The sequence below is a fragment of the Symphalangus syndactylus genome, chromosome 12, assembly GCF_028878055.3.
Source record: "Symphalangus syndactylus isolate Jambi chromosome 12, NHGRI_mSymSyn1-v2.1_pri, whole genome shotgun sequence".
In the NCBI taxonomy this organism is placed as follows: domain Eukaryota; kingdom Metazoa; phylum Chordata; class Mammalia; order Primates; family Hylobatidae; genus Symphalangus; species Symphalangus syndactylus.
Window position 1 is genome coordinate 72,042,407 of NC_072441.2, and position 144,179 is coordinate 72,186,585.

Below are 144,179 nucleotides of genomic sequence, written 5' to 3' on the forward strand. Positions count from 1 at the left end.
CCACAGCCAGATTGGCCTCCCTTCTATTCCATAAACAATCAAAACTTTCTTGCCTCTGGATCATCACATTTATCATTCTCTTTACATAAAATGGTGTTCCTCACCTTCTCATGGTTGGCTCTCTGTTGACATGTAGATCTCAGCTGAACTGTCACCGCCCTGATGAGATGAGACGTCCCTGACCATCCTCTCCCGAAAACAATCTGCTTCACTCATCACATCACACTGTTTATCCCCTCCTATCTGTTACCACAACCTGCAACTAACTTATCAGTTGTCTACTTTATTGTTTATCTGTACCTGCATAGGGACCTTAGACTGTCTTGTTTCCTGCTACATTCCAAAAAGCCTAGAATCATGTCCAATATCATAGAGGGCCCCATACATATTTATTAAATAAATTAATCCAGGAAGGCAAAGCTGGATCAAACTGCATCAGCACATCTGGAGAATTATAGCAGTCAGAGGAGCAAAACAGTGAGTTAGGATGGAACCCAGCAGAATGGTTCACTACCTAAGCCAATAGACCTGAAAAGTCTTCTATCATTCCTTGACTGGACACTTTCCTGCATGAAACCACGCCATAATACAGGTCCACTTTTGCCCAGATTAACCCACAGAGCCAAGAGCTGGGTCAAAGGAACTTTAGCATGGAAAACACCAAAAGAGAATGCAGTCCCACAGCAGTCTCTCTGGTAATAACTTTTAAGGATTATTTGCTTAACCCAAATATATGTATAGGATGTCCACCACCCACATATTTAGAAAAGGGAAAATGAAGTAAGGTCATACAACCTGCTTGCCTATAACTGCAATTCAGAACCCAGAATTGAGGAGAAGTGAACACCCAAACTTTCAAATCAGCAGTCCCTTAAAAAAAAAAAAAGTTCATAAAGTGTGTGACTCAAAGAAGACCCTTTGATTCTTCTCAGAACAAAAGATCTTAAAAGGGCAGATCAGAAATGACTGAAACAGCCAGTGGATTATAAAATTTTGCACATCCTATATATATCTATGAAATAACTGTGGAAGCTTGCACTGTAGACAGAAGAGCTATACTTATAAAATATGCCCCAACAAAAATCATACTATCTATTAAATAGTGCAGCATAGACAAATCAGATGAAAAGAAGAAAAGCAGGTGTTGTTAGAATACTTGGAAGAGCAGCGGATACTTTGGAGAATCATGGTCATTGAAAAGGGGCTCAGAAGGCTAAATTAGATGTAATTATTAATGGGTTGATAAAAAGAAAAGGGAAATTGATCATGATCCCAGTGTTAGGCCTTAACTTTTTACTCAGGTGTCAAATTGGCTGCTGCATTGGTGGATTGATAATTTGAGGTCAAGGAGAGGTCTTTAATCTGGCAGCCAGGATGGAGTGCTTGTGCTAAAAGTTTAGGGACATACTAAGAAAGCACATATCTAGGGATGACTGTCTGGATGACACAGCAAGTCACAGTTGCATTACGGGACAGGAGACCTAGATGACCATGGGCCTTGTAGATGACCTTCAATACCCTGATTTGCATAGCAACATGTGACTTGTAAAAAATGGAAGCTTCATGATTTAGTCTGTTTGTACTAGTATAACAAAATATATGAGATCAGATTATTTATAAACAACAGAAACTTATGTCTCACATTCTGGAAGCTGGTAAGTCTGGTAAAAGCCCAGAGTCTCCTTCCAAGATGGCTTCTTGTTGCTGCATCCTCTGCAGGAGACGGACACTGTGTCCTCAAGTGGCAGAGAAATGGAAGGGGCCACCTAGTTCCCTCAAGAGCTTTTATAAGGTCACTAATTCCATTCATGAGGGCCTTGTCCTCATATGTTAATCACTTCCTAATGACCCCAGCTTTAAATACTATCACATTGGCAATTAAGTTTCAACATATGAATTTGGAGGTAACACCTTCGGACCATACAATTTCATGAGATCAAGAAAGAATACGGGACAAGGGTGATCTTGGTAAGGCTAACTCATGCACTGCTGCAATGGACTTTGGGAATATCTCTTACTTTGAGTGACACTGCCAAGGCCAGAGACAAGACAGAACAGAGAAGCAAAAGAAAGCCTAAAATATTCATTCTCATGACCTAGGATGTTACAGGATTTTATGACCCATTGGCTAATGTTATTCTGTGCAATGCACTGACCTCCAAGAAAAGTAGCAGGAAGAGAGTTTTCAGATAAGAGACTTAGGGACCCTGGAAACAAAGTAGTATTGACTAGTCCAGTTCTTCCACAGTAAATGAGAAAGGAGAAACCTTTATTTTGGTCACATTGGATAGTTTTAGTGGATAGATGGAGGCTTTCTCAATAAAGTACTAAAGAGCTAAACTAATGGCAGAGATTTAAGTCTAAGAAATCTTCTCTTACCCAGGGGTCCCCAAGTTTGCCTCAGACAGTGGGCAAACTCATGAAAGAGCTGACTCACTAGCATATGACCAAACCTAGGCAGGCTTTGCTGTCTTCTGGCCTGTTCCCCAGCCCTCATACCATTGTCCTCCATCAGCCACAGAGACAGTGGGACTTGGTGCCCTTTCTAAAACTTTGCTCTCTAGAATTTCACTTCTAGATCATAGAACTCTTTGTCAGATACCACTTTCTCAGCCTCGTTCCATTTGTGTTAAGTTTATAACTATGGTCTCATGATTCTCCTCACATCAGAAAAAGATAAGAACATCTCAGTATTAAGTTTTTTGTGTGGTTAAGTAAACAAATAAATAAAGCCTTGACGATAAAACTTGAAATTATAGAAAACATAAGTAGGATAACATCCATCACTCCAAACACCCAATTGCAGTCTCATAAGTCAATTTTTTTTCATGCTTTCATGTTGGCTAGTGATCACACTGCAAAATTTCCAAAAGCTTCCTTTATTACAGGTACTTCAAGCAGCCATAATTGTCTGCTTAAGGTCATCTCTTCAACCCTGAAATCATCAGCTGAGGACTTGTGGGAGACATTACAGATAGGTTTGGGGTAAGAGTGAAACAAATCACATGAGCATATGGTATTAAAGCAATGTGGTATACAGACAATGATGTTAGCTTACTTTATAAGAGAATGTAGTAGAAGTTCTCTGTATGCATCTACCTGGTAATAGCTGTGCTCCCGGATACACGTGTGTAATTTTTTAAGTTTTTCTGGGCTCAGAGGGCTAGATCCAAAATTATAAGGGAAATGAGCCAGAATGTTATCAAGATAATGCCAAAAGGCCGTTCTCTATTGCTCAGAAACATGGAAAAGGGAATGCCCACAGTAAACTGAAGAGATGCATATAAATCTCAGAAGCAATCTCTTAACTCCTAAAAATGTCTTACATTTGGAATGCAATCTGATCTAAAGATGGCAAAACACCTGAACAGACACCTAACAAAGGAACATATATTGATTACAAAAAAGCATATGAAAAGATATTCAACATCATATGCTATTAGAGAATTGCAAACTAAAACAAAAATGAGATAACACTGCACACTCATTAGAATGGCAAAATCCACAACACTGACAACACCAAATGCTAGCAAGAATGTGGAGCATCAAGAATGCTCATCCATTGCTAGTGGGATGCAAAATGGTACAGACACTTTGTAAGGCAGTTTGGCAGTTTCTTATAAAACTAAATATATTCTTACCATATGATCCAGCAATCATGCACACTTTGTAAGGTACAAGACACTTTGGTACACTTTGTAAGTACAGATACTTTGTAAGGCACAGACACTTTGTAATGGTACAGATGCTTTGTAAGGCAGTTTGGCAGTTTCTTATAAAACTAAATATATTCTTACCATGTGATCCAGCAATCATGCTCCACTGCATTTACACAAATAATTTGGAAATCTATTTCCACACCAAAGCCTACTTTTAGATTAGATCTTTATAGCAGTTTTATTCATGATTATCAAAACTTGGAAGCAGCCAAATTGTCCTTCAGTAGGTGAATGGATAAATAAACTATGGTACATCCAGACAATGGAATATAATTCAGTGCTTAAAAAAAAAAAGAAAAACGCTATCAAGCCATAAAAAGACATGGAGGAAACTTAAATGTATTTTGCTAAATGCAAAAAGCCAATATGGACCGGCTACATGCAGTGTTACTCCAAATATATACATTCTGGAAAAGAAAAATCCTTGGAGACAGTACAAAGGTCAATGGCTGTTGGAGTCAGGGTGAACAGAGGGATGAATAGGCAGAGCACAGAGGATTTTTAGGGCAGATGATACTATAATGGTGGTTACATGTCTTTATACAACTGTCAAAACTCAGAGAATGTGCAAGACCAAGAGTAAACTGTGGACTTTGAGTGACAAAGATGTATCAATGCAGGTCAGTTGATTGTACCAAAGGTATCATTCGGGTCCAGGCTGTTGATAGTGGGGGAGGCTATGTATGTGTGGGGGTAGGGAGTACATGAAAACTCACTGCATTTTCCCTCAGTTTTGTTGTGAAGGTAAAATATTATAGAAAATAAAGTCCATTTAAGAAATTAAATGAGATAACATAGTAAAGCTCCTGATACATAGTAAAGGGCTCAATTAGTATATTAGAGCTCTTATGTAGAGCTTTTTATGTGCAAGGAGATATCCCATATGACCTCTTGGTCTGATATTAACTAATTATTCCTTAAAATAAATGTCTGGAGTGGAGGGAAAATGGCCAATAGGAGGTAGGACTAAATTGCTCCTCCCACTTGAATGGACAGAACAGCATGTGGAAACTTGCATCGTGAACTTCTGCTCCAGAACTACTGCAGGAATATACCAGGAAAGCTGAGAGAACCCACAGACTCTCTGAAGGAAGCAGATTGCTCCTGCAGAACTCAGAAGAGAGCCCAAATACTCTGAGTGCCCAAGATGTGAAAGTGAGAAAAGGGTAATCATATGCTCCCAAACACACACCCTCAGTAGAGAACCTGAAGGTCTAGATCATAGGAGAAGGATTTGATCTTACCTGGAGCTGAGTCAGTTTAGAGAGTGAGCAAAATACAGGGGTAGAGGAAGCAGTGGGAAAAGCCATGTGGACTCTCTGGGTCCCCAGGGAAGCCATTTATGACTTGTCTCACAAGGGTCCTTGGGAAGGGCTGCCAGAGGAAGTGGGAAAAGACCACGGGAGAAGGAAACCTTCAGTTGACTTTTGTAACAATTCCAAACAAATAAACTCAAAGGAGGGTGTGCATCTGATGTGCAGACTCAACAGGCAGGAAGGTGTGGAAACCCGGCTTACTTTCTCAGCTGGGAGGCTGGTAGCCTGGTGCAGGGTCTCAGCTCTGCTGACACACTGCCTGAAAACAAACTCAGTGATGTTGGGGTGGGGACGTGGTGGGAGTGAGACCAGCTTTTTGGGTTGTATGGGAGCTGGGTGAGGCCTGTGATTGCTAGATTTCCCCCATTTCTCTGAGAACCTGCATGATGCAGCAGAGGCAGTCATAATCCTCCTGGGAACATAACTCCATTGACCTGGGAACCACAGCCCTATAGTCCAGCGGCTGCAACAAGCCGGCCCAAAGAGAGTCTGAGCTCAAACATGCCTAACCCTGCCCCCACCTGATGGTCCTTCCCTACCTACCCTGGTAGTTGAAGACAAAGGGCATATTTTCTTGGGAGTTCTAGGGCCCTTCCCACTGCCTGATCCTCCCTATACTACCACAGCTGGTGCTCTCTTGAAAGTGCTACCTCTTGGCAAGAGGCCAAGCTGCACAAAAACAGTGCATTAAACAACCAAAACTAAGAACCCTCACAGAGTCCATTTCACTCTCCTGCTACCTCCACCAGCGCAGGTGCTGATATCCACAGCTGAGAGATCTGAAGATGGTTCACGTCACAGGACTCTGTGCAAACAACCCCAAGTACCAGCCCAGAGTCTAGTGGCCCTGCTGGGTAGCTAGATCCAGAAGATAAATAACAGTCACTATTGTTCAGCTTTCAGGAAGCCACATCCCTAGGAAAAGGGGGAGAATATACATCAAGGGAACACTCTGTGGGACAGAGAATCTGAACAACAGCCTTGAGCCCCAGATCTTCCCTCTGACATAGCCTACCCAAATGAGAAGGAACCAGAATAACAATCCTGGTAATATGACAAAACAAGGTTTTTAACAACCCCCTCTCAAAAAATCATACCAGCTCATGAGCAATGGATCCGAACCAAGAAGAAATCCCTGATTTACCTGAAAAAGAATTCAGAAGGTTCATTATTAAGCTAATCAAGGAGGCATCAGAGAAAGGTGAAGTCCAATTTAAGGAAATAAAAAAATGATACAAGATATGAGGGGAAGAGTCTCCAGTAAAATATATGGCATAAATAAAAAACAATCACAACTTCAGGAAATAAAAGACACACTTAGAGAAATGCAAAATATACTGGAAAGTCTCAGCAATAGAATTGAACAAGCAGAAGAAAGAACTTCAGAGCTCAAAGACAAGGTTTTAGAATTAACCCTATCTAATAATGACAAAGAAAAAAGAATTTAGAAAATGAACAAAGCCTCCAAGAAGTTGGTGATTACATTAAATGACCAAACCTAAGAATAACTGTCATTCCTGAAAAAGAAGAGAAATCTAAAAGCTTGGAAAACTTATTTGGGGGAATAATAGAGGAAAACGTTCCTGGCCTTGCTAGACACCTAGACATTCAAATACAAGAAACTCAAAGAACACCTGGGAAATTCATTGCAAAAAGATCATTGCCTATGCACACTGTCATTAGGTTATCTAAAGTCAAGACGAAGGAAAGAATCTTAAGAGCTGTGAGGCAAAAGCACCAGGTGTTTTTTCCTTATAGGCAAAACCCATAAAGGAAAACCTATCAGATTAACAGCAGATTTCTCAGCAGAAGGGATTGGGGCCCTATCATCAGCCTCCTTAAACAACAGAATTATCAGCCAAGAATTTTGTATCCAGCAAAACTAAGCTTCATAAATAAAGGAAAGATACAATCTTTTTCTGACAAATAAATGCTGAGAGAATTCACCACTACCAAGCCACCACTACAAAAACTAGTAAAAGAAGCTCTAAATCTTAAAGCAAATCCTGAAAATACATCTAAACAGAACCTCTATAAAGCATAAATCTCACAGAACCTATAAAACAAAAATGCAATAAAAAACAAATCTCAATAAATTTAAGAAAATTCAGATTATATCAAGTACACTCTCAGACCACAGTGGACTAAAATTGGAAATAAACTTCAAAAGGAACCTTCAAAACCAAGCAACTACATGGAAATTAAATAACCTGCTCCTGAGTGATCATTGGGTCAACAATGAAATCAAGATAAAAATTAAAAAATTCTTCACACTAAATGATAATAGTGGCATAACATACCAAAACTTCTGGGATACAGCAAAGGCAGTGCTAAAAAGAAAGTTCATAGCCTTAAATGCCTACATCAAAAATCTGAAAGAGCACAAATAGATAATCTAAGGTCATACCTACGGAACTAGAGAAACAAGAACAAACCAAACCCAAACCCAGCAGAAGAAAGAAAAAAAACAAGATCAGAGCAGAACTAAATGAAATTGAAACAAAAAAAAAATAGAAATGATAAAACAAAAAGGTGGATCTTTTAAAAGATAAATAAAACTGATAGACCATTAGCAAGATTAACCAGGAAGAGAGCCAAATAAGTTCAACTAGAAACAAAACAGGAGATATTACAACCAACACCACGGAAATACAAAAGATTATTCAAGGCTACTATGAACACTTTATGTGCATAAACTGAAAAAGCTAGAGGAGACGGATAAATTCCTGGAAAGATACAACCATCCTAGCTTAAATCAGGAAGAATTCAAAACCGTGAACAGACCAATAACAAGCAGTGAGGATGAAAAGGTAATAAGAATATTATCAACAAAAAAAGTCCAAGACCAGACGGATTCACAATGCATTTCTACCAGACATTCAAAGAAGAATTGGTACCAATCCTACTGACATTATTCCACAAGATTGAGAAAGAGAGAATCCTCCCTAAACCATTCTATGAAGCCAGTATCACCCTAATACCAAAACCAGGAAAGAACAAGACAAAAAAAAGAAAACTGCAGAGCAATATCCCTGATGAACATAGATGCAAAAATCCTTCACAACATATTAGCTAACTGAATCTAACAGCATATCAAAAAGATAATCCGCCATGGTCAAGTGCATTTTATACCAAGGTTGCAGGGATGGTTGAACATACACAAGTCGATAAATCTGATACACCATATAAACAGAATTAAAAACAAAAAAATCACATGATCATTTCAACAAACACAAAAAAAGCATTTGACAAAATTCAGCATCCCTTTATGACTAAAACCCTCAGCAAAATTGGCATACAAGCAACATACCTCAATGTAATAAAAGCCATCTATGACAAATCCAAAGTCAACAAAATACTGAATGGGGAAAAGTTGAAAGCATTCCCTCTGAGAACTGGAACAAGACAAGGATGCCCACTCTCACCACTTCTATTCAACGCAGTACTGGAAGTCCTAGCAAGAGCAATCAGACAACAGAAAGAAATAAAGGGCATCCAGATCGGTAAAGAGGAAGTCAAACTGTCGCTGTTTGCTGACAATATGATTGTATATCTACAAAACCCTAAAGATTCCTCCAGAAAGCTCCTAGAACTGACAAATCTCAAATAAATTTAAGAAAATTATAAAAGACCTTGTCCTTTTATCAATTGCTGAATTCAGCAAAATTTCAGGATACAAAATTAATGTACACAAATCAGTAGCTCTGCTATATATTAACAGCTACCAAACTGAGAACCAAATCAAGAACTGAACCCCTTTTACAATAGCTGCAAAATAATAATAATAATAAAATACTTAGGAATATACCTAACCAAGTAGGCAAAAGACCTCCACAAGGAAAACTACAAAACACTGCTGAAAGAAATCATAGATGACACAAACAAATGGAAACACATCCCATGCTCATGAATGGGTAGAATCAACATTGTGAAAAAATTGTAGACTGCCAAAAGCAATCTACAAATTAAATGCAATTCTCATCAAGATAGCACCATTATTGTTCACAGAACTAGAGAAAACCATCCTAAAATTCATATGAAATCAAACAAGAGCCTGCATAGCCAAAGTAAGACTAAGTAAAAAGAACAAATCCATGGCATGAATACCAGGAGGTAGAGATCAATGGCGCCACCTTAAAGACTGCCTATCATACCATTATTGTCAGCCCCTGGAGCACCTGGCTGAATGGCATCTATGTAACCTCTCCCACCAAGATAATTGGCAGACAGCGTAGTAAGTAGAAAATGGAAATGAGATTTTACTAAAACCTTCTCCATCCTCACTTCGAAGGCCTTCTGGGAAAGACAGCAAAGTTGAGCTCATATAAACCAAAAGCTCTGGCCCCAGCTCTACCTCTGTGGTGGGGGGAATGGCCCATTCTTCCTTACTTCTGACAACTGGCTCTTCAAATACACTTCAAATACCTGGGAATCTACTCATATCCATCCTCTGAATGAGAAGAAAATTGCTTCTCCTTGGCAAAGAGCTTTGGCCTGGGCAATGGTCCCAATCTGTCATTAGTATGAGAAACTTTCCAGTATTTTCATTTTTGTGGTCACTGTTCTCTTCTATTTCCTTGTATGTATTAGTTCATAAGCACTATGTTTCAAAAGCACTAAGACATTCTAGAGTCCTTGATTGTTCACTCATCTTTCCATTCATTTATTAAATAAACATTTATTAAGTTCCTATTATATGTCAGATGTTGTGAAAATTCTCATGGTAATAAAAAGATGTATGAGACATAGGCATTTTATTTAGTCAAACACTCAACAAATCTTGAACATCTACTCTGTACACGGTGCTAAGGATCAATAAAGGAGTAGTCCAGTTTTAAGACAACACAACAAAAATGAACTCTCAACTCCACTGGCTGTAACACCTTTCTACTGAGATCTTCATGGCACAAATTATTGATAAACAGGTATTTTTTTTAATGATCACTCTCTTCACTTTTTCCTTCTACTCCTCAAAGCACAGATGAATTGTGGGTTGTACTTTCCAGTTGAACTTTCAACCCAAATATTCGAGGAAATCGCTTTTACCAAATTACTTAGGATGTTGCCAAAACCAATGGTCAATTCTCTTCGTATTGTATTTGATGCATCAGCAGCATCTATCTTAGTGGACCACACTCCTCTTGAAACACTTTCTCCAGTTGACTTTTACAATGCCATCCCCTCCTAACTTTCCTCTTTCCACCAACTTCTACTCAGTATCTTTAGCTGGCCCCTCCTCCTCTTTTCAGCCTCTAAATATTGATACATCTATTCCAGGATTCAGTCTGGAAACTTTTCCTTTTATCCATGAATATTATTACCCTAGCTTATTTCATCTAGTCCTGTGCCTTTAAAAATTATTCTATGCTTCTCACGTACAAATTGACCTATCTAGGACTAGCACAGGGAGTGTAATTATCCTAAAGTAACCCAGAATTTTAATAATCTGGACAAGAAGATGGATTTTCCTTTTCCCAGCATGAGGGACTGTGCCTAATATAGCTCCCTGTAGAATGGGTCGCTTCTCCCCTAAGTAAAGGGAAACTCTTTGCATGAGTCCCAAGGACTCCAGGTGCTGGGTAGCTGATTTTCCCAGACAATCTTGTGAATAGCTGGCACCTAAATCCGGACTGTTTCACGCCAACAGCCTGTGTTCCTCCCTTGATAAAGCTGTGTCCTTGTGCTTACATCATAAAAAGTTATAATAAGGGAGATTAGTGTTCCTACACTGGAATGAAGACTCACATTGTTAGCCCAGCAATTTCCTAACAATTTATGCATCAGCATAAGATAGGAGGATGGGGAAATCATGCTGCCTATTCTTTTGCTGATCAGTAATCTTTGTGAGTTTTCCTAATACAGCATATTATTTAACCTGTGATCATCATATTGAGAAATTCTTTACAAACTCTGATGCCAATAAGTGGTTACTCAGATGGACAACACTTTACACAGCACGCTGACCTTCTCTGAGCATGTGGAGGACAATTTCGTTGTCTCAGGATCACATGTATAAAAGACTATCATTTTTTCCATTGAATTTACTTTTGTCAAAATCAATTGGTCATACGAATTTAGGCCATTAACTCACACTTGAGCAAAAATTCCCTCAACATGGATTATAGGCCTAAATGTAAGGGCTATACTATACACTTCTTGAAAAAAACAGAGATTAATACATTCATGACGCTGAATTAGGCAAAAGCCCAAATTTTCCTGGTAGAAGGAAACAAGTTGAAAAATGAGACATGATCAAAACTAAAAATGTTTGCATGTTAAGAGACATCAATAAGAAAGTGAAAAGATAAGCCACAGACTGGAGGAAAAAAAATTAAATCATATATTTGATAAAGGACTCATATCCAGAATGTAAAATGCACTCACAACTAAACAACAAAAAGATAAATAACCCAATTTTAAAATGAGCAAGATATTTGAATAATCATTTCACCAAAAAGGTGTAGGAATGGCCAATAAAGTACAGAAAAGATGGTCAGCATCATCAGTCAGCAGGGAAATGCAAATTAAAACTACAATGTGACACCACTTCTTACCCACTAGAATGCTAAACTAAAAAAAAAAAAAAAGACAATAACAATTGGAGGAAGTGAAAGCACAATGATGTGGGAAAATTGAAATACTCATGCATTGTTGATGGGACAGGCAGCCATGTTCAAAAACATTTTGGCAGTTCCTTAAAACATTAAAGATGCACTTACCATATGACCTAGCAGTTTTACTCCTGTCTACCCTAAAGAAATAAAAATGTATGTCTACACAACACATGAATGTGAATATTCATAGCAGCTTTATCCATAATGCACTTTGGGAGGCCAAGGTGAGCGGATCATGAGGTCAAGAGATCGAGACCATCCTGGCCAACATGGTGAGACCTTGTCTCTCCTAAAAATATAAAAATTAGCTGGACATGGTGGCATGCACCTGTAGTCCCAGCTACTCGGGAGGCTGAGGCAAGAGAATCGCTTGAACCCAGGAGACGGGGGTTGCAGTGAGCCAAGACTGTGCTACTGCACTCAGCCTGGTGGCAGAGCGACACTCCATCTCAAAAAAAAAAAAAAGTGGAAACACATAAATATCTATCAACTGATAAATGAATAAACTGATGGCAGCCATCCATACAATTTAATAGAATTTGCCACCTAAAAGGAATGAAATATTGATACGTGCTACCACATAGATGAACCACATAGGCATATTAAGCTAAGTGAAAGAAGGCAGATGAAAAAGACCACATATTGCATGATTCTAGTTATATGGTGTCCAGAAAATCAAATCTGTGGAGTCAGGAAGTCATAGGGGCTGCCTAGAGCTGGGGGGTTGGGAATAAGAGGTGGCAAATGATGAGCATGAGGGATTTCTTAGGAAAGACAGAAATGTTCCAAAACAGGATTGTGATGATGGTCACACAAGTCTAAAATTTTACTAAAAATAATTCAACTGTACACTTAAAACAGGAGAATGTTATAATATGTCAATTATACCTCAGTAAAGCTGTTTAAAAACAGAAAGTTGGTAGTGTGGCCCCCAGAAGCCTTGCTCTTTGTCCTACTGCTCACTTTCCTAAAGAAAGCAAAATATTTATTGGTTTAAAGAAAGCTTACAGTTATTGCTTCCACTCAGACTCCAAGAGACACTGCCTGAACTCTAAGAGCCTCCAGAACTCTCAACGGCTGAAGGAACATTTGGTCCCACCCTGAAGGTGATGGGGGTCTGTAAGGTGCACTCCAGCATCTGATACGGCAGGCAAAGGTGTGTGATGCACCTGGGTAATTTCAGATAGTGCTCCACAAGTCTCAGCAAGACCCAGAGCCTGTATCTAGTTCTGAGAGCTTCAGAGGACAAGCTGCTACATCTTGCATCATAGGACCAACCTTTCCTAGGCAAGTGGGTTTGAAGCATTGGCAGCCAGGTTCCAAGTAGAAGTTGAATGTCTACAACATGGGAGAAAGTCAAGACCCAGAATGGGGAGTCAAGCTAAATCATTTGTAGAGTATGACTTCCAACAACTTCAGAAAGCATTCTTTTGAAGTGCTTATGGCATTTTCACCAATATAGACCATATGCTGGACCATAAAACAAATCTCAATATATATCCAAGAATCAAAATCATACAGAGTATAAGCTCTGGCCACAGTAGTATTTAATTAGAAATCCATAACAATAAGAAAATCCCCAATTTTAGAAAACATGCAACATGCTTCTCAATAACACTTGGGTCGAAGAAGACATCACAAGAAAAAAATCAAAACATCAGTAACTGAATAATGATAACCCAATGCATCAAAATGTTGGATACAGCTGACATAGTGTTTAGAAAGAAATTTACAACTTTAAATGCCTATGGTGGAAATGAGCAAAGAAGTAAAGTCAATTATCTATGCTTTTATCATAAGAACCCTGAAAAAGAAGAGTAAAATAAACCCAAAGTTAATAAACGTAAGCCAATAATAAAAATAATGAAAATCATGAAATAGAAAAATGAACAAACAATAGAAACAATCAGTGGTCAATTTTCTATACTCCACGAACAAAACTTCGGTTCAGAATGATTTTATATTTAAATATATATCCAGAATCACAAAGATCTTAGAAGAAAAAATTAGGAAAATATAAGAATAAAGTGGGAACTCTGTGGGAATAAAAATCAGAAAGTAATTGCCTACCAGGTAAATTGCAGGGAGGGCAGGGAATTGACTAAGAATAGGCAGATAAAACTTTCTGGAGTGAAGGAAATGGCTTATATCTTCTTTTTGGTGGTAATTACATGGACATATATAACTGTCAAGGTTCATTGACACTGAACACTTAAGTGTACACTGAACGCTTAAGATCTGAGCCTTGTAATGCGTGTAAACTACATCTCTATTGTTTTAAGTAGAGAAAAGTGTCTTGGGGAGTTTATGGCAGTGATGTTTGGGCAGACTGAGGCATAGGTTTCAGAAGCATTCACAGCATCTTCAGTTCAACAATTTGCTAAGAATGGTTTTGCAGCCAAAAATGTAAGATAAGTGCAAATATCTATGATTAGAGTCATTGGGCATACAACTACAAATCCCCACACTTGTAGTAGAGGCCATATAATTAATTTGTTATCACTAGATACCTTTCCTTCAATGAGGTTCTTCCATTAGGAACCCAGAGCTCTCCAGGAAAAAATTGCAATTGAGATTTTGGATATATTGGGTGGAAAAGAAAGTCACCTCACATAAAACTTAGTGATTGGAGCTGTCACCATTGTAAATTTCTTTTATTATTATTATTATTATTATTATTACACTTTAAGTTTTAGGGTACATGTGCACAATGTGCAGGTTTGTTACATATATATCCATATGACATGTTGTTTTGCTGCACCCATTAACTCGTCATTTAGCATTAGGTATATCTCCTAATGCTGTCCCTCCCCCCTCCCCCTACCCCACAACAGTCCCCAGAGTGTGATGTTCCCCTTCCTGTGTCCATGAGTTCTCATTGTTCAATTCCCACCTATGAGTGAGAACATGCGGTGTTTGGTTTTTTGTCCTTGCGATAGTTTACTGAGAATGATGGTTTCCAGTTTCATCCATGTCCCTACAAAGGACATGTACTCATCATTTTTTATGGCTAAACTTTGCAAGACAGCAGTGACATTTCAAATGACACTCTCAGAGAGGTGATAATGGGCTAATGTAGATCTCCCTCCAGTTGGATTTACTGCACAAGGACAACATTTACATTGCACTTGGAGACTTCTCCCAGTTTGGCTTAAGTTCACAGATTGTGGATCCCAGACAGCTGGTATCAACTGACCAGTGTTCTGTTAAGGCTAAACCCAAGACTCGTTATCACACTGCGGCCTTAAGATTGGATTTCTCTTCCTGTTCCTGGGAAGAATTAGAGATATAACCTAAAGGTCACTATTATTCTGAGAAAAGGGATCCTGGAGGAGGAGGGAGAAATGAGTATGTGGCAGGAGTTCAAGGTGATAAGGGCTGAGCCAGAAGCCACAGAGCATAAAGCTCCAGTCTTTCCTCCAGGGATGAGGCAATAAGGACTTGGACTCCTCTGTCCAGCTTTTAACAATCTAAGTTACGGTTAGAGCTTTTTCCTTTTCTTTCAACTACTACTGGCAGTAGTGGGGTCATGGAATTTTTGTAAAAAATGGGGTGGAGGAAAATAAGGCATCTGCGTGAGTGTATAACCATTTTACCTCTGTTTTTAGCCCTCTTCTGGGTCACGCTAGAATCAGATCTGCTCTCCAGCGTCTTCTGTTTCCTGGCAAGTGTTTCTTCCTACTTTGGATTGGCCGTGATGGGCTGGAGCTGCCTTGTGACAGGAGCAGGAGGGCTTCTGGGTCAGAGGATCGTCCGCCTGTTAGTGGAAGAGAAGGAACTGAAGGAGATCAGGGCCTTGGACAAGGCCTTCAGACCAGAATTGAGAGAGGAATTTTCTAGTAAGTAAACTTGAGTCATGGGTCTGTGGCTCCATCTTAAACTCTGCCTGGGTGTGGGGAGGTTGACCTTGTCTAACAAGTTAAGGAAAGTTGTAGCCAAATAAAAGCCAATCACACATGCAAAGTCATCAGAAAGGAAATAGAATAAAATGGTATAGTGTGAAAGATACTGGATGGGGTGTCCAGAGACTGGATTCTGGCCCTGACGCAGAACTTGAGAGGTAGCCATGTCAGCCTCAAGGCCCCTTTTCTTCTCTTCTAGAAAATCACACATGAGTTCTCTTTCTTGTCTACAACTCTTATGTTCTGAAGCTTTTTGTCTTGGCGATTGCTGTGCAACATTCATAAAGGACATCATTTACCTGGAGACCTCACCAGTGGGTCCTGCCTCTCTAGACTGCCCCAGACTTTGTTTCATTTTATAGCTTCCTTAGCATCTTTAGTGAGGGCAAAATAAAAGGAAGTGAAGGTACAGATGTGTGTGTAATTGTGTGTGTGTGTGTGCGTGTGTGTCAGAGAGAAAGAAAATGAGGGGGAAAGAAAGTCAGAGACAGAGAATGAGAAAGACAGAGAATGAATGAGAAAGATAGTGTGAGAGAGAGAGCATCAGCGAGAGACAGAGAGTGAAAGTGAGACAGATCATCAGTGAGAGAGAGAAAAAGAGAGAAAGAGAGCATGCACAAGTGCACAGCACAGAGCAAAGACAGAGTAAGGGGCAGTATGAGGCCAGCACGCCTCGTTTATATTTCTCATATATAGCCTTTTTCAAAAAAACCATTTGTCTCTGTTGTTCAATACCCCAAAGAAATTGACTGCAGAATTTGCTGTAGTAACTCTTTGTGCAAATAACTGTGAGGAAGGTAGAAAAGGAGTCACCTCCAACTGGACAATGAACCCATCAAGTTCCAGAAACATAAAGTGACTTGCCAAGAACTGTTGATGAATGTGTAGCAGAGCTCAGATCAGAGTTTCATTCCAGAGGCTTCATCACTTGACCCCTGGGCTAATCCTTGGTGGGTCTTCAGTCTCTCCTTTTGCCTCTCTGTGTGCCCCAAACCAATTCCTTGTCTTCCTCCTAACCCAGGGGACTGGGGGAACTATGTGTCTTCATGCAGGTTCTGGCTGCCTAGAAGTTCCTGCCCTGTTCACACAGAAGCTCCCCTTGACACTCTCCTCTTTAAATGTCCAATTTCCTCTGCTCTCTGTTCTAATGGTGTTTTTGATAAACAGATATTAACACATGACAAATATTAAATGTTTGTAGTCCTTATGTCTCAGCAATATTTACAATCTAACATCTGATACCAGGAAAAAGCAATGCTCAGCCTAGAGGAACAGTTCCGCTATGGTGAAAATGCAGGGGGCATAATGGATGGGCAGGGCCTGTATGAGATAAACACAGAGAATCCTTTCAGTGTTCTTTCTGTGCCAGGCACTGTGCTAAAGATTTTGCATGTGCCGACTCATTACTCCTCATAACAACCCTATGAGATTGGTAATATTATTATCCTCCTTTTTTATAGATGAGGAGACAGGCACAGAGAGGTTAATCAACTTGTTGAAGGTCCCAAGTTAGATTATGGCAAAGCTGGATTTGAACCCAGGCAGTCTAGTGAGCTTCTGTGCTCTTAAGCAGTAGTTTGTCTAGCAGCTTCTCTGAGCCTCCCTCCAGCCCAACACACACCACAAAAACATTTTTTTGCATTTAGTCTACATAAAACACTTGCCAAGTCCACAGTGCCTTGGAGAAGGAGGGATCTAAGGCTCCATCAAAAAAGTGCCCTTTTCTGGTCTCTCTAGATCCCTGGGAACTCAATGGGGAAGAGTCATTTTCTATCGGCTTTGGACTTCTGCTATGAAATGACAATTCCTTTGAGCCAGTCTGTCTAAAGTCGGCAGAAAAGGAGAAGCAGATGAAGGGAGCAGAAAAGGTAGAGGTGGAAATACAACCAGAGAAAATTCCACTCTCGGGCTCACACCCACCTCCTCCCCAGCAGCCTCTTCCCTGCCTCCACCATTCCAGGGCCTTCTTGGAGTTGCCTGACAATGGGAAGGGTCTGGGAGTAGACAAAACAAGGCAGAGGCATCAGGAGAGCAAATGGTCCTGCCTGTAAACCAGGAAGGAATTTCTCTAGCCTTGAATTTTTCATTCTGAATTTTGCTGTCACTGTTCCTTGGCCTCTGTTGGCATTTTCAGTTAAACTGGCTTATTCTTACTCTTTCTCAGAAAAGTTGATTCTAAACAGCTGTTCCTGCACCTGGGGTACAGGGTACAAAAATGGCAGATGGGATGGGCAGGTTTGAGCCTTCACTAGAAAATTGACTTTAGATCTGTCCCTTAACCTCTCTGAGCCTCAGTTTCCTCACCAATAAAGTGGGACTCAGAATACTTACCTCACGAGATAGCTGTAAAAGGAAATAAGCAAGCTGTGAGACATATGCAGATTATAAAGCACAAATGAGTGTAGAATATTTATCTGAGCTCCATGTAGCATGGTGTTCATTTTGTGGGCTAATTCCAGGTGACAACTTTACTGGCAGCATCACTACCTGTGGATTTCAGAGGAGCCTGAAGATAGGGATGTTACATCCGCTGCCCTTGGCTAGACATTAGACAGCTGAGATGTTAGTTCATCGGTGGCTAACTCATTTTCAGCATTGCTATCTGCTTTTTATGATATCTGATAAAAGTTTCTCAATGAAATTCATCATTTAAGCCCATCTGCAATTCCTGAGTAATGGCTCCACTCTCCTCCCGGTTGCCCAAGCAGGAAACCGTAGGGGTGATTTTGTCTCCTTTTCCTCTCATCCCAGCTCCAGTAGGTACCAGGACCTTCAAGGTAAGGTCTGAAATTCTAACCTGGTGTATCTCTCCCCTCCTCTGCTTCCACTGCTGGACCCTGGTTCCAGTCCTCATCTAAACTTTGGCACAGACATTCTGATTAATCTCTTGATCACCTGGCTTTCTCATTTCCCCTATACCAGTCCGTTTTATATCCTCAAGCCAAGGTAAACTTCCTACGCCACAACTCTGCATCTGTTTCTCTTTTATTATTATTATTATTATTATTATTTTGAGACAGGGTCTTTCTCTGCCACTGAGGCTGGCGTGCAGTGGCATGATCTCAATTCACTGCAACTTCCGCCTCCCGGACTCCAACCATCTTCCTGCTTCAGGTTTGTGATTAGCTGGGACTGTAGGCACTTACCATCATGCCCAGCTAATTTTTGTAGTTTTAGTAAAGACAGGGTTTTGCCATGTTTTGCAGCCAGACCTCCACTTCCAGAAATCAAGTGATTCACCACCTCAGAGTCCCAAAGAGCTGGAATTACATGCATGAGCCACTTCATCCGGCCTGTTTCTCTACTTATTCCAACATAAATAAGGGTTTTTCTTTAACATGGTGCTGGAGACCCAAAATCATAATTTTTTTTTATTTTTAATTTTTTATTATTACACTTTAGGTTTTAGGGTACATGTGCACAATGTGCAGGTATGTTACATATGTATCCATGTGCCATGTTGTTTTGCTGCACCCATTAACTCATCCTTTAGCATTAGGTATATCTCCTAATGCTGTCCCTCCACCCTCCCCCCACCCCACAACAGTCCCCAGAGTGTGATGTTCCCCTTCCTGTGTCCATGAGTTCTCATTGTTCAATTCTCACCTATGAGTGAGAACATGCGGTGTTTGGTTTTTTGTCCTTGCGATAGTTTACTGAGAATGATGTTTTCCAGTTTCATCTATGTCCCTACAAAGGACATGAACTCATCATTTTTTATGGTTGCATAGTATTCCGTGGTGTATATGTGCCACATTTTCTTAATCCAGTCTATTGTTGTTGGACATTTGGGTTGGTTCCAACTCTTTGCTATTGTGAATAGTGCCGCAATAAACATACGTGTGCATGTGTCTTTATAGCAGCATGATTTATAGTCCTTTGGGTATATACCCAGTAATGGGATGGCTGGGTCAAATGGTATTTCTAGTTCTAGATCCCTGAGGAATCGCCACACTGACTTCCATAATGGTTGAACTAGTTTACAGTCCCACCAACAGTGTAAAAGTGTTCCTATTTCTCCACATCCTCTCCAGCACCTGTTGTTTCCTGACTTTTTAATGATGGCCATTCTAACTGGTGTGAGATGGTATCTCATTGTGGTTTTGATTTGCATTTCTCTGATGGCCAGTGGTGATGAGCATTTCTTCATGTGTTTTTTGGCTGCATAAATGTCTTCTTTTGAGAAGTGTCTGTTCATGTCCTTCACCCACTTTTTGATGGGGCTGTTTGTTTTTTTTCTTGTAAATTTGTTTGAGTTCATTGTAGATTCTGGATATTAGCCCTTTGTCAGATGAGTAGGTTGCAAAAATTTTCTCCCACTTTGTAGGTTGCCTGTTCACTCTGATGCTAGTTTCTTTTGCTGTGCAGAAGCTCTTGAGTTTAATTAGATCCCATATGTCAATTTTGGCTTTTGTTGCCATTGCTTTTGGTGTTTTAGACATGAAGTCCTTGCCCATGCCTATGTCTTGAATGGTATTGCCTAGGTTTTCTTCTAGGGTTTTTATGGTTTCAGGTCTAACATGTAAGTCTTTAATCCATCTCAAATTAATTTTTGTATAAGGTGTAAGGAAGAGATCCAGTTTCAGCTTTCTACATATGGCTAGCCAGTTTTCCAAGCACCATTTATTAAATAGGGAATCCTTTCCCCATTTCTTGTTTTTGTGAGGTTTGTCAAAGATCAGATAGTTGTAGATATGCAGCATCATTTCTGAGGGCTCTGTTCTGTTCCATTGATCTATGTCTCTGTTGTGGTACCAGTACCATGCTGTTTTGGTTACTGTAGCCTTGTAGTACAGTTGGAAGTCAGGTAGCGTGATACCTCCAGCTTTGTTCTTTTGGCTTAGGATTGACTTGGTGATGCGGGCTCTTTTTTGGTTCCGTATGAACTTTAAAGTAGTTTTTTCCAATTCTGTGAAGAAAGTCATTGGTAGCTTGATGGGGATGGCATCGAATCTATAAATTACCTTGGGCAGTATGGCCATTTTCACGATATTGATTCTTCCAACCCATGAGCATGGAATGTTCTTCCATTTGTTTGTATCCTCTTTTATTTCATTGAGCAGTGGTTTGTAGTTCTCCTTGAAGAGGTCCTTCACATCCCTTGTAAGTTGGATTCCTAGGTATTTTATTCTCTTTGAAGCAATTGTGAATGGGAGTTCACTCATGATTTGGCTTTCTGTTTGTCTGTGATTGGTGTACAAGAGAATTTCAGACCAATATCCTTGATGAACATTGATGCAAAAATCCTCAATAAAATTCTGGCAAACCAAATCCAGCAGCACATCAAAAAGCTTATACACCATGATCAAGTGGGCTTCATCCCTGGGATGCAAGGCTGGTTCAACATACGCAAATCAATAAATGTAATCCAGCATATAAACAGAACCAAAGACAAAAACCACATGATTATCTCAATAGATGCAGAAAAGGCCTTTGACAAAATTCAACAACCTTCATGCTAAAAACTCTCAATAAATTAGGTATTGATGGGACGTATCTTAAAATAATAAGAGCTATCTATGACAAACCCACAGCCAATATCATACTGAATGGGCAAAAACTGGAAGCATTCCCTTTGAAAACTGGCACAAGACAGGGATGCCCTCTCTCACTGCTCCTATTCAACATAGTGCTGGAAGTTCTGGCCAGAGCAATCAGGCAGGAGAAGGAAATAAAAGGTATTCAATTAGGAAAAGAGGAAGTCAAATTGTCCCTGTTTGCAGATGACATGATTGTATATCTAGGAAACCCCATCGTCTCGGCCCAAAATCTCCTTAAGATGATTAGCAACTTCAGCAAAGTCTCAGGATACAAAATCAATGTAAAAAATCCAAAATCATAATTCTATACATGACTCCTCATCACCTACAGAATTAAATTCAAACTTTCCCTCTTATACCCAACTCTCCACAATCACTCTATTCTCCATAAAAAATTTGGTAAGTCTCCCATGACTCTAGCAATGCTTATATTCCAGGGATGTGTGGCAATTCACTGCTCACATTACTTTTCTGGAATAAGATGGGGTAGAAACAGATGTGTCCTCTTTCCCAATAAACTGCTACACATGCTGATTTCTGTGCTTTTGTTTACTTGTTCCTTTTATAGAATGTAGTACACCCTCCACTCTAACACCCATACTCTAACCGTCCTTGAGCACCTATGTAACATCGCCTTTATCAGAAAACTTCCCAGCCAGATCCAGAAATCTTTCCAATGACCTGACCTGTGTTCACACAGAACTCCAGAACAAGACCAAGCTGACAGTGCTGGAAGGAGACATTCTGGACGAGCCATTCCTGAAGAGAGCCTGCCAGGATATCTCGGTCGTCATCCACACCGCCTGTATCATTGACGTCTTCGGTGTCACTCACAGAGAGTCCATCATGAATGTCAATGTGAAAGGTACAGTAGCCTGGGGAAGAGATAAAGCAAGTTGGTTAAGTGAGGATCAGAAAGAAGGACAAGAAAGGGAAGAGAAGTTACTCCATTGAACACCTGCTGAGCTCTTGGCCAAGTGCCTTTGCTGATCACTACTGACTGGAGAGTTCAAGGCTGGTAACCTCAGTTTTTTAGATGAGAAAACTAGAGCTGAGAGACAGCAAGTAACTTGTCCAAGGCCCCACAGGTAAGTAAGTGAGTAAGTAGGAGAGTTAGACTTTAAACTCACTCCTGTGTGACTCCAAAGGCTGTGGAAGCTCTTTCTACTGTGGCCCCAATCAAAAGTCAACTAAACTCCAACTTCAAACTCATGATATCCAGCTACTCCTTGGCTCCCCGGGCCAGAATCAGACCTTCCAGGTGCCACCATAGTCATCATTTTGAACCTTGTGTGTAGGCTGATGAGAACATTCAGAGTCTTCCTGCCCACCTCAAAGAAGAAGTCCTCTCAAGAGAACTAGCAAAGCTGGTTCACAGAGGTCTGTCAGGACAGAATTATCCAGCACATGCCTTCCCACAATATTTTCTTAACAAAAAGAGTTTCCCAGTGTCAAGAAGACAATCTCTTCAGCTCACCACAGGATCTACTATTACAGAGCCATTTCCAGCCAGGTGCCCAAAGTGCATCCTCATTTGATCCACATTTTTTTAAGGAATCTTGCCCATGCAGTCTCACCCTCTGATTCCCAGAGCCTAGTCTCTTCAAACCACAGCACCCCACTGCTGGCCTGACTCTCCACATTCAGTCTACCCAAACTCCTTTTATAAAGCAACTAATTGCTTTTGAGTCTCCAGCACTGTCTAAAAAAACAAACAAAAAAACCTTTCCAGTTTCTACATAGCCATACCCCTAAGTACTGCTACAGTTCAAGGAGTGTGCTAAGAGTAAACAGTTTTTTGTTTTAATTTTGACTTTCCACAGCTCCCAAAAACAGAGGATAAGCAGTGACAGGGGGAGTGTTAAAGGCATCTGTTTCTTAAAACCATTGTCACTCCCGGGCTTAGAAAATACTTCACAATGATGGCCATTTCATGAGGCTGTCTCTCCAGAAACTCAAATTGTACAGAGACTTTAAAAGTGGCTAAGAATACAAAATAAGTAAATAAAAATGATCCTTTGCCTAAGAAATTCCTTCCTTCTTGAAGGGAAGACACTCCAGATACCTCCATGAGCTTTGCTTCCACACAGCTCGGGTGATGCTTCCCAGTGTAGGTGTTACCAGCAGAGGGCACACTCCCCCCCAGTCCTCCACCAGGCGCCACAGGAAATGCCAGGGCAGGGTTTAAATGAAGGTTTATCGCCCCCACTTTATATAACTGGGTAACAGAGTCATAGCCAGAATTGGAAGCAGCTTTTCCAGGGAACACACAATCAGGAAAAGAGTGTGGGTTTCCAGCATCTCCCCACAACCCACTGTTTGCTCAGTGACTCCAGGGATAGTCTTTGTGACAGAGTTTTATTAATCCATTGCAAAATGAGAAAAATACCAGCAATTCTATGTATATTTAAGAGTGTATATTGCCTATATTCAACTGTGAATTTGTATGTGTAACGCAAATTCTTCCACTGTCCTTTCTTGCCTAAGGACTGACAGGGACTATTCATATTCTCAGATTATAGCCTCCTGATTTTTTAGATTTTAAATGATCTGTCTTTAGTTGTATTGATGACAAATCATACTTTTTCAATATCCTTACTTGGCAAAAAATAAAGTGATTACCCTAGGTCCTTTTCCAAAATTAAAGTATATTATATATAATATATATTATATATAATATATATAATATATATTATATATAATATATAATTATACATATATAATATATAATTATATATTATATTATACTATATTATAATTATACATATATAATATATAATTATATATTATATATACACACATACACACATATATATATACATATACATATATATATACACACACACACACCCCCCACACACACAAACATAGGTCCATGAAACCCAAAAGTCTAGATATTCTTGCTTTCTAGAACCTAAATGTCAGTTTCTTTTTATTTTTGTGTTTTTCCTATGGCTGTATCATGACCCAATCTCAGTCAGAGCCACAGAAGAATGTACTCTGAGTCTGTTATAACCACTGCACTTGGGAGTGGGGAGTGGGGCACATGGATCTGTGCACGTGGTTGCAGCTTCTTTGGGATATTTCCTGACACTGACATCATGCTCTTTGTGGGCAGGTACCCAGCTACTGTTGGAGGCCTGTGTCCAAGCTAGTGTGCCAGTCTTCATCTACACCAGTAGCATAGAGGTAGCCGGGCCCAACTCCTACAAGGAAATCATCCAGAACGGCCACGAAGAAGAGCCTCTGGAAAACACATGGCCCGCTCCATACCCGTACAGCAAAAAGCTTGCTGAGAAGGCTGTGCTGGCGGCTAATGGGTGGAATCTGAAAAATGGTGATACCTTGTACACTTGTGCCTTAAGACCCACCTATATCTATGGAGAAGGAGGCCCATTCCTTTCTGCCAGTATAAATGAGGCCCTGAACAACAATGGGATCCTGTCAAGTGTTGGAAAGTTCTCCACAGTCAACCCAGTCTATGTTGGCAACGTGGCCTGGGCCCATATTCTGGCCTTGAGGGCCCTGCGGGACCCCAAGAAGGCCCCAAGTGTCCGAGGTCAATTCTATTACATCTCAGATGACACACCTCACCAAAGCTATGATAACCTTAATTACATCCTGAGCAAAGAGTTCGGCCTCCGCCTTGATTCCAGATGGAGCCTTCCTTTATCCCTGATGTACTGGATTGGCTTCCTGCTGGAAATAGTGAGCTTCCTACTCAGCCCAATTTACACCTATCAACCCCCCTTCAACCGCCACACAGTCACATTATCAAATAGTGTGTTCACCTTCTCTTACAAGAAGGCTCAGCGAGATCTGGCATATAAGCCGCTCTACAGCTGGGAGGAAGCCAAGCAGAAAACCGTGGAGTGGGTTGGTTCCCTTGTGGACCGGCACAAGGAGACCCTGAAGTCCAAGACTCAGTGATTTAAGGATGACAGAGATGTGCATGTGGGTATTGTTAGGAGATGTCATCAAACTCCATCTTCCTGGCTTCATACAGAAGGCAACAAGGGCACAAGCCCAGGTCCTGCTGCCTCCCTTTCACACAATGCCCAACTTATTGTCTTCTTCACGTCATCAAAATCTGCACAGTCACTGACCCAACCAGAACTTTCTGTCCTAATCATACATCAGAGGACAGACAACATGATTTGCTGTTACCAAATCTCAGTGGCTGATTCTGAACAATTGTGGTCTCTTTTAACTAGAGTTTCTCTTTTTACTAATAGAGCTCCATTTCCCCTCTTAAATGAGAAAGCATTTCTTTTCTCTTTAGTCTCCTATTCTTTCACACAGTTCAACATAAAGAGCAATAAATGTTTTAATGCTTAACATGGAGAGAGGCATGGTTTCTGTTAATACATGCTTTCATCCTTTTCCTTTCATTTCCAACTATTACCATCTCCAACTTAGAAGAGTAGCATGAAACCGGGATTGGGGGTGGGCAGAGTAGTAGGAGGTACAGAAACGGCAGATGAATACTGAATAAGCTCTACTGTATTTTAGGCATGTGTGAAATGAACTACATACGACTTATATTATCTCATTTAATACTCATCAGAAACCTGTCAATTGAGGAAAATGACAAGACAAGTCTCAACCATTTTAGGAGATTTACTTGAAGATGTGCCCAGGAGACAGGCCTATGCTTTTCTCCAAAGATGATTTTGAGGGCTCCAATTCAAAGGAGGAAAAGAGAGGGATATTGAGAAGCACACAGTTTTTATGTAAGGGGATGGTAGGAAAAAAATAGTCACTCATGCCTTTGCCTGGCTCAGTGAATCTGCATTTTTTACATAAGATGACATAAACAGTAGAGGCAGAGGGAAAATGCAGGGAATCTGCATTTTACATAAAATAACACAGACAAAATGGGGTAGGGGAACAATCAGATAGGCATTCGTGTTTGGGGTAACTGCACCTGTAGTGATAAGCTATCAATTTGCATTGCCTTGGTAAAGTTTTAACAGCTCACTAGGAAATTGCTTGTGGGCAAAATATGGGGGAGTTGTAGCTTTTCATCTTGTAGCCATCTTATTTAGGCACCAAAAGGAGGGAGGCAGGTTTGCCTGACCCAGTTCCCAGCCTGATTTTGATTTTTCCCTTGGGCTAAATGAGATTGGGGTCCCACAATTTAATTTTTTTCACATTTTCCCCCTTTTTTTCTCTAAACTCTTTCGAAGTATTGCATTTTGAAAGAAATATGCATTCCTGGACTCTGGTTGCTTTTTCTTTTTCTTTTTTCCTGGTTTCTCATGGCTAGGATGGTTTATTCCTAGAAGTTCAGGTCCCACGTCACTAGGAAGGCTCATTCCTGGGAGGTTATGTCTCACCTTGCTAGGAAGGCTTATTCCTAGGAAGTCTTGTCCCATGAAGATAAAAAAAAATGGAGGGGTGGGGTGGAAGAAGGGAAAATGAGAGGAAACCAGAAAGAGAGAGAGAAAGAAAAAAGAAAATATATAGGGACCTAGGCCAGATTTATAGCAACAAAAGGAAAGCAAACCTGGAAGCTAGGTCAGGGTATACTACCGCCTCCTCAATTAGAGCAATTCTTTGGGCCTTTTAGTTGCACGTTGACATATATGCCAGCACATACCATAACAACATTGTAAGCAAAAACAGGATAGAACACAAATTATTACTATTATTCCTATTATAAACAATAGTTTCTAACACCATGTTCCCCAGGATCCAAGCCAACCACTCAACCAATTGATTAGTGAGGGTTTTGGATCTGACAGGCTGGTTATCTGGGTTTTCATAGCAGTCATATGTTGCATTATGTTCTTTGATTCATCTGGAACATACACCCAACATTTAGTTTTTATGATGGCACAGGTCCCTTCTTGTGCTGTCATGAGTATCTAAAACCATATGATTTTGCAGCACAGCTTTCCTCATAAGCATAACCTCATTGTTTAGCAAGGGGATACTCATGCAGCTCTCATTCAGGGCCTTTTGGTTGTAATTCGTTAAGGCCTCTATATGCCATGTAACATCTTCAATACGTATCTGTGGTACAAAGATTGAAGCTAAATGATCATGCCATTGGAATACCAAACACATCCAATAAGAGTGTAAATGAAAAAGGTTTGCTGGTTTTGGCAGGGTCTGAATTACTTCGCCTTGTGCCCAAGCATAACCTAGGGAACATCATCCTAACCACCTTGGAGGTAACCATGGCCATAAGTTAGTGCCACATAGCCAATATGTCCCATTTGGAGCTAGCCAATAAATATCTGGTTGCTGCACCCAATTGTTGGCATGCCAGTCAGTGTCTTATAATATGATAATGTGGTCTCAATGTTTTCCAGGTATCCACCCCATATCTCTCATACTGTTTTGCTAAGTTGGACAAAGAATGGGTGAGCCAGATAAATCCATCCCAAATTTGTATTATTCCATTCTGAAAATGGGTCATTGTTTGAGGCATGGTTACCACCTTCTCTTTTACTTGGGGAGATGCTAAAGTGAGAGCGAATGAGCTGGTTTTTTCCATTGAAACACTTTTCCTATGTCCCTTGTTGTTAAGAGTGTTTTTAATGGGCCAACTATATATATTGTCTTTTGTTATGCCAGCACTAAGAATACCAGACTGTTTCTGTGATGTAATACATTTTTGGTATTCTATCCAGTCCTGACCTTGGAAGGGGGATACTCACCATGGCAGGCCACAGCCACTGGAGAGAGGCATGAGCCCACATATCCAGCAGGTGTCCTTTTGTAATCTGTCTGCATAATCCTGAGCCTATTGTAGAAAAAGGTTTGTTTCATGGGCATCAGTGGCAAGAAGATGTAGGGATATATAATTAGTAATAGCAAGGTTGTGAAATTCATTTAATTACTAACAGATGTTAAATTAGACAAAGCAAGTGCCCTGTTCTGTATAAGACAGCAGTTGTCAGTATATCTAGGGCAATCATTGTAATGGTTATTGTACAATGAACATAGACATTTCTTTGTATACAGGCCTGGTCCTGTATCTTGGGTTTAAGCAGTCCACAATAGCTGTCATCTGCTTCTAATCCTGGGTTGAAGGTGGATGTTTAGTGAACTTGAGGTGAAGGTCTTTGGTGGAAGTTACAGTCTGCTCAGGAGATTGTGACTTTTTAAGATGAGTGATGTGAATCCAAGAGTCTATACCCTCTAATTTTGTGGCACATGGATTAGTCAATAGTACCCGGTATGGGCCCTTCCATTGGGGTTGAAGGGAATTCTTTATTAGATGTCTTTTCCAATAGACAAAACTTCTGGGCTGCAGATTGCGACCAGGTGCATTATCTTCAGGGAGCACACTATGAAAGGAATTCCTTACCAAATCTTGACCTTTTTTAAGGTGATAATAAAAGTCACTCACAATATTGCAACATATCTCCCTTGAGAAAAGTTGGATTTGTTATGTTTGTTCCCATACATACGGGCCTTCCCACTATAATTTCATAAGGGGACAATTGATGTTTTCCAAAACGGGTTGATCAGAGTGTAAGCAGCACTAGGGGGAGTGCTTTGGATGAGGGGAGGGAAAATGCTTCTGTGAACTTAGCCAATTGTGTTTTAATTATTCCATTGGTTCTCTCCACCAGGCCTGAGGATTGAGGATGGTTGGCACAATGGAAATGTTGAAATATGGGCCAAATTTTTCAAATATTTTGAATAACCTGGCCAGTAAAAGTGAGTTCCCCTGTCATTGTGAAGTTCACAGGGGACTCCCTACAGTGGGATACTTTTTTCTAGTAGGATTTTTTCCAACTGCCATAGCTGTTGCTTGCCTACAGGGAAAAGGTTCAACCCAATGGGAAAACATGTAGACTATTACTAAAACATACCTGTAACGTTGAGATGATGGCAGCTGGATAAAATCAAGGTGCCATACCTCAAGAGGTCCAGTCAGAAAGGAAAATGACCCTGGGCCACATGGAGGGTCTTTTGTGGGTTATATTTGGGACAAATAACATAACAAGAGTAAACTTGTTGTGCCACTGTGAAGGATGATTTTCAGTAATATTGTTTACACAAGGATATTACTTTATCTGGATTCCAATGGCTTAGATTATGAACATATTCCCTAAGGGGCACCTGACATCCAATTAGAATAACAGATTTATTATTATGTCCACATCATATTTCAGTTTTGGGAGACAAGTATTCCCCTGCCTGTTTCCAAGTAGATTTCTCTTTTGTAGGAGCTGTGCTCTGGGTTTCTTTCAACATGTTTCTAAGTGTTTTTGGGTTTTATGGCCATTTCTTGTATTGGGGCTGGTGGCTTGGATGCTGCTCTTTTAGCCGTAGTGTCAGCCAGTTGGTTACCTGACTTTCTGTGGTGTCTAATTTTGAGTGACCTGGGATTTTTATAATTGCCAAACGTTTTGGTTTCAAAACAGCTTCTAACAGCTCTCATAATTGGTGTCCATTTTTTATGGGTTTTCCTGAGGAGGTTAAATATCCTCTCTCTTTCCATAGCATCCCAAAGTCATGAGCAACCCAAAAGCATAGTGGCTCTCAGTGTAAATGGCAAAAGCCTTGTCTTTTGCCAATTGACAAGCTTGGATCAGGAAAATCAATCCGGCCACTTGAGCTGATCTGGCTTGGGGAAGAAGACGGGCTTTAGTTACCTCTGGTACAGAAACCACAGCATATCCTGCTCTAAAATTTCCTTCCTCTCCTCTTAAATAACACCCATCTGTGTGATTCTATCTCAGTGTTATCCAGTGGCGTCTCTTATAGGTCTGTCCTGGGGGTGAGAAGTTGGTCAGTCATCAGAACATAGTCATGAGGGGTTTCATTGGTAGGGCCTGTCAAGGAAGTGGTTGCATTAAGATTATTACAGCGGAAAATAGTAATATTGGGAAATGATAAAAGCAAAATTTCATAAGAGGCTAACCAGATGACAGATGTTGAGTATGCTGAGAGTTTAGAAGGGTCTTAAGAGAATGTGGCACAAAAATGGTAAGGGGGGAACCCATAATTATTTCTTCAACAGACTTGTACAGAGGGGCCATGGCTACTATTGCTCTCACACAGGAGGCAGCCCTTAACCCACAGGGTCCAGGTGTTGGCTATGATAGGCTATAGGTCTCCGATGATCACCATGTTTCTGGATCAGTATCCTGCATGCAGTACCTCCAGTTTCATGTACAAAAAGGGAGAAAGCCAATAGTTTGGGTGTCCTAATGCTGAGGCATTAGTTAGAATTTCCTTTATTTGTTGTACAGCTGATTGTCCCTCTGAAGTCCACATGATGGGATCAGGTTGTTCATTTTTTAGGTATGAATACAGAGGTTGAGCCATAAGGGAAAAAATCGGTATCCAGTTTCTACAACAGCCTGGCAGGCCCAAAAGTCTCTATGTTGTTTCATAGTGATGGGCACTGGAAAAGCTGAAATTTCTCTCACTCTGTCAGGGTTAATACTCAGTCCTTTGACTGAGATAATATTCCCCAAATACTTGTGGTAAGCATAGCTGAAATTTGTCGTTGGACCCTATGTGTCCTTTGGTGGCTGTTTGAGTAAATACAGACTATCTTCCTGGGAGGAAGATAGTGTGCCTGAAGAAAGGAGAAAGTCTTCCATGTACTGGGTGAATGTTGAGCCCTGGGGAAAAATTAAATCCTCTAAATCAGCTTTTAATATTTGGGAAAAGTAAGTGAGACTTTCTGTATATGCTTGGGGCATTACAGTCCACATATATTGCCATTCTTTCCAAGTAAAGGCAAACAAATACTGGCTGTCTGGATCTACAGGAATACTAAAAAAAAAGGCACTGCAGAAATCCACAACTGAGAAATACTGGTTGGTAGTGGCTATGGCTGATAGAAGGGTATGTGGTGTGGGGACTACTGAGTGCCTGGGTATTACAATATTGTTAATTGCTCTCAAGTCATGCACAAATCTTCATCCTCTCCCACTTGAATTTTTTGCAGGAAATATAGGGCTGTTGCAGGGGCTTATGCAGGGAATAATGAGCCTTGTTTTTTTTTTTGTTTTTTTTTTTTCAGATAATCTTGTATAATAGGGGCAATTCTGTCTATGGCTTCCTGTCATAGAAGATATTGTTTAAAGTTGGGTAGGGGTTTCTTTGGGTTTCTAAATAAGGTGGGATTTACCAGAGAAATAGTTGTGCCTGTGTCAAGGCAGTTTTAACCTCATGGTTTATTATTATATTAATCTCTCCCAATTTGTTTGTCAGGGTAGAATACTTAAAGAGGTGAAACCCCTATATTTCCTCAGAGCATCCCTAGTCTTCCCGAGTTGAATTCTCTGGCCTTTTCTTTTGCTTCAGCCTAAGGCAATCCCTCTTGAGGTGTTCCAGTCTGTTACTACTGTTACTACTGTAACAGACAGGGAAGAAAGAGTTCTCAGACTAAGGGAGCTTAAAATCTTTCTGGGACTGAGAGGTTTGAGAAGTTAATTGCTTTAGCTGTAAATGCATAACTCAGGCAATCTTCTTTTTCTTTTTTTATCATAATGCGAGATAACTGGTCAGATAAGTTAACTAGTTCGTTAGTTCTGGCTGTGGCCCAATTTGTCATGTGGTGTTTTACAAGGATGGCTAAATCATCATCTAGTCTGTTTAAGAAATTTGCATTTAGTAATATATCATTTTTGGTGTTTTCAAAGCAATCAGCTGACATCCTGCAATATTGTCTTAAAGTTTATCAGAACATGTGAAATAATCTAAAACTGATTCATTTGGGTTCTGGCAGCATTGTTGGATTTCATTCCAATTCACAACCCTTTGGAACACTGAAGGAATAATATTTAACAGAGTGGTTGTTTGTTCCCAGGCGTCTTTACACCCATCTTCTGGATTTGTGGGGGCTGATTATTGTGGCTCTATTGTGCCTTCAGGAGTCAAATCTGCTATAGGGTCTGACCATTGTGCTTTTTCCAGCCATTCCTTAGCTTTAGCTTCTGAGACCAACATGTGGACTAGCTGATAATGATCTGAATGACCTTCATCATAGGTTCTGATAATAAGCTCAACTTCTCAGGCAAAGCCCATTGGATCTTTATGGGGTCAGGAAATTCTTTATGCCTCATAATTCAGTCTTTGACTGAGGTTGGTAGACAATTGCTAGGGTTCCCCTACCTGTTACTCATTGTTCCCAAAATGAGGAAATCATGAGAGAAGTCCCTGCAGGGTCCCCCTTTCCCACATCTTCCAGATGAGACTGCCATTGGCGGTGTCAGGAATCCTCAGTGGGTGGGGCCTTCGAAGTCAGATTCCCGAGTGCCTTCTGTTGAGCAAGTGTTAAACATACAGGGGAAGGTGGGGACAGATCTGGTCTGGGAAGCTCAGAGGGGTCAGGGTAGAGTGGGAGTGTAGGTGGAGGTGGGGAAGGTGCCAAAGGGGAATTAGGGGATCCCGAGGATTTCTTTAAGAGAGATAAAATATTAGAGGGTTCTTTATTAGCATTCCTAAGTTGTTTGTTCACCTCCTGTAGGGAGATGAGGTGGTCTTCCCTGCTTTTGTTACTTTCTAGATACCACTGAAAATATTTCTCCCATTCTGGTTGCTTGGTTTTTGTGCCTGCGTTTCTATCCTGGTTCACAGGTACACTAATTTGGGCATCTCAAAAGATTCCCATTTAGGCCATTGTAACTTAGAATCTGCTTTAGTTACAGTGGTCCACTTGGTTAAATATTTGCATGATCATTTGCCATAAGTATTTTGCATATACCTAGCTAGAGTTCCTAAAGGGAGAACCTTATGTTTTGCAGCTGCTGGGATCTTAGAGGCCTCGTTCGTCATAGTTTAGAGCTCCTCTTCAAATTTGACCAAATTGGGACATGTGTCAGGCACAAAATGTGCTGCTTGCAGGCCTAGCTTTTCAGATCCATTACCTCCTGACTCAGTTTGGTCCACCTGTGTCATGGCTACCTGGCACAATGTGTCAGGGGCTCAAGGTGCAGGAGGGATCACTTCCTTCTATGCACCTGCCAGCTGAGATTAGACCCTAAGTATGTTCTTCTGAGGGAGAAACCTATTTAGGGCACATTTTAGGGAGTGTTTCTCTCAGATACCCTCACATGATTCTGTCACCTGTGAATGCCTCGAAAGGCTGAGGGGAGCAGGGTGCTCTATTTCTTCATAGTGGAAGATTCCACACTCATGAGCTAGAGGGTTCAGAGTTGGTCAAATCCAACGGAGAAAAGACTGAAATATAAACATACACACACACACAGAAACAAACAACAAAACAGTTAAGCAAAACTAACAATGATCACACTGAGCACTCTAAGTGTAAGCAGGAAAGTAACACCAGCTGGTTGTTAATGTTAATTTTAGTCATTTAAAAGAATTGATAAGACACGATCCCAAACCGGTTTCTTACCTAGTGATGGGGCCCAAGCTGCAGACCACTCTCCACCGATGCAGAAGCAGAAGAGCTCACCTTCCTTGGTGGAAGCAAGTAGAAGAACTACCACAGAAAAAGGGGAGTTGTTTTAACAGCAAATAAACCTCAGACCCCTAACTGAAAAATATTAGAAGGGATCCCTGGAGGAAAGAGGTCCCTGATTTCGGCAAATCGTCCTGTCAGTTTGGGATATAAAGTGCCCAAGCAGGTACCAAGCACCGAGAGGCAAATTGCCACAGGCCAGGTCACTTTCACTCAGGATCCCTCCATGGTTACCAGAGGTCAGTCGAGGAAAATGATGAGACAAGTCTCAATCATTTTAGCAGATTCATTTGTTAAAGTTAAGGGCACATCCAGGAGACAGGTCTATGCCTTTCTCTGTAGATGATTTTGAGTGTTCCAAATTCAAAGGGGGAAAGAGTGGGATATTGAGGAGCACACAGTTTTTATGTAAGGGGAGGGGAGGGAAAAATAGCCATTCACGCCCTTGTCTGGCTCAATGAATCTGCATTTTTTACATAGGAGGACATAAAAGAGGCAGAGGGAAAATGCAGGGAATCTGCATTATACATAAGGTAACACAGAAAACACTGGTAGGGGAACAATCAGATATGCATTTGTGTCTGGCAGCCTGGATGACTGCACCTGTAAAGATAAGTTATCAATTTGCATTGCCGTGATGAAGTTTTAACAGCTCACTAGAAATTTCCTTGTGGGCAAAATACGGGGGAGGCATGTAGCTTTTCATCTTGTAGCCATCTTATTTAGGCACCAAAAGGGGGAGGCAGGTTTGCATGACCCAGTTCCCAGGTTGAGTTTTCCCTTTGGCTAAATGAGTTTGGGGTCCCAAAACTTAATTTTCTTTCACAAACCTATGAGGTGAGGGTGACTATTCTCATTTTATCAGTGAGGAAGCTTGTTCACAGTCACACTGATTAGTGACTAAGCCTTCTACCAGGGAGTTGGCCTTGAAAATCCTTATCTTTCCACTGAATCACACAGCCTGAAATGGTCTTGTCAGTGGTACAGCAGGGTACTGGAGCATAGGGTGCCAATTCTTGGGAGAGCCCCAGCTCATTTGGTTTACCTCTTTTTGCCCAATCCCATGCAAGGGACCCTATAGAACCCAGAAGATTCCCTGAGGGGCATCTGGAAGGGTTTGCATGCCTTACCAAATGGGCCTCAGCAGGGTAGAGAGATGCAAAAATGCATCCAGACTCCACCAGCTTCAGTGCCAATTTCCTTGAAGGTCTCTAGAACACACCTGGCTATATGTGTGCTGGCCATTCTGGTCATACATAACCTTGCATTTCACCCTTTCAAATCACACAGTGAGCCACATCATGGGTTCCTGGGCAAGTAAAGGGAATAAGCATGAGCTTCCCCGAAAATGTACCTTCTATTCAGCCCAAGAAGTGGAAGTCTACTATCCCACATCCCCAGATTTAACTGCCTCTCTCTCATTTCTCTTTCTCTTCTTTCATTCACATATTTTCTTCCTTTATTCTTCCATTTCTTTAGCCTCTTTTCTTACCCCGATCTCCTCTTTAATCACTAGCCCTCCTATTCTTCTCAATTTCCATGAGAAGAGGAGACCAATCAAGACAAATGTGGGGACTTCAATGATGATGTAGTCATTAACCAACCAAAGAAGCAATAGGTAAAAAAAAAAAAAAAAAAAAAAAAAAAAAAAACACTGTCCAGGGCGTCAGGGACAGAGTTGAACTGAAGCAAGTGAGGAGGTTGCTGTGGGTCCAGAGTGTGGGGAAGGGAAGCTGTCTCCCTCTGGACCTGGGTGTGATAGCAATGAAGAGAGTCACATCCAACATCAAAATGGCTTCTTTCTTACACAGGAAATTTACAGATCATTAATCAGTTGAATTTGATTATTGCAAAGGAGATAGTTTCAGTGTTTGTTCTGAAGGGAAAAAGGAAGTAATTCTGGCCTAGATGAACAAGTTTCCACCACCTTCAAAACCCTAAGGAACAGATGATCAGCACAAGCATCAGGGTGCAGTGGCCCCAGGCAGTGGGGTGAGGTGAAAAATGGAACACCCATTCTTCCCTGGCTGCTGCACAAAATACAAGAGTCAGCATCCATCCAGCTCTTGTAAGGCATGCACACCATCCATATATTAATGACAAACAGCATGGGAAGGATAGGAGGGTGGTGGAATCTGGGGCAAGAGCCGTTCCCCCTTATGTTTCAGCCCAGTGAAACCCCACTCCTATAAAACCACAAGGGCAATTTTCACAGGGAAGGGAAGGAAAAGGACATATCTCCAACGGGCAGCAAGGGGTGTTCGAAGAGACGAGGGAATCAGATGGGCCAGCAGTCTCAACTGAACAAACAAAAAGGCCTTGGAGTGTTGTAGCCAACAAAATGTGCCATCCTTTCATACACCTGAGGGTGCCAAGTAGGCAGAGCTCCTGCACCAAGCTCTGCTGCACCTCATGCAATGCACCACATGGAGACATCAAAGGCTCAGAGGGAAGAACAAGGAAACCTGACCTGGTGGGGACTTTTGGGTCCCTTTTCTCCACCTAGGTGGCTCTGCAGGTTACCTGGCAAGGGAATGAATGAATGCACAGGAAAGTGCTCAGCCACTGGCCTAAGGGCTAGGTGTATATGAGTACAGAGAATGGAGCTAAGTTGAAGTCACTGGGAAAAGCCACAGGAGCCCAAGGGGCTTGAATGAGGACTTGGATTCCTGGGTCCAGGCAGGGAGCACAGCCTGGGCAGTGGTGCAGAGGAGGATGAGGGGCATGAGGAGCTCCCTGCCCTCACCTTCTGGGAAGCGTGTACAGAGGGCAGATGAGGGAGCTCAGGTGCAAGAGTCAGCCACAGACCTGACAGGCAGGGTCCAATGGTTGGGGTGAGGTGCGGAGCCCATGATGGCCTGGTGAGAATCGACAGGAAAGTGGCCAGAGGCCAATTCTTATGTGAAATCTCTTGATTTCTAAATATTAATGACTAACTCTAAATTTGAAGAAGCAGCGTGAAGACCTGCTGCAGGAGGGGGATGCATGGGGTAGTGTTCAAACTGTATGTGTAATATTTTATACACTTTAAAAAGTGGGTGGACAGGTGTCAGCAGCAAATCTGTTCATTCTTGGTGATATGTCACAAATATACGTTATTATACCATATTCTCAAATTTTCTGTATGTTTATCATAGGTTATAATTTCTTAAATAAATTAAACCTTGTGGGGGGGAAAGCATGCAAATATGCAGGCTGGACCCAGGAGTAATACTTCCAATTTTCCATTTCTACTCCCAGTTTAGTGGTCCAGTGGAGGAGATGAAATATGAGACATGTTAGGTGCTGTGCACAGTAAATGTGCAGAGTGCCCTAAGAAAGGAAAGTGCTTCCAGAGGATTTATTCCCATAGGGGATTTATAGGGTCCTTGCATTTGGGCAAGGATGACCTCACCCACAGCCTTGGCAGCACCAGTAGATGCAGGGATGATGTTCTGGAGAGACCTGTGACCGTCATGCCACAGCTTCCCAGAGAGGCCATCCAAAGTCTTCTGGCTGGCAATGATGGTGTGTACCGTGATCATGAGTCCTTCCACGATACCAAAATTGTCATGGATGACCTTGGACAGGGGTGCTAAACAGTTGGTGGTACAGGAGTCATTGCTGATGATCTTAAACCTGTTGTCATACTTCTTATGGCTCACATCCATCAGAAACCTGGGGATGTTAGCAGATGGGGCAGAGATGATGGCCCTTTTGGCTCCCCTCTGAAAGTGAGCCCCAACCTTCTCCATGGTAGTGAAGACACTGATGGACCCCACAATGTACTCAGTGCCAGTATCGCCCTATTTGATTTTGGTAGGATCTAGCTTTCCATTGATGACAAGCTTCCCATTCTCAGCCTTGACAGTGCCATGGAACTCGCCATGGGTGGAATCATACTGGAACATATAGGCCATGTAGTTGAGCTAAATGAAGGGGTCATCGATGGTGACAATATCCACTTTACCGGAGTTAAAAGTATCCCTGGTGACCAGACACCCAATACAGCCAAATCCGCTGACTCGGGCCCTCAACTTCACCATGGTGTCTCAGGGATGTGGCTGGAGCAAAACAGGACAATGTGGCTGCCTGTGGAACAGGAAGAGAAGAGAACTAGCTACAGCATATTATTTAACCCATGGTTATCATATCGAGAAAGTCTTTACAAACTCTGATGCCTATAGGGTATGGCTCAGATTGGCATCACTTTACACAGCATGCTGAAATTCCCTGAGCATGTGGATGATTCAATTGTCTCAGTATCACTTCTTTAAAAGACTATCCTTTCCTTCATTGAATTTACTTATGCCAAAATGAAGTGGCCATAAGAATTTAGGCCATTAACTCACACATAAGCAAAAATTCCCTCAAAATTGATTATAGGCCTAAATGTAAGGGTTAAATTATGCACATCTTAGAAGAAAGCATAGATTAACATATTCATGATCTTGAATTAGGCAAAACCCCAACTTTTCCTGGTCAAAGGGAAAAAGTTTAAAAATGAGACATGATCAAAACTAAAAATGTTTGCATTTTGAGAGACATCAATAAGAAAATGAAAAGATAAGCCACAGACTAAGAAAAAAATTTCAAATCATGTATTTGATAAAGAATTGTACCTAGAATATAAAGTACACTTACAATTAAACAACAAAAAGATAAATAACCCAATTTTAAAATGGGGAAGATATTTGAATATCCATTTCACCAAAAAGGTGTAGGAATGGTCAATAAAGAACATGAAAAGATGGTCAGCATCATCAGTCAGCAGGGAAATGCAAATCAAAACTACAATGTGATACCACTTCTTACCCACCAGAATGCTATAATAAAAAGGAAAGACAGTAACAATTGGAGGAATTGAAAACACAACGATGTGAAAAATTGAAATACTCATGCATTATTGGTGGGGCAGCCACATTGGAAAACAATTTGGTAGTTTCTTAAAACATTAAACATACATTTACCATATGACCTAGCAGTTTCACTCCTACCTGTCTACTGCAAAGAAGTAAAAATGTATGTCAACACGACAAGTGAATGTGAATATTTATATTGGCTTTATCCATAATAGTCCAAAAAGCGGAAACACATTGAATGTCTATCAACTGATAAGTGAATAAACTAATGGGAGCCATCCATAAAATTTAATAGGATTTGACACCTAAACGGAATGAAATATTGATATGTGCTACAACATAGATGAACCACAAAAGTATATTAAGCTAAGTGAAAGAAGACGGATACAAAGGACCACATATTGTATGATTCTATTTATATGGTGTCCAGAAAATCAAATCTGTGGAGTCATAAAATCAATTAGGGGCTTCCTAGAGCTGGGGGGGTTTGGAATAAGGAGTGGCAACTGATAAGCATGAGGAATTCCTTAGGAATGATAGAAATGTTCCAAAACAGGATTGTGATGATGGTCACACAACTCTAAAATGTTACTAAAAGTAATTGAACTGTGCCTTAAAACAGGTGAATGTTATGATATATCAATTATGCCTCAGTAAAGCTGTTCAACTTAATGTCACAGGAGATGTTTGTTGGGATTGTACCAGCTCAAGTGGAATGGGAAAGGTAGTTTTGGCACATTTCTTTTCTGACCACAGTGATGTAAGTAGATAGCAAAATACTGGATTTTGCACATGCTGCCCTAAGAATCACTGCTGCCATTGTAGTTTGCTGTATTGTCTGTATTTTATATTTGATTATTTGGGCTTGAGTGAAAGGTAGATTTATTTCCATTTGCAGATGTTGCACATTAAACACTCTCTCTTTATAAGAAAAATCATAAATGCATATAAAATAGAAAATATTTGGAGATTGCTTATCTGAAAGTCTTGCTTTCTTACACACATGGTTCTCTCGTATTAAGCCTGGTAGTAACTTTTTAGTGTAATTACCTTTAGCACTTCAAAGATGAGGAAGAAGGGAAGGGAATGCAAGGCTAGTGCATAAAAATGCAATAGGTGTCATATGTAGAGCATTCTTCTTAGAGTTGCCTTTTCATCCCAATTACAGTGAGTCTGATTTCCATCCTGTGTTTGCATAATACTTATCTTAAAATAAAAGCTTTTATGATTGGGAAAAAAATTTTAAAAATAAAAAAATAAAAGAAAATTGGTAGTTTGGCTCACATCAGTCTTGCCTTTTGTTTTATTTCTCATTTTCCTAAAGAAAGTGAGATATTTATTGGTCTAAAGAAAGCTTATATTTATTGGTTCCATTCAGAGACTCCAAGAGAGACACTGGTTGATCTATTAGCCTCCAAAACTCTCAACAGCTGAGGGAATGAGCGATACTGTCCTGAAGGAGATGAGGGCTATCTAAGGTGCACTCCAGCACCTGCTACAGCAGGCAAAGGCCTGCGATGCACCGGGGTGGCCTCAGACAGTGCTCCACAAGTCTCAGCAAGACCCAGGGCCTGTAGCTAGTTCTGATAGCTTCAGAGAACAAGCTGCTACACCTTGCAGCACAAGGCGAACCTTTCCTAGGCAAGTGGGTTTGAAGCACTTGTAGTCAGGTTCCAAGTATTAGGTGAATGTCTACAACGTGGGAAGAGGGCAAGACCCAGAGTGGGGTTTCAAATCAAATCGTTGGTAGAGTATGACTTCCAACAACTTCAGAAAACATTCTTTTCAAGTACTTATGGCGTTTTCAGCAACATAGACCATATGCTGCATCATAAAACAAGTCTCAACATATACCCAAGGATCAAAATCATACAGGGTATATGCTCTGGCCACAATAGTATTTAATTAGAAATCCATAACAATAAGATATCTAGAAAACTCCCAATCCTAGAAAACAAGCAACATACTTTGAATAACACTTTGGTCATAGACTAACTCACAAGAAAAAATTCAAAACATCATTAACTGAGTGATGATAACCCAGTGCATCAAAATGTTGGATACAGCTGACACAGTGCTTAGAGAGAAATTTACAACTTTAAATGCCTATAGTGGAAATGAGCAAAAGACTAAAGTCAATTATCTATGCTTTCATCATAAGAATACTGAAAAATAAGAGTATAATAAATCCAAAAATAAATGTAATCCAATTATGAAAATCAATAAATATAAAAATGAACAAACAATAGAGAAAATCAATAGTTAATTTTTCTGTACACCATGCACAAAATTAATTTTAAAATGATTTTATATTTAAACATATATCCAGAACCACAGAGATCTTAGAAGAATAAATTATGACAATATAGGAAATTGAAATAGAAAATGGAAATTCTGTGGGAATAAAAATCAGAAAATAGTTGCCTATGAGATTGATTGGGCAAAGGGCAGGGAAATAACAGGGAACAGTTGGAAAACAACTTTATGGAGTGAAGGAAATGGTCTCTATCTTCTTTGAGTGGTACTTACATGAGCATATATAACTGTCAAAGTTCATTGGCACTGAACACTTAAGATCTGGGCATTTTAATGCATACGAATTACATCTTGATTTTTTAAAATAGAGGAAAGTGTTTTGGGGAGCTTATGGTAGTGATATTGGGCAGTTGTCAGGCGTAGGCTACAGAAGCATTCACAGCATATTCAGTTCAGGAATTTGCTGAGAATGGTTTTGCAGCCAAAAATATGGGATAAGTTCAAACATCTATGATAAGAGTCACTGGGTCATACAACCAGAAATCCCCACTCTTGTGGTACAGGCCATATAATTAAGCAGTTATCACTAGATAGCTTCCCTTCAATGATGTTCTTTGTCTAGGAATCCAGAGCTCTCCAGGGGAAAATTGCAATTGAGGTTTTGGGTATATTGGGTAGGAGAGAAAGTCACCTCACATAAAACTTAGTGATTGCAGCTGTCATCATTGCAAATTTGCAAATTTCTAGACCTTGCAAGGCAGGAGCAACATCTCAAATGATAGTCTGAGAGAGGAGATAACGTGCTAATGTGGATTTCCTTCCAAATGTATTCACTGCACAAGGTCAGAATTCACATTGCACTTGAAGATTTCTCCCAGTCTACTTTAAGTTCACAGATTGCAGATCCCAGAGAGCTGGTATCAACTGACCAGTGTCTTGTTAAGTCTAAACCCAAGACTCTTTATCACATTGCAGCCTTGAATTTCTCTTTCTGTTCCTGGGAGATTAAACTTCTCTTTCTGTTCCTGGGAGATAAAACTTAAAGGTCACTATTCTTCTGAGAAAAGGGATCCTGGAGGAGCAGAGAGCAATGAGTCTGTGGCAGGAGTTCATGGTAATAATGGCTGAGCCGGAAGCCACAGTGCACAAAGCTCCAGGCTTGCCTCAAAGGATGAGGCAATCAGCACCCTGACTACTCTGTCCAGCGATTAATAATCTAACTAATGATTAGAGCTATTTTGTTTTTTTTCAGCTACTTCTGGCAATGGTGAGGATATGGAATTTTTGCAAAAAAAAAAAAATGGGTGGAAGTAAAAAGGCATCTGTGTGAGTGTATAAATATCTGATCTCCCTTTTTAGCCATCTCCAGGGGCACTCTAGAATAAGATCTTCTCCCCAGCATCTTCTGTTTCCTGCAGAGTGTTTCCTGCTACCTTGGATTGGCCATGACAGGCTGGAGCTGTCTTGTGACAGGAGCAGGAGGGTTTCTGGGTCAGAGGATCATCTGCCTGTTAGTGGAGGAGACAGAGCTGAAGGAGATCAGGGCCTTGGACAGGGCCTTCAGACCAGGATTGAGGGAGGAATTTTCTAGTAAGTAAACTTGAGTCATAGTTGTGTGGCTCCAGTTTAAATCCTGCATGGGTGTGGGGAGGTGGACCTTGTCTAGCAAGTTATGGAAAGTTGTAGCAAAATCTAGGCCAATCCCACATCCAAAGTCATCAAAAAGGAAATATTAAATAGCATAAAATGTCATAGTGTGAAGTATACTGAACGGGGTGTCCAGAGACTGGATTCTGGCCCTGACCCAGAACTTGAGAGGCAGCCACCTCAGCCTCCAGGCCTCTCTTCTTCTATTAAGAAAATCCTACATCTGTTCTCTTTCTTGCCTATAACTCTTTTACGTCTGAAGCTTTTTGTCTTGGCGATTGCTTTGCAACATTCACAAAGGACACCATTACCCTAAAGACCTCACCAGCGGGTCCTGCCTTTCTAGACTGCGCTGGACTTTGTTTTGTTTGGAAGCTTCCTTAGGATTTTTAGTGAAGGCAAAATAAAAGGGAGCAAAGGTAAAGATGAGTGTGTAAGTGTTTGTGTGGTTTGTGTGTGTGTGTCAGAGAGAGAGAGAGAAAATGAGGAGAATGAGAAAGTCAGTGAATGAATGAGAAAGAGAGAGGATAGGAGAGAGAGAGGGCATCAGTGAGAGGGAGAGAGTGTGCACAAGTGCACAGCACAGAGCAGAGAGAGAGTAAGAGGCAGTATGAGGCCAGATATGCCTCATTTAGATTTCTTATAAATGGCTCTTTTTTTAAACCATTTCTCTCTGTTGCTCAATACCCCAAAGGAATTGATTGCAGAATTTGCTGTAGCAACTCCTTGTGCAAATAACTCCATGAGGAAGGTACAAAATGGGTCACATCCAACTGGACAATGAACCCATCAAGTTCTAGAAACATAAAGTTACTTGCCAATGCCATCTGATCAATGTATAGCAACGCTCAGGCCAGAGCTTCCTTCCAGAGGCTCCATCACTTGGCCATTGGGTTGATGCCAGGCAAAGTGGGTCTTCAGACTCTCTCTTTGCCTCTCTGTGTGCCCCAAACCAATTCCCTGTCCACCTCCCCAACCCAGGGGATTGGGGGGACTGTGTGTCTACATGTGGGCTCTGGCTGCCCAGAGGGTACTCCCCTACCCACAGAAAAGCCCCCACTTGACAGCACTCAGGACCACACCTAACAATCTACTCTTCTTTCACTCTTCTCTGACCTCTTCAAATGTCTGATTTCCTCTACCTTCTGTTTTAATGGTGTCTTTGATTAACATATGACCAATATTAAATGTTTGTAATCTTTATATCTCACCAATATTTGCACTGTAACACCTGATACCAGAAAAAAACAAACAAACAAACAAAAAACAATGCTCAGCCTAAGGGAACTATTCTCCTATGGTGAAAATTCAGAAGGTATAATGAATGGGCAGGGGCCTGCATGAAGATGAAAACAGAGAATATTTTCAGTGTTCTTTCTGTGTCAGGCACTGTGCTAAATATTTTGCATGTGTCAACTCATTTGCTCCTCATAACAACCCTATGAGATAGGCTTTTTATTATCCTCCTTTCTTACAGATGAGGAGACAGCCAGAGAGAGGTTAATTAACTTGTTCAAGGTCCCGCAGTTAGAATATGGTAAAGCTGGATTTGACCAAACCCAGTCTAGTGCAGCATCTGTGCGCTTAAGCAGTAGTTAGTCTAGCAGCTTCTAGGAGGAAGCTATAGCTCCATCAACAAAGTCCCCTTTCCTGGTGCCTCTTGATCCCTGCAAACTCGTTCGCAAAGAGTCCTTTTATCTCTACTTTGGACTTCTTCCTCTTTGAAATAGCAATTTCTTTGAGCCAGTCTGTCTGAAGTCGGCAGCAAAGGAGAAGCAGAGAAAGGCAGCAGAGAAGGGAGAAGAGGGGGAAATACAACCAGAGAAAATTCCACTCTCAGGCTGTTACCACCTCCTCCCCAGCAGCCTCTACCCTGACTCCTCCCAATGCAGGCCCTTCTTGGAGTTGCCTGACTATGGGAAGGGGCTGGGAGTAGACAAAACATGGCACAGGCATTAGGAGACTAAATGGTCCCACCTGTACCCCAGCAAGGAATTTCTCCAGCCTTGATTTTTTTCACTCTGAATTTCACTCTTACAATTCTTTGGACTTTGTTGCCAATTTCAGTTAAACTGGCTTATTCTTACTCTTTCTCAGAAAAGTTGATTCTAAACACCAGTCCTGCACCTGGGGTACAGAATACAAGGCTTCTGGTGGGGTGGGCAGGTTTAAGCCTTCCTAGAAGCCTGACCTTAGATCTGTCCTTTAACTTGTCTGAGCCTCAGTTTCCTCAGCAATAAAGTGGGACTCAAAATACCTACCTCATGAGATAGCTGTAAAAGGAAATAAGCAAGCTGTGAGCCATATGCAGACTATAAAGCACGAATGAGTGTAGAGTATTTACTGAGCTCCACATAGCATGGTGTTCATTTTGTGGGCTAATTCCGGGTGACAACTCTACTGGCAGCGTTACTTCCTGTGGATTTCAGAGGAGCCTGAAGATATGGATGTTGTATCTGCTGCCCTTGGCTAGACACTGGACAGCTGAGATGTTAGTTCATTGGCAGCTAACTCATTTTCAGCATTGCTCTCTGCTTTTGATGATATCTGATAATAGTTTTTCAATAACATTCATCATTTACGCCCATCCTCAAATCCCTAGTAATGGCTCCACTCTCCTCCTAGTTGCCCAAGCAGGAAACCATAGGGGTGATTTTATCTTCTCCTTTTCCTCTCAGCCCAGCTCCAATAGGTACCAGGACCTTCAAGGTAAGGTCTGAAATTCTAACCTGGTGTATCTCTCCCCTCCTCTGCTTCCACTGCTGGACTCTGGTTCCAGTCCTCATCTAAACTTTGGCACAGACATTCTGATTAATCACTTGATCACCTGGCTTTCTCATTTCCCCTATACCTGTCCATTTTATATCCTCAAGCCAAGGTTAACTACCTAAACCACAACTCTGCCTCTGTTTCTCTCTCTCTTTTTCTTTCTTTCTTTCTTTTTTTTTTTTTTGAGAAAGGGTCTTGCTCTACCCCCCAGGCTGGAGTGCAGAGGTGCAATCTCAGCTCACTGCCACCTTCACCTCTTGGGCTCCATCCATCTCCATCCATCTTTCTGCCTCAGCCTCCTGAGTAGTGAAGACTATAGACAGATGCCACCAACACAGGGCTAATTTTTTTATTTTTAGTAGAGACGGGGTTTCACCAGGTTTTCCAGGCTGGTCTCAACCCTCCAGGCTCAAACTATCCACCCGCCTTGGCCTCCCAAAGTTCCAAAAATTGCTTATTTATATTTGCAATACAAAAAGAAATAGGCGTGAGCCACCACACCCGACCTGTTTCTCTTTTATTCCAAATAGCAATGAGCATTTTTCTTTGACATGATGCTGGAGACCCAAAATCATGATTCCATACCTGATTCCTCATCACCTACAAAATTAAATTCACTTTTTCCCTCTTACACCCAACTCTCCACAATCACCCTAGGCTCCTTAAGAAATGTGGTGAGTCTCCCATGACTCTAGCAATGCTTATATTCTAGGCACACCTGACAGCTCACTGCTCAGATTACTTTTCTGAAATGAGATAAGATAGAAACAGATGTTTGCTGTTTCTTAGTAAACTGCTGCACATGCTGATTTCTGTGCCTTTGTTTGCTTGTTCTTTCCATTGAATGCATGCCCTCCATTCTAACACTCCGCTCTGACTGTCCTTGAGCACCTATGTAACATCACCTTTATCAGAAAACTTCTCAGCTAGATACAGAAATCTTTCCAATGACCAAACCTCTGCTCACACAGAACTCCAGAACAAGACCAAGCTGACAGTGCTGGAGGGAGACATTCTGGACGAGCCACTCCTGAAGAGAGCCTGCCAGGACGTATCGGTCGTCATCCACACCGCCTGTATCATTGATATCTTCGGAGTCACTCACAGAGTTTGTCAGGAATGTCAATGTGAAAGGTAGGGTAGCCTGGGGAGGAGATAAAGCAATGTAGGGAAATGAGGATCAGAAAGAAGGACAAGAAGGAAAGAGAAGCCTATCCATTGAACACGTGCTGTGCTCTGGGCCAAGTGACTTTGCTGATCACTACCAACTGGGGGAACTCAAGGCTGCTATTTTCAGTTTTATAGATGAGAAAACTAGGACTGAGCAATGGCAAGCAACTTGTCCAAAGTCCCACAGTTGAGTAAGTAAGTAAGTAAGTAGGAGAGTTCAACTTTAAACTCACTCCTGTGTGACTCCAAAGGCTGTGGAAGCTCTTTCTAATGTGGCCCCAGTCAAAAGTCAACTAATCTCTGACTTCAGACTCTTGAAATCCAGCTACCCGTTGGCTCCCTGGACCAGAATCTGACCTTCCAGGTGCCACCATAGTCATCATTTTGAACCTTGTGTGCAGGCTGATGAGAACATTCAGAGCGCTTCTGCCCACCTCAAAGAAGAAATCCTCTTGAGAGAAATAGCAAAGCTGGTTCACAGAGGTCTGTCAGGACAGAATTATCCAGCGCATGCCTTCCCACTATATTTTCTTAACAACAAGAGTTTCCCAGTGTCCAGAATACAATCTCTTCAGTTCACCACAGGGTCTGCTATTACATAGCTGTTTCCAGCCAGGTGCCCAAAGTGCACCCTCATTCAATCCTCATCCCTTAAATGCTTGGTGGTCTTTCTGAATCCTGGCTTTCCAACCTACTTTAAATTCAGACACATTTCCTTAAGGAATCTTCTAATGCACTCTCACTCTCTGATCTCCAGAACCCAGTCTTCAGCACTACAGCACTCCAACCCCTGGCCTGGCCCTCCACATTCAGTCTACTCAAACTCCTTTTCTTTTTTTTTTGTTTCCTTTTTCTTTTTTTTTTTTTTGACAGAGTTTTGCTCTTGTCACCCAGGCTGGAGTGCAATGGCATGATCTCAGCTCACTGCAAACTCCAGCTCTCGGGTTCAAGCGATTCTCCTGCCTCAGCCTCCCAGTGTAGCTGAGATTGCAGGTGCCCACCACCATGCCAAGCTAATTTTTTTTTGTATTTTTAGTAGACAGGCAGGTCTTGAATTCCTGACCTCAGGTGATCCACCCGCCTCTGCCTCCCAAAGTGCTGGGATTATAGGCTTGAGCCATTGCACCCAGCCTCAAACTCCTTTTCTAAAGCAACTAATTGCTTTGGAGTCTCCAGCACCATCTAAAAAAAAAAAACCCTTTCCAGTTGCTACTTACCCATACCTCTAAGTACCCCTACAATGCAAAGAGGATGCTAAGAGTAACCAGTTTTTTATTTTAATTCCTGCTCTCCACAGCTCCATACAACAAGAGATATGAAATGACAAGGAAAGTGTTAAAGACACCTGTTTCCTAAAACCATTATCACTCCCAGGCTTAGAAAATACTTCACAATGTTGATCAATTCCCCCTTGAAGGTAAACTAACTCCAAATTTGTTCCCTCATTAGATTAATTTTTGAAAGCCTGAGACTGTCTCTCCAGAAATTCAAATTGCACACAGACTTTAATTGGGAGCCTCTCTCCCAGGGAACACACAATCAGGAAAAGAGTGTGGGTCTCCAGCATGTTCCCACAACCCACTGTTTACTCAGTGACTCCAGAGATGGTCCTTGTGACAAAGTTTTATTAGTCCTCAACAAAATGAGGAAAATGTCAGCAATTTCATGTATATTGAAGAGTGTATATTGCCTGCATACTGTGGATTTGTGTGTGTGTGTCATGTGAATTCTTCCACTGCCCTTTTCTGCCTAAGGACTGGGACTATCCATATACTCAGAGTATTTTAAAATTTTAAATGATCTGTCTTTAATGGTATTGATGAAAAATCATAATTTTTCAATGTCTTTACTTGGCAAAACAAAGAGTGATAACCCTAGGTCATTTTCCAAAATTAAGGTACACACACACACACACACACACGTTCTTGAAACCCAAAAGTCTAAAAATTCTTGCTCTCCAGAACCCACATGTCAGTTTCTTTTCATTTTTGTGATTTTCCTATGGCTGTAGTGTGGCCCAGTGTCAGTCAGAGCCACAGAAGAATGTATCCTGAGTCTGTTACAACCACTGCACTTGGGAGTGGGGAGTGGGGCACATAGATCTGTTCATCTGTTTGGCCCTCCCTTAGGGATACTTCCTGATACTGAAACCATGCTCTTTCTGGGCAGGTACCCAGCTCCTGTTGGAGGCCTGTGTCCAAGCTAGTGTGCCAGTCTTCATCTACACCAGTACCCTGCAGTAAGCCGGGCCCAACTCCTACAAGGAAATCATTGAGAATGCCCATGAAGAAGACTTTCTGGAAAACGCATGGCCCGCTGCATATCCATACAGCAAATGCTTGCTGAGAAGGCTGTGCTGGCAGCTAATGGGTGGACTCTGAAAAATGGTGATACCTTGTACAGTTGTGCCTTAAGACCTATGTATATCTATGGGGAAGGAAGCCCATTTCTTACTGCCAATATAAATGAGGCCCTGAACAACAATGGGATCCTGTCGAGTGTCAGCAAGTTCTCCACAGTCAACCCAGTCTATGTTGGCAACGTGGCCTGGGCCCACATTCTGGCCTTGAGGGCCCTGCGGGACCCCAAGAAGGCCCCAAGTGTCTGAGGACAGTTCTACTATATCTCAGATGACACACCTCACCAAAGCTAAGATAACCTTAATTACATCCTGAGTAAAGAGTTTGGCCTCTGCCTTGATTCCAGATGGAGACTTCCTTTATCCCTGATGTACTGGATTGGCTTCCTGCTGGAAATAGTGAGCCTCCTGCTCAGGCCAATTTGCACCTATCTACCGCCCTTCGACTGCCACACAGTGACATTGTCAAATAGCATGTTTACCTCCTCTTACAAGAACGCTCAGAGAGATCTGGCATATAAGCCACTTTACAGCTGGGAGGGAGGCAAGCAGAAAACCATGGAGTGGGTTGGTTCCCTTGTGGATCGGCACAAGGAGACCCTAAAGTCCAAGACTCAGTGATTTAAGGATGACAGAGATGTGCATGTGAGTATTGTTAGGAGATGTCATCAAGCTCCATCCTCCTGGCTTCATACAGAATGTGACAAGGACATAAGCCCAGGTCCTGCTGCCTCCCTTTCACACAATGCCCAGCTTATTGTCTTCCTCATAAAAAACCTGCCCATTCCCTGGCCCAACCAGAAGCTTTCTGTCCTAATCATATACCAGAGGACAGACAATGTGATTTGCTTTTTCCAAATCTCAGTGGCTGATTCTGAACAATTGTGGTCTCTTTTATCTTAAGGGTCTCTTTTAACTACTAGAACTACATTTCTCCTCCTAAATGAGAAAGGATTTCTTTTCTTTTAAGTCTCCTATTTCTTCACACAGTTCAAGGAAATGAGCAATAAATGTTTTAATGCTTAACCTGGAGGGAGGTATAGTTTCTGTTAATACATACTTTCCTCCTTTCCCTTTCATTTCCGGGTATCACCATCTCCAACTTAGAAGAGCAGCATGAAACTGGGGTTAGGGGGTGGGCAGAGTAGTGGGAGGGTCAGGAAGGGTGGTTGAAGGCTGAATAAGCTCTGCTTTACTTCAGGCATGTACAGCATGAGCTACATATGACATATATTACCTCATTTAATACTCATCAGAAACCTATGAGGCAGGGTGACTATTTCCATTTTATTGGTGAGGAAATTTGTTCACAGTCAACTGATTAGTGGCTAGGCCTGCTATCAAGAAATTGACCCTGAAAGTCCTTATCTTTCCACCTAATCAAACAGCCTGAACTGGTCTTGTCAGTGGTGTGGCAGAGCACTGGAGCATGGGGTGCCAATCTTTGGGAGAACCCTAGCTTAGTTGGGTTACCTCCTTCTTGCACAATCCCATGCAGGGGATTCTCTAGAACTCAGGAAATTCCCTGAGGGGTATCTGGAAGGGCTTGCATGCCTTACCAAATGGTCTTGAGCAGGAGAGAGCAAGCAAAAATGCATCCAGCTTCCACCAGCTTTAGTGCCAATTTCCTTGAAGATCTCTAGGACACACTTGGCTATATGTGTGTTGGCCATTCTGGTCATTAATAACCTTGCATTTCACCCTTTCAAATCACATAATGAAGCCTCACCATGGGTTCCTGGGCAAGTTAAGGGAACAAGTGTGAACTTCTTCAAAATACACCTCCTATTCAGCTCAAAAAGCGGAAGTGTACTATCCCACATCCCAAGATTTAACTGCCTCTTCCCTTTTCTTTATCCTTCTCTCCTTTGAATGACATCCTTTCTTCCTTTATTCTTCCATCTCCTTAGCCACTTTCCTTCCCTCCATCTCCCTTTTAATCATTGGCCCTCTTATTATTCTTAATGTGCCTGAGGAGTGGAGGCAAATCAGAACAAGTTTGGGGACTTCAATGATGACATAGTTAATAACCAACCAAAGAAGCAACAGTAAAGACAAACAAACAAAAAAGTCCAGTCTCAGGGGCATCAGGGACAAAGTTGAACTGAAGCAGGTGAGGAGGTTGCTGTGGGGTCAGAGTGTGTGGAGGGGAAGCTGTGTCCCTCTGCACCTAGGTGTGATAGCAATGATGAGAGTCACACCCAAAATCAAGATGGCTTCTTTCCTACACAGGAAATTTACACATCATTAAACAGTGGAATTGGATTATCAAAAAGGATACAGTCTGAGTGTTCATTCTGACGGGAAAAGAGAAAAACACTCTAGCCCAGATGAACAGATTTCCACCACTTTCAAAACCCCAAGGAAGAGATGATCAGCACTAGCATCAGGGTGGAGTGTCTCCAGGCAGTGGGGTAAGGTGAAAAATGGAACACCCCTCCTGCCCCGTCCTCTGCACGAAATGCAAGAGCCAGCATCTGTCCAGCTCTTGAAAGGCATGCGCACCATCCATATGTTAATGCAAAATTGCATGGGAGGGAAAAGAGGGTGGTGGAATCTGGGATAAGAGCCCTTCCTCCTTGTTTTTCAACCTAGTGAAACCTCACACCTATGAACCACCAGGGCAATTTTCACTGGGAAGGAAAGGGAAAGGACATATCTCCATTGGGCAGCAAGGAGTGATCGAAGAGAGATGAAGGAATCGGATGGCCAGCATTCTCAACTGAACAAGTATAGAGCCCTTGTTGTGTTGTGGCCAACAATATATGCCATCCCTTCTTACATCTACTGGTGCCAGGAGGGCAGAGATCCTGCACCAAGCCGCACTGCACCTCACGCAATGCATCACATGGGGGCAGCAAAATCTCAGAGGGAAGAACAAGGAAAGCAGACCCAGCGGGACTTTTGGGTCCATTTTCTTCACCTGGGTGGCTCTGCAAGGTACCTGGCAAAGGAATAAATGAAAGCGCAGGCAAGTGCTCAGCCACCAGCTTAAGAGCTAGGTGTATATGAGTACAGAGAATGTATCTGAGCTGAAATCACTGGGAAAAGCCACAGGAGCCCATGGGGCTTGAATGAGGCCTTGGATTCTCAGGTCCAGTGGATGCACAGCCAGGGCAGTGGTTTGGAGGAGGACGAGGGGCATGAAGAGCCACCCCAACTGCTGGAAAGCATGTAAAGAGGGCAGATGAGGGAGCTCAGGTGCAAGACTCAGCCACAGACCAGACAGGCAGGCTCTGAGGGCCTGGATGGGGTGTGGAACCCACAGCGGTCTGCTGAGAACTGGCAGGAAAGTGGTGGGAGGCCAATTCTTATGTGAAATCTTTTGATTTCTAAATATTAGTTAGTAACTCTAAATTTGAAAAAGCAGTGTGAAGACCAGCTTTAAGAGGGATGTGTGGGCTAGTGTTCAAACTGCATGTGTAATATTTTGTATCTTAAAAAGTGGGTGGCAAGGTGTCAGCAGCAAATCTGTTCATTCTCGGTGATGTCCCAAATATATATTATTATATCATATTTTCAAATTTTCTGTATGTTTAACACAGGGTTTTTTTTTAATAAATTAAATTTGATTGGGGAATAATATGCAAACTAACAAAACACATTCAAAGGCTGGACTCAGGTTTAAGGCCTCCAATTTTCCACTTCTGCTCCCAGTCTAGTGGTCCAGTGAGGGAGATAAAATACAAGACATGTTAGGTGCTATGCATAGTAAATGTGGAGAGTGTCATATGAAAAGAAAGTGCTTCTGGAGGATCCATTCTCATAGGGGATTCATGGGGTCCTTGCATTTGGGCTGGATATCAAAAGATGGTTAGGATTTCAACAGACAGGAATATGAGTGAAAGTATTCCAGGCAGAGGCAATGCAATCTGCAAAGACCTAGGTGGTAAAAGGGGTCACTTTTAGGCAACAATAAGACCAGACCAGAGAACACTAGGCCAGGGGAAAGGTGAAAGACACACCTAGAAAGACATGATGGGCACAGACAGGATCACCCGGCGTCACTTCTAGAGACAGCCTGCCTTGTTCATTCTTTGCCCTCAGAGTACGAGTCTGTGCCCCTCTTAAAGACCACTTGACAATCAATTATTTCACATATAACATGCCTCATCTTTTCTCAAAAATTGGACTGTATGGGAAAAGAATGTCTCCTCCAGTGATGAATATTGATGTTGATGCTAAAAGCTGGGACGTCATTCATTATGCAATGGGAATTGTTCAGCTGTCCCTGGAAGATTGTGATGGCAGTATTTTGTAGGATGGACTGAAAGAGATGACGAGGATACTTCAAGAATCTAGGTAAGAAATGAAGGCCTGATTTATGCATTGGTAACAAAACCGAATACAGGGGCAACTGAGGTAGGCCCGAGGCAGAATGGCCACTAGTTTAGATGGGACTGGGTGTGGGCACAGAACTCTCATGCACCCACTTTCTGAAGCCAGAAACCTGAATGGCAGCCCCCCACTCCGCCCACCTATCATTCAGCGCTACCAACTTTACCTCCACAACACCTCTTGAATGTGTCCTTTTCCTCCCTGGCAACATCATTCCTACCTTTACCCCCCGCGCCCCCCACAGGCCTCCCCACCTTGGAGAGTCACCCGTGAAACCTATCCGCAGCAGTGTTGCCAGAGTTGTCTCTCCGAACTAGTCTCACCATGTCACGCCCTTCCTTAAAACGAACCACTGGTGGAGCCCCAGGACTGTCAGAATGAGCCTGAGTGCCTTAGCATAACATAAAGGACCTCTGAAGTGCTGGGCCCTGCCTAACACTCCAGACTAATTCTTACCACCCATCCCTGTCTTATCCTCAGATTCTCCTACTTTGTGCCTCAACAATTTTCCAAAACTCAGGGCTTCCTGCATGCAGCATGCTTTTATGCCTACCCAGGCCAGTGCAAGGCATTCTCTCTGCTTAGAGGGTGCCCAGCTCTCCTGCCAGCGCATCCCTCCCAGCTTCTTATTTTACAGCCTCCATGCTTTGTGCATATCTAGTTGCACTGCCATTAATTTTTCACTTATATATCCTGTTCCCCACCCCTACACTGCCATGTCTGGAGGACAGTAACTCACCATATCATCTCTCTGTCCCCAGTGTCTGACACAAAATAGACACATGGGCTGATGGAAGATTGGATGGATGCATGGATGGATGAATGGGTGGGTGGATGGATGGATGGATGGATGGATAAAACACAAGCAAATGGAACTGTTAGAATGGAGAGAGGAAGAGATGGGGAGTCAGGGAGCAGAATGCTTTGAATGACAAAGCAAGAAAGAATTCAAAGATGACTTTTCAAGGTGTTGATGAACCTGAAGAACCTGGATTATCATGATGAGAATGTGAAAAAAGGGAAGCTACACAGCAGGTATGGGGTTGAGAATGAACTTGTTTGTGTGATGTGAAGAGTGAAAGTGGGAGTGAGAGGCCCATGAGCAGGGAAAAGGAAATGCTGATGAAGGTGAAGTCCAGCTGTCATGATTATAAAGGGACTGGGAATTAGATCCAAAACTGAAATCATGCAATGCCTGGAGTATTTTTATACTACCAAAAAAAAAAAGAAAGAAAAAAAGAAAGAAAGAAGAAAAAGAGGAAGAAAGAAAGAAAAAAGAAAGAAAGAGAGAGAAAGAAAGAAAGAGAAGAAAGAAAGAAGAAAGAAAGAAAGAAAGAAAGAAGAAAGAAAGAAAGAAAAAGAAAGAAAGAAAGAAAGAAAGAAAGAAAGAAAGAAAGAAAGAAAGAAAAAGAAAGAAAGAAAGAAAGAAAGAAAGAAAGAAAATTTGCTTTTAAAAACTGAATTCAAAAGAGAGTTTCCCACTCTTAGGAGACTCAGGTGAGGACCACTCAACCTCTCTGGGTACATGTGCTTCTTAAGACATCAGAGGACTCTGGTGGGAATTTGGGTGGGAGTTCTTATCTTTTATCAAAGCCCAAGGTCTCACCCAAGACTAATGAGCAGGGAATTGAGTTGGTGATCTGAGGCATGAAAGAGGTTCATTATGAGGAAGTGGAGAGGGAAGTCTGGATGAACAGAAAGTGCCTCGGCCATTCTCTCCCCAAAGGCAGGGGGCACTGGGGTCAGTTACAGACTCCAAAACAGTAGTCTGTTCTGGAAACCTGAAGCTCCCTATTGAATAGTGTAATCTTTCCTCAAGAAATGGAAGAACCAGCACTAGTGAAGTCAGCCCTTCTTCCTAATCAGGTACTGGGGACAGAGGGGTGGGTGTGAGATGGGCTGCAGGCCTATGGTCATCCTAACATGAACCCTGGCCACTGAGATAGGAATACCCTTCTCATGAGCCCGGCCCTAACTTCTCTCACCATCTGGAGTCTGTCAAATCCCTGGTGTAGCTCTGAGCAGGGCAGCTGTGAGGGCACATGGCTGGTGAGGTTACACAGGGCCTGTGCTTGGCTTAAGGGACTGACATGAGACCCCACATTTTATTTTGCACTGACCCTATCCCTGTAAAATATGTAGCCAGTCCTGATTATGAGAACTTCTTTTAGCAGCAGGTAAAACAACTATCATTCATCGATCAATCATGGGTAAATGGAAAAGGCTCTCTGGCTCCCCTAGGGCAGTTTAATGTCTTCGTGGAGTTCAGATTATAGAACTAAAGAGGGCTTCATCAGGCATGGTGGTGCAGGCTTCAGCAACATTGAACATTGGCTGTGTCAGTCCAGTGAATCTCAGGCTGTGAAGTCCTGTCTGTGATTTCTACCAAATCTATTAACTTCAACGCAGAAATCAGCAGAGCTACTTCAGCAGAAACCTTGAGGTGACCCTCGTTTCAGACATTCACTAATGCTACACTTGACAAGATAACTGTCTAGTCAGATCCTTTTCCAGCCCCTTGACAAAGTGAATTCGCTTTTCCAAGGTCACACACTGTCCTTACCCTCACCCTCACCCAACAAAGCCAGGTACAGTGGCCATTGCCTGATTTGCTGCAGTGGTGGAAACCCTGACTTACAGTTGCAAAGTCCTTGATAGAGAATCTGCTTAACTCAGAGCTTTTGCTGAATGTACCATCTTGCCCTAGCATAACATGTGAAGCCTTGACAGGAAGAAGTTCCCCTATCCACCCCCCACCCCTTGCAGTCCCTTGTGCCCCTGAAAATCATACTTATAGTTGGCAAAATAATTCACCACAAGCAGGTTGGGCAGGAAGGGAACAAAATCAGCCTTCACCTTCGCCTTTAAATGGTGTTGGAATATGTAAGCATCTGTACCTCTCTCATATCTGTCTCCCTAGCATTGAGCACTAGGCCCGGCACTTGCCCACTCAGCTGAGGGGTGAACTTCTCAGGGGCTCTGCTCTTAATGAGTCACAGTCTTGGGGCCCGGGTAAGGCCAGCTATACGCAGACGGTGTCAGAACCCACAGGCAGAATCACTCTCTACTTCAGCCCTAGTAGGTCCAGAAAAGCATCTCAGTGGAGTGTCTTTAGTGAATAAAAAGAATGCATGGAACTGCTTTCAATGAATCCCTGGTCTCCAGGAAATGGAGTCTGCCAATACTTTTACTTAGGCTAAACAGCTTTCAAATACGTGAGTGGGAAAATCAGCTTGAACACCGCATTACACTGATACCTTTTTCAACCTTCTTGAACACAGGGCAAAGTGGTATATGGAACAAACTGCTGCCTACCACATTGGCTTCCAAAGTTGACATTCCCAGCTGCCGGAATGAGGCAGGGCACCAGCTGGATGCAGAGAGCACTGTGAACAGTGGTTTGGATCCCAGGGGAGCAGCGGGAAATTGAAACCCATTGGAATGTGCTTTCAATTAGCAGAGATGAACTTAAAACCACAGTCTGGCAGCAGAAAACCGCAATCTGCATGGCACTTGTGGCTGTGACAATGAGAGAGAGGAGCAAGCACTAGGCAATTCATGCTGGAGATTGGCCAGGTGTGCTCCTGCCCTGCCACGCAGCAGAGAGGATGGAAATTATGTGAATGCCAAGGGCAACTGAGAAAAGGAGTCATGCTTGTGGTTTTGATTTGTTAAGTGAGCTGAGTTGGGAAAATAAAGATATGAGAGAAGGAGAGGAAGAGAGACTATGAATGGTGAGGATGGTGAAGGCCAGCAGCAGCCTTCCACTGCTGGACTGATGGAAGCAGTGGGAGTTATCTAATGGACAGCCAAGACAGGCACTTTTCCTGGCTCTTATTTTACTGTCTTCACTATTTGGAGCAGTTGTGTGAAAGGTGGTCTACCAGAAGCAGACAAAGCCTGTTGCATCTTGCACTGCCCTTTGCCTCCATGATATTGGTGGAGGAGAGGATTTGAGCCTTATGTTTTATACTTACTGTAATCCCCAAGAAAGAATGGGGGGTTCCCTAATTGGTCCTACAGAGTTCTCAACCCTGTTTCCTCATTAAAATCACCGGGGGAGTTTCTACAAAATTACAGATACTTAGGCCTCACTCTAACTAATCACTCTCTACATTTAAAAGAAAAACAAAACAGCTCTCCAAGGTTAAGAAAATCTGTAGCTTAAACTAATCAAACCTCAAGAGTTCCAAGGTTGCCAGGTACAGTTTCTCTAATTGGAAGGTGGGCAGAGGCCCACTCACAGCAAAGTTAGAGATGGCTGGGCATGGATACTCATGTCTGTAATCCCAGCACTCTGGGAGGCCGAGGTGGGAGGATCACTTGAACCTAGGATTTTGAGACCACTCTGGGCAACATACGGAGACCCCCATCTCTACAAAGTTAAAAATTTGTTAAAAGTCTAGCCAGGCATGGTGGTACACACCTGTGGTCCCAGCCACTCCTTAGACTGAGGTAGGAGAATCTCTTGGCCTGAGAAGTTGAGGATCGTGACAGTGCACATCAGTATTCTGGGTGACAGAGCAAGACTCTGTCTCAAAAAAAAAAAAAAAACCGAGAAAGAAAGGTTAGAGAAAAAAAATATATCTGCCTAAATGAGTAGTGGCAGCAGTGGCTTTTCCCATGATCTCTCTTGCTGCTTGCCAAACTCTGTTCTCCATACAACAGCCTGAAATTTTTTTAAAGTAAAATCAAATCCTATGTTTCACCTACTTAAAACCTTTCTGTGGCTTCCCATTCCATTTACTATGCACTATAAACTGATCTCCAGCTCTCCCGGGCACTGAATGATCTGCTCAACTTTCCAACTCCTCATCACTTCCCTTTTACTCATGATGCCCCAAAGAGATCGACCTTCCTTCTATTCCATAAACAAGCAAAACTTTCTTGCCTCTGAATCTTCACATTTGTCATTCCCTTTACATAAAATGGTGTTCCTCATCTTCTCATGGTTGGCTCTCTGTTGACATGTAGATCTCAGCTGAACTGTCACCTCCCTAAAGAAGTGAGACATCCCTGACTATCCTCTCCAAAATACGCTCTGCTTCACTCATCACATCGTGTTGTCTCTCTCCTCCTAGCTCTTACCAAAACCTGGAACTAACCTCAGTTGTAGATTTTATTGTTTATCTGTACCCGCATAGGGACCTTAGGCAGTCTTGCTCCCTGCTACGTTCCCAAGAGCTTAGAATTATGCCCAATGTCATAGAGGGCCTCATAAATATTTATTAAATAAATTAATCCAGGAAGGCAAAGCTGGATCAAAATACATTAGCAGATCTGGAAAATTATAGCCGTCCAAGGAGAAAAACAATAAGTTAGGATGGAACCCAGCAGCATGGGTCACTACCTAAGCCAACAGACCTGAAAATTCTTCTATCATTCCTCAACTGGACACTTTCCTGCATGAACCCACGCCATAGTACAGGTTCACTTTTGCCCAGATTAACCCACAGAGTCAAGAGCTGGGTCAAAAGAACATTAGCATGGAAAACATCAAAAGGGAAAGCAGTCCCAGAGCAGACTACCTGGTAATAACTTTTAAGGCCTATTTGCTTAACCTAAATATGTATATAGGGTGTCTACCACCACATATTTAGAGAGGAAAAATGAAGTATGGTCGTGCAGCTCTGCTTGCCTATAACTGCAATTCAGAACCCAGAATTAAAAAGAAGCGAACCCCCAAACTTTCAAAACAGCAGTCTCTTAAAAAATTAGTTCATAAAATGTGCGACTCAAAGCAGTCCCTTTGGTTCTTCTTAGAATAAAAGATCTTAAAAGGGCAGATCAGTAATGACTGAAACCATCATTGGATTATAATTTTTTGCACATCCCGTATATCTCTAGGAAATAAGTATGGAACTTTGAACTCTGGAGAAAAGAGCTATACCTATAAAATTTTCCAACAGAACTCATGCTCTCTATCTGTTAAACAGAGCAGCACAGTCAAACCAGATGAAAGGAAAATATAAAGCAGGTGTTGTTAGAATACTTGGAAGAGTAGTGGATACTTTGGAGAATCATGGTCATTGAAAAGAAGCTCAGAAGTCTAAATTAGATGTCATTGTTAATGGGTTGATAAAAAGAAAAACAAAATTCACCATGCTCCCAGTGTTAGGCCTTAACTTTTTATGCAGATGTCAAATTGTCTGCTGCATTGGTGGCTGATAATTCGAGGCCAGGGAGGGGTCTTTAATCTGGCAGCAAGGATAGAGTGCTTGTGCTGAAAGTTTAGGGACATACTAAGAAATCACATATCTAGGGGTGACTGGCAGGCTGACACAGCAGTCACAGTTGCATTATGGGACAGGATGCCTAGATGACCATGCACCTTGAAGATGACCTTCAACACCCTTATTTGCATGGCAACATGTGACTTGAAACAAAATGGAAGCTTCATGGTTTAAGCTGTTTTGTACTAGTGTAACAAAACATACCAGATTGGATAATTTACAAAAAATAGAAACTTATTTCTAATGTTCCAGAGTCTGGGAAGTCCATGATCAAGGTGTCAGTAGATTCCATGTTTGGTGAGAGCCCTGTATCTCCTTCCAAGACAGCATCTTGTTGCTGCATCTTCTGCAAAAGGTGGACACTGTGTCCTCATGTGGCAGAAGAATGGAAGGGGTCAGCTAGTTTTCTGAAGTCCTTTTATAAGGTCACTTACTCCGTTCATGAAAGCCCTGTCCTCAAATGTTAATCACTTCCTAAAGGCCCCAGCTCTAAACACTATCACATTGGCAATTGAGTTTCAACATGTGAATCTGAAGGGGATACATTCAGACCATACAAGTTCACGAGATTAAAAAGAATATGAGACAAGAGTGATCTTGGTTTAGCTTAACTCATGCACTGCTGCAAGGGACTTTGGGGATATTTTTTACTTTGAGTCACAGAGCCAAGGCCAGAAAGAGCAGAACAAGAAAGAACAGAGGAGCAAAGAAAAGCCTAAAATATTCTTTGTCATGACCTACAATGTTACAGGATTTTATGGCACATTGGCTAATGTTTATTCTGTGCAATGCACTGACCTCCAAAAAGAGTAGCAGAGTTTTCAAATAAGAGATCGGGGAACCTGGAAGCAATTAATATTGACTAGTCCAGTTCTTCACCAGTAAATGAGAAAGGAGATATGTTTATTTTGGTCATATTGGATAGCTTTAGTAGATAGATGAAGGCTTTCTCAATAAAGTACTACAGAGCTAAATGAATTACAGAGATTAAAGTCTAAGAAATCTTCTCTTACCCAGCAGTCCCCAAGAACACGGCCTCAGACTGCAGGCTGACTCATGAAGTGCTGTCCCACCAGCCACGTCCCACAGTAAATGACCAAACCCAGGCAGACTTTGCTCTCCTCTGGCCTGTTCCCCAGCCCTCATACTCCTGTCATCCATCAGGAATCACCCTCATGGACAGTGGGACTTGATGCCCTTTCTAGAACTTTACTCTTTGGAATTTCCCTTCTAAATCATAGAACTCTTTGTCAGATACCACCTTTCTTAGCCTCCTTCCATTTGTATTAAGTTCATAACTGTGGTCTCATGATTCTCCTCACATTAGAAACAGATAAGAACATTTCAGTATTAAATTGTTCTTTGTGGTTAAGTAAATAAATAAAAAAGCCTTGAAGATAAGACTTGAAATCAGAGAAAATATAAGTATGATAATGTCCACCCCTCCAAACACCCAATCAGAATCTTGCAAATCAATTTTTTTTCATGCTTTCCTGCTTGTTAGTGATCACGTTGCAAAATTTCCTCAAGTCTCCTTTATTACAAGGACTTCAATGCAGGAGTAGTGTCCTGCTTAAGGTCATCTTTTCAACCATGAAATCACCAGCTGAGGACTTAGGGGAGTCATTAGAGATTGGTTTGTGGTAAGAGTGAAACAAATCACATGAGCATATGGTATTAAAACAATGTGGCATACAGACAATGACATTAGCTTACTTTACAAGAAAATGTAGTAGAAGCTCTCTTTGTATACATCTACCTGGTGATAACTGTGCTCCTGGACACATGTGGGTGTAATTTTTAAGTTGCAGCTTGGCTCAGAGGGCTAGATCAAAAATTCCAAGGGAAATGAGCAAGAATATTATCACAATAATACCAAAAAGCTGTTCTCCATTGCTCAGAAACATGGGAAAAGGAATGCCCACAGTAAACTGAAGACATGCATATAAAAATCTCAGAAGAAATCTCTTCAATTCTGAAAATGTCTTACATTTGGAATGCAATCTGATAGAAAGACAGGCAAAAGAACTGAACAGACACCTGCCAAAGAAGATACATAGATTACAAAAAAGCATATGAAAAGATACTAAACATCATATGTCATTAGAGAATTGCAAACTAAAACAAAAATACCCCTGCACACCTATTAGAATGGTGAAAATCCATAACACAGACAACACCAAATACTAGCAAGAATGTGGAGCATGAGGAATGCTCATCCATTGCTGGCGGGGATGCAAAATGGTAGAGTTTGTAAGGCAGTTTGGCAGTTTCTTATAAAGCTATACATATCCTTAACACATTATCCAGCAATCATGCTCTATCGCATTTACACAAATAAATAAGCAACTATGTCCACACAAAAACATACTTTTAGGTTAGATCTTTATAGCAGCTTTATTCATGATTATCGAAACTTGGAAGCAGTCAAGTCATCCTTCAATAGTTCAATGGATAGTGGAATATTACTCAGTGGTAAAAAATAAGAGCTATCAAGCCATAAAAAGACATGGAGAAAACATAAACATATATTACTAGATGCAAGAAACCAAAATGAACAGGCTGCATGCAGTGCGATTCCAAATATATGACATTCTGGAAAAGGCAAAACCTTGGAGACAGTAAAAAGTCAATGGCTGTACGAGTCAAGATGCACAGAGGGATGAATAGGCAGAGCACAGAGGATTTTTAGGGCAGATGATAATAAAATGGTGTTTACATGTCAGTATACATTTGTCAAAACTCAGAGAATGTGCAAGGCCGAAAGTAAACTGTGGACTTTGAGTGATAAAGATGTGTCAATGCAAATCAATGGATTGTACAAAATGTATCATTCTGGTGCAGGATGTTGATAGTGGGGGAGTCTGTGTATGTGTGGGAATGAGAGTATATGAGAACTCTCTGCACTTTTCCTCAATTTTGTTGTGAAGCTAAAATTGTTACAGAAAATAAAGTCTGTTTTAAAAATTAAATGAGAAAATATATGTAAAGTGTCATATATAGTAAATGACTCAATTAATATGTTAGAGCTCATATGTAGAGCTTTCTATATGCAAGGAGATGTCCCATATGACCTCTTGGTCTGATCTCAACTGATTTTTCCATAAAATAAGTAGCTGCAGTGGACTTGCTGGGTCAAGTGTGTGAAAGTTTAAAATATTTTGTCAAATACTCACCAGAAATTTGCATAAACTTACACTTCCACAAATAACATGCCTGTCTCCCCACATCTTCACCAACACATAGAAACTTCACTGTATCTAATATTTGCTAAACCACTTGTAGTTTTCAAACTGAGTTTAACTAAGAGTGAATGTTCTTTATAATGCAAGAGAAGTCCCCAAGGAAAGAAGGTAGCTTGTTGAAAGTATGACAGTCTACCGTTTTTTTTCTTTTCTCTTTCTTTTTTTTTTTTTTTTTTTGAGATAGAGTTTCCCTCTGTCACCTAGGCTGGATTGCAGTGGCACGATCTCGGCTCACCGCAACCTTCGGCTCACCGCAACCTTCGGCTCACCGCAACCTCCACCTCCTGGGTTCTAGCAATTCTCCTGTCTCAGTCTCCCATTAAGCTGGGATCAGGCACATGCCACCACGCCCAACTAATTTTTTTGTATTTTTAGTAGAGATGGGGTTTCACCATGTTGGCCATGCTGGTCTCACACTCCTGACCTCAGGTGATCCACCCTCCATGGCCTCCCAAAGTGCTGGAATTACAGGTGTGAGCCACTGCACCTGGCATTTTTTTTTTCTTAAACATTGGAGTTCCCAGAGCTCTGGGAATGGCACAAAGTTCCAATCTCGTCAGAAGACTCAACTGGGAAAATAACTACTTTCAAGCTCACTTACATAATTGTTGGAAGATTCACTTCCTCGAAGCTTATTGGACCGAGAGCCTCAGTTCCCCTTTGACTGTTGGCTGCCCTCAGTTCATTGCTATATTGTCCTCTCCAGCATGGCAGCTTGTTTCATCCAGCCCAATGAGAAACAGGACGTGTAAAATCAAGATGGAAGTAATGATCTTTTCTAACCTAATCATGGAAGAAACATCCCATCATTTTTGTCTTGTCATATTGATTAAAAGCAAGTTACTAGGTTCAAGCCCACACGCAAGGGAATGAATATGAAGAAGTAGAAACCATTGGAGTCACCTTAGAGGCTGGCTACCATACCATCATTGTCAGCCTCTGGAGCACCTGGTTGAATGGCAGCTATGTGACCTTCCCAAAATAACCGAAAAACAGAGAATTAAGTAGGAGATGGAAAAGAGATTTTGTTAAAGCCTTCTCCTTCCTCACTCCAAAGGCCTTGCTGGGAAAGACAGCCAAGTTGAGCTCATATAAACCAAAAGCTCTGCCCCCAGCTGTCCTGTATGGTGGAGGGGATGACTCATTTTTCCCTACTTCTGAAAACTGGCTCTTCAAGTACCCTTCAAATACCTGGGACCCTACTCACATCCATGTTTTAGATGGGAGGAAAATTGCTTCTCCTTGGCAAACAGCTTTGGCCTGTTCATTGGTCCCAGCCTCACATTAGTATGGAAAACTTTCTACTTTTTTTCATTTTTGTGGTCACTGTTCTCTTCTATTTCTTTTTATGTATTAGTTCATACGCACTAAGTTTCAAAAGCACTAAGACATTCTAGAGTCCTTGATTGTTCACTCATCCTTCCTTTCATTTATTCAGTAAACATTTATTGAGTTTCTATTACGTGTCAGATGTTGTGCAAATTCTTCTAGTGATTAAAAAGGTGTATGAGACACAGATGCTTTATTGAGTCACTCAAAAATGTTTGAATATTTGCTCTGTACAAGGTGCTGAGGATTCATAAAGGCAGCAGTCCAATTTTAAGACAACACAACAAAAATAAACTCTTGACTCCACTGGCTGTAACACCTTTTTACTGAGATCTTCTTGAACAGGAGTTTATTAAGTCACTGTCTTCACATTTTTCTTCTATTCCTCAACACACAGATGAATTGTGTGTTGGACTTTCCAATTGAACTTTCAACCCAACAGTTCCTGGAAATTTCTCTTACCAAATTACTTATGATGTTGTCAAAATCAATAATCAATTATTTTCCTATTGCATTTGATGCATCAGCAGCATCCAACATAGTGGTCCACACTCTTCTTGAAATACTTTCTTTGCTTGACTTTTACAAGTCCATCTCCTAATTTTCCTCTTGCCTGCTACCAACTCCTACTCAGTACATTTAGCTAGTCCCTCCTTCTCTGTTCAACTTCTAAATATTGATATATCTGTTCCAGGATTCAGTCCAGGAGCTTTCCCTTTTATCCATGAATATTCTTACCTTAGTTTATTTCATCTAGTCCTGTGCCTTTAAAAATTATTCTACACTACTCATGTCCAAATTGACCTCCCTAGGACTATAGCACAAGGGGTGTAATTATCCTAAAGTAACCGAGGAATTTAATAAGCTGGCCTAGAAGAGGGATTTCCTTTTCCCAACATGAGGGGCTGTGCCTACTATAGCTCCCTGTATAATGGTTGGCTTTATCCCCTAAGAAAAGGAAAACTCTTTGCATGAGGCCCAAGGACTCTAGGTGCTGGGCAGTTGAGTTTCACAATCTTGTGAACAGTTGGCACCTAAATCCAGACTGTTTCACGCAAACTGCCTGTGTATTCCTCCATTGTTAAAGCTGTGTCCTTCTGCTTACATGACAAAAAAAAAATTATAATAAGGGAGACTAGTGTTCCTACATTGGAATGCAGACTGCTGTTGTGAGCCCATCATTTCTTGACAATTTATGCATGAGCATAAAAAAGAGGATAGAAAAATCATGCTGTCTATTCTTTTTCTGATCAGTAATCTTTGTGAGTTTTCCTAATATAGCATTTTTTTTGGCCTAGCACAGACAGGGGACTTTATTGATGGTACAGGACAAGGTGGGGTTCCCTAGGCCCCTCCCTCTATAGGGGTTCTGCATGGAAACTGTGAGGAGGGGAGATTCTCAATGTGCTGGGGGACTGAGTGTGGCAGAGACTCCCCAGCACCTGAGGGCCTCTCTTTTCCTCTCATGCTCTTACTGGGGCTGATGGTCCAGAGGTCTTACTCCTTAGAGGCCGTGTGGGCCATGAGGTTCACCACTCTGTTGCTATAACCAAATTCATTGTCATACCAGAAAATGAGCTTGAGAAAGTGGTCACTGAGGGCAATGCCAGTCCCAGGATCAAAGGTGGAAGAGTGGGTGTCAATGGTTAAGCTGAAGTAGACAACCTAGTGCTCATCGTAGCACAGGATGCCCTTGAGGGGACCCTCTGATGCCTGCTTCACCACCTTCTTGATGTTATATTTGTCAGGTTTTTCCAGATGGCAGGTTAGGTCCATGACCAACATATTGGTGGTGGGTACATGGAAGGCCGTGCCAGTGAGCTTCCCGTTCAGCCCATGGATCTCATTGCCCACAGCCTTGACAGTGCCAGTAGATGCAAGGATGATATTCTGGAGAGCTCTGCAGCCATGATGCCACAGTTTCATGAAGGGGCATTCACAGTCTTCTGGGTAGCAGTGATAGTGCTGACTGTGGTCATGAGTCATTCCACTATTCCAAAGTTGTCATGAATCATCTTGGCTAGAGGTGCTATACGGTTGGTGGTACAGGAGGCATTGCTGATGTTCTTGAGGCTGTTTTCATACTTCTCATGGTTCACACCCATTATAAACATGGGGGTATCAGCAGAGGGGGCAGAGATGATGACCCTTTTAGCTCAACCCTGCAAGTGATCTCCAGCCTTTTCCATGGTAGTGAAGACACTGGTGGACTCTATGATGTACTCAGTTCCAGAATCACCCTATTTGATTTTGGTGGGATCTAGCTTTTGGACGATGGTGGTGGGATTTCCATTGATGACAACTTCTTGTTGTCAGCCTTGATGGTGCCATGGAATTTGTCATAGGTGGACTCATACTGGAACTTGTAGACCATGTAGCTGAGCTCTATGAAAGGGTGATTGATGGTAATAATATTCACTTTATCAGAGTTATAAGTAGCCCTGGTGACCCAGCACCCAATAAAGCCAAATCCATTGACTTAGGCCTTCATTTTCACCATGGTGCCTCAAGAATGTGGCTGGCTCTGCATGAGATGGTGACATTGTCTGTCAAATGGGAGAAGCAGAAAGCTAAAGCATATTATTTAACCCATAATTATCATACTGAGAAATTCTTCACATGCTCAGATGCCAATAGGTGGTGACTCAGATAAGCATCACTTGATATAGCAGGCTGACATTCCCTGAGCATGTGGACAATTCAGTTGTCTCATTATCACTTGGTTAAAAGACTATGCTTTTCCCCATTGGATTTCCTATTGTCAAAATCAATTGGCCGTATGAATCCAGGCCATTAACACGGACATAGGCAAAAATTCCCTTATAATAAATTATAGGCTTAAATTTAAAGGCTAAATTATACATCTCTTAGAAGAAAACATGGGTTAGTGTATTCATGATCTTGAATTAGATAAAAACTCAACTTTTCCTGGTTAAAAAAAGAGTTGAAAAATGAAACATGATCAAAACTAAAAATGTTTGCACTTAAAGACAACAATAAGAAAATGAAAAGATGACCCACAGACTGAGAAAAAAAATCAAATTATATGTTTGATAAAGGACTTATATCCAGGATATAAAATACACTTACAACTGAACAACAGAAAGATAAATAACCTAATTTTATAAATGGGCAAAATATTTAAATAGCCATTTCACCAAAAAGGTGTAGGAATGGCCAATAAAGTACATGAAAATATAGCATCATTAGTGAGCAGGGAAATGCAAATTGAAACTACAGTGAGACACCACTTCTTACTCACTAGAATGCTATAATAAAAAAGAAGGACAGAAGCAACTGGAGGAAGTGAAAAAACAATGATGTGGAAAAATCAAACTACTCATGCACTGTTGATGGGACATGCAGCCATGTTGAAAACCAGTTTGGCAGTTTCTTAAAAATTTTAAAGATACATTTACCATATGACCTAGCACTTTCACTTCTAGCTGTTTACCCAAAAGAAATAAAAACCTATGTCCTCACAACACATGAATGTGAATATTCATAGCAGCTTTATCCATAACAGTCCATAAAGTAGAAACACATCAAATATCTATCAACAGGTGAGTGAACAAATGGAACTATCAATACAATTTAATAGGATTTGACACCTAAAAGGAATGAAACATTGATATGTGCTACAACATAGATAAAACACAAAAGTATATTAAGTTAGGTGAAAGAAGACAGATACAAAAGACCACATATTGCATGATTCTATTTATATGGTTCCCAGAAAAGGCAAATCTGTAGAGTCAGAAAGTCAATTAAGAGTTGCCTTGAGTTGGGGAGTGGGAATAAAAGGTGGCAACTGATAAGCATGAGGGATTTTTTAGGAATGATAGAAATGTTGCAAAACAGGATCGTGGTAATGGTCACACATGTCTAAAATTTTACTAAAAATAATTGAACTGTACACTTAAAAAAGGTGAATGTTATGATATGTCAATTATACCTCAGTAAAGCTGTTTAAAAACAAACAAGTTTAGTAGTGTGGGCCCCATCTGTCTTGCCCTTTAATTTCTCAGTTTCTTTAGGGCTTATATTTATTGCTTCCACTCAGAGATTGCAAGAGAAAGCCCCCAATCTTAGAAAACAAGCAACACACTCTGAATTACACTTTGGTGGTAGATGAACTCACAAGAACAAATTTAAAACATCAGGAACTGAATGATGATAACCCAGTGCATCAAAATGTTGGATACAACTGACATAGTGCTTAGAGAGAAATTTACAACTTTAAATGCCTATAGTGGAAATGAACAAAGGAGTAAAGTCAATTATCTATGTTTTCATCATAAGAATACTGAAAAATAAGCGTAAAATAAACCCAAAATTAATAAATGTAAGCCAATAATAAAGAAAATCATGAAATAAAAAATGAGCAAACAATAGAGGCAATCAATGGTCAATTTTTCTGTACTCCATGAACAAAACTTCATTTCAAAATGATTTTATATTCAAGTATATATCCAGAACCACAGAGATCTTACAAGAAAAAGTTAGGAAAATATGGGAATAAAATAAGAATTCTACGAGAATAAAAATCAGAATGTAGTTGCCTACCAAGTAGGTTGGGTACAGTGCAAAGAATTAACTAAGAACTTCTTTTCAAGAAGAAAATGGTCTCTGTTTTTTCGGATGGTACTTACATGGGAATACATAACTGTCAAGTTTCGCTGAACTGAACACTTGAGATCTGGGCAGTTTAATGAATATAAATTACATTTTTTTAAGTAAAGAAAGTGTCTCAGGAGCTTATGGTGGGTAAATTTGGGCAGTTCTAATGCATAGGCTTCAGAAGCACTCACAGCATGTTCAGTTCAGGAGAATTTGCTGAAAATGGTTTTGCAGCCAAAAATATGGGATAAGTTCAAACATCTATGACAAGAGTCATTGGGGCAAACAACTACAATCTCCACTCTTGTGGTACGGGCCATATTATTAAGCAGTTATCAACAGATACCTTTCCTTCAATGATGTTCTTCATCTAGTAACCCAGAGCTCTTCAGGGGAAAATTGCAATAATGGGCTAATGTGGATTTCCCTCCAAACATATTTACTGCACAAAGTTCACATTGCATTGGAGATTTCTCCCAGTCTAGTTTAACTTCACAGATTGCAGATCCCAGACAGCTGGTATGAACTGACCAGCTTCCTGTTAAGGCTAAACCTAAGACTCTTTACCACAATCTTTTCCACAGACTCTTTACCACACACTTTACCACTTACTCTTTTTCGAAGAGTGGCCTTAGGATTGGATTTCTCTTCCTGTTCCTGGGAAGAATCAGAGATGTAACCTAAAGGTCACTATTCTTCTGAGAAAAGGGATGCTGGAGGATGTGGGAGCAATGAGTATGTGGCATGAGTTCAGAGTGATAAGGGGCAAGCTAGGAGCCACAGAGCATAAAGCTCCAGGGCTGCCTTAGGGGATGAAGTGACCAGCACCTAGACTCTTCTGTCCAGACTTTTAACCATTTAATTAATGGTTAGAGCTTTTTCATTTTCTTTCAGCTACTCTTGGCAGTGGTGGGGACATGGAATTTTTGTGAACAATGGGGTGGAGGAAAATAAGGCATCTGTGCAAGTCTGTAACCATTTTACCTCTGTTTTTAGTTCTCTCCATGGTCACCCTAGAATAAGATCTACTCCCCAGGATCTTCTATTTCCTGGCAAGTGTTTCCTGCAATCTTGGATTGGCCATGATGGGCTGGAGCTGCCTTGTGACAGGAGCAGAAGGGTTCCTGGGTCAGAGGATCATCCACCTCTTGGTGAAGGAGAAGGAGCTAAAGGAGATCAGGGCCTTGGACAAGGCCTTCAGATCAGGATTGAGGGAGAAATTTTCTAGTAAGTAAACTTGAGTCATGGGTATGTGGCTACATTTTAAACCCTGCATGGGTGTGGGAAGGTGGAGCTTTTCTGGCAAGTTATGGAAAGTTGTAGCCAAATCTAAGCCAATCCCATATCCAAAGTCACCAAAAACAGAAAACTAAATAGCATAAAATGGCATAGTGTGAAAGATACTGGACAGGCTGTCCAGAGACTGGATTCTGGCCCTGACTGAGAATTTGAGAGGCAGCCACCTCAGCCTCCAGGCCCCTTTCATCTAGAAAATCCCACATCAGTTCTCGTTCTTGTCTACAACTCTTTTATGCTCTGAAGCTTTTTGTCTTGGCAATTGCTTTACAACATTCACAAAGGACAGCATTTACCTGGAGAACTCACCAGTGGGTCCCTGCCTCTCTAGACTGCCCCAAGCTTTGTTTTGTTTCATAGCATCCTCAGCATCTTTAGTGGAGGTAAAATAAAAGGAAGCGAAGGCAAAGATGAGTGTTTAAGTGTGTGTGTGTGCATGTGTGCATGTGTGCCTGTGTGTGCGTGTCAGAGAGTAAGAAAGAGAGAGAAAATGAAGGGGAGAGAAAAATCAGAGAGAGAAAATGAGAAAGACGGAGAATGAATGAGAAAGAGTGAGAGAGATAGCATCAGTGAGAGGGAGAGAGCACGCACAAGTCCATAGCACAGAGCAGAGACAGAGTAAGAGGCAGTATAAGGCCAGGCATGCCTCATTTTCATTTCTCATATATGGCTTTTTTTAAAATCATTTGTCTCTGTTGCTCAATACCCAGCCCCCACCCCACCCCGCAATTGCAGAATTTGTTGTAGCAACTCTTGTGCAAATAACACTATGAGGAAGGTAGAAAAGGGGTGACATCTAAGTGGACAATGAATGCATCAAGGTCCAGAAACAAAGCGACTTGCAAAGGCCATCTGATTAATGTGTAGCAGAGCTCAGACCAAAGCTTCATCCAGGGGCTTCACTTGGCCCTGGGGCTGATGCTTGGCAAGATGGGTCTTCAGTCTCTCCTTTTGCCTCCCTATGTGTCCAATTCCCTGTCCTCCTCCCCATCCCATGGGATTGGGAGGACTCTGTGTCTACATGCGGGCTCTGACTCTGCAGAGGGTCATGCGCTGCCCACAGAAAAGTCCCCACTTGACAGCACTCAGGGACCACACCCAGCACTCTACTCTTCTTTCGCTCTTCTCTGACCTCTTCTGATTTCCCCCACCCTCTATTCTAATGGTGTCTTTCATAAACAAATATTAACACTTGATGAATTTTAAATGATTGTAATCATTATGTCTCACCAATATTTGTACTCTAACATGTAATACAAAGAAAAAGCAATGCTCAGCCTACAGGAACAATTCCCCTGCAGTGAAAATGCAGGGGGTATGATGGATGGGCAGGGCCTGTATGAAGATAAAAACAGAGAATCCTTTCAGTGTTTTTTCTGTGCCAGGCACTGTGCTACATGGTTTGTATGTGCCCACTCATTTGCTGCTCATAACAGCCCTATGAGGTTATTAATGTTATTAGCCTCCTTTCTTGCAGTTGAGGAAACAGAGAGAGGTTAATGAACTTGTCCAATGTTCCACAGTTAGAATATGGCAAAGCTGGATTTGAACCCATGTATGTAGTCTAGTGCGGCATCTGTGCTCTTAAGCAGTAGTTCGTCTAGCAGCTTGAGGAAGGAGGGAGCTATGGCTCCATCCACAAAGTCCCCTTTCCTGGTCTCTCTAGTTCCCTGTGAACTCATTGGGGAAGAGTCACTTTCTCTTGGCGTTAGACTTCTTCAGCTTTGAAATGGCAATTCCTTTGAGCCAGTCTGAAGTTGGCAGCAAATGGGAAGCAGACGAAGGGAGCAGGAAGTACAGAGGTGGAAATGCAATCAGAGAAAATTCCACTCTCAGGCTGTCACCCACCTCCTCCCCAGCAGCCTCTTCCCTGCCTCCCCCATTGCAGGGCCTCCTTGGAGTTGCCTGACAGTGGGAAGGGGCTGGGAGTAGACAAAACAAGGCAGAGGCATCAAGAGAGCAAATGGTCCCACCTGTATCCCAGGAAGGACTTTCTCCAGCCTTGAATTTTTCACTCTGAATTTTACTCTCACTATTCTTTGGCCTTTGTTGCCAATTTCAGTTAAACTGACTTATTCTTACTTTTTCTCAGAAAAGTTGATTATAAACAGCTATTCCTGCACCTGGTGCACAGGGTACAAGACTTAGAGGCGGGGTGGGCAACTTTGAGCCTTCACTAGAAACATGACCTTTAATCTGTCACTTAACCTCTCTGAGCCTCAGTTTCTTCACCAGTAAAATGGGATTCAGAATACCTACCTCATGAGACAGCTGTAAAAGGAAATAAGCAAGCTGTGACCCGTATGCAGATTATAAAGCACAAATGAGTGTATTTATCTGAGCTCCATGTAGCATGGTGTTCATTTTGTGGGCTAATTCCAGGTGACAACTTTACTGGCAGCATCACTACCTCTGGATTTCAGAGGAACCTGAAGACATTGATGTTGTAACCGCTGCCCTGGGCTACACAGCTGGATGTTAGTTCATTGGTGACTAACTCATTTTCAGCATTGGTACCTGCTTTTGATAATATCCAATAAGAATTTTCAAAAAAAATCATTATTTAAACTCTTCTGCAATTCCCTAGTAATGGCTCCACTCTCCTCCCTTTCCTCTCAAGCAGGAAACCATAGGGGTGATTTTATCTTCTCCTTTTCCTCTCAGCCAAGATCCAACAGGTACCAGGACCTTCAAGGTGAGGTCTGAAATTCCAGCCTGGTGTATCTCTCTCCTTCTCTGCTTCCACTGCTGGACCCTGCTTCCACTGCTGGACCCTGCTTCCAGTCCTCATCTAAACTTTGGCACAGACATTCTGATTAATCTCTTGATCCCCTGGCTTTCTCGTATCCCCTATACTAGTCCATTTTATATCCTTGAGGCAAGGTTAACTTCCTACACTACAATTCTGCTTCGTTATTCTTTTTCTTTTTGAAACAGGATTTTGCTGTGCCACCCAGGCTGGTGTCCAGAGGCATGATCTCTGCTCACTGCCACCTTCACCTCCTGGGCTCCATCCATCCTCCTACCTCAGGCTTCTTATTAGCTGAGAATATAAGCATTCACCACTATGTCTGGCTAATTTTTGTATTTTTAGTAGAGACAGGGTTTCACCAGGTTGTCCAGTCTGGTCTCGACCTTCTGGATGCAAGCGATCCACCTGCCTCAGTCTCCCAAATTGCTAGAATCACAGGTGTGAGCCACCACCCCTGGCCTGTTTCTCTACTTATTCCAAATATAAATAAGGGGTTTTCTGTGACATGGTGCTGGAGACCCAAAATCACGACTCTGCATTACCTACAGAATTAAATTCAAACTTTTCCGTCTTATACCCAACTCTCCACAATCACCCTACTCTCCTTAAAAATTTTGGTGAGTCTCCCGTGACCCTAGCAGTGCTTATATTCCAGGCACACCTGACAGCTCATTGCTCAGATTACTTTTCTGAAATGAGATGGGGTAGAAACAGATGTTTGCTCTTTCCCAAAAAATTGCTAAACATGCTGACCTCTGTGCCTTTGTTTACTTGTTCCTTCCATGGAATATACACCCTCCACTCTAACAACCTGACTCTAACCACCCTCAAACACCTCCGTAACATCATCTTTATCAGGAAACCTCCAAGCCAGATTCAGAAACCCTTCCAATGACCTGACCTGTGTTCTTGCAGAGCTCTGGAACAAGACCAAGCTGACAGTGCTAGAAGGAGACATTCTGGATCAGTCATGCCTGAAGAGAGCCTGCCAGGACATCTCAGTAGTCATCCACACCGCCTCTATCATTGACATCTTTGGTGTCACTCACAGAGAGTCTATCGTGAACTTCAACATGAAAGGTAAAGTAGCCTGAGGAGGAGATGGAGCAAGGTGGGGCAAACAAGGATCAGAAAGATAAACAATGAGAGAAGAGAAGTCCCTCCACTGAGCACCTGCTATGCTCTGGGCCAAGTGTCTTTGCTGATCACTACCAACTGGGGGAGTTCAAAGCTGCTACCTTCAGTTTTTACATGAGAAGACTAGGGCTGAGAGATGGCAAGTAACTTGTCCAAGGCCCCCCAGATAAGTAAGTAAGTAGGAGAATGAGACTTTAAATGCACCTCTGTGTGACTCCAAAGGCTGTGGATGCTCTTTCTACTGTGGCTCCAATCAAAAGTCAACCAAACTCCGACTTCAGACTCTTGATATCCAGCCACCCCTTGCATCTGTGGGCCCGAATCAAACCTTCCAGGTGCCACTATAGCCATCATTTTGAGTCTCGTGTGTACACTGATTAGAATGAAATGGGAAAAATCCCTTGTCCCCCTCACAGTGCATGTGATGGGGGTGTGGCTCCCTCCTTCAGTGCCCCTGCTCAGACCACTAGGGGAGCATACAGACGAGCAGGCTGGGGGGCTCCAACTCCAAAGCAGCATCTAGGGGTGAATGTTCCCAGCTCCTGAAGCCCCAGTGGACATGCGTTACATGGTGCTCCTTTAGTTTTGATCTTTTAGTTTTGCCGTCTATAGGCAGCTTGTGTTAACCAGCTCAATTAGATCTTAGACCATCCAGCTTGTCACAAGGACAGAGGGCTTTCTATATCCTGGGTTCTTCTCTTAGTGTACCAGAAAAATTGAATCACACCTGAGCTTGGAGAATGAGTGCAAGCTTTTATTGAGTGGAGGTAGCTCTCAGCGAGATGGAGGAAGCCAGAAAAGAATGGTTTTCCCCTGGAGTCTGCTGCTCAGTGGCCTGACTCTTCCCTAACTGCTTGGCCAAACCCTGCATCCTTCTGCTGGTCAGTGCATCCCTCTCGACATCCAGCTGCTCTGTGTTCCTTCACTGATGTGCTTCCCTCAACATCTAGCTGCTTCTCTCTTCTTCTCCTGATCTGCTCCTCTTGACATCTAGCAGCTTGTGTGTGTCTGCTAGAATCTTGGGGCTTTTTAACAGGCACAGAGTTAAACGTGTATTATACAAGGAAAGAATTTAGTGCCAAAGATTACAGAGACAAGAAGTAAAATATACTAACAACATTGTACCCTGAGCTGTTTCACCCTGGACTGGTTAAATTTTAGAAGAGACATAACTGTTCTTGGCACATCTTTAGCAGTTAACAGATGCACCCCAGGAATTCTGGGGTTTGTGGGCTTGCACCAAGGCCATTAAAGCTTTTGGATTTTTTCTGTATCTCCTCTCTCTTTCCTGGGCCTTTCTGTCTCTATTATGAAAGACTGAGATGGCCACATTCAGGAGCTCCTCTAATGTACTATCTGGTCCCAGAGCCTGTTTCTGCAACTTCCTCCTGATGATAGGAGCTGCCTGAGTAATAAATTTATCATTTAGATGTCTCTCAACTGAAGCAGGAGATAGAGGGGTGTGCTTTACTAAGACCTCACTTAGCCTTTCAGTGGGATTTTCATTTTTGTGTTTTTCCTATGGCTGTAGCATGACCCAATCTCAGTCAGATCCACTGAAGAACATAGCTCAAGTCTATTACAACCACTGAACTTGGGAGTGGGGAGTGAGACACATGGATCTGTTCACGTGGTCGGCCCCCCTTAGGGATATTTCCTGACATTGACAGCCTGCTCTTCACGGGCAGGTACCCAACAGCTGTTGGAGGCCTGTGTCCAAACTAGTGTGCTAGTCTTCATCCATACCAGCAGCATACAGGTAGCCTGGCCCAACTCCTACAAAGAGATTTTCCAGAATCGACACGAACAAGAGCCTCTGGAAAACACATGGTCGGCTCCATATCCATACAGCAAAAAGCTTGCTGAGAAGGCTGTGCTGGTGGCTAATGTGTGGACTCTGAAAAATGCTGGCATGTTGTACACTTGTGCCTTAAGGTCAATGCATATCTATGGGGAAGGAAGCCCATTTCTTACTGCCAATATAAATAAGGCCTTGAAAAACAAGGTGATCCTGTCAACTGTTGGAAAGTTCTCCACAACCAACCCAGTCTATCTGGGATGGGCCCACATTCTGGCCTTGAGGCCCTGTGGGGCCCCAAGAAGGTCCCAAGTGTCTGAGGACAGTTCTACTACATCTCAGATGACACACCTCACCAAAGCTATGATAACCCTAATTACGCCCTGAGCAAAGAGTTCGGCCTCTGCCTTGATTCCAGATGGAGGCTTCCTTTAGCCCTGAGGTACTGAATTGGCTTCCTGCTGGAAATAGTGAGCTTCCTGCTGAGGCCAATTTACACCTATTGACCCCCCTTCAACTGCCACACAGTGACATTGTCAAACAGCATGGTCACCTTCTCTTACAAGAATGCTCAGCAAGATCTGGCATATAAGCCAATTTACAGCGGGGAGGAAGCCAAGCAGAAAACCATGGAGTGGGTTGGTTCCCTTGTGGACTGGCACAAGGAGACCCTGAAGTCCAAGACTCAGTGATTTAAGGATGACAGAGATGTGCATGTGGGTATTGTTAGGCGATGTCATCAAGCTCCATCCTCCTGGATTCATACAGAAGGTGACAAGGCACAAGCCCAGGTCCTGTTGCCTCCCTTTCACACAATAGCCAACTTATTGTCTTCCTGTGTCATCAAAACCTGTGCAGTCACTGGCCCAACCAAAAGCTTTCTGTCCTAATCATATACCAGAGGACGCACAATGTGATTTGCTGTTACCAAATCTCATGGGCTGATTCTGAACAATTTGGGATCTCTTTTAACTTGAGGGTCTCTTTCAACTACTATAGCTCCATTTCCCCTCTTAAGTGAGAAGGGATTTCTTTTCTTTTAAATCTCCTATTTCTTCACAGAGTTCAGTTAAAAGAGTAATAAATGATTCAATGCTTAAAGTGGAGAAAAGTGTGGTTACTGTTAATACATACTTTTCTCCTTTCTCTTACAGTTCCAGGTATCACCATCTCTCATTTAGAAGAGTAGGATGAAACAGGGGTTAGGAGGTGGGCAGAGTAGTGGGAGGGTCAGGGAGGGCAGATGAAGACTGAATGAATAAGCTCTACTATGTTTCACACATGTACAACATGACCTATGACATATATTATCTCATTTAACACTCATCAGAAACCTATGAGGTAGAGTGACTATTTCCATTTTATCAGCAAGGAAACTTGTGCACAGTCACACTGTTTAGTGACTAGGCCTGCTATGAGGGAGTTGGCATTGAAAGTCCTTATCTTTCCACCCAATTACACAGCCTGAACTGGTCTTGTCAGTGGTACAGCAGAGCACTGAAGCATGGGGTGCCGATTTATGGGAGAGCCCTGGCTACCTTGGATTACCTCCTTCTTGCCCATTCCCTTGCAGGGGACTCTCTAAAACCCAGGAGAATGCTTGAGGAGTATCTGGAGGGGTTTGCATGCCTTAGCAAATGGCCCTGAGCAGGGGAGAGAGAAGCAAAAATGCATCCAGCCTCCATCTTCAGTGCCAATTTCCTTGAAGGTCTGTAAAACACACCTGGCTATATGTGTGTTGATCATTCTGGTTATTCATAACCCTGCATTTCACCCTTCCAATCACACAATGAAGCCACACCATGGGTTCCTGGGCAAGTAAAGAAAACAAGTGTGAACTTTCCCCAAAATATACCTTCTATTCAGCCCCAAAGTAGAAGTCTACTATCCCATATCCCCAGATTTAATGGTCTCTCTCTCCTTTCTCTTTTTCATTTTAAATTACATCTGTTCTTCCTTCATTCTTCCATCTCCTTAGCCACTTTCTTTTCTCTATCTCCCCTTTAATCACTGGTCCTCTCATTTGTCTCAATTTCCCTGAAGAGATAAGGCCAATCAAGAAAAGTTTGGGGACTTCAATGATGACATAGTTATTAAGCAATCAACAAAAACACAGTCAAAAGAAACACTGTCAGGGGCATCAGGGACAGAGTTGAACTGAAGCAGGTGAGGAGGTTGCTGTGGGTCCAGAGTGTGGGGAGGGGAATCTGTCTCCTCTGGACCTGGGTGTATCACAGCATGATTAGAGTAGTACCCAATATCAAGATGACTTTTTTCTTACACAGGAAATTTATAGGTCATTAATCAGTTGAATTTGATTACTACAAAGGAATTAGTTTCAGTGTTCATCCTGTAGAGTAAAGGAAACCATATTCTGGCCCAGATGAACAGGTTTCCACCACCATCAAAACCACAAGGGACAGATGATCAGCACTAGCATCGGGGGGAGTGGCCCCAGGCAGTGGGGTAACATGGAAAATGGAACACTCATCCTTCCCCGGCCACTGCACAAAATGCAAGAGCCAACATCTGTCCAGCTCTTGAAAGGCATGCACACCATCCATATGTTAGTGTCAAATAGAATGGGAAGAAAAGGAGAGTGGTGGAATCTGAGGAAAGAGCCCTTCCCCCTGGTTTTTCACCTTGTGAAACCCCACACCTATAAAACCACCAGGGCAATTTTCACAGGGAAGGTAAAGAAAAGGACGTATTTTCAACGGGCAGTGAGGGTTGCTTACAGAAAGAGACGAGGGAATTGGATGGGCCAGGATTCTCAACTGAACAAGCAAAAAGACCTTGTTTTGTTGTGGCCAACAAAATGTGCCATCACTTCTTATACCTGAGGGTGTGAGGCCGGCAGAGCTCCTGCACCAAGCTCTGCTGCACCTCACAAGACTCACCACACAGGGGCAGCAAAGTCTCGGAGGGAAGAACAAGGAAGGAAACCTGACCCAGCAGGGACTTTTAGGTGTCTTTTCTCCACCTGGGTGGCTCTGCAGGGTACCTGGCAAAGGAATGAATGAAAACACAGGGAAGTGCTCAGCCACCAGCTGAAGGGCTTAGGTATACGTGAGTACAGAGAATGGAGCTGAGCTGAAGTCACTGGGAAAAGCCACAGGAGCCAGTGGGGCTTGAAGGAGGCCTTGGATTCCTGGTTTCAGGCAGGGGGCACAGCTTGGGCAGTGGTGAAGAGGAGGACGAGGGACATGAGGAAGCCCACCCGCCTTCTGGAAAACGTGTACAGAGGGCAGATGAGGAGCTCAGGTGCAAGACTCAGCCACGGACCCGACAGGCAGGCTCCCAGGCCAGGGATGGAGGGGGGAGCCCACAATGGCCTAGAGAGATCTTGCAGAAAAGTGGCCAAAGGCCAACTCTTATGTGAAATCTTTTCATTTCTAAATATTAGTGACTGACCCTAAATTTGAAAAAGCAGTGTGAAGACCAGCTCCAGGAGAGGGATATGTGGGCTAGTGTTCAAACTGTATGTGTAATATCTTGTATCTTAAAAAGTGGGCGGCGAGGTGTCAGCAGCAAATCTGTCCATTCTTAGTGATAAGTCCCAAATATACATTATTATATAATATTCTCAGCTTTTCTGTATGTTTAACACAGGTCATGATTTTTTTTTTTAATTAAATTCTATGAGGGAAAAATATGCAAATTAACAAAACACACACAAAGGTTGGTCCCAGGCTTAAGGCCTCCGATTTTCCACTTCTGCTCCTGGTCTAGCGGTCCAGTGGGGGAGACAAAATATGAGACATGTTAGGTGCTGTGCACAGTAAATGTGTAGAGTGTCATAAGAGAGGATAGTGCTTCTGGAGGATCCATTCCCCTGGGGATTCACGGGGTCCTTGCATTTGGACTGGATATCAAAAGATGGGTAGGATTTCAACAGACAGGAATGTGAGTGAAGGTATTCCAGGCAGAGGCAATGCAGTGTGCAAAGACCCAGGTGGGAAAAGGGGTCACTTTTAGGCAACAATGAGACCAGTCCAGAGAGCACAAAGCCAGGGGAGAAGTGGAAGATGCACCTGGAAAAAAATGATAGGCACAGACCATGATCACCCATGATCACCCCTGGAGACACCCTGCCTCCTTCCTTCAGTTGCCTTCAGAGTAGGAATTCTGTGGCCCCCCTTAAAGACCACTTGACATTCAATTACTTCACATATAACTGCCTCATCTTCTCTCAAAAATTGGACTCTGAGGAAAAAGAATGTCTCCTCTAGCTATGAATATTGATGGTGATACTAAAAGATGGGACATCATTCACTATGCAATGGGAATTGTTCAGCTGTCCCTGGAAAATTATGATGGCAGTATTTTGTAGGATGGACTGAAAGAGATGATGAGGATACTTCAAGGATATAGGTAAGAAATGAAGGCCTGTTTTATATGTTGGTAACAAAATGGAAGGCAGGGGCAACTGAGGCAGGCCTGAGGCAGAATGGCCACTAGTTTAGACAGCACTGGGTGTGGGCACAAAACTCTCATGCAACCACTTTCTCAAGCCAGAAACCTAGATGGCAGCCCCCCACTCCTACCACCTATCATTCAGCGCTACCAATTTTACGTCCACAACACCTCTTGAATGTGTCCTCTTCCTCCCTGGTAATATCATTCCTACTTTTACACCCCATAGGCCTCCCTGTCTTGGAGAGTCACCCGTGAAACGTATCCTCAGCAGTGCTGCCAGAGTTGTCTCTCCAAACTAGTCTCACCATGTCATGCCCTTCCCTAAAACCAACCACTGGGTGGAGCCCCAGGACTGTCAGGATGAGCCTGAGAGCCTTAGCATAACATAGAGGGCCTCTGAAGCCCTGGGCCCTGCCCAATACTGAAGACTAATTCTCACCAATCCCTGCCCTATCCCCGAGTTCTCCTACTTCGTGCCTCAACAATTTTCCAAACTCAATGCTTCCTGCATGCAGCATGCTTTTATATCCACCCAGGCCAGTGCACAGTGTTCCTTCTGCTTAGAGGGTCCCCAGATCTCTTGCCAGCACATCCTTCCCAGCTCCTTATTCACCATCCAAAGCATCTCTTTTTACAGCCTCTGTGCCTTGTGCATATCTAATTGCACTGCTACTGATTTTTCATTTATATATCCTGTTCCCCACCCCTACGCTGCCATGTCATGAGGACAGTAATTCATCATGTCATCTCTCTGTCTCCAGTGCCTGATGCAAAATAGGCACATGGGTGGGCAGATGGATGGATGAATGGACGGACGGACGGACGGATGGATGGATGGATGGATGGATGGTTGGATGGATGGATAAAACACAAGCAAACTCAACTGTTAGAATGAGTGAAGAGGTGCTGGGGAATCAAGGAACAGAATGCTTTGAATGGCAAAGTAAGAACGAATTCAAAGATGACTTTTTAATGTGTCAATGAAGCTGAAGAAGCTGGATTATCATGTTGAAAACTGGAAAAAAAGAGAAGACAAATGGGGGGTATGGGGCCGAGAATGAACTGATTTGTGTGATATGAAGAGTGAGTGGGGTTGTGAGAGGCCCATGAGCAGGGAAAGGGAAAGGCTAATGAAGGTGAAGCCCAGCTGCCAAGGTTATAAAGAGACTGGGAATTAGATCCAAAACCTGAAATCGTGCAATGCCCAGAGCATTTTTATACAACAAAAAAAAAGGAAAATCTGCTTTCGAAAATTGAATTCAGAAGAGAATCTCCCACTCTTAGGTGATACAGGTGAGGATCACTCAACATCTCTGGTTGCATGTGCTTCTTAAGACATCAAGGGACTCTGGTGGATATTTGGAGGGAGTTATTTTTCTTTATCATGGCCCAAAATGCCACCCAAGGGTAATGAGCAGAGAATGGAGTCTGTGTTTTGAAGCATGAAAGGAGATTGTTAAGAGGAAGTGGAGGGGGGAAGCCAGAAGAACAGAACAAAATGGCTTGGCCACTCTCTCCCCAAAGGTAGGGGGCACGAGGGTCAGTTGCAGACTCCAAAACAGTCAGTAATCTGTTCTGGAAACCTGAAGCTCCCTATTGAACAGCGCAATCTTTCCTCAAGAAATGGAAGAACCAGCACTAGTGAAGTCAGCCCTTATTCCAAAGCAGATACCGGCGATAGAGAGGTGGGCATGAGATGGGCTGTGGGACTATTGTCATCCTAGCATGAACTCTGGCCACTGAAGTAGGAATACTCTTCTCATGAGCACAGCCCTAACTCTCTCTCACACCTTCTGGAGTCTGTGAAATCCCTGGTGTAGCTCTGAGCAGGGCAGTTCTGTGGGCACACAGCTGGTGCGGTCATCCAGGGCCTGTGCTTGGCCTAAAGGGCTGCCATGGGACCCCACATTTTATTTTGCACTGATTCTATTTCTGTAAAATATGCAGCCAGTCCTCATTATGATAACTTCTTTCAGCAGCAGGCTGAACAGCTATGGCCTGAGTTCAATCGTGGGTAAATGGAAAAGGTTCCCTGGCTCCTCAAGGGCAGATCAATATTTTTGTGAAATTCAGATCTTTTTACTAAAAAGACTTCATTAGGGATGGTGGGGCATGCCTGTAGTCCCAGCTACTCAGGAAGCTGAGGAGTGAGGATCACTTGAGCCCAGGATTTCAAGGCCAGCCACGACCTCATCTCTAAATTTTTTTAAAAAGTTAAAACTTAAAGAAGGCTCTAGAGACATTTACTTCAGCTTTTAGCTGTGGACTCATTTCGTTCTTCCATTTACCAGTGAGAAAACTGAGACCTGTGAAGCGAAGTGACTTTCCAATAGTCACTGAAACCATCAATTCCGGAGCTGAACTAGAACCCCAGTCTCTCCACTCTGCTACTTGAAAACATGCTGGAATCCACATGGTAAAGAAAGGAGAAGAGTTTGTGGCAAGCGTCCTGGGTCCAGAAGACACACAGATTTCAGAGCAGAAGCACAGCACAGCCTGGGGGAATTATAGACTTCTGCCACAGCTCCCAACACCACCTGCACACAACCAGCCACACCAAGATTCCGCCATGGCTGCTTCTGTCTGCAACATGTCCCATCCCCTTGGCACCCTTTCCTCAGCTGACTCCTCCTCATGGTCAGGCTGAACCTTTCCCAGGAGGTCTCTGGCCTTCCAAGGACCAGTAAAGGGTCCGTCTGCTAGAGACCACTTCCAGTACAATGTGGGTGCCCACTAACTTGAGTTGACGGAGGGAGGGAGGAAGGAAGGGAAGGAAAAAAGGAAGGAAGGAAGGAAGGAAAGAAGGAGGAAGAAAGGAAGGGAGGGAAGGAGGGAAGAAGGGAAGGAGGGAAGAAGGGAAGGAGGGAAGAAGGAAAGGAAGGAAGGAAGGAAGGAAGGAAGGAAGGAAGGAAGGAAGGAAGGAAGGAAGTTATTTCTCAAAGAAAGGAACCCTAGACCAGAATAAATGAGATCTTAGGAAATGATCTAAAGGCTGTTGAAGTATGAGTGTTTCCTAAGGAAGACAAACTTGGACTCTATTCTAACCTGCAGTGGTGACCCAGTATTTGCTAACCCTAAGCTGAGAAGGCAGGTGAAGCCACAGAGCCAGGAGGTTGTCCTACCAACATATGTATTAAGAAAAAAAAAAAAACTGGAATGAGACATTTGAAAAGAGGGCAGAAGGCAAGCCTACCAACCAGCCAGCTGCCTAAGTCATCCGCCTGGCTCAAACAGCCCATCTCCCACCTCAACATCAGCCTGCAGGATGAGAGTTCTGCATGAATGGAGATAGGCAGGTACTTCATGGTATAGAAATAAAAGTAGCTGGGGTGACTGAGACTAAGGAAAGGGGGAGAGGATGGCAAAAAGAAGCCAGTATTCTTTCATTTTAGAAACAGAATATTTCTGCAGATGAGAGTGAAGGGTGCAAATCCGGGGTTCTCATTTCAATTTTGCCATCAAAGTTAAGCAAATCTCTTCACGTTCTTGCGTCTGTTTCCTTTCCTGCAAAATGAAGGCTATGGCTCATTTCTAAGGTCTGTTGCCGGTGACATTGGGCTGTAAAAGTGTAAGATGATTTGCATACTCTGGCACCTGCACACTTCTGCAGCTAAACTTCATAATAACACAGGCCTCTATGTGCTTGTTTGTTTGTGTGAAGCCAAAGCTATTCAAGAAAGTGGTTTCCCAGCCCTTCCCTGGGTCTAGTGGCACCTGGCACCTCACTGGTCATGGTGCATCATACTTCTCATAGGGATGTAAAGGATCAAGAAGTTGAGCCAAGTAGGAACCAATTCCCTCCCTCCCTGATATCTGATGACCACTGAACTGCAGAACTTAATGCTGACTTAAATATGGTCTCTTGTTTTTGCATTTAGCTATGGACGTTTCCCAAGTAGGTTTTAAAATTCTTGGACGATCACTAGACATAAAAGTGGGCAGAGCCAATAGAGACAGTGCCTACTGAAAAGGAATCAGAAACCCAGAAAAGTCATGCCTTGCTCAAGTCCACTGCCCGTTAATGCCGAAGCTCTGCCCTGCACACTCCATGCACAGCACACCCTCAAAGGAGAAGCAGAACTAGTTCCTTCTTTCTTCCTGTTCTCAGGAAAGGGAGGCCATGCCTTCTCACTCCCTCATCACCCTGCCCCAGGAGCTGGAAATCCCAGAGGACACAGGTCACACACACAGCAACTGCCTCTCTCCTCCTTCTAGGCTCCCAGGAGCTATGACACAGGACTTTAGGATGCCCCTCAGCAGCCCCTTCTCTGCAGCACTGGGCACAACCACCCGGTAACCACCTTGCTTCCTAACATTCACACAAGCCCCTGAATCTTAAAAAAGCCTTCATGTTTTTCATTTTGTTTGATTTCCTCACACCTTATACCTGCATCTTTCCACTGCACAGATGAGGCCAAGATAAAGAATACCTACAGGGCTTCGTCTGGGCTGCAGCAACATTGAACAGTGGCTGTGTCAGTCCGGTGAATCTCAGGCTGTGAAGTCATGTCTCTGATTTCTACCAAATCTATTAACTTCAACAGAGAAAGCAATATAGCTACTTCAGCTGAATTCTTGAGATGATACTCATTTCAGACATTTGCTAATTCTACCCTTGACAAGAGAAATGTCTTGCCAGACCCTTTTTCAGCCTCTTGCCAAAGTAAACTAGCTTTTACAAGGTCACACACTGTCCCTTTCCTTGCCCAACAGAGCCCGCTAAAGTGAATATTACCTGATTTGCAGCAGTGGTGGAGACACTGACTTATAGTTGTAAAGTCCTTGGCAGAGAATCTACTTAATGCTCTGCCTTTGCTGAATGTACCATCTTGCCCTAATATAACATGTGAAGCTTTGACATGCAGTTCCCCCTGTCCACCTCCCACCCCCTGGAGCTTCTAGTGCCAATCCCTAAAGTAATACTTAAAGTTGGCAGAATAATTCACTACAAGCATGTTGGGCAGGTAGGGAACAATATCAGCCTCCACCTTCACCCGTAAATGATGCTGAAATGTGTAAGCATCTCTATCTCTCTCATGTCTGTCTCCCTAGCATTGAGCACTATGTCCAGCACATGCCCACTCAACTGACAGGTGAACTTCTTAGGGGCTCTGCTCTTAATGAGACACAGCCTTGGGGCCTGGAGTAGACCAGTCATACACAGATGGTATCAGAACACCCAGGCAGAACCACTCCCTACTTCAGCCCTAGTAGGTCCAGAAAGGCATCTCAGTGGAGTGTCTTCAGTGAGTAAAAAGAATGCATGGAATTGCTTCCAAAGAATCCCTGGTTTCCAGGAACTGGAGTCTGTCATTCCTTTTACTTAGATCAAACATTTTTCAAATATATGTGTGGGAATGCCAACATGAACACCACACGTACACTGAAACCTTTTTCAATTTTCTTAAACACAGGGCAACTTGGTATATAAAACACCCTACCGCCCACCTCACTGGCTTCCAAAGCTGAGCATTCCCGACTGCTGGAATGAGACAGGGCACTGGCTAGATTCAGAGAGCATCGTGAACAGTGGCCTGGATCTCAGGGGAGCAGATGGAAATTGAAACCCATTGGAATGTGCTTTGGGTTAGTGGAGATGACCTTGAAAACCAGAAAACTGCAATCTGCATGGCACTTGTGGCTGTGATAGGGAGACAGAGGAGCAAGCACTAGGCAATTCATGCTGGAGGCTGGCCAGGTGTGCTCCTCCCCTCCCACCAGGGACAGAGAGGATGGAAATTATGTGATTGCTAAGGGCAGCTGAGAAAAGGAGTCATGCCTGGGGTTTGCTTTGTTAAGTGTTAAGTGAGCTGAGTTGGGGGAATGAAGATCTGAGAGAATGGGAAGAAGGAAGACTATGAGTGGCGAAGACAACGGTGAAGGCCAGCAGCAGCCTTCCACACCTATTCCATTGTTATCTGATGGACAGCCAAGACAGGACTTTTCCTGGCTTTTACTTATTATATTGTCTTCACTATTTGGAGCAGTTGTGTGAAAGGCAGGCCTACCAGGAGCAGACAAAGCCTGTTGCATCTTGCACTGCCCTTTGCCTCCATATCCCGTGGCAGAGGAAAGCATTTGATCCTTCTGTGTTATACTTACTGTAATCCCCAAAAAAGAAACGGGATCCCTGTAAGAGTTAAAGAAAGAGGAAAGTAATATGAAATGTGGCTCAACAGTCAAAGACAGATGTATTTTAGAGAAATAAACCAGAGAGGGTCTTCTGGCCGATTTCAGTCAGGAGCATTCTCTCTTACAGACTAAGCATATATATATTGGTTTTAGGGTGAAGGAGCTTATCACAAGGTTGGAATGTTTCTGTGTGGGGGAGAAGTTTATGTCAGGGTTGGAATGTCTTTGGGTGGAGGGGAGGTTATCTTGGGGCTGACGTCTTTCTGGCTGGAGGGGAGGTTATCTCAGGGCTGGCATGTCTCTCGTTGGGGAGGGGTTTGGAGTGTTTCTGGTAAGAGATGTTGACGGGATGTTGCTGACCTTAGCCATTAGGCTGATGCCCTTTGGATTTAGGCAGTTTCTGATCAAGGTGAATTTTAAAATGACAGTGATTGTCCAAGATGGCAATGCCCCTTCTCTGTCAATCCCAACCCTACAGTTATAAAAAGGGTGAGGGGCGATGTGTTCTTTCTGGCTACCTCCTGCCGATGAGGAGACAGAGAGTTTTCTGGTCTCAGATTGACTGTAGGAGCAATGCCTTCTGTGGATGTTTTTGGGTAGTTGTTTGTGAAATGGCCATGATCCTGTCAGTTAAAAATCTTTGAAAAAGGTTAATTAGGCAGGGTAAAAACATTAGTCCTAGGCATATTATTAGGAGAGGGCCCAGGAATGGGATGGTCCATGCTATGATTTTGTTCCCAAACAAAGGATCTATTTGGTTGTTTTGGTATTCCAGCTTTTTCTTTTCTTTTCTTTTCTTTTCTTTTCTTGTTTTGTTTTGGTTTTTAGCAGCATCTCTTACCAGGCCCAATTGGTTGAGATAGAAACATTCCTCACCTAATGAGAGGCAGAGGCACATGTTTGGAAAAGCCCATGTGTTATTTTCTGTTAGTAACCATTATTCCTGCTATGAAGATAATAACTAAGCAAAATGCTATGGTAATTGAGTTTCTCTGATATTTACCTGAAGGATGCTGCAGTATATAGTCCTACTGCAAATAGTAGAGTGAGTAAAGCAATTCCCACAAGGGTGGCATAGTAATAATTACCATTTGAAAGTTTTAATATTTGGCTTAAAAGGAGAGGTAGGAATGACAAAAAGTATTTGATGAGGTAGGGGTGAGACTGAGTAACATGAGTAATTCTCACTTGGTTACTTACTTTTTTATGATTTTTGGCTTAAGATTTCCTATTTCTTTGTTTCCTTGTGTGAGGGTCGGGGTCCTAGAGGCAGTGCCTGCTGAAACATCTGGTTTTCAGTTTATAGGGTTTAAGAAAGCACAGATTATTTTGGAAACTTGTAGCCTGAAAAATTAGAATTTAATTTAAACAGTAGAAAATAATAAGAATTGAAAAACATTAGGCAACACTAGAATTTAACAACAGGTATGCTACAGTTTTTGAAACATAATTTTCTCTCTTCAGTTTCCCATTTTTATCAAAAGACAAATCACGGTAGGACTGATTTGCTTCATTATACTTGGCTTAATTATTTGCATACAGTGCAGCAAGAATAATTATTTGTTACATAGGCCTTTTAAACTGGCTTTGATGGAACTTTGTTCCATAGAAGGAATATGAGATAAAACCTTTTTAAAGCCAAGCGCAGCCATGGATTTGTACCATTAAATAACTACGAGTTTGGTGAATTCCTCTCCTCTTGAGGTTCCAAATAAGTTGGGCCTCCCAGCCTGTCAGAAAGTGACATTCATTACTTACCTCAGATCAGAAACCCTGTACAGGGACTGTGTACACAAAATATGAGGCCAGTTTCCCAAGGGCTTTATTGGCTTCATAAGTCAAGTTTGATTCCTTGAAGGAAAGCACATCATTCCAGTCAAAGCCTTGCTGAAATAACCAATTTCTCCAATTGTGTCCTGCTACAAAAGAAAACAGATTCTTATTGCACTTATGCAAATAACTATATTGCCATAACTTAAGAATACTCACAGTTTCCAAATTCTGGAGAAAATCAGGTAGAGAGAAACAAGTATACTCCAAATTTTGTTAGTGCTTTATAGCTGACTATAAAACCACCTTCTAAAGAGGACCTAAACAAGACAACAATTGTTTATGGATGACACAAAGTTTTAGGGTAGCCATAGTTAAAGGCATAATTGATAAGGATATCTGTTACCTCTGTGGCACCCAATAATTTTAACATAACAATTATAATTATTACTGATAACATACACTGAGATATATCAGAAATATAGGAGTCTCCCATAACTTTGGAGCACATACCAATAACGTATTTATACAAATATAGCCCAAAGAAAGCCAAACACCATTTTATATTTTACAGTGCTTCCTGTATGATTTTATGCCAAATAAGCTAAATTTTACCTTTATATTAGTGTGCTATTAATGTTAAACTCAATTGTTAATAAAACCTTGTAGACGCATTTACCCAATTTTAATATAAGATTTTTAGACACTTTTTAACCCTTTATAATTTTTGTTAAAGAGCAGGTTAGTGCTTTAAGAGAAACCCATTGTGCTTTTATTTTAATGCTCAATTTACAGAAAAACTAGATGATACCTTTAGCCAATATGTTTACACACAGAATTTCCTGTACAATTAACCTTCCAAAATTTTCTTAAACCTTCAAAAAAATTTTTAACCTTTTAATCTAGGTAAAAATCCACACTCTCATGCCTCCTTATAATCTTTTTGTCAAAAGTATTTGCAAACTGTTTTTTCAATAGTATTACATGCATGTTACACTGTTAACTTTTAGCAACCTTTACTTTTGTTTGTAAGTTTGGGATTTTAATTATGTACTAGATGTAGATTCTAGGACCTAGACAGAAATGCAGTTAAGGTCTGGCTTATTCCAGCATTTAACTCCATGTGTGTTAGGTTTTACCTAGCTACAAATCAGGCAATTTGTATGGCTAGCAGTTATAGTGACATTTCATAAAGTATTCAGGAAGCCTACTCACTTTTAAATTGTTCAACATTTCTTACACAAATTCCCTTTATAAAATTTTTCACGACCTTCACAGACAATCTCAGACCTGCCTCGACTTTCTGAATTGTTGTAAACATTTCTTTCTTTAAACAACCAATTAATTTACTTTAGGAAAAGAATTTACCATATAAGATTCATTTTTATATAAATTCTCTTCTCTTTAATATTAAAGATGATAACAGTCCTTTTCCCAAACAAACTTCCTTCATGGCTGTGGACAAGACTGCCTAAGGCCATAAAATTAGAGGTTAGGGCATTTTACTAAATAGTTCAAGATGTGGCTATCTTCATTAAACCAATATTAATGTTTCACTTATTAAAAAATTACACAAGCAAAGATTATTCTGTTTGGGCTGAGTTATAGTTTTGTAACCTCTATGTCAAATTTTGACACCTTGTAATACTTGGCAGAAACAAGTATGAAATTGCTTGATCAATAAATGCAAACAAAAATGTATGCTGGCAACTCTTAAGACATTTCTAATCTTACTGTACCAGCAAGTTTTAAAGATTAAAGTCACGTGAACTGAAAGGTCCCACTGCTTTTACTTTTCCCTTAAAAATATTTAAGTGCTTATTTTTCTTAGGTCAATTAATTAGAGCTCTTTTAATAGACATTGCATGCATAACACATATATATCCAAACAGACAATCAGAAGTAGATTCAGTAGTTATAAGATATATATTTTTTTTTTTTTTTTTTTGCTAATTTCCCAATTGGATTATTGGCCTTTGGGTGAGGCTCTTTAAGAACAGGGCTAGGAAAAGTTTCCAGGGCCTAATAAACAAGCATAGCTGGAAGACAAAGACTGATTTTGAGAGGTACTTATTCACCTTTAATTCCAGGGGTTCCATAAGGAAAACACAAATTTTTCCCAAAATGGGATTTGTGGAACTTTTTGTGTTTTCCCAAGGAGTCCCAGGCCATCAGAAGTCATTTTAGGGTTTTTCATACATGCACCAGGAGTGGCAAGAGGGAGTGGAGAAAAGTAATTCAGTTAACTGAGAAAAAATCTTTTCCAGGAAAACAAGATATAAGAAGAAAAAAACATAAAGGCCTTTTGAATATACTCATAGTTTGAATATCCATTTTAATTAAGCTCAGCACTCTTTTTTACTGGGTTATGTGCAGGAACTCCCTGCGCTAATGAGAGGGACTTTTAGGGAAAGATCGTAGGCACTGCTTGATGTGCGACAGATCACACATGAAAAAAGGGACATGAACACAAGCAATGCCTTCAGCCCCAGCCACTTCCCAGAGAGGGAGAATAGCAGAGGTGGTTTTTGAACGTGTAACAGGTGGAGAAGGAGGAAGAGCAGGGTTTGGAGCTGAAGGCTTGGGGACAGGAGGGGCCACCAGGGCAGAGGGTTCGAACAGGCAAGTAGCAGATGTAGGTGGAGGAGAATACAGACAGGTTCATCTACAGGGTAAAAAGGGATTTCAGAGGAAGAAGAGACCAGGGGAGGGGTTTTATTAAGAAGAAAGATTTCATGAGGGGTGCAAGCTTGACACGAGGAGGGTTGGGATCTAACTAGAAGCAGAAGAAAGCCTGAATATAGAGAACCTCTTGCCATTTGACATTACTGGTTATAAAGTTGCCAAGGTTCCTGAGAATTTGGAAGTTAAAGGTGCCATTTTCAGGCCATCTGCTGTCATTATGCAATTTGTATTGGGGCCAGGCCATGTTGCAATAAAAAACTGAATACGTAAGCCAACTTTAGAGAGGTTATGAAGGAGACAGCACAGTGGAGAGGGCATATGAATGTAGGATTGTTTGGCACCCATGTGGACTGGTGAGAAAAAGCCAAGGGTGTCTGTTTTTTTCTAGGTGTTCCCAAGATTTCCTCTAGCTTAGTCCCACTGGTCCTCCAAGGACCGGGATGGCCGACCTGACTTTCCTGGGTACCGTGAGAAAACCAGGGGAGGACAAATTTTACCAGTCAGCTGGATTACTGTCTGATGCTGGATGTTCCAGTTGGAATTGGCAAATGGCCTCTTAGACTGGAGCTGCACAAGGGAGAAAGAAAGAGAGAAAGAGAGAGAGAGGAGAGAGAGAGAGAGGCTGAGGGAGGAGGAGGGGAGAGAGTGAAATACACATTGCCAGTGGTTGGAGGTGGATTCCCAAGACTGAGGGTTTTGAATACTCTAGGGAGTAGCCCTGGCCAGAGCCTCACAGTTCCCTTCAGGTTACTTGTCCTCCTCATGCAAATTGCTCAAAAAAGTGAAATAGGAGAAAAGACAGGGCAGGTGGCCAGAGACCCTCGGAATCCAGGAGTTAGCTCAGGATCAGCTGCCATTGCCCACTGTTTCCTGGGTTTCAAGAGAGCTCTGCCCTCAGCATCGTCCTGGGTTTTGGCACCAAATGTAAGAGTTAAAGAGGAAAGAAACACGAAATGTGGCTCAACAGTCAAAGACAGATTTATTTTAGAGAAATAAGCCTGAGAGGAGCTTTTGGCCAATTTCAGTCAGGAGCATTCTCTCTTATAGACTAAGAGTATATATTGGTATTAGGGTGAGGGGGCTTATCACAAGCTAGGAGTGTTTCTGTGTGGGGGAGAAGTTTATGGCAGGGTTGGAATGTCTTTGGGCTGGACGGAAGGTTATCTTGGGGCTGACATATTTCTGACTAGAGAGGAGGTTATCTCAGGGCTAGCATGTCTCTCGCTGGGGAGGGGTTTGGAATGTTTCTGGTAAGAGATGTTGATGGGATGTTGCTGACCTTAGCCATTAGGCTGATCTGCTTTGGGTTTAGTCAGTTTCTGATCAAGGTGAATTTTAAAATGCAAGTGCTTAGCCAAGATGGTGAGCTCCTGCTCTTTCAGTCCCTAATTGGTCCTACGGAGTTCTCAACCCTGTTTGCCCATTAAAATCACCTGTGGAGTTTCTACAAAATTACAGGTACTTAGGCCTCACTCCAATTAATTGCTCTTTACATTGAAAAGACAAACAAAAAAAAGCTCTTCAAGGTTAAGAAAATCTATAGCTTAAAATAATCAAACCTCAAAAATTCCAAGTTGACCCAATACAGTTTCTCTTATTGGAATGTGGGCAGAGGCCAACTCAAAAGCAAAGTTAGAGATAGCTGGGCATGAAGACTCATGTTCATAGCCCCAGCACTCTGGGAGGCTGAGGCAGGAAGATCACTTGAGTCTAGGAATTTGAGATCACTCTGGGCAACATAGGGAGACCCTGTCTCTACAAAATTAAAAATGTGTTAAAAGCCTACCTGGGCATGGTGGTGCACACCTGTGGTTCCAGCCACTCCTGAGGCTGAAGTAGTAGAATCACTTGGCCTGGGGAGTTGAGGATCATGCCACTGCACTCCAGTACTCTGGGTGACATAGCAAGTCCTGTCTCAAAATAACAAAAAACAAGTAAAAAAGTAGGTTAAAAAAAAAAAGAAAGAATATCTAAATGAATAGCCTCAGCACTGGCTTTTCCCATTCTGTGGCTGTTTACCACATTCTGTTCTCCATACAACAGCCTCAGATATGTTTTTAAGTAAATTCAAATTCTATGTCCCACCTATTTAAAACCTTTCTGTGGCTTCCCATTCCATTAACTGTACACTCTAAACTGATCTCCAGCTCTCCTGGGCACTACATGATCTGCTCATCCTTCCAACTCATTTCCTCATCACTCTCCCTTTTACTCAAAATGCCTCAGCCAGACTGGCCTCTCTTCTCTTCCATAAATACACAATACTTTCTTGCCTCTAGATCTTCACATTTATCATTCCCTTTATATAAAATGGTGTTCCTCATCTTCTCATGGTTGGCTCTCTGTTGACATGTAGATCTCAGTTGAAATGTCACTGCCCTGATGAAGTGAGACGTCCCTGATCATCCTCTCCTGAATATGCTCTGCTTCACTCATCACATCACACTGTTTCTCCCCTCCTAGCTGTTAAAACAATATGCAACTAACTTCTCAGTTGTAGATTTTATTGGTTATCTGTACCTGCATAGGGACCTTAGACAGTCTTGCTCCCTGCTACATTCCCAAGAGCCTAGAATCATGTCCAATGTCATAGAGGGCTTTATAAATATTTATTAAATAAATTAATCCGGGAAGGCAAAGCCAGATCAAAATACATCATCACATCTGGAGAATTATAGCAGTCAGAGGAGGAAAACAGTGAGTTAGGATGGAACTCAGCAGAATGGGTCACTACCTAAACCAACAGACCTGAAAAGTCTTCTATGATTCCTCAACTGGACACTTTCCTGCATGAACCCGTGCCACAGTAAAGGTCCACTTTTTCCCAGATTAACCCACAGAGTCAAGGGCTGGGTCAAGAGATCATTAGCATGGAAAATGTCAAAAGAGAAAGCAGTCCCACAGCAGTCTCCCTGGTAATAACTTTGAAGGCCTATTTGCTTAACCCAAATATATGTATAGGGTGTCCACCACCCTATATTTAGAAAGGGAAAATGAAGTTAAGTCATACAGCCTGCTTGCCTATAACTGCAATTCAGAACCCAGAATTAAAAAGAAGTGAACAACCAAACCTTCAAATAAGTAGTCTGTTTAAAAAACAAATTCATAAAGTGTATACTCAAAGGAGTTTCTTTGATTATTCTCAGAACAAAAGATCTTAACAGAGCAGATCAGAAATGACTGAAACAGCCAGTGGATTATAATTTTTTGCACATCCTTTATACCTCTAGGAGATTATTATGGAACATTGCACTCTGGACAGAAGAGCTATACCTATAAAATATTTCCCAACAGAAATCATACTATCTATCTATTAAACAGTACAGCACAGAAAAACCAGATTAAAGGGGAAAAAAAGCAGGTGTCATTAGAATACTTGGAAGAATAGTGGATACTTGGGGAATTGTGGTCATTGCAAAGGGTTCTCAGAAGGCTACATAAGATGTCATTGTTAATGGGTTGGTAAAAACAAAAGGAAAATTGCCCATGATCCCAGTGTTAGGCCTTAACTTTATATTCAGGTCTCAAATTGGCTGCTGCATTGGTGGGTTGATAATTTGAGGCCAAGGAGAGGTCTTTGATCTTGCAGCAAGGATGGATTGCCCGTGCTGAAAGTTTAGGGACATATTAAGAAAGCACATGTCTAGAGACAACTGTCTGGCTGACACAGCAGTCACAGTTGCATTGTGGGACAGGATACCTAGATGACCATGGGCCTTGAAGATGACCTTCAAGACCCTGATTTCTGTTACATGTGACTTGTAAAAAATGGAAGCATCATGGTTTAGTCTGTTTGTGCTAGTGTAATAAAATATATTTGATCAGATAATTTACACATAAAAGAATGTTATTTCTCATGTTCCAGAGGCTGGAAAGTCCATGATCAAGGTATCAGTATGTTCCATGTCTGGTGAGAGCCCACTGTCTCTTTCCAAATGGGTTCTTGTTGCTGCATCCTCAGCAGGAGATGGACAATGTGTTTTCATGAGGCAGAAGAATGGAAGGGGCCACCTACTTCCCTCAAGTTCTTTTATAAGGTCACTACTCCCATTCATGAGGGCCCTGTCCTCATACATTAATCTGTTTCTAAAGTCCTCAGCTCTAAATACTAATGCATTGGCAATTAAGTTTCAACACATGAATTTGGAGGGAACACATTCAGACCATACAATTTCACAAGATCAAGAAGAAATATGGGACAAGGGTGATCTTGGTACAGCCTAACTCACGCACTGCTGCAATGAACTTTGGCCATTATTTTTACTTTGAATCACAGAGCCAAGGCCAGAGACAAGAAGGAATGGGAAGAAAAAAATACCCTAAAATATTCATTCTCATGACCTAGGATGTTACAGGATTTTATGGCCCATTGGCTAATGGCTATTCTGTGCAAAGCACTGACCTCTAAGAAAAGTAGTAGAAAGAGAGTTTTCAGATAAGAGATTCAGGAACTGTCAAAACAAATTAAAATTGACTAGTCCTGTTATTCCACAGTAAATGAGAAAGGAGATATCTTTATTCTAGTCATATTGGATAGCTTTAGTAGACAGATGAAGGCTTTCTCAACAAAGTACAGAAGAGCTAAACTAATGGCAGAGATTAAGTCTAAGAAATCTCTTACCCTGGGGTCCCCACTAACATGACCTCAGACAGTGGGCAGACTCATGAGAGAGCTGTCTCACCAGCCACATCTCATAGCATATGACCAAGCCTAGCAGACTTTGCTCTCCTCTGGCCTGATCCCCAGCCTTCACACCCCAGCCATCTATCAGGAATCAGCCTCATGAACAGTGGGACTTGGTGCCCTTTATAGATGTTTACTCTTTGGAAGTTCACTTCTAGATCATTGAACTCTTTGTCAGATACCAGTTTTCTCAGCCTCCTTCCATTTGTATTAAGTTCATAACTGTGGTTTCATGATTCTCCTCACATCAGAAAAAGATAAGAACATCTCAACTAAATTGTTCTTTGTGGTTAAGAATATAAATAAATAAAGCCTTGAAGATAAGACTTGAAATCAGAGAAAAGGTAAGTAGCATAACGTCCACCCCTCCAAATAGCCAATCACAGTCCTGTAAATCAATTTTATTTCATGCTTTCCTGCTGACTGGTAATCACATTGCAAAAATTCCCAAAGTGTGTGTTTTTTTTGTTTGTTTTTTGTTTTTTTGTTTTTTTGTTTTTTTTCAGGCACTTCAATGCAGGCATAATGGCCTGCGTAAGGTCATCTCTTCAACCCTGAAATCACCAGCTGAGTACTTGTGAGAGATATTACAGATTGGTTTGAGCTAAGAGTGAAACAAATCACATGAGCATATGGTATTAAAGCAATGTGGTATACACACAGTGATGTTAACTTACTTTATAAAAGAATGTAGTAGAAGCTGTCTTTGAATACAGCTATCTGGTGATGACTTTGCTCCCAGATACACATGTATGTAATTTTTTAAGTTGTCTCTGGGCTTAGAGGTCTAGATCCAAAATTACAAGGGAAATAAGCTAGAATATTATCAAGATAATATCAAAAGGCTGTTCTCCATTGCTCAGAAACATGAAAAAGGGAATGCCCACAGTAAACTGAAGAGGTACATATGAAATCTCAGAACGAATCTCTTAACTTCTAAAAATGTGTTACATTTGGAATGCAATCTGATATAGGTATTCACAAGAACTGAGCAGACACCTCGCCAAAGAAGATATATAGCTTAAAAAAAAGCATATGAAAAGATACTAAACATCATATGTCCTTAGAGAATTGCAAACTAAAATGAAAATGAGATACCACTGCACACCCATTAGAATGGTGAAAATCCACAACACTGACAACACCAAGTGCTAGCAAGAATGTGGAGCATCAGGAATTTCATCCATTGCTGGTGGGGATGCAAAATGGTACAGATACTTTGTAAGGCAGTTTGGCAGTTTCTTATAAAACTGAACGTATCCTTACCATATGATCCAGCAATCATGCTCCATTGCATTTACACAAATAAATAGGAAACTTATGTCTACACAAATACCTACTTTTAGGTTTGATCTTTATAGTAGTTTTATCCACGATTATCAAAACTTGGAAGCAGCCAAATTGTCCTTCAGCAGGAGAATATACAAATAAACGGTGGGACATCGAGACAATGGTATGTTATTCAGTGCCAAATAGCTATCAAGCCATAAGTAACATGGAGGAAACTTAAATGTATATTATTATATGCAAGAAGCTAATATGAACAGGCTATATGCAGTGTGATTTCAACTATATGACATTCTGGAAAAGGCAAAACCGTGGAGACAGTAAAAAGATCAATGGCTGTCAGAGTCAGAGTGCACAGAGGAATGAATAGGCAAAGCACAGAGGATTTTTAGGGCAGATGATACTAAAATGGTGGTGACATGTCATTACACATTTGTCAAAACTCAGAGAATGTGCAAGACCAAGAGTAAACTTTGGACTTTGAGTGATAAAGATGTATCAATGCAGGTCAACTCATTGTAACAAATGTACCATTCTGGTAGAGGGTGTTGATAGTGGGGGAGGCTACGTATGTGTTGGGGTGGGAGTATACGAGAACTCTCTGCATTTTCCCTCAGTTTTGTTGTGAAGCTAAAACCATTACAGAAAATAAAGTCCATTTTAAAAGTTAAATTAGATAATATATGTAAAGCACCTGATACATTGTAAAGGACTCAATTAGTATATTAAAGCTCATATGTGGAGCTTGCTATGTGCAAGGGGATGTCCCACATGACCACTTGGTCTGATCTTAACTGATTATTCTTTAAAATAAATTTCTGGAGTGGACTTGCTGGGTCAAGTGTGTGAAAGTTTACAATATTTTGTCAAATACTCATTAGAAATTTGTATCAACTTACACTTCCACAAATAACATGCTTGTCTCCCCACATCTTCACCGACACTTGGTAACTTCAGGTATTCTAATATTTGCTAAATTACTTGTGGCTTTCAAACTGGGTTCAATGAAGGGATAATGTTCTTTGTAATGCAAAAGAAATCCCCAAGGAAAGAAGGCAGCTTGTTGGAAATATGACAGTCTACCTCTTTTTTTCCCTTAAACATTGGGGTTCCAAGAGCTCTTGAATTGGCATAAAGCTCTGTTTTCACCTTAAGATTCCACTGGAGAAAGGTCTACTTTCAAGTTCACTTATATAGTTGTTGGAAGATTCAGTTCTTCTAAGGTTATTAGACTGAGAGCCTCAGTTTCCCCTTGACTGTTGGCTGCTCTCAGTTCCTTACTATATTGTCCTCTCCACCAGGGCAACTTGCTTCATCAAAGCCAATGAGAAAGAGCAACTGTAAAACAAGTTGAAAGTCACAATCCTTACTAACCTAATCATGAAAGTGGCATTCTATCATTTTTGTTATATTATACTAGTTAAAAGCAAGTTACTAGGTACAACCCACACAGAAGTGTACAAATATCAGGAGGTAGAGATCACTGGAGTCACCTTAGAGGCTGGCTACCATATCATTACTGTTAGCCTCTGGAACTCTTGGTTGAAGGGCATCTATCTGACCTCTCCTCCAAGATAATTGGCAGACAGAGTAATAAGTAGGAGATGGAAAAGAGATTTTGCTAAAGTCTCTTTTTTCCTCTCATACTATCCCTGGGGCTGGTGGTCCAGGGGTCTTATTCCTTGAAGGCCATGTGGGCAATGAGGTTCACCACCCTGTTGTCATAGTCAGATTCATTGTCACACCAGGAAATGAGCTTGATAAAGTGGTCATTAAGGGCAATGCCAGTCCCAGCATTGAAGGTGGAAAAGTGTGTGATGCTGATAAAGTTGGAGGAGACAACCTGGTGCTCAATGTAGCCCAGGATGCCCTTGAGGGAGCTTGCCAATGCTGTTTCACCACCTTCTTGATGTCATCATATTTGGCAGGTATTTCCTGATGGCAGGTCATATTCATGACCAACGCATTGGTGGTAGGGACACGGAAGGCCATGCCATTGAGCTTCCTGTTCAGCTGAGAGATGACTTTGCCCTTAGGCTTGGCAGTGACAGCAGACGTAGTGATGATGTTCTGGAGAACCCCATGTCCATTATGACAGTTTCCTGAAGCAGACATCTACAGTTTTCTGGGTGGCAGTGATGATATGGACTATGGCCATGAGTCCTCCCATAACATCAAAGTTGTCATGGATGACCTTGGCCAGGAGTGCTAAGCAGTTGGTGGTACAGGATGTATTGCTGATGATCTTGAGGCTGTTGTCATAGTTCTGATTGTTCACACTCATCACAAACATGGTTACATCAGCAGAGGAGGCAGAGATGATGACCCTTGTGGCTCACCCCTGAAAGTGAGCCCCAGCCTTCTCCATGGTGGTGAAGACACCAGTGGACTCCACTACGTATTGAGTGTCAGCATTACCATATTTGATTTTGGTGAGATCTAGCTCCTAGAAGATGGTGATGGAATTTCCATTGATGACAAGCTTCCCGTTCTCAGCCTTGGCAGTGCCATGGAATTTGCCATGGGTGGAATTATACTGGAACATGTAGGGCTTGAAGTTAAGGTCAATGAAGGGGTCATTGATGGCAACAATATCCACTTTACCAGAGTTCAGAGCAGCCCTTGAGACCAGGAGCCCAAATATGGCCAAATCCATTGACTGCAGGCTTCACCTTCACCATGGTGTCTCAGGGATGCAGCTGGTGCTGCATGAGATGTGGCTGTCTATTGAATGGGAGAAGCAGAAAGCTACAGCATATTATTTAACCCATAATTATCATATCGAGAGATTCTTTGTGAACTCTGATGCCAATAGGTGGTGACTCAGATGGGCATCATTTGACATAGCAGGCTAACATCCCCTGAACATGTGGACAATTCAGTTGTCTCAGTATCACTTGTTTAAAAGACTAACACTTTCCCTCATTGAATTTACTTTTGTCAAAATCAATTGGCCATATGATTTTGGCCATTAACTCACACATAAGCAAAAGTTCTCTCAAAATGGGTTATAGGCCTAAATTTCAGGGGTAAACCATACACTTCTTTGAAGAAAACATAAATTAACATGTTCATGACTTTAATAAAGAAAAAAATCTTTTTCTGCCAAACAAAAAAAGTTAAAAAATGAGACATGATCAAAACTAAAAACGTTTGCTCTTTTTATTTATTTATTTATTTATTTATTTATTTATTATACTTTAGGTTTTAGGGTACATGTGCACAATGTGCAGGTTTGTTACATATGTATCCATGTGCCATGTTGATTTCCTGCACCCATTAACTCGTCATTTAGCATTAGGTATAGCTCCTAATGCTGTCCCTCCCCCCTCCCCCCACCCCGCAACAGTCCCCAGAATGTGATGTTCCCCTTCCTGTGTCCATGAGTTCTCATGGTTCAATTCCCACCTATGAGTGAGAACATGCGGTGTTTGGTTTTTTGCCCTTGCGATAGTTTACTGAGAATGATGTTTTCCAGTTTCATCCATGTCCCTACAAAGGACACGAACTCATCATTTTTTATGGCTGCATAGTATTCCATGGTGTATATGTGCCACATTTTCTTAATCCAGTCTATCATTGTTGGACATTTGGGTTGGTTCCAACTCTTTGCTATTGTGAATAGTGCCACAATAAACATACGTGTGCATGTGTCTTTATAGCAGCATGATTTATAGACCTTTGGGTATATACCCAGTAATGGGATGGCTGGGTCAAATGGTATTTCTAGTTCTAGATCCCTGAGGAATCGCCACACTGACTTCCACAATGGTTGAACTAGTTTACAGTCCCACCAACAGTGTAAAAGTGTTCTTATTTCTCCACATCCTCTCCAGCACCTGTTGTTTCCTGACTTTTTAATGATGGCCATTCTAACTGGTGTGAGATGGTATCTCACTGTGGTTTTGATTGGCATTTCTCTGATGGCCAGTGATGAGGAGCATTTCTTCATGTGTTTTTTGGCTGCATAAATGTCTTCTTTTGAGAAGTGTCTGTTCATGTCCTCTGCCCACTTTTTGATGGGGTTGTTTGTTTTTTTCTTGTAAATTTGTTTGAGTTCATTGTAGATTCTGGATATTAGCCCTTTGTCAGATGAGTAGGTCGCAAAAATTTTCTCCCATTCTGTAGGTTGCCTGTTCACTCTGATGGTAGTTTCTTTTGCTGTGCAGAAGCTCTTTAGTTTAATGAGATCCCATTTGTCAATTTTGGCTTTTGTTGCCATTGCTTTTGGTGTTTTAGACATGAAGTCCTTGCCCACGCCTATGTCCTGAATGGTATTGCCTAGGTTTTTTTGTAGGATTTTAATGGTTTTAGGTCTAACATTTAAGTCTTTAATCCATCTTGAATTAATTTTTGTATAAGGTGTAAGGAAGGGATGCAGTTTCAGCTTTCTACATATGGCTAGCCAGTTTTCCCAGCACCATTTATTAAATAGGGAATCCTTTCCCCATTTCTTGTTTTTGTCAGATTTGTCGAAGATCAGATAGTTGTAGATATGCGGCATCATTTCTGAGGGCTCTGTTCTGTTCCATTGATCTATATCTCTGTTGTGGTACCAGTACCATGCTGTTTTGGTTACTGTAGCCTTGTAGTATAGTTTGAAGTCAGGTAGCGTGATGCCTCCAGCTTTGTTCTTTTGGCTTAGGATTGCCTTGGCGATGCGGGCTCTTTTTTGGTTCCATATGAACTTTAAAGTAGTTTTTTCCAACTCTGTGAAGAAAGTCATTGGTAGCTTGATGGGGATGGCATTGAATCTATAATTTACTTTGGGCAGTATGGCCATTTTCACGATATTGATTCTTCCAACCCATGAGCATGGAATGTTCTTCCATTTGTTTGTATCCTCTTTTATTTCATTGAGCAGTGGTTTGTAGTTCTCCTTGAAGAGGTCCTTCACATCCCTTGTAAGTTGGATTCCTAGGTATTTTATTCTCTTTGAAGCAATTGTGAATGGGAGTTCACTCATGATTTGGCTCTCTGTTTGTCTGTGATTGGTGTACAAGAATGCTTGTGATTTTTGTACATTGATTTTGTATCCTGAGACTTTGCTGAAGTTGCTAATCAGCTTAAGGAGATTTTGGGCTGAGACAATGGGATTTTCTAGACATACAATCATGTCATCTGCAAACAGGGACAGTTTGACTTCCTCTTTTCCTAATTGAATACCCTTTATTTCCTTCTCCTGCCTGATTGCTCTGGCCAGAACTTCCAGCACTATGTTGAATAGGAGCGGTGAGAGAGGGCATCCCTGTCTTGTGCCAGTTTTCAGAGGGAATGCTTCCAGTTTTTGCCCGTTCAGTATGATATTGGCTGTGGGTTTGTCGTAGATAGCTCTTATTATTTTGAGATACGTCCCATCAATACCTAATTTATTGAGAGTTTTTAGCATGAAGGGTTGTTGAATTTTGTCAAAGGCCTTTTCTGCATCTATTGAGATAATCATGTGGTTTTTGTCTTTGGTTCTGTTTATATGCTGGATTACATTTATTGATTTGCGTATGTTGAACCAGCCTTGCATCCCAGGGATGAAGCCCACTTGATCATGGTGTATATGCTTTTTGATGTGCTGCTGGATTCAGTTTGCCAGTATTTTATTGAGGATTTTTGCATCAATGTTCATCAAGGATATTGGTCTAAAATTCTCTTTTTTTGTTGTGTCTCTGCCTGGCTTTGGTATCAGGACGATGCTGGCTTCATAAAATGTGTTAGGCAGGATTCCCTCTTTTTCTATCGATTGGAATAGTTTCAGAAGGAATGGTACCAGTTCCTTCTTGTACCTCTGGTAGAATTCAGCTGTGAATCCATCAGGTCCTGGACTCTTTTTGGTTGGTAAGCTATTGATTATTGCCACAATTTCAGAACCTGTTATTGGTCTATTCAGAGATTCGACTTCTTCCTGATTTAGTCTTGGGAGGATGTTTTGTCAAGGAATTTATCCATTTTTTCTAGATTTTCTATTTTATTTGCATAGAGGTGTTTGTAGTATTCTCTGATGGTAGATTGTATTTCTGTGGTATCGGTGGTGATATCCCCTTTTTCGTTTTTTATTGCATCTATTTGATTCTTCTCTCTTCTTTATTAGTCTTGCTAGTGGTCTATCAATTTTGTTGATCTTTTCAAAAAACCAGCTCCTGGGTTCATTAATTTTTTGAAGGGTTTTTTGTGTCTCTATGTCCTTCAGTTCTGCTATGATTTTAGTTATTTCTAGCCTTCTGCTAGCTTTTGAATGTGTTTGCTCTTGCTTTTCTAGTTCTTTTAATTGTGATGTTAGGGTGTCAATTTTGGATCTTTCCTGCTTTCTGTTGTGGGCATTTAGTGCTATAAATTTCCCTCTACACACTGCTTTGAATGTGTCCCAGAGATTCTGGTATGTTGTGTCTTTGTTCTCGTTGGTTTCAAAGAACATCTTTATTTCTGCCTTCATTTCATTATGTACCAAATAGTCATTCAGGAGCAGGTTGTTCAGTTTCCATGTAGTTGAGCGGTTTTGAGTGAGTTTCTTAATCCTGAGTTCTAGTTTGATTGCACTGTGGTCTGAGAGACAGTTTGTTATAATTTCTGTTCTTTTACATTTGCTGAGGAGAGCTTTACTTCCAACTATGTGGTCAATTTTGGAATAGGTGTGGTGTGGTGCTGAAAAAAATGTATATTCTGTTCATTTGGGGTGGAGAGTTCTGTAGATGTCTATTAGGTCCACTTTGTTTAGAGCTGAGTTCAATTCCTGGATATCCTTGTTAACTTTCTGTCTCATTGATCTGTCTAATGTTGACAGTGGGGTGTTAAAATCTCCCATTATTATTGTGTGGTAGTTTAAGTCCCTTTGTAGGTCACTCAGGACTTGCTTTATGCATCTGGGTGCTCCTGTGTTGGGTGCATATATATTTAGGATAGTTAGCTCTTCTTGTTGAATTGATCCCTTTACCATTATGTAATGGCCTTCTTTGTCTCTTTTGATCTTTGTTGGTTTAAAGTCTATTTTATCAGAGACTAGGATTGCAACCCCTGCCTTTTTTTGTTTTCCATTTGCTTGATAGATCTTTCTCCATCCCTTTATTTTGAGTCTATGTGTGTCTCTGCACGTGAGATGGGTTTCCTGAATACAGCACACTGATGGGTCCTGATTCCTTATCCAGGTTGCCAGTCTGTGTCTTTTAATTGGAGCATTTAGCCCATTTACATTTAACCTTAATATTGTTATGTGTGAATCTGATCCTGTCATTATGATGTTAGTTGGTTATTTTGCTCATTAGTTGATGCAGTTTCTTCCTAGCCTCGATGGTCTTTACAATTTGGCATGTTTTTGCAGTGGCTGGTACCGGTTGTTCCTTTCCATGTTTAGTGCTTCCTTCAGGAGCTCTTTTAGGGCAGGCCTGGTGGCGACAAAATCACTCAGCGTTTGCTTGTCTGTAAAGTATTTTATTTCTCCTTCACTTATGAAGCTTAGTTTGGCTGGATAGGAAATTCTGGGTTGAAAATTCTTTTCTTTAAGAATGTTGAATATCGGCCCCCACTCTCTTCTGGCTTGTAGAGTTTCTGCTGAGAGATCAGCTGTTAGTCTGATGGGCTTCCCTTTGTGGGTAACCCGACCTTTCTCTCTGGCTGCCCTTAACATTTTTTCCTTCATTTCAACTTTGGTGAATCTGACAATTATGTGTCTTGGACTTGCTCTTCTCGAGGAGTATCTTTGTGGCATTCTCTGTATTTCCTGAATCTGAATGTTGGCCTGCCTTGCTAGATTGGGAAAGTTCTCCTGGATAATATCTTGCAGAGTGTTTTCCAACTTGGTTCCATTCTCCCCGTCATTTTCAGGTACACCAATCAGATGTAGGTTTGGTCGTTTCACGTAGTCCCAAATTTCTTGGAGGCTTTGTTCATTTCTTTTTATTCTTTTTTCTCTAGACTTCCCTTCTCGCTTCATTTCATTCATTTCATCTTCCATCAGCGATACCCTTTCTTCCAGTTGATCGCATCTGCTACTGAGGCTTCTGCAATCTTCACGTAGTTCTCGAAACTTGGCTTTCAGTTCTATCATCTCCTTTAAGCCCTTCTCTCCATTGGTTATTCTAGTTATCCATTCTTCTAATTTTTTTTCAAAGTTTTTAACTTCTTTGCTATTGTTTTGAATTTCTTCCCGTAGCTCAGAGTAGTTTGATCGTCTGAAGCCTTCTTCTCTCAACTCGTCAAAGTCATCCTCCATCCAGCTTTGTTCCGTTGCTGGTGAGGAACTGCGTTCCTTTGGAGGAGGAGAGGTGCTCTGCTTTTTAGAGTTTCCAGTTTTTCTGCTCTGTTTTTTCCCCATCTTTGCGGTTTTATCTACTTTTGGGCTTTGATGATGGTGATGTACAGATGGGTTTTTGGTGTGGATGTCCTTTCTGTTTGTTAGTTTTCCTTCTACCAGACAGGACCCTTAGCTGCAGGTCTGTTGGAGTTTACTAGAGGTCCACTCCAGACCCTGTTTGGCTGGGTGTCAGCAGTGGTGGCTGCAGAACAGCGGATTTTCGTGAGACCACAAATTCAGCTGTCTGATAGTTCCTCTGGAAGTTTTGTCTCAGAGGAGTACCCGGCCCAGTGAGGTGTCAGTCTTTCCCTACTGGGGGGGTGCCTCCCAGTTAGGCTGCTCAGGGGTGAGGGACCCACTTTAGGAGGCAGTCCGTCCGTTCTCACATCTCCAGCTGCGTGCTGGGAGAACCACTACTCTCTTCAAAGCTGTCAGTCAGACAGGGACATTTAAGTCTCTGGAGATTCCTGCTGACCTTTTGTTTGTTTGTGCCCTGCCCCCAGAGGTGGAGCCTACAGAGGCAGACAGGCCTCCTTGAGCTGTGGTGGGCTCCACCCAGTTTGAGCTTCCTGGCTGCTTTGTTTACCTAAGCAAGCCTGGGCAATGGCGGGCGCCCCTCCCCCAGCCTCGCTGCCGCCTTGCAGCTTGATCTCAGACTGCTGTGCTAGCAATCAGCGAGACTCTGTGGGCATAGGACCCTCCGAGCCAGGTGCGGGATACAATCTCCTAGTGTGCCGTTTTCCAGGCCCGTTGGGAAAGCGCAGTATGAGGGTGGGACTGACCCGATTTTCCAGGTGCCATCTGTTACCCCTTTCTTTGACTAGGAAAGGGAACTCCCTGACCCCTTGCGCTTCCCGAGTGAGGCAGTGCCTTGCCCTGCTTCGGCTCGCGCACAGTGCGCTTCACTGACTGTCCTGCACCCACTGTTTGGCACTCCCTAGTGAGATGAAACAGGTACCTCAAGTAGAAATGCAGAAATCGCCAGTCTTCTGTGTAACTCAGGCTGGGAGCTGGAGACCAGAGCTGTTCCTATTCGGCCATCTTGGCTCCACCAACGTTTGCTCTTTAAAAGACATCAATAAGAAAATGAAAAGATAAGCCACAGAATGAGAAAAAATATCAAAACATATATTTGATAAAGGACTTCTATCCAGAATATAAAATACAATTACAACGGAAGAACGCAAGGATAAATGACCCAATTTTAAAAACAGTAAAATATTTGAATAGTCAATTAACCAAAAAGTGTAAGAATGGCCAATAAAGTACATGAAAAGACAGTCAGCATCTCCAGTCAGTAGGGAAATGAAAATCAAAACTACAGTGTGACACCACTTCTTACCCACTAGAATGCTATAATAAAACAGAAAGACAATAACAATTGGAAGAGGGGTGGAGCCAAGATGGCTGAATAGGAACAGCTCTGGTCTACAGCTCCCAGCATGAGTGACACAGCAGACGAGTGATTTCTGCATTTCCATCTGAGGTACCAGGTTCATCTCACTAGGGAGTGCCAGACAGTGGGAGCAGGACAGTGGGTGCAGTGCACCACGCCTGAGCAGAAGCAAGGCGAGGCATGGCCTCACTCAGGAAGTGCAAGGAGTCAGGGAGTTCCCTTTCCTAGCCAAAGAAAGGGGTGACAGATGGCACCTGGAAAATTGGGTCACTCCCACCCTAATACTGCACTTTTCCAATGGGCTTAAAAAATGGCACACCAGGAGATTATATCCTGCATCTGGCTGGGAGGGTCCTATGCCCACAGAGTCTCACTGATTGCTAGCACAGCAGTCTGAGATTAAGATGCAAGGCGGCAGCGAGGCTGGGGGAGTGGCGCCCACCATTGCCCAGGCTTGAATAGGTAAACAAAGTAGCTGGGAAGCTTGAACTGGGTGGAGCCCACCACAGCTCAAGGAGGCCTGCCTGCCTCTGTAGGCTCCACCTCTGGGGGCAGGGGCACAGACAAACAAAAAGACAGCAGTAACCTCTGCAGACTTAAATGTCCCTGTCTGACAGCTTTGAAGAGAGTAGTGGTTCTCCCAGCATGCAGCTGGAGACCTGAGAACAGGCAGACTGCCTCCTCAACTGGGTCCCTGACCCCTGAGCAGCCTAGCTGGGAGGCACCCCCCAGGAGGGGCAGACTGACACCTCACATGGCCGGATACTCCTCTGAGACAAAACTTCCAGAGGAACGATCAGGCAGCAGCATTTGGGGTTCACCAATATCCGCTGTTCTACGGCCACCACCGTTCTGCAGCCACTGCTGCTGATACCCAGGTGAACAGGGTCTGGAGTGGACCTCTAGCAATCTCCAACAGACATGCAGCTGAGGGTCCTGTCCGTTAGAAGGAAAACTAACAAACAGAAAGGACATCCACCCCAAAAACCCATCTGTACGTCACCATCATCAAAGACCAAAAGTAGACAAAACCACAAAGATGGGGAAAAAACAGAGCAGAAAAACTGGAAACTCTAAAAAGCAGAGCACCTCTCCTACTCCAAAGGAATGCAGCTCCTCACCAGCAATGGAACAAAGCTGGACAGAGAATGACTTTGACAAGTTGAGAGAAGAAGGCTTCAGATGATCAAACTACTCCGAGCTACAGGAGGAAATTCAAACCAATGGCAAAGAAGTTTAAAACTTTGAAAAAAAATTAGACTAATGGATATCAAGAATAACCAATGCAGAGAAGTCCTTAAAGTAGCTGATGGAGCTGAAAGCCAAGGTTGGAGAACTATGTGAAGAATGCAGAAGCCTCAGGAGCTGATGTGATCAACTGGAAGAAAGGGTATCAGTGATGGAAGATGAAATGAATGAAATGAACCAAGAAGGGAAGTTTAGAGAAAAAAAGAATAAAAAGAAATGAACAAAGCCTCCAAGAAATATGGGACTGTGAAAACACCAAATCTACGTCTGATTGGTGCACCTGAAAGAGATGAGGAGAATGGAACCAGTTGGAAAACACTCTGCAGGATATTATCCAGGAGAACTTCCCCAATCTAGCAAGGCAGGCCAACTTTCAGATTCAGGAAATACAGAGAACACCACAAAGATACTCCTTGAGAAGAGCAAGTCCAAGACACATAATTGTCAGATTCACCAAAGTTGAAATAAAGGAAAAAATGTTAAGAGCAGCCAGAGAGAAAGGTTGGGTTACCCACAAAGGGAAGCCCATCAGACTTACGGCAGATATCTCAGCAGAAACTCTACAAGCCAGAAGAGAGTGGGGGCCCATATTCAACATTCTTAAAAGAATTTTCAACCCATAATTTCATATCCAGCCAAACTAAGCTTCATAAGTGAAGGAGAAATAAAATCCTTTACGGACAAGAAAATGCTGAGAGATTTTGTCACCACCAGGCCTGCCCTAAAAGAGTGCCTGAAGGAAGCACTAAACATGGAAAGGAACAACCGGTACCAGCCACTGCAGAAACATGCCAAAATGTAAAGACCATCAAGGCTAGGAAGAAACTGCACCAACTAATGAGCAAAATAACCAGCTAACATCATAATGACAGGATCAAATTCACACATAACAATATTAACTTTAAATGTAAGTGGGCTAAATGCTCCAATAAAAAAACACAGACTGACAAATTGGATAAAGAGTCAAGGCCCATCAGTGTGCTGTATTCAGGAAACCCATTTCATGTACAGAGACACGCATAGGCTCAAAATAAAGGGATGGAGGAAGATCTACCAAGCAAATGGAAAACAAAAAAAGGAAGGGGTGGCAATCCTAGTCTCTGATAAAACAGGCTTTAAACCAACAAAGATCAAAAGAGACAAAGAAGGCCATTACATAATGGTAAAGGGATCAATTCAACAAGAAGAGCTAACTATCCTAAATATATATGCACCCAATACAGGAGCACCCAGATTCATAAAGCAAGTCCTGAGTGACCTACAAAGAGACTTAGACTCCTGTACATTAATAATGGGAGACTTTAACACCCCACTGTCAACATTAGACAGATAAACAAGACAGAAAATTAAAAAGGATACCCAGGAATTGAACTCAGCTCTGCACCAAGCGGACCTCATAGACATCTACAGAACTCTCCACCGCAAATCAACAGAATATACATTCTTTTCAGCACCACACCACACCTATTCCAAAATTGACCACATAGTTGGAAGTAAAGCACTCCTCAGCAAATGTAAAAGAACAGAAATTATAACAAACTGTCTCTCAGACCACAGTGCAATCAAACTAGAACTCAGGATTAAGAAACTCACTCAAAACCGCTCAACTACATGGAAACTGAACAACCTGCTCCTGAATGACTATTTGGTACATAATGAAATGAAGGCAGAAATAAAGATGTTCTTTGAAACCAACGAGAACAAAGACACAACATACCAGAATCTCTGGGACACATTCAAAGCAGTGTGTAGAGGGAAATTTATAGCACTAAATGCCCACAAGAGAAAGCAGGAAAGATCTGAAATTGACACCCTAACATCACAATTAAAAGAACTAGAAAAGCAAGAGCAAACACATTCAAAAGCCAGCAGAAGGCTAGAAATAACTAAAATCAGAGCAGAACTGAAGGACATAGAGGCACAAAAAACCCTTCAAAAAATTAATGAACCCAGGAGCTGGTTTTCTGAAAAGATCAACAAAATTGATAGACCACTAGCAAGACTAATAAAGAAGAAAAGAGAGAAGAATCAAATAGACGCAATAAAAAATGATAAAGGGGACATCACCACTGATCCCACAGAAGTAAAAACTACCATCAGACAATACTACAAACACCTCTATGCAAATAAACTAGAAAATCTAGAAGAAATGGATAAATTCCTTGACATATATACCTTGCGAAGACTAAACCAGGAAGAAATTGAATCTCTGAAAAGACCAATAACAGGCTCTGAAATTGTGGCAATAATCAATAGCTTACCAACCAAAAAAAGTTCAGGACCAGATGGATTCATAGCCGAATTCTACCAGAGGTACAAGGAGGAGCTGGTACCATTCCTTCTACAACTATTCTAATCAATTGAAAAAGAGGGAATCCTCCCTAACTCATTTTATGAGGCCAGCATCATCCTGATACCAAAGCCTGGCAGAGACACAACCAAAAAAGAAAATTTTAGACCAGTATCCTTAATGAACATTGATGCCAAAATCCTCAATAAAATACTGGCAAATCGAATCCAGCAGCACATCAAAAAGCTTATCCAACATGACCAAATGGGCTTCATCCCTGGGATGCAAGGCTGGTTCAACATATGCAAATCAATAAATGTAATCCAGCATATAAACAGAACCAAAGACAAAAACCACATGATTATCTCAATAGATGCAGAAAAGGCCTTTGACAAAATTCAACAATCCTTCATGCTAAAAACTCTCAATAAATTAGGTATTGATGGGATGTATTTGAAAATAATAAGAGCTATCTATGACAAACCCACAGCCAATATCATACTGAATGGGCAAAAACTGGAAGCATTCCCTTTGAAAACTGGCACAAGACAGGGATGTCCTCTCTCACCACTCCTATTCAACATAGTGTTGGAAGTGCTGGCCAGGGCAATTAAGCAGGAGAAGGAAATAAAGGGTATTCAAATAGAAAAAAAGGAAGTCAAATTGTCCCTGTTTGCAGATGACATGATTGTATATCTAGAAAACCCCATCGTCTCAGCCCTAAATCTCCTTAAGCTGATAAGAAACTCCAGCAAAATCTCAGGATGCAAAATCAATGTGCAAAAATCACAAGGATTCTTATGCACCAATAACACACAAACAGAGAGCCAAATCATGAGTGAACTCCCATTCACAATTGCTTCAAAGAAAATAAAATACCTAGGAATCCAACTTACAAGGGATGTGAGGGACTTCTTCAAGGAGAACTACAAACCACTGCTCAATGAAATAAAAGAGGATACAAACAAATGGAAGAACATTCCATGCTCATGGGTAGGAAGAATCGATATTGTGAAAATGGCCATACTGCCCAAGGTAATCTGTAGATTCAGTGCCATCCCCATTAAGCTACCAATGACTTTCTTCACAGAATTGAAAAAACTTCTTTAAAGTTCATATGGAACCAAAAAAGAGCCCGCATCACCAAGTCAATCCTAAGCCAAAAGAACACAGCTGGAGGCATCACGCTACCTGACTTCAAACTATACTACAAGGCTACAGTAACCAAAACAGCATCGTACTGCTACCAAAACAGAGACACAGATCAATGGAACAGAACAGAGCCCTCAGAAATAATGCTGCATATCTACAACCATCTGATCTTTGACAAACCTGACAAAAACAAGCAATGGGAAAAGGATTCCCTATTTAATAAATGGTGCTGGGAAAACTGGCTAGCCATATGTAGAAAGCTGAAACTGGATCTCTTCCTTACACCTTATACAAAAATTAATTTGAGATGGATTAAAGACTTACATGTTAGACCTGAAACCATAAAAACCCTAAAAGAAATCCTAGGTAATACCATTCAGGATATAGGCATGGGCAAGGACTTCATGTCTAAAACACCAAAAGCAATGGCAACAAAAGCCAAAATTGACAAATGGGATCTAATTAAACTCAAGAGCTTCTGCACAGCAAAAGAAACTAGCATCAGAGTGAACAGGCAACCTACAAAATGGGAGAAAATTTTTGCAACCTACTCATCTGACAAAGGGCTAATATCCAGAATCTACAATGAACTCAAACAAATTTACAAGAAAAAAAACAAACAACCCCATCAAAAAGTGGGTGAAGGACATGAACAGACACTTCTCAAAAGAAGACATTTATGCAGCCAAAAAACACATGAAAAAATGCCCATCATCACTGGCCATCAGAGAAATGCAAATCAAAACCACAATGAGATACCATCTCACACCAGTTAGAATGGCCATCATTAAAAAGTCAGGAAATCACAAATGCTGGAGAGGATGTGGAGAAATAGGAACACTTTTACACTGTTGGTGGGACTGTAAACTAGTTCAACCATTGTAGATGTCAGTGTGGCAATTCCTCAGGGATCTAGAACTACAAATACCATTTGACCCAGCCATCCCATTACTGGGTATATACCCAAAGGACTATAAATCATGCTGCTATAAAGACACAAGCACACGTATGTTTATTGCGGCACTATTCACAATAGCAAAGACTTGGAACCAAACCAAATGTCCAACAACGATAGACTGGATTAAGAAAATGTGGCACATATACACCATGGAATACTATGCAGCCACAAAAAATGATGAGTTCATGTCCTTTGTAGGGACATGGATGAAACTGGAAACCATCATTCTCAGCAAACTATCGCAAGGACAAAATACCAAACACTGCATGTTCTCACTCGTAGCTGGGAATTGAACAATGAGAACACATGGACACAGGAAGGGGAACATCACACTCCGGGGACTGTTGTGGGGTAGGGGGAGGAGGGAAGGATAGCATTTGGAGATATATCTAATGCTAAATGAGGAGTTAATGGGTGCAGCACACCAACATGGCACATGTATACATATGTAACAAACCTGCACATTGTGCACATGCACCCTAAAACTTAAAGTATAATAAAATAATAAAATAAAATAAAATAAATTAAAAATTAAAAAAACAATTGGAAGAAGTGAAAAACAATGATGTGAAAAATTGAACTACTCATGCAGTGCTGATGGGACATGCAGCCACATTGGAAAACAGATTGCCAGTTTCTTAAAATGTTAAATTTACATTTACCTTATGATCTAGCACTTTCACTCCTAGCTATTTACCCCAAAGAAACAAAAATTATGTCCACACAACACATGAATGTGAATATTCACAGCAGCTTTATCCATAATAGTCCATAAAGTGGAAACACATCAAATATCGATCAACTGATGAATGAATAAACAAATGGGAGCCATCCCTACAATTTAATAGGGTTTGGCACCTAAAAGGAGTAAAATACTGATACATGCTACAACATAGATGAACCACAAAAGAACATTAAGCTGGCCAGGTGTGGTGACTCATGCCTATAATCCCAGCACTTTGGGAGGCCAAGGTGGGTGGATCATTTGGGGTCAAAAGTTTAGATCAGCCTGGCCAACAGGTGAAATCCCGCCTCTACTAAAAATACAAAAATTACCCAGGCATGGTGGCAGGTGCCTGGAGGCTGAGGCAGGAGAATCACTTGAACTCGGAGGTGGAGGTTGAAGTGAGCCAACATCACACCACTGCACTCCAGCCTGGGCAACAGAGCAAGACTCTGTCTCAAAAAAGAGAAAAAAGTGTATTGAGCTAAGTGAAAGAATAGAAATACAAAGACCAAATATTTTATGATTCCATTTATATAATGTCTAGAAAAGGCAAATCTGTAAAGTCAGTGAGTCAATTAAAAGTTGCCTTGAGCTGTGAGTAAGAGTAAGGAATGGTGACTGATGAGCACGAGAGATTTCTTAGGAATGATAGAAATGTTGGAAAACAGGATTGCAGTGATGGTCCACACAAGTATAAAATTTTACTAAAAATAATTGAACTGTACACTTAAAACAAGCAAATGTGATGTCAATTATACCTCAGTAAACCTGTTTAAAAATAAAAGAAAGTTGGTAGTATGGTTCCCAATCACTCTGGACCTTTGTTTTATTTCTCCTTTTCTTTAGGGCTTATATTTATTGCTTCCACTCAGAGACTCCAAGACACATGAGCTGAAATCTACCAGCCTCCAGAACGTTCAACAGCTGAAGGAAAGTCTGGCCGCACCCTGAAGGCAATGGGGGGATCTGTAAGGTGCACTCCAGCACCTGCTACAGCAGGCAAAGGCATGCAATGCACCTAGGTAGTTTCAAATAGTGCTCCACAAGTCTCAGCAAGACCCAGGGCCTGTAGATAGTTCTGATAGTCTCAGAGAACAAGTTGCTACATCTTGTAGCACAAGGCCAACGTTTGCTAGGCAAGTGGTTTTGAAGCATTGGTAGTGAGGTCCAAAGTAGAAGATGAATGTCTACAACATGGAGGAGGGCAAGACCCAGGGTGGGGTGTCAAACTAAATCATTTGTACAGTATTACTTTCAACAACTGCAGAAAGCATTCTTTTCAAGTGCTTATGGCATGTTCACCAATGTAGACCATATGCTGGACCATAAAACAAATCTCAGTAAATATCCAAGAATCAAAATCATACAGTGTATATGCTCTGGCCACAGTAGTATTTAATTAGAAATCCATAACAATGAGATATCTAGGAAATCCTCAGTTTTAGAAAACAAGCAACACACTTCTGAATAACACTTGGGTCAGAGAAGAAATCACAAGACAAAATTTTAAATATTATTAACTGAATGATGATAACCCAATACATCAAAATGTTGGATACAGCTCACATAGTGCTTAAAGAGAAATGTACAACTTTTAATGCCTATAGTGGAAATAGGAAAGGAGTAAAGACAAACAATTTTCTATGCTTTTATTATCAGAATCCTGAAAAATGGGGCTGGGTGAGGTGTCTCACACCTGTAATCCCAGCACTTTGGGAGGCTGAGGGGTGCAGATCACGAAGTCAGGAGTTTGATACCAGCTGGTTAACATGATGAAACCCCACCTCTACTGAAAATACAAAAATTAGCCCAGTGCAGTGGCCGGCAACTGTAATGCCAGCTACTTGGGAGGCTGAGGGGGGAGAATTGCTTGAACCCGGGAGGCAGAGGTTGCAGTGAGCTGCGATGGTGCCCCTGCACTTCAGCCTGGGTGACAGAGCAAGACTCCATCTCAAAAAAAAAAAAAATCTGAAAAACAAGAGTGAAAAAAAACCAAAATTAATAAATGTAAGCCAATAATAAAAACAATGAAAATCATGAAATAGAAAATAAGAGAGACAATCAACGGTCAATTTTTCTGTACTCCCTGCACAAAACTTCATTTCAAAATAAATATATGTTTAAATATATATACAGAACCACAGAGATCTTAGGAGAAAAAATTAGGGAAATATAGAAATAAAATGAGAACTGTGGGAATAAAAATCAGAAAGTAGTTGCCTATGAGGTAGATTGGGGGAAGGGCAGGGAATTAATAGGGAACAGGCAGAAAACAACTTTCTGGAGTGAAGGAAATGGTCTACATTTTTTGGGGGGTGGTACTTACATGGGCATATATAACTGTCAAGGTCCACTGAACAGAACACTTAAGACCTGGGCATTTTAATGCATGTAAATTATATTTCAACTTTTTTAAGTAAAGTGTCTTGGGAAGCATATGGCGGTAATATTTGGGCAGTTCTGGGGCATAGGCTTCAGAAGCATTCACTGCATGTCCAGTTCAAGAATTTGCTGAGAATCGTTTTGCAGCCAAAAATATGGGATAAGTTCAAATATCTATGATAAGAGTCATTGGGGCATAAAACCACAAATCCCCACTCTTGTGATACAGGCCATATCATTAAGTGGTTATCACCAGATAGCTTTCCTTCAGTGATGTTCTTCATCTAGGAACCCAGGGCTCTCCAGGGGAAAATGATCATTGAGGTTTCAGATGTATTGGGTAGGAAAGAAAGTCACCTCACATAAAACTAAGTGATGGGAGCTGTCACCATTGCAAATTTCTAAATTTTGAGAGACAGCAGCAATATTTCAAATGATAGTCTGAGAGAGGAGATAATGGGCTTACATAGATTTCGCTCCAGATGGATTTACTGAACAAGGGCACAATTCAAATTGCACTTGCAGATTTCTCCTGGTCTAGTTTAAGTTCACAGATTGTGGTTCCCAGACAGCTGGTATCAACTGACTAGTGTCCTGTTAAGGCTAAACCCAAGACTCTGCCACACGGCAGCATTAGGATGGGACTTCTCTTCCTGTTCCTGGGAAGTATTAGAGATATAACCCAAAGGTCACTATTTTTCTCAGATAAGGATCCTGCAGGAGGAGAGAGCAATGAGTACGTGGCCAGAGATCAAAGTGATAAGAGTTGGGCCAGAAGCCAGTGCATAAAGCTTCAGACCTGCCACAGGGGATGAGGTGACAAGTACGTCCACTCTTCTGTCCTGCTTTTAACAACCTAACTAATGGTTAGAGATTTTTCATTTTCTTTCAGCTACTCCTGCAGTTGTGGGGACACAGAATGTTTGCAAAAAATGGGGTACAGGAAAATAAGGCATCTGTGTGAGTATATAACCATTTGACATCTCTTTTTAGCCCTCTCCAGGGTCACCCTAGAATCAGATCTGCTCTCCAGCATCTTCTGTTTCCTGGCGAGTGATTCCTGCTACTTTGGATTGGCCATGACAGGCTGGAGCTGCCTTGTGACAGGAGCAGGAGGGTTTCTGGGACAGAGGATCATCCGCCTCTTGGTGAAGGAGAAGGAGCTGAAGGAGATCAGGGTCTTGGACAAGGCCTTCAGACCAGAACTGAGGGAGGAATTTTCTAGTAAGTAAACTTGGGTCATGGGTGTGTGGTTCCATCTTAAACCCTGCATGTATGTGGGGGGAGGTGGACCTTGTCTAGCAAGTTATTGAAATTTGTAGTCAAATCTAAGCCAATCTCACATCCAAAGTCATCAAGAAATAAATATTAAATAGTATAAAATGGCATAGTATGAAAGATACTGGGTGGGATTTCCAGAGACTAGATTCTGGCCCTGACCTGGAACTTGAGAGGCAGCAACCTCAGCCTCCAGGCCTCTTTTCTTCTCATCTAGAAAATCCCACATCAGTTCTTTTTCTTGTCTGCAACTCTTTTATGTTCTGAAGCTTTTGTCTTGGCAATTGCTGTACAACATTCATAAAGGACACCATTACCCTGGAGACCTCACCAATGGGTAATTGTCTCTCTAGACCGTGCCAGGCTGTGTTTTGTTTTGTAGCTTCCTTAGTATCCTTAGTGAGGGCAAAATAAAAGGAAGTTAAGGTAAAGATGAGTGTATAAGGGGGTGTGTGTGACAGAGAGAGAGGAAAACAATAAGGGGGAGAGAGAGTCAGAGACAGAGAAAATGAGAAAGAGAAATAATGAGAAATATATAGTGAGAGAGAGAGCATCAGTGAGAGAAAGTGTGTGTGCACAGTGCACAGCACAGAGCAGAGACAGAGTAAGAGGAAGTATAAGGCCAGACATGCCTCATTTAGATTTTGCATATATGGCTTTTTTTAAAAAAAAAACCATTTACCTCTGTTGCTCATCATCAAAAAGAAATTGACTGCAGAATTTGCTGTGGCAACTCCTTGTACAAATGGCCCCATGAGGCAGGTAGAAAAGGGGTCACATCCAACTGGACAATGAACACATCAAGGTCCAGAATCATAAAGCAACTTGCTAAGGCCATCTGATTGATGGGTAGCAGAGCTCAGACCAGAGCTTTATCCATAGGCTATTTCACTTGGCCCCAAAGCTGATGCTTGGCAAAGTGGATCTTCAGTCTCTCCCTTTGCTCCTTGGTGTGCCCCAAAACAATTCCCTGTCCTCCTTCCCAACCCAGGGGATTTGGGGGACTGTGTCTCTACATGTGGGCTCTGGCTGCCCAGAGGGTCCTGCCCTGCCCACAGAGAATCCCCCACTTGACAGCACTCAGGGACCACATCCAACACTCTACTTTTGCTCTTTTCTGACCTCTTGAAATGTTCGATTTCTTCCACCCTCTGTTTTAATGGTGTCTTTGATAAACAAATATTAAATGCTTGTAATCCCTGTGTCTCAGCAATAATTGCAATTTAACATCTGAAGCCAGAAAAAAGCAATGCTCAGCCTAAAGGTATTGTTCCCCTACGGTAAAAATGCAGATCATGTAATAGATAGGCAAGGGTCTGTATGAAGGTAAAAACAGAGAATCCATTCAGTGTTCTTTTTGTGTCAGGCACTTGGCCAAAGGTTTGCCAACTCATTTGCTCCTCATAACAACCCTATGAGATCGGTAATATTATCCTCCTTTTTTAAAGATGAGGAGATAGAAACAGAGAGGTCAGTTAACTTTTTGAAGGTCCCACAGTTAGCATATGGCAAAGCTGGATTTGAACCCAGACAGACTAGTGCAGCATCTGTGCTCTTAAGCAGTAGTTTATCTTACAGCTTCTCTAGGCCTTCCTCTAGCCAAACTTACACCATAAAAGCAACTCCATTTAGTCTACATAAAACACTTGCCAAGTCTGCAGTGCCTTGGAGAAGAGGGGAGCCATGTCTTCATCAAGAAAGTCCCCTTTCCTAGTCCCTCTAGATCCCTGGGAACTCATTGGGGAAGAGTCCTTTTCTCTCAGCTTTGGACTTCTTTCACTTTGACACTCCTTTGAGCCAGTCTGTCTGAAGTGGCAGCAAAGAAGAAGCAGAGGAAGGCAGCAGGAAGGGCAGAGGTGGAAATAGAACCAGAGAACATCCCAGTATCAGGCTGTTACCCACATCACCACCAGCAGCCTCTTCCCTGACTCCCCGCACTCCAGGACCTTCTTGGAGTTGCCTGACAATGGGAAGAGGTTGGGAGTAGACAAAACATGGCAGAGGCATCACGAGAGCAAGTGGTCCTGCTTGTACCCCAGGAAGGAATTTCTCCAGCTTCAAATTTTTCACTCTGAATTTTGCTCTCACTGATCTTTGGTCTTTGTTGCCAATTTCAGTTAAACTGACTTATTCTTTGGAAAAGAATGATATTAAACAACAGAAAAGTTGATATTAAACAGCCAGTCCTGTACCTGGTGTACAGGGTACAAGCTTGGAGGCAGGGTGGGCGTGTTTAAGGCTTCACTAGAAATGTGACCTTATAACGTGACCTTATATCTGTCCCTTAATCTCTCTGAGACTCAGTTTCCTCACTGATAAAGTGGGACTCAGAATACCTACCTCATGAGATAGCTGTGAAAAGAAATAAATATCCTGTAAGTCGCATACAGATGATAAAGCACAAACAAGTGTAGAGTATTTACCCTAGCTCCATGTAGCATGATATTCATTTTGTGGGCTAATTCCAGATGACAACCTTACTGGCAGTGTCATTTCCTGTGGGTTTCAGAGGAACCTGAAGACATTGATGTTGTAACCACTGCCTCTGGCTAGACAGCTGCAAAGTTAGTTCATTGGTTAACTCATTTTCAGCATTGCTACCTGCTTTTGATGATATCTGATAATAGTTTTTCAGGGAAATTCACCATTGAAGCCCACCCACAATTCCTGAGTAATGACTCCACTCTCCTCCCAGTTGCCCAAGCAGGAAACTGTAGGGGTGATTTTATCTTCTCCTTTTCCTCTCAGCTCAGATCCAATAGGTACCAGGGCCTTCAAGGTAAGGTCTGAAATTCAAACCTGGTATATCTCTCCCCTCCTCTGCTTCCACTGCTGGACCCTGGTTCCAGTCCTCATCTAAACTTTGACACAGACATTCTGATTAATCACTTGATCATCAGTCTTTCTCAAATCCCCTATACCAGTCCATTTTATATCCTCAAGCCAAGATTAACTTCCTACACCACAACCCTGCTTTGGTTCCTTTTTTTGTTGTTGCTTGTGTTTTTTTTGTTTTGTTTTGTTTTGTTTTTTGTTTTCGTTTTTGTTTGAGACAAGGTCTTGCTCTACCACCCAGGCTAGAGTGCAGAGGTGTGATCTTGGCTCACTGCCAGGAGCCAGAGACCCCCCAACCTCTATTTATCCTCCCACCTCAGCCTGCAGAGTAGCTGGGACTGCAGGCAGGCACACGCCACCATGCCCAGCTATTTCATGTATTTTAATAGAGATGGGATTTCCCCATGTTGTCCAGGCTGGTCTCAACCTCCTGCGCTCCAGTGATCCATCCATCACAGCCTCCCAAAGTGCTGGAATAACAGGCATGAGCCATGGGGCTTGGCCTTTTTGTCATTTTATTCCAAATATAAATAAGGATTTTTTTTTAACATGATGCTGGAGTCCCAAAATTATGATTCCGTACATGATTTCTCATTACTTACAGAATTAACTTCAAACTTTTCCCTCATACTCTCTATAATCACACTACTCTCCTTAGAAAATTTGATGAGCTTCCCATGACTCCAGCAATGCTTATATTCCAGGCATACCTGACAGCTCACTGCTCAGATTACTTTTCTAAAATGAGATGGGAGGGAAACAGGTGTTTGCCTTTCCCAATAAATTGATACACATGCTGATTTATGTGCCTTTTTTACTTGTTCTTTCCATAGAATGTACACCCTCCACTCTAACACCCTACTCTAACCATCCTTGAACACCTGTGTAACATCACCTTTATCAGAAAACTTCTCAGCCAGATATAGAAATCATTCCAATGACCTGACCTGTGTTCACACAGAGCTCCAGAACAAGACCAAGCTGACAGTGCTGGAAGGAGACATTCTGGACGAGCCATTCCTGAAGAGAGCCTGCCAGGATATCTCGGTCGTCATCCACACTGCCTGTATCATTGATGTCTTCGGTGTCACTCACAGAGAGTCTATCATGAATGTCAATGTGAAAGGTATGGCAGGCTGGGGAGGAGATGCAGCAAGGTGGGGAATTAAGGATCACAGAGAAGGACAGGAAGGGAAGAGAAGTCCCTCCACTGAGCACCTGCTGTGCTCTGGGCCAAGTGCCTTTGCTGATCACTACCAACAGGGGAGTTCAAGACTGCTACCTTTAGTTTTTTAGATGATAAAACTAGGACTGAGAGAGGGCGAGTAACTTGTCCAAGGTCCCCCAGGTAAGTAAGCAAGTAGGAGAGTTAGACTTTAAACTCACCCCTGTGTGACTCCAAAGGCTGTGGAAGCTCTTTCTACTGTGTTTCCAATCAAAAGTCAACTAATTTCTGACTTCAGACTCTTGATATCCAGCCACCTCTTGCCTCCCGGGCCAGAAGCAGACCTTGCAGGTGCCACCGTAGTCACCATTTTGAACCTTGTGTGTAGGCTGATGAGAACATTCAGAGCCCTCCTGCCCACCTCAAAGAAGAAGTCCTCTTGAGAGAACGAGCAAAGCTGGTTCACAAGGTCTGTCAGGACAGAATTATCCAGCACATGCCTTCCCACGATATTTTTTTAACAATAAGATTTTTCCAGTATCAAGAATACAATCTCATCAGCTCACCACAGGGCCTACTATTCCAGAGCCATTTCCAGCCAGGTGCCCAAAGTGGACCCTCATTTAATCTTCATCCCTTGAATACTTGGGGTTTCCTTTCAAAGTATGGCTTTCTAACTACCTTAAATTCAGACACATTTCCTTAAGGAATCTTCTCAGAAATCTCACCCTCTTATCTCCAGAGTCCAGTCTCTTCAGCACCATAGCACCCCAAACCCCGGCCTGGCCCTCCACATTCAGTCTACTCTGACTCTTTTTCCAAAGCAACCAATTGCTTTTGAGTCTCCAGCACCATAAAAGAAAAAAAAAATTCCAGTTTCTACTTACCCATACTTCTAAGTACCCCTGCTGTGCAAGGAGGGTGCTAAGAGTAACCAGTTTTTAATTTTAATTACTACTCTCAACAGCTCCCAAAAGGAGGGGATATGAAATGACAGGGGAAGTGTTAGAGGCATCTGTTTGCTAAAACCATTATAACTCCCAGGATTAGAAAATACTTCACAATGTAGGTCATTTCCCTCTTGAAGGTAAACTAACTCCAAATTTTCTCTGCCACAAGATTAATTTTTGAACACATGAGACTGTCTCTCCAGAAACTCAAATTGCACAGAGACATTAAAAGGGCTAAGAATACAAAAATTTGTAAATAAAAATGATCCTTTCCCTAGGAAATTCCTTCCTTCTTCAAGGGAAGGCACTATGGGTACCTCCATGAGCTTTGCTTCTACACAGCTCAGGGGAGGCTGCAAGGTCCTCCCAGTGCAGGTGTTACCAGCAGAGGGCACACTTCTCTCCCCAGTCCTCCACTAGGCTCCACAGGAAACGCCAGGGCAGGGTTTAAAGGAAGGTTTATCACCCCCACTTTACATAACTGGGTAAAGAGAGTAACAGCCAGAATTGGAAGCAGCTTTCCCAGGGAACACACAATCAGGAAGAGTGTAGGTTTCCAGCATCTCCCCACAACTGACTGTTTTGCTCAATGACTCCAGGATGGTCCTTGTGACAAAGTTTTATTAGAGCCCAGAGAAATGAGAAAAGTACCAGCAATTTCATATATATTGAAGAGTTTATATTGCCTATATACAACAGTGTACGTGTGTGTGTGATGTGAATTCTTCAACTGCCCATTTTGCCTAAGGACTGGAACTGTCCATATTCACAGAGTAGAGCCTCCTGATTTTTTAGATTTTAAATGATCTGACTTTAATGGTACTGATTACAAATCATAATTTGTCAATACCCTTACTTAGCAAAATAAAAAGTGATAACCCTAGGTCCCTTTCCAAAATTAAAGTACACACACACACACATCCATGAAACCCAAAAGTCTATAAATTCTTACTCTCCAGAACCCACATGTCAGTTTCTCTTCATTTTGGTATTTTTCTTATGGCTGTAATACGACCAAATCTCAGACAGAACCACAGAAGAATGTACCCTGAGTCTGTTACAACGACTATATTTTGGAGTGGGGGGTGGGGCACATAGATCTGTGCTCGTGGTTGGCCCCTCTTACAGATATATCCTGACACTGACAATATGCTCTTCGTGGGCAGGTACCCAGCTCCTGTTAGAGGCCTGTGTCCAAGCTAGTGTGCCAGTCTTCATCTACACCAGTAGCATAGAGGTAGCCGGGCCCAACTCCTACAAGGAAATCATCCAGAACGGCCACGAAGAAGAGCCTCTGGAAAACACATGGCCCGCTCCATACCCGTACAGCAAAAAGCTTGCTGAGAAGGCTGTGCTGGCGGCTAATGGGTGGACTCTGAAAAACGGCGGCACCTTGTACACTTGTGCCTTACGACCCATGTATATCTATGGGGAAGGAGGCCCATTCCTTTCTGCTAGTATAAATGAGGCCCTGAACAACAATGGGATCCTGTCAAGTGTTGGAAAGTTCTCCACTGTTAACCCAGTCTATGTTGGCAACGTGGCCTGGGCCCACATTCTGGCCTTGAGGGCCCTGCAGGACTCCAAGAAGGCCCCAAGCATCCGAGGACAGTTCTACTATATCTCAGATGACACGCCTCACCAAAGCTATGATAACCTTAATTACACCCTGAGCAAAGAGTTCGGCCTCCGCCTTGATTCCAGATGGAGCCTTCCTTTATCCCTGATGTACTGGATTGGCTTCCTGCTGGAAATAGTGAGTTTCCTACTCAGGCCAATTTATACCTATCGACCACCCTTCAACCGCCACACAGTCACATTGTCAAATAGCGTATTCACCTTCTCTTATAAGAAGGCTCAGCGAGATCTGGCGTATAAGCCACTCTACAGCTGGGAGGAAGCCAAGCAGAAAACTGTGGAGTGGGTTGGTTCCCTTGTGGATCGGCACAAGGAGAACCTGAAGTCCAAGACTCAGTGATTTAAGGATGACAGAGATGTGCATGTGGGTATTGTTAGGAGATGTCATCAAGCTCCACCCTCCTTGCCTCATACAGAAAGTGACAAGGGCACAAGCTCAGGTCCTGCTGCCTCCCTTTCATACAATGGCCAACTTACTGTATTCCTCATGTCATCAAAACCTGCGTAGTCATTGGCCCAACAAGAAGCTTTCTGTCCTAATCGTATACCAAAGGAAAGACCATGTGATTTGCTCTTACCAAATCTCAGTAGCTGATTCTGAACAATTTAGGGTCTCTTTTAACTTGAGGGTCGTTTTGACTACTAGAGCTCCATTTCCCCTCTTAAATGAGAAAGGATTTCCTTTCTTTTTAATCTTCCATTCTTTCACATAGTTTGATAAAAAGATCAATAAATGTTTGAATGTTTAATGTGGAGGGAGGTGTGAGTTATGTTAATACATACTTTCCTCCTTTCTCCTTCTTTTCCAGGTATTGCCATCTCCAATTTAGAAGAGTAGCATAAAACCTGGGTTGGGGAGAGGGCAGAGTAGTGGGAGGACCAGGAAGGGCGGATGAAGACTGAATAAGCTCCACTACCTTTCAGGCATGTACAACATGACCTACATATGACATATATTATCTCATTTAATACTAATCAGAAACCTATCTGGTGGGGGTGACTAATCCCATTTTACCACTGAGGAAACTTGTTCACAGTCACACTAACTGATTAGTGGCTATGCCTGCTACCAGGGAGTTGGCCTTGAAAATCCTTATCTTTCCACGGAATCACACAGCCTGAACTGGTCTTGTCAGTGGTACAGCAGAGCACTGGAGCATGGGGTGCCAATACATGGAAGAGACCCATCTCCCTTGGGTTACCTCCTTCTTGCCCAATCCCATGCAGGGGACTCTCTAGAACCCAGGAGAATCCCTGGGGAGCATCTGAAAGGGTTTGAATGCCTTACTAAATGGCCCTGAGCAGGGGTGAGTGAAGCAAAAATGCCTCCAGCCTCCACCTTCAATGCCAATTTCCTTGAAGGTCTCTAGAACACACCTGGCTATATGTATGTTAGTCATTCTGATCATACATAACCCTGCATTTCGCCCTTTCAAATCACACAGTGAAGCCACACCATGGGTTCCTGGGCAAGTAAAGGGAACAAGTTTAAACTTCCCCCAAAATGTGCCTTCTATTCAGCCCAAGAAATAAAAGTCTACTGTCCCACATCCCCAGATTTAACTGCCTCTCTCTTCTTTCTCCTTCTCTTCTTGAGATCAGATCCTTTCCTCCTTTATTCTTTCATCTCCTTAGCCTCTTTCCTTCCTTCCAAATCCCCTTAAATCACTGGCTCTCTCATTCTTCTCAATTTCCCTGAGGAGAGGAGGCCAATCAAGACAAGCTTGGGGACTTCGATGATGACATAGCCATTAACCAACCAAAGGAGCAGCAGTCAACGAAAAAACATAAACAAAAAAACAAAAAGCACTGTTAGGGGCATCAGTGACAGAGTGGAACTGAAGCGGGTGAGGAAGTTGCTGTGGGTCCAGAGTGTGGGGAGGGGAAAATTATCTCCCTCTGGACCTGAGTGTATCACAGCCGTGATAAGAGTCACACCCAACTTCAAGATGGCTTCTTTCTTACACGTGAAATTTACAGATTATTCATCAGTTGAATTTGATTACTGCAAAGAGATAGTTTCAGGATTCATTATGAAGGGAAAAGGTAAGCACATTCTGGTCCAGAAGAACAGGTTTCCACCAACATCAACACCCCAAGAGACAGATGATCAGCACGAGTATGAGCATGGAGTGGCCCCAGGCAGTAGGGTAACGTGGAAAATGGAACACCCATCCTTCCCTGGCACTGCACAAAACGCAAGAGCCAGCATCTGTCCAGCTCTTGAAAGGCATGCACACCATCTATATGTTAATACAAAATAGCGGTAGAAGGAAAGGAGGGTGGTGGCATCTTGGAAAAGGGCCCTTCCTCCTTGTTTTTCTGCCTAGTGAAACCCCACACCTATTAATCCACCAGGGCAATTTTCACAGGGAAGGGAAGAAAGAGGATTTATCTCCAACAGGCAGTGAGGGGTGTTTGAAGTAAGAGAACAGAAGACTGGATTGGCCATCGGTCTCAATAGAACAAGCACAAAGGCCTCAGAGTCTTGTGGCTAACAAAATGTGCCATCCCTTTTTACAACCACAGGTGCCAGGCAGGCAGAGCTCCTGTGCCAAGCCCTGCTGCACCTCACCTGATGCACCACATGGGGGGCAGAAAAGGCTTGGAGGGAAGAACAAGGAAGCCTGAACTGGCAGGGACTTTTGGGTCCCTTTTCTCCAGCTGGGTGGCTCTGCAAGGTACCTGGCAAAGGAATGAATGAAAGCACTAGCCAGCACAGCCTGAGCTTTTGCTGAATGTACCATCTTGCCCTAGCATAACATGCAAAGCCTTCATATGAAGACATTCCTCCTGTCTACCTCCCACCCCCTGCAGCCTCTGGCCCGAAATTCCTAAATTCATACTTATAGTTGGCAAAATAATTCACCACAAGCAGATTGGGCAGACAGGGAACAAAACCAACCTTCACCTTCACCCTTAAATGGTGTTGGAATGTGTAAGCATCTGTACCTCTCTCATATCTGTCTCCCTAGCATTGAGCACTATACCCAGCACTTGCCCACTCAGCTGAGGGGTGAACTTCCCAGGGGCTCTGCTCTCAATGAGACACAGCCCTGGGGCCCAGGGAAAGCCAGCCATACACAGATGGTATCAGAATACCCAGGCAGAACCACTCCCTACTTCAGCTATAGTAGGTCCAGAAAAGCATCTCAGTTGAGTGTCTTCAGTGAATAAAAAGAATGCATGGAACTACTTTCAACGAATCCCTGGTCTTTTACTTGTGTTGAACATTCTTCAAAGATACGTATGGGAATGCCAGCTTGAGCACAGCATTTACACTTATACCTTTTTCAAACCTCTTAAACAGAGGGAACCATGGGATATGGAACAACTTGCTGTCCACCTCATTGGCTTCCAAAGCTGAGCATTCCTGGCTGCTGGAATGAGGCAGGGCACAGCTGGATACAGAGAGCACTGAGAACAGTGGCCTGGATCTCAGGGGAACAGCTGGCAACTGAAATCCATTGGAATGTGCTTTGGGTTAGCAGAGATGACCCTGACACCGCAGTCTGGCAGCAGAAAACTGCAATCTGCATGGCACTTGAGGTTGTGACAGGGAGACAGGGGAATAAACATTAACAGCAAAGTTAGAGATAGCTGGGCACTAAGGCTCATGTCTGTAATACCAGAATTCTGGGAGGCCAAGGCAGAAGGATCACATGAGCCTAGGATTTCAAGATCACCCTGGGCAACATAGGGAGACTCCATCTTTACAAAATTAAAAATGTATCAAAAGCCAATCAGGGCTTGGTGGTGTGCATCTGTGGTCCCAGCCACTCCCAAGGCTGAGGTAGTAGAATCACTTGGCCTGGAAAGTTGAGGATCATGCCACTGCACTCCAGTACTCTGAGTGACAGAGCAAGACGCTGTCAGAAAATAAGAAAACAATAAAAAAGAAAAAAAGGTTAGAGAAAAAAAAGAATGTCTAAATGAATAACGTCAGCACTGGATTCCCCATGATCTTTTGCTACTTGCCACACTCTGTTCTCCATACAACAGCCTGAGACATGTTTTTAAGTAAATTCAAATCCTATGTCCCACCTATTTAAAACCTTTCTGTGGCTTCCCATTCCATTTACTATATGCTCTAAACTGACCTCCAGCTCTCCTGGGCACTGCATGATCTGCTTATCCTTCCAACACATTTCCTCATCACTCTCCCTTTTACTCATGATGCCTCAGCCAGATTGGCCTCCCTTATATTCCACAAACAAGCAAATTTTTCTTGCCTTTGGATCTTCATATTTATCATTCCCTTAACATAAAATGGTATTCCTCATGTTCTCATGGTTGGCTCTCTGTTGACATGTAGATCTCAGCTGAACTGTTAAGGATGAGGTGAGACATCCCTGACCATCCTCTCCTGAATACGCTCTGCTTCACTCATCACATCACCCTGTTTCTCCCCTCCTAGATGTTACCGCAACCTGCAACTAACTTATCAGTTGTCTATTTTATTGTCTATCTGTACCTGAATAGGGACCTTAGACAGTCTTGCTTCCTGCTACATTCCCAAGAACCTAGAATCATGCCCAATGTCATAGAAAGCCCCATAAATATTTATTAAATAAATTAATCCATGGAGGCAAAGCTGGACCAAACTACATCAGCACATCTGGAGAATTATAGCAGTCAGAGGAGGAAAACATTGAGTTAGGATGGAACCCAGCAGAATGGGTCACTATCTAAGCCAACAGACCTGAAAAGTCTTCTATCATTCCTTGACTGGACACTTTCCTGCATAAACCCATGCCATTGTGCAGGTCCACTTTTGACCAGATTAACCCACAGAGCCAAGAGCTGGGTCAAGGAAACATTCGCATGGAAAACACCAAAAGAGAAAGCAGTCCCACAAGCAGTCACTCTGGTAATAACTTTTAAGGCTATTTGTTTAACCCAAATATATGTATAGGATGTATACCACCCACAAATTATAAAGGAAAAACAAACTACCATTGTACAGCTCTGCTTTCATATAACTGCAATTCAGAACACAGAATTCAGGAAAGTGAACATCAAACTTTCTAATCAGCAGTCACTTAAAAAAAATTGTTTTCCATAGTGTCTGACTCAAAGCAGCTCCTTTGATTCTTCTCACAACAAAAGATCTTAAAAGATCAGCTCAGTAATGACTGAAACAGCCAGTGGATTATAGTTTTTTTCACATCCTTTATATCGCTAGGAGATAACTATGGAATGTTGCACTCTGGACAGAAGAGCAATACTTATAAAATATTCCCCAACAAAAATCATACTCTCTATTTTTTATGTTTTTTTTTATTATACTTTAAGTTATGGGATACATGTGCAGAATGTGCAGGTTTGTTACATAGGTATACATGTGCCATGGTGGTTTACTGCACCCATCAACCCGTCATCTACATTAGGTATTTCTCCTAATGCTATCCCTCCCCTTGTCCCCCAGTCCCCGATAGGCCCTGGTGTGTGATGTTCCCCTCCCTGTGTCCATGTGTTCTCATTGTTCACTTCCCACTTATGAGTAACAACATGCAGTTTGGTTTTCTGTTCCTGTGTTAGTTTGCTGAGAATGATGGTTTTCAGCTTCATCCCTTCAAAGTTCCCTTCAAAGGACATGAACTCATTCTTTTATATGGTTGCATAATATTCCATGGTATATATATGCCACATTTTCTTTATCCAGTCTATCATTTTTGGGCATTTGGGTTGGTTCCAAATCTATGCTATTGTAAATAGTGCAGCAATAAACATACATATGCATGGGTCTTTATAATCTTTCGGGTATATACCCAGTGATGGGATTGTTGCATCAAATGGTATTTCTGGTTCTAGATCCTTGAGAAATCACCACACTGTCTTCCACAATGATTGAACTAATGTACACTCACACCAACAGTGTAAAAGTGTTCCTGCTTCTCCACAACCTCTCCAGCATCTGTTGTTTCCTGACTTTTTAATGATCACCATTCTAACTGGAGTGAGATGGTATCTCATTGTGGTTTTGATCTGCATTTCTCTAATGACCAGTGATGATGAGCTTTTTTTCATATGTTTATTGGCCACACAAATGTCTTCTTTTGAGAAGTGTCTGTTCGTATCCTTCGCCCACTGTTTGATGGGGTCATTTATTTTTTTCTTGTAAATTTGTTTAAGTTTCTTGTAGATTCTGGATATTAGCCCTTTGTCAGATGGATAGACTGCAAAAATTTCCTCCCATTCCATAGGTTGACTGTTCACTCTGATGCTAGTTTCTTTTGCTGTACAGAAGCTCTTTAGTTTAATTAGATCCCATTTGTCAATTTTGGCTTTTGTCACAATTGCTTTTGGTGTTTTAGTCATGAAATCTTTGCCCATGCCTGTGTCCTGATTGGTATTGCCTAGGTTTTCTTCTAGGGTTTTTATTGTTTAAGGTCTTACATTTAAGTGTTTAATCCATCTTGAGTTAATTTTTGTATAAGGTGTAAGGAAGGTGTCCAGTTTCAGTTTTCTGTATATGGCTGGCCAGTTTTCCCAACACCATTTATTAAATAGGGAATCCTTTCCCCATTTCTTGTTTTTGTCAGGTTTGTCAAAGATCAGATGGTTGTAGATGTATGGTGTTATTTCTGAGGCCTCTGTTCTGTTCCATTGGTCTATATACCTCTTTTGGTACGAGTACCATGCTGTTTTGGTTACTGTAGCCTTGTAGTGTAGTTTGAAGTCAGGTAGTGTGATGCCTCCAGCTTTGTTCTTTTTGCTTAGGGTTGTCTTGGCTATACAGACTCTCTTTTGGTTCCATATAAAATTTAAAGCAGTTTTTTATAATTCTGTGAAGAAAATCAATGGTAGCCTGATGGGAATAGCATTGAATCTATAAATTACTTTGGGTAGTATCACCATTTTCAGGATATTTATTCTTTCTATCCATGAGCATGGACTGTTTTTCCTTTTGTATGTGCCCTCTCTTATTTCTGTGAGCAGTGATTTGTAGTTCTCCTTGAACAGGTCCTTCACACCCCTTGTAAGTTGGATTCCTAGGTATTTTATTCTCTTTGTAGCAATTGTGAATGGGAGTTCACTCATGGTTTGGCTCTCTGTTTGTCTGTTATTGGTGTATAGGAATGCTTGTGATTTTTGCACATTGATTTTGTATCCTGACGCTTTGCCGAAGTTGCTTATCAGCTTAAGGAGTTTTTGTACGGAGATGATGGGGTTTTCTAAATATATAATTATGTCATCTACAAACAGAGACAATTTGATTCCTCTCTTCCTATTTGAATGCCCTTTATTCCTTTCTCTTGCCTGCTTACCTGAGCCAGAACGTCCAATACTGTGTTGAATAGGAGTGGTAAGAGAGGGCATCCTAGTTTTGTGCCAGTTTTCAAAGGGAATGCTTCCAGCTTTTGTCCATTCAGTATGATATTGGCTGTGGGTTTGTCATAAATATCTCCTATTATTTTGAGATATGTTCCATCGATACCTAGTTTATTAAGTGTTTTTAGTGTGAAGGGGTGTTGAATTTTGTCTAAGGCCTTTTCTGCATCTATTGAGATAATCGTGTATTTTTTGTCATTGGTTCTGTTTATGTGATGGATTACATTTATTGATCTGTGTATGATGAATCACCCTTGCATACCAGGGATAAAGCCAACTTGATCATCGTGCATAACCTTTTGAATATGCTGCTGGATTCAGTTTGCCAGTATTTTATTGATGATTTTTGCATGGATGTTCATCAGGGATTTTGGCCTGAAGTTTTCTTTTCTGCTGTTGTATCTCTGCGAGGTTTTCATATCAGGGTGATGCCGGCCTCAGAAAACTAGTTACAGAGAAGTCCCTCTTTTTCTGTTGTTTGGAATAGTTTTAGAAGGAGTGGTACCGGCTCCTCTTTGTACCTCCAGTAGAATTCGGCTGTGAATCCGTCTGGTCCTGGGCTTTTTGTTGGTAGGCTATTAATTACTGCCCAAATTTCAGAACTTGTTATAGACCTATTCAGGAATTGGACGTTTTCCTGGTTTAGTCTTGGGAGGGTGTATGTGTCCAGGAATTTATCCATTTCTTCTAGATTTTCTAGTTTATTGGATAAAGAATCAAGACCCATCATTGTGGTGTATTCAAGAAACCCATCTCATGTGCAGAGACACACAGAGGCTCAAAATAAAGGGATGGAGGAAGATCTACCAAGCAAATGGAAAACAAAAAAGCAGGGGTTGCAATCCTAGTCTCTGGTAAAACAGACTTTAAACCAACCAAGGTCAGAAGAGACAAAGAAGGCCATTACATAATGGTAAAGGGATCAATTCAACAAGAAGAGCTAACTATCCTAAATATATATGCACCCAATACAAGAGCACCCAGATTCATAAAACAAGTCCTTAGAGACCTACAAAGAGACTTAGACTCCCATACGATAATAATGGGAGACTTTAACACCCCACTGTCAACATTAGACTTGTCCATGAGACAGAAAGTTAACAAGGATATCCAGGAATTGAACTCAGCTCTGCTCCAAGCGGACCCAATAGACATCTACAGAACTCTTCACCCCAAATCAAGAGAATATACATTCTTCTCAGGACATTACACTTATTCCAAAATTGACCACATAGTTGGAAGTAAAGCACTCCGCAGCAAATGTAAAAGAACAGAAATTATAACAAACTGTCTCTCAGACCACAGTGCAATCAAACTAGAACTCAGGATTAAGAAACTCACTCAAAACCGCTCAACTACATGGAAACTGAACAACCTGCTCCTCAATGACTACTGGGTACATAATAAAATGAAGGCAGAAATAAAGATGTTCTTTGAAACCAATGAGAACAAAGACACAACATACCAGAATCTCTGGGACACATTTAAAGCAGTGTGTAGAGAGAAGTTTATAGCCCTAAATGCCCACAAGAGAAAGCAGGAAAGATCTGAAATTGACACCCTAACATCACAATTAAAAGAACTAGAAAAGCAAGAGCAAGCACATTCAAAAGCTAGCAGAAGGCAAGAAATAACTAAGATCAGAGCAGAACTGAAAGAGATAAACACGCAAAAATCCCTTCAAAAATTCAATGAATCCAGGAGCTGGTTTTTTGAAAAGATCAACAAAATTGATAGACTGCTAGCAAGACTAATAAAGAAGAAAAGAGAGAAGAATCAAATAGATGCAATAAAAAATGATAAAGGGGATATCACCACCAATCCCACAGAAATACAAACTACCATCAGAGACAATACTATAAACACCTCTATGCAAATAAACTAGAAAATCTAGAAGAAATGGATAAATTCCTCAACACATACACCCTCCCAAAACTAAACCAGGAAGAAGTTGAATACCTGAAAAGACCAATAACAGGCTCTGAAATTGAGGCAATAATTAAGAGCCTACCAACCAAAAAAAGTCCAGCACCAGACGGATTCACAGCTGAATTCTACCAGAGGTGCAAAAAGGAGCTGGTACCATTCCTTCTGAAACTATTTCAATCAATAGAAAAAGATGGAATCCTCCCCAACTCATTTTATAAGGCCAGCATCACCCTGATACCAAAGCCTGGCAGAGACACTACCAAAAAAGAGAATTTCACACCAATATCCCTGATAAACATCAATACAAAAATCCTCAATAAAATACTGGCAAACTGAATCCAGCAACACATCAAAAAGCTTATCCACCATGATCAAGTGGGCTTCATCCCTGGGATGCAAGGCGGGTTCAACATACACAAATCAATAAACATAATCCAGCATATAAACAGAACCAAAGACAAAAACCACATGATTATCTCATTAGATTCAGAAAAGGCCTTTGACAAAATTCAACAGCCCTTCATGCTAAAAACTCTAAAAAAACTAGGTATTGATGGGACGTATCTCAAAATAATAGGAGATATTTATGACAAACCCACAGCCAATATCATACTGAATGGGCAAACACTGGAAGCATTTCCTTTGAAAACTGGCAAAAGACAGGGATGTCCTCTCTCACCACCCTATTCAACATAGTGTTGGAAGTTGTAGCCAGGGCAATCAGGCAGGAGAAAGAAATAAAGGGTATTCAATTAGGAAAAGAGGAAGTCAAATTGTCCCTGTTTGCAGATGACATGATTGTATATCTAGCAAACCCCATTGTCTCAGCCCCAAATCTCCTTAAGCTGATAAGCAACTTCAGCAAAGCATCAGGATACAAAATCAATGTGCAAAAATCACAAGCATTCCTATACAACAATAACAGACAAACAGAGAACCAAATCATGAGTGAACTCCCATTCACAATTGCTACAAAGAGAATAAAATACCTAGGAATCCAACTTACAAGGGATGTGAAGGACCTCTTCAAGGAGAACTACAAACCACTTCTCAGTGAAATAAAAGAGGATACAAACAAATGAAAGAACATTCCATGCTCATGTGTAGGAAGAATCAATATCGTGAAAATGGCCATAATGCCCAAGGTAATTTATAGATTCAATGCCATCCCCATCAAGCTACCAATGACTTTCTTCACAGAATTGGAAAAAACTACTTTAAAGTTCATATGGAACCAAAAAAGAGCCAGCATGCCAAGTTAATCTTAAGCCAAAAGAACAAAGCTGGAGGCATCACACTACCTGACTTCAAACTACACTACAAAGCTACAGTAACCAAAACAGCATGGAACTGGTACCAAAACAGAGATATAGACCAATGGAACAGAACAGAGCCCTCAGAAATAATACCATACATCTACAACCATCTGTTCTTTGACAAACCTAACAAAAACAAGAAATGGGGAAAGGATTCCCTATGTAATAAATGATGCTGGGAAAACTGGATACCTATATGTAGAAAGCTGAAACTGGATCCCTTCCTTACACCTTATACAAAAATTAATTCAAGATGGATTAAAGAGTTAAATGTCAGACCTAAAACCGTAAAAACCTTAGAAGAAAACCTAGGCAATACCATTCAGGACATAAGCATGGGCAAGGACTTCATGAATAAAACACCAAAAGCAATGGCAACAAAAGCCAAAATTGACAAATGGGATCTAATTAAACTAAAGAGCTTTTGCACAGCAAAAGAAACTAGCATCAGAGTGAACAGGCAACCTACAGAATGGGAGAAAATTTTTGCAATCTACCCATCTGACAAAGGGCTAATATCCAGAATCTACAATGAACTCAAACAAATTTACAAGAAAAAAATCAAACAATCCCATCAAAAAGTGGGCAAAAGATGTGAACAGACACTTCTCAAAAGAAGACATTTATGCAGCCAACAGACACATGAAAAAATGCTCATCATCAGTGGCCATCAGAGAAATGCAAATCAAAACCACAATGAGATACATACCATCTCTCACCAGTCAGAATGGCCATCATTAAAAAGTCAGGAAACAACAGGTGCTGGAGAGGATGTGGAGAAATAAGAACACTTTTACACTGTTGGTGGGACTGTAAACTAGTTCAACCATTGTGGAAGACAGCGTGTCTATTCCCCAAGGATCTAGAACTACAAATACCATTTGACTCAGCCATCCCATAACTGGGTATATACCCAAAGGATTGTAAATCATGCTGCTATAAAGACACATGCACATGTATGTTTATTGCAACACTATTCACAATAGCAAAGACTTGGAACCAACCCAAATGTCCATCAATGATAGACGGGAATAAGAAAATGTGGCACTGGACACAGGAAGGGAAACATCACACTTCTGGGACTGTTGTGGGGTGGGGGGAGGGGGGAGGGATAACATTAGGAGATATACCTAATGCTAAATGACAAGTTAATGGGTGCAGCATACCAGCATTGCACATGTATACATATGTAACAAACCTGCACATTGTGCACATGTACCCTAAAACTTAAAGCATAATAATAATAAAAAATGTATCCTAAATTTGGGTTAATTAATCAATAAAAAAAAAGAAAATGTGGCACATATACACCATGGAATACTATGCAGCCATAAAAATGGATGAGTTCATGTCCTTTTTAGGGACATGGATGAAGCTGGAAACCATCATTCTGAGCAAACTATCACAAGGACAGAAAGCCAAACACCACATGTTCTCACTCATAGGTGGGAATTGAACAATGAGAACACTTGGACACAGGGTAGGGAACACCACACACCGGGGCCTGTCATTGGGTGGGGGGAGGGGGGAGGGAGAGCACTGGGAGATATACCTAATGTAAATGATGAGTTAATGGGTGCAGCACACCAACATGGCACATGTGTACATATGTAACAAACCTGCAGGTTGTGCACATGTATCCTAGAACTTAAAGTATAATAATAAAAAAAAAGGACATGCTCCTTTAGTTCAGAGGAGTTTATTACCCACCTTCTGAATCCTACTTCTGTCAGTTAGTCAAACTCATTCTCTGTCCAGTTTTGTTCCCTTGCTGGTGAGGAGTTGTGATCCTTTGGAGGAGAAGAGGCATTCTGGTTTTGGGAATTTTCAGCATTTTTGCACTGGTTTTTCCTCATCTTCGTAGATTTGTCTACCTTTGGTCTTTGATGCTGATGACCTTCAGATGGTGTTTTTGTGTGGGTGTCCTTTTTGATGATGTTGATGTTATTGCTTTCTGTTTGTTAATTTTTCTTCTGACAGTCAGGCCCCTCTTCTGCAGGTCTGCTGGAGTTTGCTGGAGGTCTATTCCAAACCCTATTTGCCTGGGTATAACAATTGGAGGCTGCAGAACAGCAAAGATTGCTGCCTTCTCTTTCCTCTGGAAGCTTCATCCCAGAGGGGCACCTGCCAGATGCCAGTCAGAGCTCTCCTGTATGAGCTGCCTGTTGACCCATGCTGGGACACGTCTCCCAGTCAGGAGGCATGGGGGTCAGGGACCCACCTGAGGAGGCAGTCTGTCCCTTAGCAAAGCTTGAGCACTGTTCTGGGAGATCCACTGCTCTCTTCAGAGCTGGCAGGCAGAAACGTTTAATTCTGCTGAAGCTGTGCCCACAACCACCCCTTCCCCCAGTGCTCTGTCCCCAGGAGATGGGAGTTTTATATATGACCTTCTGACTGGGGTTGCTGCCTTTCTTTCAGAGATGCCTTGCCAAGAGAGGAGGAATCTAGAGAAGCAGTCTGGCTATAGTAGCTTTGCTGTGCTGTGGTGGGTTCCACCCAGTCCAAACTTCCCCATGGCTTTGTTAACACTGTGAGAGGAAAACTGCCTATACAAGGCTCAGTAATAGCAGATGCCCCTCTCCCCACCAAGCTCAAGCTCCCCTGGTTGACTTCAGAATGCTGTGCTGGCAGTGAGAATTTCAAGCTAGCAGGTCTTAGCTTGCTGGGCTCCATGGTGGTGGGGCACACTGAGCAAGACCACTTGGCTCCCTGGCTTCAGCCCCTTTCAAGGGAGGGAAATGGTTCTGTCTTGCTGGTGTTCCAGGCACCACTGGGGTACAAAAAAACTCCTGCAGCTAGCTCAATGTCTGCCCAAATGGCCGTCCAGTTTTGTGCATGAAACTCAGGGCCCTAGTGGTGTAGGCATCAAAGGGAATATCCTGGTCTGCAAGTTGCAAAATCTGGGGGAAAAGCATGGTATCTTGGCCAGATATCACAGTCCCTCATGGCTTCCCTTGGCTAGGGGAGGTAGTTTCCTGACCCCTTGTGATTCCTGGGTGAGGCAACACCCCACCCTGCTTCTGCTCACCCTCCATGGGCTGCATCCACTGTCTAACCAGTCCCAATGAGATGAACCGGGTACCTCAGTTGGAAATGCAGAAATCACCAGCCTTCTGCATTGGTCTCACTGGGAGCTGCAGATTGGAGCTGTTCTTATTCAGCCATATTGCCAGATTCCCATGCTCTCTATCTATTAAACAGTGCAGCAGAGGAAAATCAGAGGAAAGGAAAAAAAAGCAGATATCATTAGAATACTTGGAAAAATAGTGGATACTTTGGAGAATTGTGGTCGTTTAAAAGAAGCTCAGAAGTCTAAATTAGATGTCATTGTAAATGGGTTGATAAAAAGAAAAGGGAAATTGACCATGATTCCACTGTTAGGCCTTCACTTTTTATTCAGGTCTCAAATTGGCTGCTGCTTTGGTGGACTGATAATTTCAGGACACAGAGTGGAGGGTCTTTAATCTGGCATCAAAGATGGAGTGCTTGTGCTGAAAGTTCAGGGACATACTAAGAAAGAACACATCTACGGGTGACTGGTTGATGCAGCAGTAACAGTGCCATTGTGGGACAGGATGCCTAGATGACCATGACCCTTGAAGATGACCTCCAATACCCTGATTTGTGTGGCAACATGTGACTTGGAAAAAAATGGAAGCTTCATGATTTAGTCTGTTTGTGCTAGTATAACAAAATATATGAGGTCGCATAACTTACAAATAATTGAAAGTTATTTCTCATGTTCTAGAGGCTGGGAAGTCAATAATGAAGGTCCTCTTATGTTCCATGTCTGGTGAGAGCACAGCATCTCCTTCCAAGACAGCATCTTGTTGCTGCATTCTCTGCAAGAGATGGACACTGTGTCCTCACATGGAGGGAGAATGGAAGGAGCCACCTAGTTCTTTCAAGCGCTCTTATAAGGTCACAATCCCATTCATGAGGGCTCTGTAATCATATGTTAATCACTTCCTAAAGGAACCAGTTTAAATCCTATCACGCTGGCAATTAAAATTCAACCTATGAACCTGGAAGAGATATATTCAGACCATACAATTTCACAAGATCAAGAAGGAATATGGGACAAGGGTAATCTTGGTATAGCCTAACTCATGCACTGCTGCAAGGGACTTTGGGAATATTTTTTACTTCAAGTCACAGAGCCAAGGCCAGAGACAAGAAAAAAATGCAGGAGTGAAGGAAAGAGTAAAATATTCACTGTCAAGACCTAGAATGTTACAGGATTTTATGGCCCGTTGACTAATATTTATTCTGTGCAATGCAATGTCCTTCAAGAAAAGTAGCAGAAAGAGAGTTTTCAGATAAGGGATTCAGGAACCATAGAAATAAATTAAAGTTGACCAGTTCAGTTATTCAAGAGTAAATAAGAAATGAGATATCTTTATTTTGGTCATATTGGATAGCTTTAGTAGATAGATGGAGGCTGTCTCAATAAAGTACTACAGAGCTAAATAAATGGCAGAGAGTTAAGTCTAAGAAATCTCCTCTTACTCAGGAGTCCCCAAGAACATGACCTCAGACATTGGGTAGACTCATTAGAGAGCTCTCCCACCAGCCATGTCCTACAGCATATGATCAAACCTAGGCAAACTTTGCTCTCCTCTGGCCTGTTCCTCAATCCTCATACCCTTGTCCTCTATCAGGAATCTGCCTCACAGACAGTGGGACTTGGTGCCCTTTCTAGATATTTACTCTTTGGAAGTTCACATCTAGACCACAGAACTCTTTCTCACATAAAACTTTTCTCACTATCTTTTTATTTGTGTTCAATTCATAACCATGGTCTCATGATTCTCTCACATCAGAAAAAGATAAGAACATCTCAGTACTAAATTGTTCTTTGTGGTTAAATAAATAAATAAGTAAAGCCTTGAAGATAAGACTTGAAATCAGAGAAAACATATGTAGGATAACATCCACCTCTCCAAACACCCAATCACAGTCTCATAAATCAATTTTTTTCATGCTTTCATGCTGGCTAGTAATCATGTTGCAAAATTTACCAAAGTTTCCTTTTATTACAGGGACTTCAAAGCAGGCATAATGGACTGCTAAAGATCATCTCTTCAACCGTGAAATCACCAGCTGAGGACTTGTGGGATTCAACAGAGATTGGTTTGTGGTAAGAGTGAAACGAATCACATGAGCATATATTATTAAAGCAATCTGGCATACAGACAATGCAGACAATGATGTTAGCTTACTTTATAAGAGAATGTAGTAGAAGCTCTCTTTGAATACATCCACCTGGTGATAACTGTGCTCCTGGACACACATGTGTGTAATTTTTTAAGTTGTGTCTGTACTCAGAGGACAAGATCCAAAATTCCAAGGGAAATGGCAAGAATATTAAGATAATGCCAAAATACTTTTCTCTATTGCTCAGAAACAGGGAAAAATGAATGTCCACAGTAAACTGAAGAGGTGCATATAAAATCTCAGAAGGAATCTCTTAACTCCTAGAAATTCTTATATTTGTAATGCAATCTGATACAAACATAGGCAAAAGACCTGAACAGACACCTTGCCAAAAAAGATGTATAGAATGCAAAAAACCATGTAAAAAGATATTCAACATCACATATCATTAGAGAATTGCAAACTAAAATGAAAATGAGATACCACTGCACATCCATTAGAATAGCGAAAATCCACAACACTGACAACACCAAATGCTAGCAAGAATGTGGAGCATCAAGAATGCTCATCCATTGTTGGTGGGGATGCAAAATGGTAGTTTGGCAGTTTCTTTTAAAACTAAACATATTCTTACCATATGATCCAGCAATCATGCTTTATTTAATTTACACAAATAAATTGGAAACTTATTTCTTAAAACTTACTTTTAAGTTAGATCTTCTTTCTTTTCTTTCTTTTTTTTTTGACAGAGTGTCGCTCTTGTTGCACAGGCTGGAATGCAATGGCATGATCTTGGTTCACTGAAACCTTTGCCTCCAGGGTTCAAGTGATTCTCCTGCCTCAGCCTCCTGAGTAGCTGGGATTATAGGCATTCACCACCATGCCTGGCTAATTTTGTGTTTTTATTAGAGACGGGGTTTCTTCATGTTGGTCAGGCTAGTTTCAAACTCCCAATCTCAGGTGATATGCCCACCTCGGCCTCCCAAAGTGCTGGGATTACAGGCATGAGTCATCGTGCCTGGCTGGTTAGATCTTTATAGGGGTTTTATTCATGATTATCAAAACTTGGAAAAAGTCAAATTGTCTTTCGGGAATTGAATGCATAAACAAACTGTGGTACATCCAGACAATGATACATTATTCAGTGCTAAAGAAGGAAAAAGCAATCAAGCCATAAAAAGACACGGAGGAAACTTAAATGTATATTACTAAAGGGAAGAAGCCAAAATGAACGGGGTACATGCACTGTGATTCCAACTATATGACATTCTAGAAAAGGCAAAACCTTGGAGACAGTAAAAACATCAATGGCTGTCAGGGTCAGGGTGCACAGAGAAATGAATAGGTAGAGGACAGAGGATTTTAGGGCAGATGATACTAAAATGGTGGTGATATGTCATTATACATTTGTCAAAACTCAGAGAATGTAGAAGACCAAGAGTAAACTTTGGACTTTGAGTGGTAAAGATGTGTCAATGCAGGTCAATTCATTTTAACAAATGTACCATTCTGGTGGAGGGTGTTGATAGTGGCGGAGGTTATGTATGTTTGGGTGTGGGAGTATACGAGAACTATCTGCTGTTTCCCTTAATCTTGTTGTGAAGTTAAAACTATTATAGAAAATAAAGCCCACTTTAAAACTTAAATGTGATAATATATGTAAAACACCTGATATATAGTAAAGGGCTCAATTAGTATATTATTAGAGCTCATATGTAGAGCTTTGTATATGCAAGGAGATGTCCCATATGACCTATTGGTCTGATCTTAACTGATTCATCTTTAAAATAAACTTCTAGAGTTGTCTTGCTGGGTCAAGTGTGTGAAAGTTTAAAATATTTTGTCAGATACTCACTAGAAATTTGCATCAACTTATACTTCCAAAAATAACATGCCTGTTTCCCCACATCTTCACCAACACTTAGTAACTTGAGCTATTTTAATATTTGCTAAACTACTTGTGGCTTTCATACTGGGTTCATTGAAGGGTTCATGTTCTTTGTAATGCAAAAGAAATCCCCACAGAAAAAGGCACCTCACTGGAAGTATGACAATCTACATTTTTTTTTTTTCTTAAACATTGGAATTTCAAGAGCTCTTGCATCAGCATAAAGTTTGATTGCATCTGAAAACTCAACTGGGGAAAGATCTAATTTCAAGCTCCCTTGCAGAGTTCTTGGGAGATTCAGTTCCTTGCAGGTTACTAAACTGAAAACCTCAGTTCCCCCTTGACTGTTGGATGCCTTCAATCCCTTGCTATATTGTCCTCTCCAGCATGGCAGCTTGCTTCATCAAGCCAATGAGAAAGTGGAAGTGTAAAAGCAAGATGGAAGTCACAATACTTTCTAATCTAATCATGGAAGTAATATTTTATCACTTTTGTCCTATTATACTGGCTAAAACAATTCACTAGTTTCAGCCCACGTACAAGGGAATGAATACCAGGAGGTAGAGATCACTGGAGTCACCTTAGAGGCTGGCTACTATACCATCATTGTCAGCATCTAGGGCACCTGGTTGAATGCCATCTATGTGACCTCACCCCACCCAAGATAACTGGCAGACAGAGTAATAAGTAGAAGAAGGAAATCAGATTTTTCTAAAGCCTACTCCTTCCTCACTTTGAAGGCCTTCTGGGAAAGACAGCAAAGTTGAGCTCATAAACCAAAAGATCTGGTCCCAGTTCTCCCTGTATGGTGGGGAGAATTGCCCATTCTTTCTTACTTCTGACAACTGGCTCTTCAAGTACACTTCAAATACCTGAGAACCTACTCATATCCATTCTCTGAATGGGAAGAAAATTACTCCTCCTTGGCAAACATCTTTGGCCTGGGCAAAAGTCCCAGGCTCCCAGTAGTATGGGAAACTTTCCACTTTTTTTATTTTTGTGGTCACTGTTCTCTTCTATATCCTTTTATGTATTAGTCCATAAGCACTAAGTTTTGAAAGCACTAAGACATTCTAGAGTCCTTGATTGTTCACCCATCCTTCCATTTCTTTATTCAATAAACATGTATTAAGTTCCTATTATTTCAGATGTGCAAATTCTTATGGTAATAAAAAGATGTATGAGACATAGACACTTTATTTAGTCAAACACTCAACAATATTTGAACATCTACTCTGCACAAAGTGTTAAGAATCAGTGAAGGAGTAGTGCAGTTTAAGACAACACAACAAAAACAAACTCTTCACTCCACTGGCTGTAACACCTTTTTACTGAGATCTTCATGGCACAACTTCTTGAACAAGTGTTGTTTTCAATAGTCACTCTCTTCACATTTTTCTTCTACTCCTCAACATACAGAAGAAATGTGGGTTGGACTTTCCAGTTGAACTTTCAACCCAACTATTTGTGGAAATTGCTGTTACCAAATTACTTATGATGTTGCCAAAAACAATGATCAATTCTCTTCCTATTACATTTCATGCATCAGCAGCATCCAACATAGTGGACCACATTCTTTTTGAAATACTTTCTTCACTTGACTTTTACAATGCCATCCCCTCTTAATTTTCCTCTTGCCTGCCACCGACTCCTACTCAGTATCTTTAGCTGGCCCCTCCACCTCGGTTCAACCTCTAAATGTCGATATGTCTATTCCAGGATTCAGTCTAGAAATTTTTCCTTTTATCCTTGAATATTCTTACCCTAGCTTATTTCATCTAGTCCTGGGCTTTTAAAAATTATTTTATGCTACTCATGTCCAAGTTGACCTCTCTAGGACTATAGCACAAGGGGTATAATTATTCTAAAGTAACCCAGAAGTTTAATAAGCCGGCCAAGAAGAAGGATTTTCTTTTTCCCAGCATGAGGGACTCTACCTAGTATATGTCCCTATAGAATGGGTGGCTTTCTCCCCTAAGAAAAGGAAAACCCTTTGCATGAGCCCCAAAAACTCTAGGTTCTGGGCAGTTGATTTTCCCAGATAATGTTGTGAACAGCTGGCACCTAAATCTAGACTGTTTAACACCAAAAGCCTGTGTGTTCCTCCACTGATAGAGCTGTGTCCTCGTGCTAATATGATAAAAAATTATAGTAAGGGAAGATAGTCTTCCTACACTCAAACACAGACTCACATTGTGAGCCCAGTAATTTCCTGACCATTTATGCATCAGTGTAAGATAGGAGGATGGGGAAATCATGCCATCTGCTCTTTTGCTGATTACTAATGTTTGTGAGTTTTCCTAATAGAGCAATTTTTTTTTGGCTGAATGCAGAAGAATTTATTGATGGTACACAACAAGGTGGGGCTCCCTAGGCCTCTCCATCTTCAGAGGGTCTGCATGGAAACTGTGAGGAGGGGAGATTCTCATTGTGGTGGGGCACTGAGTGTGGCAGGAACTCCCCAGAAGCTGAGGGCCTCTGTTTTCCTCTCATGCTCTCACTGGGGCTGGTGGTCCAGGGATCTTACTCTTTGAAGGCCATGTGGGCAATGAGGTCCACCACCCTTTTGCTATAGCCAAATTCATTGTCATACCAGAAAATGAGCTTGAGAAAGTGGTCATTGAGGGCAATGCCAGTCCCAAGATCGAAGGTGGAAGAGTGGGTGTCGCAGTTAAAGTCAAAAGAGACAAGCTGGTTCTCAGTGTAGCCCAAGATGCCCTCGAAGGGGAACTCCGATGCTGCTTCAACACTTTCTTGATGTCATCATTTTTGGCAGGATTTACATATGGCAGGTCAGGTCCACAACCAACATGTTGGTAGTGGAGACATGAAAGGTCATGCCAGTAAGCCTCCTGTTCAGCTCAGGGATGACATTTCCCATAGCCTTGACAGTGCCAGGAGATGCAGCAATGGCATTCTGGAGAGCCCCACGACTATCATGGCATAGTTTCCTGGAGGGGCTATCCACAGTCTTCTGGGTGGCAGTGACATGTGGACTGTCGCCATAAGTCCTTCCACGACACCAAAGTTGTCATGGATGAACTTGGCCAAGGGTGCTAAGCAGTTAGATGTACAGGTGGCATTGCTGATAATCTTGAGGTTGTTGTCATACTTCCCATGGTTCATGCACATCACAGATACGGGGGCGTCAGCAGAGGGGCAGAGATAATGACCCTTTTGGATCCCTCCTGCAAGTGAGCCCCAGCCTTCTCTATGGTGCTGAAGATGCCGGTGGACTCTATGATGTACTCAAGGCCAGCATCACCCTATTTGATTTTGGTGGAATCTAGCTTTTGGAAGATGGTGGTGAAATTTGTATTCATGACAAACTTCCCGTTTTCAGCTTTGACGGTGTCATGGAATTTGCCATGGGTGGAATCATACTGGAATATGTAGACCATGTAGTCAAGGTCAATGAAGGGGTCATTGATGGCAACAGTACCCACTTTAACAGAGTTAAAAGCAGCCCTGGAGACCAGGCACCTAATACAGCCAAACCCATTGACTCCAAGCTTCACCTTCACTGTGGTGCCTCGGGGATGCCGCTGGCACTGCACAAGAAAATGTGGCTGTCTGTCGAACGGGAGAAGCAGAAAGCTACAGCATATTATTTAACCCATAATTAACACATTGAGAAATTGTTTGCGAACTCTGATGCCAATAGGTGATGACTCAGATGGGCATCACTTGACATAGCATGCTGACCTTCCCTGAGCATGTGGACAATTCAGTTGTCTCAGTATTACTTGTTTAAAAGACTATCCTTTTGCCCCATTGAATTACTTTTGTGAAAATCAATTGGACCTACGATTTTGGCCATTAACTAACACATAAGCAATAATTTCCTCCAAATGGATTATAGGCCTAAATTTAAAGGCCAAATTATACACCTCTTAGGAGAAAACATAGATTAACATACGCATGAACTTGAGTTCGACAAAATCCCAACGTTTCCTGGTAGAAGAAAAAAGTTGAAATGTGAGTCATGATCAA

General features: G+C 41.9%; 3 protein-coding genes, 1 long non-coding RNA gene and 5 pseudogenes across 8 annotated transcripts; 4 read left to right on the forward strand and 5 right to left on the reverse strand.

Annotated features, from left to right (window-relative positions):
* The first annotated feature begins 15,059 nt into the window (after positions 1 to 15,059).
* On the forward strand, positions 15,060 to 25,435 carry LOC134733865 (3 beta-hydroxysteroid dehydrogenase/Delta 5-->4-isomerase type 2). 4 transcript variants are annotated; one of them, XM_063624711.1, is made up of 4 exons: positions 15,060 to 15,129; positions 15,258 to 15,488; positions 21,792 to 21,956; positions 24,210 to 25,435. In XM_063624711.1, exons 2-4 carry the CDS (start codon positions 15,347 to 15,349, stop codon positions 25,019 to 25,021), a joined length of 1,119 nt encoding a protein of 372 aa, XP_063480781.1. In that variant the 5' UTR covers positions 15,060 to 15,129; positions 15,258 to 15,346; the 3' UTR covers positions 25,022 to 25,435. The 4 variants fall into 4 exon arrangements, with proteins under 4 accessions (XP_063480781.1, XP_063480782.1, XP_063480783.1 ...); XM_063624713.1 differs by lacking the exon at positions 15,060 to 15,129 and adding an exon at positions 18,572 to 18,665 and having other exon boundaries at positions 15,402 to 15,488; XM_063624714.1 differs by lacking the exon at positions 15,060 to 15,129 and adding an exon at positions 18,568 to 18,665 and having other exon boundaries at positions 15,416 to 15,488.
* On the reverse strand, positions 21,890 to 33,243 carry LOC134733874 (uncharacterized). Its single transcript, XR_010117406.1, has 3 exons — positions 33,140 to 33,243; positions 32,186 to 32,333; positions 21,890 to 21,966 (listed from the first exon to the last, which is right to left on the reverse strand). It is a non-coding gene; the product is annotated as an uncharacterized lncRNA (long non-coding RNA).
* A 3,532-nt stretch (positions 33,244 to 36,775) lies between these two features.
* LOC134734847 (glyceraldehyde-3-phosphate dehydrogenase-like) lies at positions 36,776 to 87,914 on the reverse strand. The gene is made up of 2 exons (XM_063628219.1): positions 87,597 to 87,914; positions 36,776 to 37,568 (listed from the first exon to the last, which is right to left on the reverse strand). The coding sequence occupies exon 2, from the start codon at positions 37,229 to 37,231 to the stop codon at positions 36,776 to 36,778; it is 456 nt and encodes a 151-aa protein (XP_063484289.1). The 5' UTR covers positions 37,232 to 37,568; positions 87,597 to 87,914.
* LOC134733867 (3 beta-hydroxysteroid dehydrogenase/Delta 5-->4-isomerase type 1-like) lies at positions 42,040 to 49,327 on the forward strand (annotated as a pseudogene).
* Positions 65,182 to 66,184, reverse strand: LOC134733860 (glyceraldehyde-3-phosphate dehydrogenase-like; annotated as a pseudogene).
* On the forward strand, positions 69,387 to 75,979 carry LOC134734674 (3 beta-hydroxysteroid dehydrogenase/Delta 5-->4-isomerase type 1-like; annotated as a pseudogene).
* A 10,009-nt stretch (positions 87,915 to 97,923) lies between the features above and the next one.
* On the reverse strand, positions 97,924 to 98,945 carry LOC129467072 (glyceraldehyde-3-phosphate dehydrogenase-like; annotated as a pseudogene).
* A 16,563-nt stretch (positions 98,946 to 115,508) lies between these two features.
* Positions 115,509 to 123,314, forward strand: HSD3B1 (hydroxy-delta-5-steroid dehydrogenase, 3 beta- and steroid delta-isomerase 1). 2 transcript variants are annotated; one of them, XM_063628042.1, is made up of 4 exons: positions 115,509 to 115,561; positions 115,689 to 115,919; positions 119,770 to 119,934; positions 122,090 to 123,310. In XM_063628042.1, the coding sequence occupies exons 2-4, from the start codon at positions 115,775 to 115,777 to the stop codon at positions 122,899 to 122,901; spliced, it is 1,122 nt and encodes a 373-aa protein (XP_063484112.1). In that variant the 5' UTR covers positions 115,509 to 115,561; positions 115,689 to 115,774; the 3' UTR covers positions 122,902 to 123,310. The 2 variants fall into 2 exon arrangements, with proteins under 2 accessions (XP_063484112.1, XP_063484113.1); XM_063628043.1 differs by lacking the exon at positions 115,509 to 115,561 and having other exon boundaries at positions 115,687 to 115,919; positions 122,090 to 123,314.
* Positions 123,315 to 142,614: 19,300 nt separating this feature from the next.
* Positions 142,615 to 144,179, reverse strand: part of LOC134734848 (glyceraldehyde-3-phosphate dehydrogenase-like) — a 4,159-nt pseudogene continuing 2,594 nt past the window's right edge.

Coding starts and splice junctions, on each gene's coding strand:
- LOC134733865 (XM_063624711.1), top strand. CDS start 15,347: ATGGGCTGGAGCTGCCTTGTGACAGGAGCAGGAGGGCTTCTGGGTCAG. Junction 15,489..21,791: donor ATTGAGAGAGGAATTTTCTA/GTAAGTAAACTT, acceptor GTGTTCACACAG/AACTCCAGAACAAGACCAAG. Junction 21,957..24,209: donor CATGAATGTCAATGTGAAAG/GTACAGTAGCCT, acceptor CTTTGTGGGCAG/GTACCCAGCTACTGTTGGAG.
- LOC134734847 (XM_063628219.1), bottom strand. CDS start 37,231: ATGGAGAAGGTTGGGGCTCACTTTCAGAGGGGAGCCAAAAGGGCCATC.
- HSD3B1 (XM_063628042.1), top strand. CDS start 115,775: ATGACAGGCTGGAGCTGCCTTGTGACAGGAGCAGGAGGGTTTCTGGGA. Junction 115,920..119,769: donor ACTGAGGGAGGAATTTTCTA/GTAAGTAAACTT, acceptor GTGTTCACACAG/AGCTCCAGAACAAGACCAAG. Junction 119,935..122,089: donor CATGAATGTCAATGTGAAAG/GTATGGCAGGCT, acceptor CTTCGTGGGCAG/GTACCCAGCTCCTGTTAGAG.